The 121,896-nt window shown below is 40.4% G+C and overlaps 4 protein-coding genes across 7 annotated transcripts; 3 read left to right on the top strand and 1 right to left on the bottom strand.

Moving 5' to 3' along the window:
- Positions 1-1,841: 1,841 nt before the first annotated feature.
- On the bottom strand, positions 1,842-19,965 carry PDE6H (phosphodiesterase 6H). 3 transcript variants are annotated; one of them, XM_080811705.1, is made up of 5 exons: positions 19,683-19,965; positions 14,758-14,820; positions 7,260-7,433; positions 5,945-5,985; positions 1,842-3,345 (listed from the first exon to the last, which is right to left on the bottom strand). In XM_080811705.1, exons 3-5 carry the CDS (start codon positions 7,391-7,393, stop codon positions 3,269-3,271), a joined length of 252 nt encoding a protein of 83 aa, XP_080667831.1. In that variant the 5' UTR covers positions 7,394-7,433; positions 14,758-14,820; positions 19,683-19,965; the 3' UTR covers positions 1,842-3,268. The 3 variants fall into 3 exon arrangements, with proteins under 3 accessions (XP_080667831.1, XP_080667830.1, XP_080667832.1); XM_080811704.1 differs by lacking the exon at positions 14,758-14,820; XM_080811706.1 differs by lacking the exons at positions 14,758-14,820; positions 19,683-19,965 and adding an exon at positions 8,946-9,111 and having other exon boundaries at positions 2,859-3,345.
- Positions 19,966-24,493: 4,528 nt separating this feature from the next.
- On the top strand, positions 24,494-44,595 carry ARHGDIB (Rho GDP dissociation inhibitor beta). 2 transcript variants are annotated; one of them, XM_080811703.1, is made up of 7 exons: positions 24,602-24,653; positions 26,172-26,293; positions 33,807-33,990; positions 34,640-34,723; positions 37,420-37,496; positions 41,562-41,625; positions 43,892-44,595. In XM_080811703.1, the coding sequence occupies exons 3-7, from the start codon at positions 33,813-33,815 to the stop codon at positions 44,089-44,091; spliced, it is 603 nt and encodes a 200-aa protein (XP_080667829.1). In that variant the 5' UTR covers positions 24,602-24,653; positions 26,172-26,293; positions 33,807-33,812; the 3' UTR covers positions 44,092-44,595. The 2 variants fall into 2 exon arrangements, with proteins under 2 accessions (XP_080667828.1, XP_080667829.1); XM_080811702.1 differs by lacking the exon at positions 26,172-26,293 and having other exon boundaries at positions 24,494-24,653.
- A 940-nt stretch (positions 44,596-45,535) lies between these two features.
- On the top strand, positions 45,536-67,018 carry ERP27 (endoplasmic reticulum protein 27; the record flags this gene model as incomplete). The annotated part of the gene is made up of 7 exons (XM_080812466.1): positions 45,536-45,692; positions 46,058-46,158; positions 47,858-47,995; positions 60,972-61,088; positions 65,109-65,234; positions 66,359-66,556; positions 66,971-67,018. The coding sequence occupies exons 1-7, from the start codon at positions 45,599-45,601 to the stop codon at positions 67,016-67,018; spliced, it is 822 nt and encodes a 273-aa protein (XP_080668592.1). The 5' UTR covers positions 45,536-45,598.
- A 33,591-nt stretch (positions 67,019-100,609) lies between these two features.
- On the top strand, positions 100,610-104,283 carry MGP (matrix Gla protein). Its single transcript, XM_080811595.1, has 4 exons — positions 100,610-100,914; positions 102,288-102,320; positions 103,378-103,453; positions 103,905-104,283. Exons 1-4 carry the CDS (start codon positions 100,854-100,856, stop codon positions 104,044-104,046), a joined length of 312 nt encoding a protein of 103 aa, XP_080667721.1. The 5' UTR covers positions 100,610-100,853; the 3' UTR covers positions 104,047-104,283.
- Positions 104,284-121,896: the final 17,613 nt, after the last annotated feature.

Below are 121,896 nucleotides of genomic sequence, written 5' to 3'. Positions count from 1 at the left end.
AAACTCTCTGATATTCTGTGCAATTTGAGAAGCATTTAAACTGGGTTAGGTCTGAAGTCGTGAGGCACGTCTATTCTATCAATCCAAGAGTCAGGACACCCAAATGTTAGTTCCTGTTCTCACATCTATTACATACTTTATGAGGGGCACATGGACCCATCAGTCTGGGTGGCAATGGGAATTCTCTAATTCCTAATGTTCCCAAAGTAGCCTGGGACCACATCTGTGTTTTCAAACCGACACAACTTTAAAAGAATACCCTGGAGCCCCTCTTGAAAATAAAATATTTGAGATCTCACCCCTGCAGAACTTCATTCAGAAAATCTGGAATGGAAGCAAATTCTGTGTTTTTCCCAAGAAATCCTCAGTGGTTATTATCATCAAGAAAGTGTCAGAACATTTCCACAAATTCTCCAAACCCTTAAATACTATAACTTCCTCTTATGATTGTTCTCTTTTGTCTATTGTGTTCTCCTATCTGACATTGCCCTTCCTCTACCTTCGCAGGTTTCACACATACCCAGGCTTATTTCCCAACTCCAAATAACAATTGCCGGTAAACAAATGACATCTGCTCTTGCTTACTGTGCCCTGCTGGATAGTCCCCATTTGTCCCTTCGCATCCACTCTCCACCTTTCTCCACCTGATCCCTGCTGTTGGAAGTGAACTGTAGACCACATCAGTGGGCTCTATTGTCTTCTGACTTCCAACTGAGTTTGTCCAATGGGAGGCATCAACAGGAGAGTAGAGAATGGGAGAAGAATAACACTGAGTTGTTGATGAGCCTCTTCCCCACCCCCTCCTGATGACTGACAGGATCACTGTGAGTTGATCACTGTGATCACTGTGGCCCTTCTGGGGGCCTTTCTTATAGAGAAGACCTACTGGGATTCCAGTCAGATGTAAGGTTGGAAATGTTGTAGCCCCAACAGTGTGGCTTAGCCCCAAGTTACTGTCCTACCTTTTATAGATACACTTTAACCTTTCCCAAGATTTTTGTAGCTTATTCTTTTTTTTTTTTAATAAGCTCTGCACCCAATGTGGGGCTTGAACTTAAGACCCCAAAGTCAAGGGTCACATGTTCTACTGACTGAGCCAGCGAGGCACCCCTACCCCAAGCCTTTTTAAATAGTCCCTTTGTTTAAACTTCTTCAGTTACTCTGAGTGTGGCATCTCTGCTGCCAGGACTTTGATGGGGACCATGATTTACCTTTATCTCTTTCCTAGGTGCCATTTATATAAGAAGGGCTTTCTTGTTTCTTATTAGAAATAATAGAAATGGTAGATGTAGAATTAGAAGTGGAAAGAATAAGATTCTGGGATTTGAATGGCTTTCAATTTGTCTGTTCCAGTGTACCGCCAAATGCCAGAATACTTCATAAAATATATCTACTTCATCCTGATCATTACAACTTCTCAAATATTTGCTGGCAATGATCATTTTCCCCCTCTAGGCTAAATATTATCCATTCCTTCAACAGTTCTTCATGTAGCAGGGTTTCTAGATCTTTCACCAGCCTGGCCATTAAGTATGTTTCTCTGGGTACATCTTAAAATGTTTAGAGAAACATTTGCAATGTAAGCCAAATGTGGACCAGAGTCTCACCTAGCTGGACAAGAACCAGGACCTCCATCACCAAGAGGCATATGGGAATGAACGAGGGCAGCCCGGGGCCCTGGCTATCAAATGGAACCGCCGCGGGATAGAAAACAGGGACAATGGGCAGAGGCCGGAGTCCCTCCTGGAGGGGGAGGCACACATCCAGGCTACACTTCCTGTGTGTCACGGTTCTACTTTTGAATTTATACTTTATTTTTTCTTCTGTACTTTTTCTTTTCTACTAAGGGGTGGGGTGGGGGGACAGAAATGGAACTCCAGTCAGGCCAAGAATTTAAAAAAAAAAAAAAAAGGGGGGAGTGCTTTAAATTCCCATGGTCTGGAAGTCCACAGTCTCCTTTCCCCACACTAATCTAGATGCCTTCCTTGGGCTTCTAGTCTTCTGGCTAGAGGTCAGCAGGTCATTTGTGCAAAACGGTGTGGAGCCTGTAGCACAAGACATTTTCTTGAGTGTGAGTTCCTTGAATTCTCTTACTTAGACTCTGCAGGCCTCAATACCATGGAATTATCACCACCTCAAACCTTATATTATCTGATTCAGGCAACCTAGAGGATCCAAAGGGAGAAAACTTTGTCCCAAATTACAGAGTAACTTACTGGTCAAGTCAGGATTGGAACCCAGATCTCTTTCCTCTCTATAATCCCGCCTCTCCTTTCAGTTAATTTACTCCATTCTTTCACCACAGATTACAAAACTGAAATGAAGAAATTAATACAGCCAGTACCCAAAGCATCCAAGTCAGACAGAGGCAGGCTTCGAATTGCACAATTGCCTTGAAAGTATTGGGGAAAGATAGCTATGTGCACATTACATTTGACACAACCTCAACGGTGAAGCAACCCATCATTTTATCTAGAGGGTTCAACCACCTGTCCTTTGCATCTAAGTCTAAACTTTCTAGCATCTAAATCTTTTCAATCAGCTGAGCCAAGGCAGGGAGAGGAAGGCTCACATTATCAGATTCCTGAGTTTGAATCTCCAGTCTTCCATCAAACATAAGGCTGTCCAATTTGTACAAGCTGCTTAGGACCTCAGGGATGACCCAGTTCCATAAAATTAAGACCCAGAACGAGCACGATTTACAAAGTTACAAAGCAGAATCAGGGCTTGACTCTTTCTCCCACGCTCTTTCATATGCACTGTGCTTGCTTCCTGGAGGACCGCCCCTTCTTTGTTTAATTGGCTCTCAGAACAGGGGATCAGATATTTGCATATAGCATTTACTACAACTGCGTAATCAGATTCAAGGTCAGTATGTCCTTTATTAAATGAAAAGGGGAAGGGAGTGACATAAAAGTTATCTTTAAAAGCTGCTACTAACTACAGGGAATGCCTTCAAATAGGCTTGAAGGACTTCACAAATAAAATTTAGAGAACTATCAATGAATTCTAAACAGCTGATAAGAAAAGGTGGTCAAGTTTGAAATGACCGAACAAGTCAGTCTGCATCCACTATTCTGAGCTGAACTATATGGCAGGAGAGAGTCTGACGCTAAGAGAGCTCTTCACGGCAATTTAGGGGAAATGACTGTGTCAGCTGAAGAAACCACTTCCTAACAGCTGAATTTCAAGACTCTGGCAGATCAATAGGGCAAAAGGAATCAAAACTATAGCAGATGCTGTTGAGAATGGCAGAACCTCTGGTGCCTCAGATGATCCCAAACTGAGCAAGCTCATGCAGTTCCAAGTGGCTGAACGCCTCCCAGGGACAAATCACCGTGATGTCTGCAAGAGAGGGAAGAAGAGCTTGTAAGCCAACCTCACCGCCCCCCGCTCCCCAGAGCCTCAAGAAGCCTTCTTGTGCTCCAGAAGACATCCTTTGGCCAGAAACACCTCACTCCTCTCTCCCATTCTTTGTCTCGGTAACCAGGAAGTTACCTATAATGACCCTCAGCCCAGGAAGGATTAGACTGACTGCCTAGTTAATCACTTGCATGGTTCTGATGCCCCCAACCCCAGGTAGGTATCTCCATTGGTTTCATTCTGTAGCTCTTTGGAGAGGTGACCCAAGGCTTTTGACTGGAGCTAGCCTAAGGGGGTGCAGGTCACTGATCAAACAAGGTCTCCTCAAAGCACAACCACTATGGAAAGAACACAAGTGGAATTCTAGTCAGGCCAAGAGTTAAAATGAGAAATAGAAGCATTTTAAATTCCCATGATCTGGAAATCCACTGCCTTCTTACTCCCTGCCCATTCAGATGCATTCCTTGGGCTTCTCTGACTCACTCTTTAGTTCCTTTAGATTTTGAAATGCCTAATATAGCCAGTTGCATACTGAGAAGTAATCTCAAGGCATCTACTAATCCAATTTTTTGCTTCAGGCAATAAAATATTATTATCCCTGAATTACGGAGAAGCTGACTGGAACCCAAAGAGATTAAATACCTACAAAAAAAAAAAAAAATCAGAGTTATAGAGATGGGATTAAAACCAAGCCGAAGATCTCAGATCTCCCCTCAGTATAAAGCTCTTTCTAGTGTTCCAAATACGTTGGCAGAGTTAAGCATATCCTCCAGAGCCCAAAGGAAATCTGCTGGTCTTATATATATCTGGCCAAAATACAGAAGCAGTTGATTTAGGAGAATAGCAAATGAGCTTTAGAAAATAGCTGGAAAATGTATTTGAGCTCCCAGGAGTGACATTTGACTAAAAAGCAAATACACTGAGAATTGCCTGGTAAGGACACCATTTATCAAAAGTGTATTGGATGAATTGAAAATACATTCACTCAAAACCTGCACAATGGGGCAGGTGGCTCCATCAGTTAAGCATCTGCCTTCAGCTCAGGTCTTGGGATCGAGTCCCACATCGGGCTCTCTGCTCATTAGGAAGTCTACTTCTCCCTCTCCTCACCGCCCCCCCTCTCATGCTCTCTCACTTGCTATCTCTCTCAAAAAAATAAATAAAAATCTTTTTTAAAAAAACCCTCACAGTGGTGTTTATAGCAGAATTATTCATAATTGTGAAAATTTGGAAGCAACAAAATACCTATTTTTTCAAAGATTTTATTTATTTATTCTACAGACAGAGATCACAAGTAGGCAGAGAGGCAGGCAGAGAGATAGGGAGAAGCAGGCTCCCTGCTGAGCAGAGAGCCTGATGCGGGGCTCGATCCCAGGACCCTGAGATCACGACCTGGGCTAAAGGCAGAGGCTTTAACCCACTGAGCCACCCAGGTGCCCCAACAATATGTCTTTTAATAGGATAAGCAAATTGTGATACAGCCATAGAATGAAATATTATTCTGTGGTTAAAAAAAAAAAAGAATTATCCAGCCACATAGGACGTGGAGGAACCTTAAATGAATAAATATTGCTAAGTGAAAGAAGCCAGGCCACAGAATCTATATACTGTATACTTCTAACCATATGACAATCTGGAAAAGGCAAAACTTTTGAAAGTAAAATGATTTGTGGTTGTCAAGAGTTTGTGGAGGGTGGGAGAAGGGATGAGCAGGTAGAACATGGGGATTTTTAGGGCCTCTATTCTGTATGTACCTGTAGTTATGGATGCACAACACTGTGCATTTGTCAAAACTGGACAACACAAAGAATGGATCCTAATATAAGCTATGAATGCTCACTAATAATAATGTTCCCAACACCAGCTCATCATTTACAACAAATGTACCACACCAGTGCAAGACGCTGATAATAGGGGAAGCTACGTACAGGCGTATGCAGGAGCTCTACACTTCCTGCTTCTCTGCAAACTCAAAATGGCTCTAAAAAATAAAGTTTAGTATTTTTAAAGGGAAGATCCAGTCATTTTCATTCATTATCCAACAAATCCAATTATTGTAGCCAACTGAAAAATCTTGGATTGGGTACATTCAGTGTGTAGGCGGTTCTGGGTGCCAGAGCATGTGTAAAAAGAGGAAGGTGGTTAGGGAGTGCTTTGTCTGGGAGCGTGAAAAAGTTCTCCAGGCCCCTCCCTTGCTTCCAATACCACACTCTGTGGCCTCCAACTGTCACTTCATTCCTCTTTGTCTCAGATTTCTCTTCTGAAGAAATGATGAAGTTGGGATAGACAAACCCTGAGAATCTTTCTACCACGAAAGTCTACAACTTGATGTCCTTAAGCGTTGCTTAACAGAACAAGAGGATTTAGTATCTTTGGACCTTAGCTTGATTTCTATTAGAATTTTTGCCTCAGTACACATGTGTATTTACTGAGGAGATTAAACTAACCCCCACACTTCTATGTCTTCAAGGATCTGCTTGCAGCCTTAGCTATTTCTTGTAATTTTTCACTGCCCTTTGAGGCCTAAAGAATGGATAGTGGTGAAATTCCAAGTGAAAGTCCACAGTCTTGAGAGGCTCACCTGTTCCTAGCCCCTCCATGCCTGGAATGTCATCTCCAAACCTATGGAGAAAAAAAGAAAAATTAGCTGACATCAGAGTGAAAGGATTCTGAAATGTCTCCTACTGACAGCTTCCTGACTAAGGGGGCAGGAAGAGGTTAAGTTTTTGTCTTTGAGAAATATTTTATTTTCATTGACCTGGGGAAAAGACAAAGTGACTCAGGCTGGTTTCAGACAGTGTGTCTCTGTGGAGAGATTTGCCCCTCATAAAAATTTAGCCTAAGACAACTGGGAGCCAACTAGAACTATCCCTGGGGAAATTTAGTCAAGCTCCACTTTTAAAAATAGAATATAGAATGGGGGCTTCTGGGTGGCTCAGTAGGTTGGGTGTCTGCCTTCAGCTCAGGTCATGATCCCAAGGTTCTGGGACTGAGTCTCACATCAGGCTGCCTGCTCAGCGGGGAGCCTGCTTCTCCTTCTCCCTCTGCTGCTTTCCCTGCTTGTGCTCTCTTGAGCTCTCTGTCAAATAAATAAATAAATAAAATCTTAAAAAGAAGGAAGGAAGGAAGAAAGAAAGAAAGAAAGGAAGAGAGGAAGAAATTGGAATGAAAACACAGTATGAAAGACATTAAAATGATTAATTCATCTATTTGGTTAGCTATACAAAAGCATTTATCAAGCATTTACTATGTGCCAGACATTGTATTAAGCATAGAGAATTAAGAAAAAAATGAATTTTCTCTGAGGAACTTCAATCTCAGAGAACAGATGTAAATAAATAAATATAATGTAAAACAACACAGGTTATCACAGCTGAATGTATGAAATGCAAACATGGAAGTCATGATCACACTTGTCTAAGAGAGTCAGTAATGGCTTCAAAAGAGAAATTAATATATGAATATATGTTAAAGAATAAATTGGATTTTGCCAAGAAAAGAAAGAGAAAAATAAAGAATTGAAGACTTAACATTTGAAGCCATAAAAATTAACTTTGTGTTCTGGAAATGGCCTGTGTTTTAGTACTTCAAATTAAACCACAGGGTGTACTGGCGAAGAGGAGTGGTCAAGAAAAGTCTGGAAGATCAAGTCAAAGGTTGCTATGACCGGTTCCATTTGTCGTTTTAAATGTCACCACAGACCTGGTGGGTGAGAGAGAAAGCATTCCAGGGCTAAAAACTAACTGATTCAGTAAAGACTGTGGTAGAGAGGAAAACAGAGGATAGGGTAGAAGTCTTTCCAAGTCTATTTAATATTGGGAGCATTAATTTCTCAAAACCAAAGCAGGTTTGTGGGGGAAAAAAATAGAAAGTCTTCTTTTTCATTTTGGTCTTACCCTTTAACACCTTTCTTAGGAGGCTTGCTCTTGAATTGGCGAGTCTGTCTCTGCTTAAACTTGGGGGGCCCCTTGCGTGGGGTAGTGGGACCCTGGTTTGAAGCTGGAGGAGCCAAAGTAGTGTTGTCGCTCATACTGATGTCGTTGGGTGTCTGATGGTTCTCTTTCAGGTTCCTTAGATGGTGAGAGGGAAAAAAAAAAAAGAAAAAAAAAAGATTCTTCAGGGTACAGGGACCATTGCTTCTTAGACCCTCACTGGAAACATCAGAAAAACTCAGGACTTTGTCTTGACAGCAAAAGGGAAGAATCAACCATCTTTTAAAGAGATTTTCAAGAAAATATGGTATAAATCAATCACTCAATGTAGTGGAATGCAGACTGACAACAGATAGATTACAAATGAAAAACCTAGAGAGATGTGTTGTCTCAATAAATTATCACAAGCTTTCCATGTGAATCTATTATGATAAGTACTTCCCACTCTGTGATCATCATCTGCGAAGACAGGGAAATGGACTGAATGCTTATCTATAGTCTTTACAGCACTGATATGTTCTTTAAGTTTTATATATATTTCTACCCTACTACACAATAATCTGTCTCCTAATGTTTATGGCCTCACATTTTATGGGCTTTTTACTTTACAGTCCTTACTCTGTTTAAGCCTCATGTAATCAAGATACTTTTTTCCTAGTTCTGGGAGATAATAGGGAGAGCTCTGAACCAGGGATACTAACACCCATGTAGTATGAGATACATCCCAGTACACACACACACGAGAAAATCAATGGAGGATGATTCAGTAGTAGGTGTGTGCTTTAACTCCATATTCAGACATGAAGTTCTTTAATCACCCATTTCTCTGAAATATTCAACATTTTCTCCTATCCAAATCATGGACTTATCCAATATGATTTTCACAGACTTTGATTTTAGCTATAGAAACATACATTGTCATTCTTCAAGTACAAATAGGGATGTATTAACAAGATACATTTTTAAAGTAAATATGCTAAGCTAAAGGATGACTTTTCTTCTTTCTCCTTTCTATCACAAAGGTTGATAATACTTCTTCTGGGAAGGAAGAGTCTAAAAAACTCCAAAGAACTTCTAAGTACCCATAATCTCTTACCCTGAGCCAAACACTTCCATGCTCTGCTACCTGGAAGATTTATTTATTTATATAATCTATAAATTATAGGCTTATGCTAATATTCTTAGCTTCAACTCTCCCTGACCATCTTTGGTCCATGCTAATCATCTTCCTCTTTCTCCACCACACTGAACATGCCTCAAATTTTATATTGTATGACTTCAAGTTCATCAACTTTTTCTTATTACTTTCAAAATCAGTTTAAATTATTATCTTGGCCCAAGAGATATTTTTTTCCTTATCTTCTTTTCCCCAATTACTATTTTCATTTTCTCCTGCTAGTTCTCAACTTTTTCCATAGAAACACATTGACTAATCTGTGAGTGGGTACCAGGGATGGCGAACCTGGCCAGGTTTACTTGCTTATGCCATGGATCTTGTCTTATTTCCCCACTGGAATGTGCTCCAGTGGGCTTCTTTTTCCATTTTTGTTCATTTCTGTCAAAACCTAGAACAGTGCCTGGCACATAGCAGGTGTGCTGTATATATTTGTCTAATCATTGAACAAATAAATGGAAACGTTGAACTACTACCTTGAACTTTGGGCGATGAGAGCCTGACCCTGTGATTTCTCCACCAAACCATACAGAAGGCATCGGTTGGTCTTCACTTCACAAAGCTCTCAGTGGCTTTCGGAAATGGGCTGCCTGTTCATCTGTTGGCTGAATCCAGTTCTTGTGCTGTGAACCCTCTCTCGCCCTGGTAAACAGGCAAAGTTTGTGTCTCTTCCAAGTGTGGTTGGGACCATGGAAACTGCTACTGGGCAGCCAAGAGCAGCATTGTTCTCAGAGTTTACACCAGTAGCTGACACATCCTGGCTCTGACAAAGCCACAGAGGAAAACTAGAGAATTTCTCTCCAATCAAGATTTTTGGACTTCTCAATTCTTTCAAAATAGTAAGAAAGCCCAAATTTTCCTTCTCTCATCTGGGGAGTTTGCTAGGATTAGGATTACCATATTTAACAAATAAGAATGCAGGACACCCAGTTAAATTTGAACTTCAGATAAATAACAAATGGGGTTTTTATTATAAGTATATCCTAAATAGTTCGTGGTACATACTTATACAAGAAAAATTATTTGTTATTTATCTGAAATTCTAATTTTACTGAGTGTCTTCTACTTTGATCTAGCAGTTCTATCTAGCATTCCACTGTGTCAGATCCAGAGTCTGTAATATGAGGGTTTAGGGTAAACTAATCAGTCATATTACCCTTTGGGAGCAATGCAATGTAAAGACTGTTTGTTTTAGACTCAAATAGACATAGTTTCAAATCCCTGCTCCACAAAAACTGTCTATGTGACCTTGGATAAACTGCATAACTTGTCTGAACCTCATTCCATCTATAAAATTAATCAAATATACCTTCTTTTTAGAGCTATGGAGCAAAGTAAAAGACATAATGTAAATAAGTGTTTGGTGCAAAGTGCTCAAAAAAATAATAACTATGTAATAGACCTTTTAGGAAGCCAGGCAAACAAATCTGTGATTGGGACACAGGTTCACCTGTCCTCCCTATACACTTTCTCCTGGGCGAATGGTTGAAGAGCCCTTGTCACATACCAGAGAGATAACTGTCATTAGCACTTGCTGGGTCATCTTCTGTATCCCTCCAACACCCTATTAATTTATGACTGGTCTTGAAATTCTGCCGTAAGCTTGGATTCCCTTGACATCCCCAAAAGCAGCCCCAAAGAACTTAAAAATCACACTTGATTTCCATCTTTCCTTGATTATACTTCCCCTTTTCTCCTGAAAATCTCTTTTGCTTATTTATATATGTAATTTTGAAGTTGCAGGCTCAGATGGCGTTCCTGTTCCTCTCTAGGTATGATGCATTATATAAAGGTATTCTCTTCTGAAAGCGTTATAGAACAGTTGCCTCGTTCGTCCCTGGATCCTCCTGATCCTCAGGGTTTGCACCATGGGTAAAAATTTTGTATTTATTATGCATTTCATGTATAATATTTCATTTTTGAGTAGGTAGGACAATCAACTAACTCATAGAGTGTTTCTGTCATGGATGTGCCCTCCAGTTCTCCCTGTAAAACCATTTGGGAGGAACAGAGCAAATATGACCCTTCCCTGCCTTGGAAGTTAGTCTTGTCCATGCCGCTTATCACCAGAGGCTAAACTTACCCTGGCCATGCTTTCCTAGGAATTAAAAGGGTATCCCCAGGCTAAATAATCCTCCATCCAGTGTCAGACTCGCTTTTAGCTGGAGGAAGAAGATGTTTCACATTTTTGTTTTCCAAAAGTGTCAAGAAATACATCCATTCCTTTGTGAGATGGAATGGCTTTCTGTTTTTAAAGCAGTGAAAGTCCTTCCCCTTTTGAAGAGTATGAACTGTAGTTCTGCAGAAGGAAGTGGATTCAGCCAAACAGTACGTCAAAGCACAGTTTTGTAGGGAATCAGGATTAGTGTCACCTTGGATGCAAGGCGGCAGAGTTCGGCTGTAAGAAGCTATGGAGGATGATCATCCATAAGCCCCAGCTAAGGAAGAGCAGTATCAGAAGGTCCTGAGTCAGGATCTCTGATGCTGCTATCATCACCCCCAGACTTCCAGGTCTCCCCTTCTTGGCAAAGACATAGGCAAATAGACAATTCTATTGTTGGGGGGCTAGGAGAAGGGGTGAGGAGGAGAGAGGTGCAAGAGTGGTCTCCCTGCACTGATGGGGTTGGGCCAATAAATATCACCAGGGTCCTGCTGAGGCAGAGAGAATCAAATAATCTGGAGAGCCAAGGAAGACCCAAACCAAAACCATGAAAAGACAAAAAAAAAAAAAAAAAAAGTCCGCAAGTACCTTCATTCGGATCAGAACAAACACACACTTCGGCCTCAGAGGGAGAAGGCTGAGCCACCCACATAGCACTGGGGTCATTCTGGCTGCCTCTTGACTCTCTTTCTCCTTATCCTCACACTCTCATGTCCCCCCTCTTGTATTTTGGCCTCTTTCAAGGACACCCTGGGAGTAAAGAACTGTTTGCTCTGTGGTCACTTAGTGCCCCAGATCCCTCCTTTCCCAGAAAACTGGGAGCCACAAAAAAGAAGGAGTCATTTTGGGGTTCTTTCAAAATGAGTTGAGTAATCAAGTTTTGCAGCAACCTCTCAATAATCAAGTTTCATTTATTAGCTGGCTTCATGACATTATAAGGCAATTTGGATGTATTTCCTTCATGTTTTCTCCCAGTTTCATTCCCGGCCCCAGCCCAGGCCCACTGGTTCAGTGTGTTTTCTTCCATTTCTTTATTTTAGAGCCAGATCAACCCTCTACCACCCACAAAGCCTTTCAATTAAAACCTGCTTAAACACCAGAAGTTGAGAAATACTCACAGAGTTGAATGTTGCTCCCATAAACCGCCCAGTTGCCCTCTTCAAAGCAGATGAATAAAGGATCTGTGCCTCCTGATTTATCTCCCTGTAATACCCACATGCTTCGTAATCCCACTGTTAGGAGCTTAGAGCACCAACCCAGGTACAAAGAAGTTCGAAGAATAAAGGGTGAGATTGGGACAGGCTTAGGAGGTTTCTGACAAGTGAAATACTCTCACAAAACTGACGTGGGCGCCCTCCTGTCAATCAGTAGGTGTTGAAACTACAAATGCACACGATGTGCTGATATCCAGGGGTATATTCGTAGTTTGTGATTTGCTATCTCTTGTCTTCTCCATTCCCACCACTGTCCTTGTTGTCTCCCATTCCATCCCGTTCCCTGACACACACACTCCCAATCATAAGTCAATTCCCACCACACAAGTATCATGTCATAATTGTTATGGGACTCTAGATAACTGGAAAGAGGAAACAAAATCATAGTGTCCCATGCTGCAGTGGGGACACTGGGGTGCTGATTGTGTGAGCAATGATATTAAGAAGTATACGATATCTCTCCCTAATAAGTTCTGGATATATTTCCCCAGTAAGATAGAACCACAAATCGAAAATGACACAAAATTCAGTGGTATTTGACAGAGAAAGAGCCCAACTTATAGCTGATAACTATTAACTGATGGCATTTATTTGAAAATTGATTGCTGGATCTTCCATATCAAAGGCTTCAGAGTATAGGGCTCAGGCTACAATTCAATTCATTGGTACCCTTGGCTGCAGCCTTTCAATTACATTGAGCCACTAGTATTAATTTGTACATCACTTTATATAGACCTTAGTCCATAGGCTAGCATCATTAAGTTCTTTTGAGAAATTTTTCATAGAGAAATAAAGTGATTTATTCAAGACTGCGTATAAAGTTAGTAGTGGAGCCAGGATCAAGGTCTAAATCTGGAAATACCTTGCATATTCTGCTGTCTTCCTATTATATTACAGCAAAGCAGAATAGACCAAGATGCACGTGTTGCTGGTCTCTCTTGTGCCTTGCCAGTGAATTGTAATGTGCCCTCCCTAAATTGTTACTTGTTAGAGAATATAACTTGTTAGAGAATATAACCATAAGGTTATAGAGGAAGAAGGTCAATTTATCCTTCCCAGGCAGGGATAGATTCTTAAAAGCAGATTACGTGGGGAGCTAAAAGGCTTATGGGGATTTTTTTTTAATAAAAAAATAATAATAACCTTGGTCTTCACCAAAATTAGAGGAATTATGAAGCAGCAAATGCACTGCAGAGCCAGTAGAGTATTTAATATCTGGATGAGTCTTTAGTATCTGGATGAGTCTTTCCATCATCCCCACTTCTGGTCTCCATTACCATTCAGATCTCCTCTATTCTTAGAAGGCACATAGATATTGAGATTCTTGTCTGTGAAACCCTCACCCATTCTCTATTTCTTTGCCAAAGGACTATTATTCATGCGGGCAGTGAAAAGAGCAATAAGTCGAATGTTCTAGAGTGTTGCTACTCAAAGTGTACCAGCATCTGCACCACCCGAGTGTTTGTTAGAAATGTAGGACCTCAGGGCCTGCTCCAGACTTACTGAACGAGAAGCTGCATTTTAACAAGGTATCAAGGTGATTTGTTTGCATAGTACTGTTGTAGACCCATGTGCAGGCTTGATCTCACCACATCTCTGCTATGTGACAAGAGTGCCACCTCAAGTCTCAGTTTCTTCATGTCATATACCATAATGTGCCAAGGTTCTCCATTTTTTCCTTCCCAACACACTTGAGGAAGATAAACCACACTGATTAGTAACAGGATTTGTAACCAGTGATTCTCACTGTTCGAGGAAGGAGGAGGATGTTGTACCATGACACTTCTCTCTCCCAGGGAAAGCCAGAAGAATGGAATGTGAGGAATGAGAAGTACGACCAAGTATATAGTTGGAAAAACTCTTCTAAAGTGATTTTAGGGGCACCTGGGTGGCTCAGAGGGTTAAGCCTCTGCCTTTGGCTCAGGTCATGATCTAAGGGTCCTGGGATCAAGCCCTACATCAGGCTCTCCACTCAGCAGGGAGCCTGCTTCCCCCTCTCTCTGTGCCTGCCTCTCTGCATCTTGCAATCTCTTTCCATGTCAAATAAATAAATAAAATCTTAAAAAAATAATAAAGTGATTCTAATTTAGCTCTCAGGGATTTATGATTAGAAAATCCTTTAATTGCTTTAAAGACTTAAAATTGATATTCCATCCAGTTTTGGACCAAGATGGAGTAGATATGCTTCTCCCCATTCCTGTGGTAAGTACAGATAAAATTCCTAAATATTATATATAGAACAAACATAAGAGTATTTTAAAAGGTCAAAAGAAGAGGAGAGACCAAATAGAGAATTTAGTGCCCTAGTAACAATGTGGCAGTAAATTCCTTGAGCTGTCTTTTAGTTTTGTATATCCTGAACTAGAAGGAAGAGAGGCAGCAACCTAGAAACACAAACAGAAGCAGATTAAAAAAAAAAAAAATTCTCTCAGGCCCCTGGGTGCCTCAGTGGGTTAAGCCACTGCCTTCAGCTTGGTCATGATCTCAGGGTGCTGGGATCGAGTCCTACATCGGGCTCTCTGCTTGGCGGGGAGCCTACTTCCCTCTCTCTCTCTGCCTATTTGTGATCTCTGTCTGTCAAATAAATAAATATAATCTTAAAAAAGAAAAAAAAACTCTCAAAAAGCTTACTCTTTCTAGACAAATGACCAGAAAAGATGTAATCTAGTAAGACAGAAAAAAAAATTAGACAAAAGTCACCCTATGCCATGGGAAAAAATCCAACATTCTGTTGGGGTAAAAAAGGCCAATTTCAACCCCATCAGCACAGGTTGAGTATCAAGACTTCCATCCAGGCCCAGCTATAATTAGGTAACCCTACCCCACCCCACCAAGTAGTATCAGAGAAGGCCACATAGGGATCTTAGACTTCATTTCCAACCAGTGCTAATGAGGCACCCTCTTCCTTCTTACCAGAATGGTATCAGAGGAGGCCAAGTGGGGCATTTTCGCCACTATTCAGCAATAACAAGGTACCTAAGGAAGAACAAAATAAACATTTTAGACTGACTAATACAATAACGAACACAAAAAATCCAATGAATGGGTTTGACACCAGGAAGAAGATAAAAGAAAGAATCAGTGAACCTGAAACTAGAACGGTAGAAATTACCCCACCTGATCAGAAGAAAGAAAATAAATAGAAAAGAAGGAAGAGGAGGCAGAAAAGGAGAAGAAGGAGAAGACGACGACGATGACAATGACAACAGAACAACAACAGCCACCCGAGACCTTGAAAACTAAAAGATCTAACATTCATGTCATCAGAGTTCCAGGAGAGGAGAAAAGGATGAGGCTAGAAATGTACTTGAAAAAATAGACTGAAAATTGCCTAAATTTGATGAAAGACATAAGCCTATGGAATCAAGAAGCTATCAAACCCCAATGGGACAAACCCAAAGAAATCTATGCCAAAGCACATCATAATCAAGTGATGAAACTAAAGACAAAACAAATTTTAAAAGCAATTTAAAAATATATATATATACCACCTTACCTAGAGGTGAAAAAATGGAATGACGGAGGATTTTTCATCAGAAACCATGGGGCCAGAAGAAAGTAGCACAACATTTTTTAAGTCCTGATAGAAATAGAACTGTCACCTCTGTGAATTTATCCTTTAGGAGCAAAGGGAAATAAAGACATCCTAATAAAGAAAGACTAAGACAATCTATCACCAGAAAACCTACACTAAAAGAATGACAAAGGAAGTTCTTAAAACAGAAAGGAAATGATAATTTAAAAAAAAGAAATTTTTGAACATCTAGAAAGAAAAAAACAACGAAAAAAGAGGAAGTGTGGGATACAAGGGGATGTGTGGAAGACAGGAAACTCAACCACATTCAGCCGGGCTTGTGGAGACCTAAACATTGTTCAAGACACTGTGGAGTTCTAGAGATCTGGTCAGTTTGCATCTTCAGGGACTGTACCCATTGTTCTCTGTTCCAAGTGGTTGTTCTTTCTGTTTCTCTCCTACTCCTGCTGCCACTGAGTCTTAAGAGGATTTGAGTAGCCAGGCTAACCACCAGGAAGTACACACTGCCTCTGGGAGACAGAACAGTTCTACCAGGTTACTTAATTGGACACTGGCTAGCCTCATCAGGACTGACTTTTGATCCGTTATCTATCTCTGGTCATACAACCAGGTAGTGGAGTCACATGGCTCTGAGCAAGGTGATTGATGATCAAGAAATTCCTGTGGATGAACCTTGGTTGCCCTGGACACTCCAAGATTTCAGAGGCATAAGAAATAAAGCCAGCAGAAATATTGCTGGGAAAAGAAAAAGAATTATTGGTATATGTGATGACATCAATGAATATGAAGCACATTTTACTAAGTGAAACAATCCAGAGTTGAAAGGCTCTAATAGTATCTGATTTCATTAATGACATTCCAAAAAGGAAAAACTATGAGGTTGGAGAACTAATCGGTGGTGGCCAGGGATTGAGAGAAGTCGACTGCTTGTAAAGGGACAAGGCGAGGGATTTTAAAGGGTGGTGGAATTATTTGGTATCATGATTATAGTGTAACTCCAAGGATTTTTACTGTATGCAAATTTAAGAACGAAATATCATAAAAATGCTTCCAAAAATTATGTTTCATAGTTCTATAGTTCTATAATCCTTGGTTTACTGTATGCAAATTTAAGAACAAAATATCATAAAAATGCTTCTAAAAATTATGTTTCATAGTTCTATAATCCTTGGTTCTTGATACTTTCTGACAGATGGGAAAGTATTATTAATCACATACAGAGAGCTAAAGGGCAGGCACTAAGTAATTAGAAAGTAATCAAAATTTTAGCTGTCCTATAAGCTCCTTACACAAGCACTAATCTCTAATCCTTCTTTAGTGTTTCTTAAAATAGCTTTGAGTAGGAAGACACACATCAGAGACACATTTCCTCTACATTCAATTCTCCTAGACCGGGATTCCCACTCTGATGAATACACAGTAGACCCCAGAGAGGAACCCCCTAAATGTGAAGAAGGAAGGCACAAGGCTCTCCCCCATCTTCTCCTAATACCCAATAATATTTATGCCTTTTCCAGAACAACATTGTTAATCTTGAAAAAAAATAACTTATTAATTAAAAATACAATACTTCCTTTCAGAAAATAGGGAAGTGGGAACAGTACTAAACTCATTTCATTAGGCCAGTTTGACCCTCATAAAATTTTTTAACACTAAAACCAAAGACAATAAAAAGGAAAAATACTGACCAATCTTTCATAAATTTAGATGTAAAAATCCTTTTTTTTTTTTTAAAGATTTTCTTTATTTATTTGACAGAGAGAGACAGCAAGAGAGGGAACACAGGCAGGGGGAACGGGAGAGGGAGAAACAGGCTTCCCACTGAACAGGGAGCCTGATGCGTGGACCCTGAGATCATGACCTGAGCCAAAGGCAGAGGCTTAACAACTGAGCCACTCAGGTGTCCCTAGATGTAAAAATCCTTATCCTTAACGAAATAATAGCAAATCAAATACAGGAATGTACAAAAATAATAATACACCATGATCAAGTGAGATTAATTCCATGTATGCTAGACTATTTAAAGCCTAATCAACTAACATAATGCACTGTATCAATAGCCTAAAGAAGAAAAATCATATAATCATATCAATTGATATAGAAATGCACAGAAAATGCATTTGGCAAAACCCAGTGCCCATTTATGATAACTCTCAGCAAACTAGAAATAAAACTCAACTCAAGAAAAAAATCTTCAAAATAAACCAGCCAACCAAACAAATAAAAAAAAAAAAAAAAACCCTACAGTTTACTTCATACTTAATTGTAAAAGACTGAATGCTTTTTCTCTAAGGTCAGGGACAAGTCAAGGATGTGTGCTCTCATCACTCTTATTCAACATGGTACTGAAAGTTCTGGCCAATGCAATCAGGCATGAAGAAAATAGAAAGCATATAATTTGGAAATGAGAAATGAAACCACTTCTATTTACAGATGACATGATTATCTACATAGAAAAATCTTAAGGACTCTTCATTTTAAAACTATGCTGTAACTAATAAGTGAGTTCAGCAAGGTTGAAGTATACTAGACTAATACAGAAAAATCAATTGCATTTATACACAACAATGAATAAATGAAAACTAAAACTTAAAAAGTAACATCATTCACAATTGCTCTAAAGAAAATGAAATACTTAGGTGTAAATCTACCAAAGCATGCACAAGACTTGTATGATTAAAAACTACAAATTCTAATTTTCTAAAAACATTTTATGATTTTATTTATTTATTTGACAGAGAGAGAGACATCACAAGTAGACAGAGAGGCAGGCAGGGAAAGAGGGGGAAGCAGGCTCCCTGCTGAGCAGAGAGCCCAGATGCAGGCCTTGATCCCAGGACCCTGGGATCATGACCTGAGCTGAAGGCAGAGGCTTAACCCACTGAGCCACCCAGGTGCCCCTAAAAACATTTTAAAAGAGAGAGTGAGTAAGCATGAGCAGGGGGAGCAGCAGGCAAAGTAAGAAGCAGGCTCCCCATTGAGCAAGGAGTCTGATGCGGGACTCAATCCCAGAACCCTGGGATCATGACCTGAGCTGAAGGCAGACACTTAACTGACAGCCACCCAGGCGCCCTACAAAATCTAATTTAAAAGAAATCGAAGCAGACCTAAATAGTTGAAAAAACATACCATGCTTATGGATTAGAACACTCAACATAGTAAAGATATTAATTCTCACTAAATTGATCCATGTTTATTACAATTCCTATCAAAATTCCAGCAAGGTTTTCTGTAGACATAGAAAAGTTTAATCTAAATGCATGGGCAAAACAAATATTGAAAAAGAAAAAAGTAGGGTGGGAGGGAATCACTCTTCCTAATGTTAAAGCTTACTACATAGCTATGGTAGTCAAAACAGTGTGGTGTGGACTGAGTAATAGACACACAGATCAGTGAAACAAAGTAAAGAACCCAAGTGTAGATCCACAAAATATGCCCAATTAACTTGTGACAAAGGTGCAAAAGCAATTAACTGGAAGGGGGACAGCCTGTTTGACAAATGGTGCTGGAGAATGAACATCTAAATCCTGGACAAATGAGGCTGAGCATTGACATTTTGTCCATGGACATCAGAAATAAAACAAAACAAAACAAAACCAAAAAAGTGAATTTTACACCTCACACTTTATGTACGTAAATTCCACACCTAACTGCCACACAGTTTATGAAAACTAGCTTAATATGTATCACAGACTTAAAGGTGCAAAGTAAACCTATAAAGATTTAGGGGAAAAAACTAGGAGAAAATCTTCAGAGCCTAAATCCTTCAGGACTAAGCAAAGATGTCTTAGACTTGCCAGCAAAATTACTTAACAGGGAAATCTGATATATTTGACCTCATCAAAATTAAAACTTTCATTCTGAAAAACCCTGTTAAGAGAATAAAGAGAACAACAATATGCTGGGAGCAAATATTTGCAAATTACACACCCAACAAGGGATTTGCCTCTAGAATATACAAAGAACTCTCAAAGCTCAATATTCAAAAGGCAAACATGCTAGTTAGAAAATGGGCCAAAAATACAAATAAACATTTCACTGTAAGAGAATATACAGATGGCAATAAGGACATAAATAGATGTTTTCCATAATCCTCCATTTGGGAAACAACAATTAAAGCCACAATGAGGAAATGAATCAAGTATGGCTCTCTGGGAGGAGAGCATTCCTGTAGAGACAACACCTGCTGAAATGGGAACCTACTTCTCCTGTAAGGATTAGCAGGGGACAGAGAACAAAAGAGAAGGGAGAGGAGTCTGGAGTGGTGCAAGGGGCACCAGTTATCGAATAGCATAAAAGTTACCTCAAAATTTGGCAGCTCATAAAAGTAAACATCTGTTACATCCCACGGTTTCTGAGGGTCTGTTCAGGAGTAGTGAAGCTGGGTGGTTCCTGGTCTGTCTTTCATGAGGCGACAGTCAGGCTGCTGGGACTGGTGGGAGGATTCACTTCCTACATAGCTCACTCGCACAGCTGTTATCAGAAATCCTCATTTCTCACCATGTAGACCACTCTGCATTGTCGCTCATCTGTCACTTCGCTGTCCCTATGACATGACACCTAGCTTTCCTCAGAACCGCTGATCCAAGAGATCGAGTGAAGACACGGTGTCTTTTATAACAGAACCTCAGAACTGACAGAGCATCACTTCTGCCATGCTCTATTGGTCCCACAGACCAAGCCTGACACAATCTGATCAGGGTTGATAGCAGGATCATTGGGGCCATCTTGGAGGTTGATTACCACAATGAGCACACCTGCAGACCATGGCAAATGCTTCCATTTTATTGTAGATGGGGAAAAGGTCCCTAGAAGTTTCAGATGGAAGGAATGATCTGGTCACGAGTGTGCTTCTTACTCTGACTACTCTGAGGAGAATAAAGCGTGAAGCTATTACGAAAGTGGAAAACATTCAGAGACTGTTCCAAAAGTATCTGAAGGCATGGTGATGGTAGGGCTAGGCTGCTAGCAGAGGAGGAGATGAGAAGTAATCAGCAGGTTATATATTGAAAGTAGAGCTTGCATAAGATGGGATTTTCGTAGATGTCAGCAACTTCTCTTTTTATACTCTCTTGGGGTGGTCTCATCCATTTATGTGGTTTAAGACAGCGTTTCTCAAATGTCACAACTTACCTGCAGAGTGTTTTAAAGCAGATTCCTGACTCCAGCCCTAGAGATTCTGATAGCATGGGTCTGGAGCTGTCCTGGTAATTTGCATTTCTTTTTTTTTCTTTGTCCTTACTAACTTCTCTTGATACCTCCTGTACATTTCTTTTCCCAAGCACACACAAAAAAATTAATTTGTTTATTTCTGTCTTCCTCATTACATTGGTAGCAACATGAGGTCTCAGACTGTGCCTTACCAGTGGGTTTATCTCTGACCTTGTGCACAGGTCCTGGAATATAGCCGGGTGGGAATTCTTAAGGGCTTGTTGAATTTGTTGAATTTGGAAATGAACCTTTATGCCAAGGCCACAAACCCCTTCAGAATGTAGTTCAATATGTCATATATATATGTATATATGTAAATATATGACCTATTGAGCTACATATATCATATATATGATATAGATTCCTTTCTTATATATGACACAGAAAAATTGGTCTCAGTGACCTCTATGGATACATGACTATACTCACATTCCATTTGTTCTTCCCCAAGGCAACATACTAACCAGAGGAAAGAGATGGAACAGGGGTGCAGAATGTAGTCATTTCTATCTTATTTAGACAGATACATATCTACTTGAGAACTTTCCTCAATTTCTTGCATTATTCAGCCAAGTATCATGCCAGCTGCTCCAAGGAATACAAGACAAATAAGACACGGCCCTTTCCTCACACGTTTTATATTTGGATGGAGAAATAACTCTACTATTCAGAAAATAATCACATAACACAAAGCAGTGCCTACTAAAGTCCTAAATTATATTGTACAAATAGTACACGCTCTAGCTTAGAAAAAATACAACATGCTTGTCCTGGATCAATGCTGGAAAGAAAAAGGTCGGTGCCTGGTGGCTCATTTGGCTAAGCGTCTCTTTTTGGCTCAGGACATGATCCCTGCTCTGCAAGGAGCCTGCTTCTCCCTCTCACTCTGCCTGCCGCTCTCCCTGCCTGTGCTTGCTCTCTCCCTGTAAAATAAATAAAATCTTAAAAAAGAAGAAGAAGGTAATATATAAGGTATATATGTATTTGAGATGTGTGTAGGCTGATTGCGAGCACTTAGATGAAAATGACTCGCTCTTAGTCAATTTCATATGTGCTCTGCAGTAATAAGCATCAGAATGTCCTGTGGAATTGATGATGGTGGATTTTCTTAGCTTCGATCATTTATTGAGTATTGAGCACCCTGCTGGACGCTTTCTCATACATAATTTCCAACCCTTCCAGCGATGCTGAAGGTTGATGTGCCTCTTCTACAGACTGCCTCTTTTACAAACTGAGGCTCCAAGAAAAAAAACCATGGCCCAGGGATACACTAATGGGAAGACACAGAGCCAGGACATCTGTCTAACTGTAGCTCCCCCCTCCCCACCCCCAGCCTGCTTTTGGTGCCCAGTGGACACATTTCAGAACAGACAGCTTTCAGGGTGGAAAGTCTTCTCTGAGAGTTTGTTGTCTCAACTTGGAGCCTCAAAGAAATACGTCTGTGCAAAAAAGGGAAGTGTTAACAGTCTGCCTCAGTCTTTTGTCACTTTTTGAGGTTCACGGCAAAGGCACCGCCCCATGGAAGAGTTGTCCAGAATTTACCTTTCAGCCGTATGCTTGTAACAACAAAGAAAAACTGGAAAATATTTCAAAGGTTTGATGATTGTTCTGGAAACTCTCATGCAGTTTTCCAAGTTCTGTTGATTTCATTTGGCAGCACAGGACAAAGGTCCGTGGAGTAAGAGCTTCCTTGCGGCCGTGACGGCCATTGTCCTGCATCTGAAGAAGTTTAAATATGGGGAAGGGAGTCTGGGTGCATAACACATCTTTGTCAGCATGGGCTGGAAGCAGAGTGTCTCCCCTCATAGGTCTCTTCAAAGAGTCTCTTCGTCTGTTTCCCCAGCTGATAAATACAGGTGCACAGTGAATAGTGATGGAGGAAAAATGAGAAATGGGAATTTTGGGGCATCCCTGCCCTGACTGTGATGTCAGGAAGTACTTTAGGAAAACATGGTAGTTGTCCTCCAACTTATGGAAAGCCTATGGCTGTATCATCAAGAAGAAACTTTCAATGAGCAATTCTTAATCCTTTCGAGGTCATGGACTCCTTTGAGAATTTGCTGGAAGTTATGAATGCTCTCTCCTCCCCCAATAAATACACACATACTGTACACATACCTAGCGATGTTACAGACACTTTCCTTCCAATGTCCGTGCCCAATCCAGTGCATTGAGAAAAATTGTGGAGACACGTTGGGCTTGACAGGGGGAAAAAAAAAAAAAAAAGCCTTGTTTGACTAGTGACATCTTCCCTAATAGCATGGGAAATGGGGAGTGGAATGTGGACTATGAATCTACCATTCCCAATTTTTAAATCCTCTTTGTTCTAAATAATTTATTTTTACCTATGTTATTTTTTCATTGTCCCCCTAGAACATAACTGCCACAAGAGAGCAGAGAGTTTTGTAGTCTACTGTTGTTTCGCTGGTGCCTAGAACAGTAGCCGAAAAAATAAAGGTGCTCCGCGAATGTTATTGAGAGAAGAAATGCATCCCCTCTTGGGAGCACCAGGTTACAAAATTTACTCTCTCCCATGTGAATTCGTGTTTGCTTTGATTTAAAATACGGCCAGATATGTTCAAGGGCTATCTTCTATCTTAGCATTTTAGGAAATTTACAAACGAAGTCTGTATTGGGTTTTCAGGACTTCTGCTAAATTTAATTATATACTGTTTTCTTTTTTTTATTTGCCTAGATGCATCTCTTTTCTCCCACCAAATAACCATACTCTCAACTGTTTCAGTTCCCATGACTAAAGATGTATTTGGTGGCATCAATTTACAAAATAAAGGGAACAAGATGCAGCATGTTCAAATGACAGCAAAATAAATGTCAGTTTCTCCAACTATATTTGCTTCATTAGTCAGCTCTACACATACCGAAACAATGTAAATACGAAATATGGAAGTGTTCATATAAATAAGCTTTTTTTTTTTTTTATTGACAGCAGCTATGGAGTGTATGAAATCAATGTGGTTGGACTAGTTGAGAACTGCTTGTTCGGGGCACCTGGGTGGCTCAGTGGGTTAAGCCTCTGCCTTTGGCTCAGGTCATGACCTCGGGGTCCTAGGATTGAGCCCCACATCCGCTCTCTGCTCAGCAGGGAGCCTGCTTCCCCCTCTCATTCTGCCTGCCTGCTTGTGATCTCTCTCTCTCACTCTCTGTGAAATAAATAAATAAAATCTTAAAAAAAAAAAAAAAAAAGAACTGCTTGTTCCTTTAAAGGGTTTAAATATGGCCCCTGAAACTTGTTCCCATTTGAATGACTTCACAAACCATTTCTCTAAATAGGGTACGAAGTCAGTTTTCATACTTGTTAAATTACCACAAATTCTGTGTTACAAGACTGTGAATTAATGAAGTCTTAAGCTATTTTGTAATCCTCATTCCTAGGTTTAATCGAAAACAGTGCTTTACTTGTTTTTAATTAAAAAAGTAGTGAAAACTACAAGTAACATTTGATTGTGCTGCAGTGCAAAGCTACATTTTGAAATTATAACCAACAAAACTCCAAAAAACCTGTTTGAGGGCCAAGTATATGCAGTTAACATTTATAATTCCTTAGCGCTCTGCATTGGCTGCCAGCAAACTTTCAAGATATCTGGCCGATAAGAAAGCTGGCAGAGACCACATAGGAACAGAAGTCAGTGATACGAAGTAAAGCTCATGCGAATTTACTGCTGCTGGTTTTCGGCTACTTGCCTCAGTTAAGTTTATGCACTGCAACGACTTAATTTGTTTCAACATATCTGCACAATGATCCTCGGTGCTCAGAGGCTATGGCCTCGATGCCCTTGCACGAGCACTCACGCATATCCACGTTCACACTCACACGGGCGGTCATGCTCACACCTGTGCCATTACTTGACAAGAACACTGTTCAGTTGACTGATCAAGAGATACGCAGTGCAAAGGAACAGGATTTGAGACAGCCCAGGGTTTCCTCTTCTAGTAGGTTTAAAACATTTTTTTTCCTCACTAACTTCCTTCCTGTTCTAACTGCCAGAACTCAGAAGTCAGAGTGAGAGACAGAGGCACCCCAGAGAGCCGTGAGCCACTGAATGTAAGTTGAAATACCTCGGGGTGGGGGAGGCTATAGGTGGGCACAGGCAAATGCAGGCGATCTCTCAACCAGGCGACGACCCTCTCCAGTTTATTTTTCTTGATTATCTTTGAAACCGATAAGAAAGTACTAAGGAGGTGGTAAGAGCAGTTTGCAGAGAAGGGGAAGTCAGAGCAGGGAATCTTAGCAATGACTCAGGGGAGAGGAGAGCTCAGCGAAGGAGGGGAGGGCGCGCCCCGCAGCAGCCCGGGGGATGAGATCCTGAGTGTGTGGGAAAAGGGCCATGAGTGTAACTCCTGAGGAGTGCCCGGAGGGGTTTCCTACAAGGTAGGGGTGGGCATCCAGCCAAGTTCAGAAGTGAAAAGACTGTGGACCCAAACTGGTGTGGAACATGCTAGTAGATGAAAGGTTGCTGCTGGGGTGGAGATATGTGGTTTCCTGTTTTTAAGTAGACGTAAAGAGACTGATTGAAAGGAAAAAAGATAAAGACACAAAGCTGTCAAACATTAAACTGTTTTCCCCTAAAGAATTTTTCTGGTGATATAAGAGAAATGCATAATGAAAGCCTTCCTTTGAGTACTATGGAATTTAACAATCAAAGGGGAGGTAACGGTAGAACACGTTGTTATTTACTCATTTGTCACAGTGGAATTGATTTCTACCACTAACAAAAACCACTTATTAAATTCCTACTGTCAGGGGCACCTGAGTGGCTCAGTCGGTTAAGCATCTGCCTTTGGCTCAGGTCATGATCCCCGGGTCCTGGAATCAAGCCCCAGCCTGCTTCTCCCTCTGCCTGCTGCTGCCCCTGCTTCTGCTCTTTTCTCTCACTCTGTCTCTATGTCTCTCCCTTTCTGACAAATAAATAAATATCTTAAATATAAATATATTCTATATATATATAAAAATTCCTGCAGTCAGATGGGCAGAAAGTTCATTCCTGTTATTGCTAAAAAAAAAAAAAAAAAAATCTTTACATCCGAGAGGACTAAAAGCAGAGAAGGCACCAAATAATTTATTAAGAGACAGGTTCTACAAAAATCCAATTAGCCCCGCTAGAATATCTGAACTGCGAGCCTTCAAATTGTCAAGGACTGAATTTGGCGACCATTAGAAGTGCCTTAGGGATGATCTGAAATTCTTCCCTTTAGAGGCGGCCCCAGTCAGCATGTCTTATGAACCTAGTCTGTTATTACACTCTAGACTTAGGGTTACTTGTGGCCTGGGTCTGATCTTCCATGCACAGTCCAGGAAGGCGGACTGCTCTCCCAGAGAGATCTGCCCCACAGTCACTCTTTCACATGGAGACCGAGAGTCACCGAAATCAGCATTAGCATGTTGGAGCCTCCCTGCAGGAATGATCAAGCAAGGGAAATCCAGAGTTCGTTGCCCAGGCAGACATCGCGGATCTTTGCCATCGCTTTGTTTTGTTAAGTGTACAAGAAAACGTCCCTCCCAAATCCAAATGTGACACAAGCGTAGTAATAAGATCATCTTACTCTTTTGTGAGATGGGCAGAGAGTTCTGAGAGAAGAGTTCCTTCTCCATTCGGGATACTCAGACCCGGCACATGTGGAGTCACCGTGCTCCAGCTGAACCAAAGCTGATGGACACATTCGGGCACATTCCAGGGATGGGAGGTTAGTCCTTGCTTGTTTGGGAGAGCATGACTTTGTCCCTAGGGAAGTAGGCTGGGAGCAACATTGAGGTTCTGCTGTCAGTGGAAGGTCACCACAGCGAAGTCATTCTGACGGGAAGATCAGCCCGGGCCAATTTATGGGAGCACAATATAGTACAAATTTCAGCTAGCAGCCCCAGGGACTGGAAACAAAGCAGATAAAGAAAAAGAACCGACATCCGTTGAGTGCCTTCTCTATGTCAAGCCTAGTGGTAGAAACTTTCCAATTTGAATCCTGAGAGGACAGTAAGGCTCCGAAGTGTTCAATTATTTGACTAAAGTCACCAAAAAAAGAAAGAAAGAAAAAAAAAAGAACCAACAGCTACAATGCCTTAGAAGGACATTTTAAGAAATGTCCTGGGGGGGGGGGGCGGATTTTCTCTAATGCCACATTCTGGGCGTCCTTATTCATAGGCAGTGTTATGCTGTCCGGGGCCCTGGATGAGAGGCTATGTCCAGGGGTGGCTCTCATGTGGAGCCTGCGACTTCAACGTTTATCCCTTTAGTAAGCACTTCCCCAGTCGCTCTGGGCCATGTCACACTCTGGTGTCCGCAGCCAGAGCTGGTACAAATTCACCTGAGCTTTCTCCTCAGCACCCGTGGTTACAGATCGTGTCTTGACCCCTTTTCATGCTGAATTTAAAACTTCTGTGACTGTCTCAAGTTATGGCAGTCTAGTCTTTTGCTTAATAATGGCTTCCTTGCTGCAGCTTTTGTCAAGGATTATTTAAAATAAATATTTGTGAAAATACCCAGCGTGGTTAACTTCACAGGGCAGACACCCAGCAAGGTTGAGTGGGGCCCCCGAGTTCTCTCTCCTTTTGCATAGAAATCTGGGTTAGAAGAGTATACTGTGAGTGTGCTGGGAAGAACGTCTCGTTGCTCCCACCCAGGGAAATGTTAAAGAATTCTGCTTCTAGTCATGTGTATCATTCTCTGGATTGATTTTAATGTTTATTTTATCTAACAAGACACCATCCTCTCAGGCACCGAGTTGGTTCTCCTCATTCAGCTTTGCTCTTTCAGATGGTCTTCACAGAGCTAACAGGGTAGAGAGCAGCCCTGAGGAGCCCAGGAGGCACCAACCCTCCATGTTGCTAAGGAACACTGAGAAACCACAGAGGACTCCAGAACCAAGACAGCTTCTGGTGTCCCGAGGGATCAACTTGGAGTCCTCAAATAAGACCAGTCACCAGGCAGGCAGCAAAGCAGATCCAAATCCTTGACTGGCTCTGACATGTCGGCCATCCTTCAGGGATGGCCCAACTCTCCATGGCCCGCTCTAGAGCTGCAGCCCCAGGTTTAGTGAAAGTGGGACGTATCCTTGTCAGCAGGGAGAGGACATGACAGGGTGACAGAGAATACCAATGCTTGCATCAGCACTTCTCTGATGGAAATCCCCCTACTTCTGGTACTTCCATATTTTGCTGTCCCTTTGTTATCTCCACCTCTTCTCTCTCATATTCATGACCTGTGCATCTAGAAGCATCATCTAGCAACTTCGGAACACGAGATCTGTCTCCACATAATTTTGCTCCAGAGCCAAAGGATAGTCTCTCCATTGGCTGCGCCTGTTGTCTTTTGTCATTTCTCGTCATTCGCAGAGTCAACTCTGGCTTCAATTAGGAAAGGGAGCAATAAATAGAATCTAAAATTAAGTTGTTCATGGGGAAGCTTTTTAAAGAAACATAATAGTGATATTCCCATTTTAAGCTTGATTCAGTTAATAAACAGTTCTCGCAATTCCCAGAACTTCTTGTGTCTTCCGTACTCCTCAAAGAAACAAAATCTATTTTTAAGATGGAAGGAGTGGACATTGTCAACACCACAGTGCCAAGGGAAAGCATTCGGTGCCCAGGGAGCCAGTTACCTCACTTCACAGAAGCTGTGCGACAGGACAGACCATCCCATAGGGCAGGGAGCAGAGGAAGAGAACGGGTAGTTTAGTGAACATCTACTATTGGCCAGGATCATCTGAGAACTTTTCATGTGTTTCCTCCAACTCTTCAACCCCATGAAGAGAGATCATTATTTCCACACTACTGGTAGAAAATCTGGGGCTCGGTGAGGCCGATCATTTGCTTAGTTAGGTCCTGTAATAAGGCAACGCAGAACCACATTGTGAATCTCTGGCCCACGAGACTCCAAGTCCAGATCCTAGTAGGCCTTGAAAATCACCTTTCTTTGAAGTAGCCAGGTGATCTGTTTCATCTAAACTCAAGAGTTTCACCTTTTCTTGCCCTCCACTTCTTTGGAACTGCGTCACTGAATCAGACAAGGCTCTATCCTGAAACTGGTGCAAATTCTTGAGTGTATTTCACTTTCAGTATCTTGGACATTTCACTGGATTTGCAAGCAAAATCACCAATGTGTGCTATGGCATAGTCATGCCACGAGTAACTTGTTCTAATTTAATGTGGCACTTTAATTGAGCCTGAGAGGATTAAGTTCCTATCTCAGCACACCTTGTGCTTACACTGCCTGCCTGCCTAGCACACAGGAGGGTGTGAGGGGTTCACTGTGAAAATTCATCTGTGGAGGCATCTGTGAAGCAGGAGATAAAGATAATGAGTAGTAAGCACGCACACACACATACACAACCAATATGTAATTTGGGTCTTGATGGAGTGCACACTAACCTTGTTTAACACATAAATCTTCAGTCTCCATTTCACTTTTACTGTGTCAAAAAACCAATGTCAAAATGACCTCCAAGCAAAGAAAACACCTCTGCTCTTTGTGGAACAGTGGGTGAGCTGCAGAGGAAGGTGAGAAAAGGCCAGCCAGAATGTTCTACACAGATGAACTGGGTTCTCCCCAACCCACCTCCACTTCCTCTTTTCTTTTCTCATTTCAGAGGCTTCTTTAAATAAAGGAGCATTAGAGTCATTGAATTAGGAAGAGGCCTCAGAGGTCCTTCTAAGGCAATGATTTCATTTTGCAGAGGACAAAACTGGAGCACAGAGAGGTTCAGAGACTTGTGCAAGGGTACACGGGACAGAGTGGCCCTGAAACCCTCTCTATGTGATGCCTCCCTGCCTCGTTAAAGCCTGCAGAGGCTTGCAAAGAAGCACATTTCCTACTGCCTGTGTACCCTCAGGATAGATTCCCAAGGTGACTAATGGGTTCTACAATTTCATTTTTACTTCTTACTTAAGACAGCTGGAGCAACAGAGCATAGCACCTGCAAGCCAGACAAGATGGCGGAGATGGCAATTCTGCCCCTTACACAATAGGTCTTCTTCCGCAAGCTTCATATCTGAGCTTCAGTTTCCTAACCTATAGAAGAGCATGAAGACCATGCCCGCCCTCGAGGCTGTAGTGAGGACTGATGAGCTAGTCCTCAGGACAGCATTTAGCATTATGTATGATAACTATTATAATTATCATCATCAATAACAAAGCTGGTTGTTCTTTGGATGATACTTGAAGGTAGTTGTAGAATTTCCATAAAATGCCTATTCTCCCTTTCCTGGGCATATTCCACTGTAAAATGGGGGGATAAAGAGAGAAGACTGATATAAGTGGTCAATATATACATAGTTTACATGTATATTTATATGTTTACATGTATAGCACACACGTAGTTTGGGAAATCATTATCAAACTCTGGAAGCCATGATGGCTGAGGCTTTGGCAGAATCCAGGGTTCCTCAGAGATGAACTGTGAAATTAAAAATGCTGTTTCTTTTGGGACTTCAGACAAATGTGAGATAATGAAAGAGTGATTGGATAAGTCTCTTCTGTACACAAGTGAAATAAGGTAATTGAATGTGTGCAACTCAGCTGACGCATGTCCACAGGGCAGAACAAATCTACAGATGGAGAACTTAGAAAGGGAAAGCACCTAGAGGTGGTCTGCTCCAACCCCCAAACCTCAAGAGAAGGAGAATAAGCACCACAGTGGGTAAACCAGTTGCTCAGGGTGTGACAGCTGATTAGTAGCCAAGCCAGAAACACCACCTGTGCATGGTGAGAACTAGTTCAATGAAGAGATAATTACCCAAAATCAGGTAGAGTGATCTCAGAACCCTTCCCCTCAAGAGCTGTGCCCTACACACCTTTGCTCCTCTGCCAGGCTGGGTGTTCATATTCTCTCAGATACAGATGTTACCTGAAATCTCCTGCTTTTACATATCCAGCGTTTGGGGTTTGATAGACATGATCCTTGGCTGGAAGCTAGTTTGGGTCACTGATGCCTCCAGGCCTCCAAAAGAAGAAAGCTTCCACTGTAACACTCAACTCTCTGCTTCATGTTTCCAAGAAGTCACAGTTTCAAGGTCATGTTTCTAATCTTGGACTCTAGTAAAGTCTATGAGCCTCTGGATTGCATGTAGCATCTCATGGGCATATTCTTTTTTTTCCTTTTATGAGGATTGTGACTTTCACCAGATCTTTAAAAAGACCTGTAATTTCCAGAAAGATTAAGAAACATCAATCAAACCATGGTGGTTGTCTATCCCACAGCTCCTTCTCCACTTTGGAGAGTAACTTAAATACCAGTAAGTGGTAAAGCACTGAGCCTTATAAAGAGTAGGTTCTCAATATTATGCTTTAAAGAAGCTTTCCTTGAGAATTGCTTTTCTGGTTCTTTACTTGTTGTATTAGTATCTTTTCATCTTTTTCTAATCTGCTTTCCAGATTGAGCTGGTTTGGGGTCATTTGGCTTCATATCATTTTTTCATATGCTATATATTTAAATCAAATTATTTTAATGTGGTCCTGAATTTCCTCCTCTTTACTGCAACAATTTTATATAGAATCTCATATTATATTCTGCTCTTACCTGTCTTTTAAATAAATTTACATTTCATTTGTATGAACCAATTATTGAATATCTGTTTCCAATGAATCAAGGAAATTTAGAATTGACAGAAGTCTCAGATTTACTAAGAAGATCTAGATCTAGATGACTGAGAAATTGACTTGCCAATGATGCCACAAATGTTGTTGAATCCTGTCTTAGATCATGTCTTTGTCTTTTTCCTCTCCCTTTCTCCCCCTCTCTCTCTCTTTCTCTCTCATTCACCTTTCAAAATTGAGATTTCAGGGTGCAGAATAACAATTTCCTGCAGGTTATGGAAATCACCTGAACTAGGTAATGGGTGGGTATGATGTTATCTTCTGATGGTCAGACTTCAAGCAGATGACTTGTTAGAACCAAGCGATATATTCCAGAGAGTCCTAAGAGGGTCAAGACATCCTCATGTGTAGATAGGTTTCCTGATGATCTGTTCACACGTATTTTTTTTAAGATTTTATTTATTTATTTGAGAGAGAGAATGGAGGAGGAAGAGAGCAGGAGGGAGAGAGACAAGAAGATTCTGCATTGAGCGTGGAGCCAGACATAAGGCTCGACCCAGGATCCTGAGATCATAATCTGAGCCAAAACCAAGAGTCAGATACTTAACTGACTGAGTCACTCAGGCATCCCTGTCCACATGTATGTTGTGTGATGTCCACTCTGGGTATCTGGTCAGATTCCTGGGTGTCACCAAAGGAGAACCTCTCTCTTCTGACTAATCTCATCTGGGCTGCTCTTCATCTGCCCCTTAATGATTGTCCTCAAGCTACCCACAACCCACTGCATTCTTCATTATTTTTCCAACCAGTTCATTCACTTTCCCTGAGTGTTGTTTGGAATATGAGTTGAGCTGGTCATGATGTTTATTATGCTGTTCTTGAGAGGCTTAGTTATGAATGGTGCTGAGTTTTCCACTGAGACAAGAGTTGCCATAGGAACAAACCTGCATGCTTCCTTCCTGCACAGGAAGTGGGCCTGGGCATTGCAATGCTGTTTGCAGACTTGATCAAGCTCATGGTGTTTGGCTTGTTATTTTGTTAGAAGAGGATTGATGAGCCAAGAGATACCATTTCTTTTTATTCTCTGTTTTTTCCTTCTTTTTCTGTTAAAATTGTTTTTGTTTGACTTTGCTTCCAAATTATTTTCCTTTCTGATGCCAGTGATGGAGACTTTGAAACTCAAAACCACAGCTGATTTTGGCCGGAGATAGCTTCACCCCCTGGGGGACTTGACAGAGGTTTGCAGAGTCACTCAAGATGAGATGTGCTAGATACTGTCTAGAGTTGTGCCACTTAGGAACAATGTAGTCTTTAACCACAGGCAGGGAGGACACTCTTGAGGGAGGACTACAGGAAATCAGGAAATTATCTCCTTGCCCAAATACCTCCCATGTTTCCCCAAATAGCTCCATTGCTGCAAGCCACAGGCCTGAAATTCTTTCAGTAAAGACTTCTTCCTCTTTATTAAGACACTGCAATTCATCCAGCTATGAAAATTTGGGCATTTCTCTTAACCTCTGAGTTTCAGTTTTCTCAATGATTCCATAATGGGTTGGAATATCTCACCTCTATGGTTCCTTTCTGCTCTGAAAATCTCTGACTATACATGGCCTAAAATGAGTAATTTTTAAACCAATTATTCAGTCACTAACAATTAAGTGTGAATCATTTTATTAGAATCTCCCCTCAATATTTTAACACACAGCAAGTAAATGTAGATGATGAAAGAAGAAGACAGACTCCAGGGTATGCCCAGGTGAGAACTTAGAGCATAAAATCACCAGTTGTCTGGCAAGGAAAGGGAGATACCAAAAGGGAAGGGGACGAGAAAAGGGAGATCGGTGGAAAAGTAAAATAAAGACATGCTAACCCTTCCCATTTTGTCTGAAGGAATTTAAAGAGTCTTTTGTTATTTTTATGTCATTTCAAAGGAACAGAAGATCTTTAGATATAGAGACAAATAAGTCAAACCATGAGGGTTTATAAAATGCCTACACTATTCGGTTATGGGAGATTCAAGAGAAGCACAGAACCTAGTGCCTGCTGCCCTCAGGGAGTTATTAGCAGTGTTGGATGGGAACCATTCAGACACCTCAGGCAGGTATCACAGCAGTCTACAGCACTGCGTGACTTACCTTTGAAGTATCTCAGGAGTTCAGGGAAAGATTCAATTAATGGGAAGAAGCCAACCATTTCTTTGGTTCCATGTGTTTTGAAACCATCACAACAGGGATGGTACAATGCTAAGAACTTGGACACTAGAGGAGTGGCCGGGTTTAGAGGACTGTGGTTATTCCTATCATTGTTTGAACTGGGGCTATCTGTTCATTATTTGGGACTGTTTGTGTTGTGTTGTTTCATTTGTACATTATTCACAAATGAGCTATTTCTTTCTGGTCAGTTTATTCGGTAAATAAGAGATAATTGGCCACAGTACAGAGAAATTCAGGATGGTCAGAGAAAAGACTAATGGCATTATATGCTTATTGCATGAAAAATAAAGAGATTAAACTAGGAAAAAATATCCTGGAAAATCACTGACGATTACAGAAGCCCATTATGGTCAGGATGGTGCTACCAGCAGCCCCACAAACCTTTTTCATATCCACTGACTTTTGGCTAATGGACTATCATCCTCTCTCTCTCTCTCTCTCTCTCTCTCTCTGAAATAGATCAAAATGACTGAAAAGGATGCAGAAACACACCTGGAGGAGGATGTCGATGAGCTGGACAGCAAGCTCAATTACAAGCCTCCACCTCAGAAGTCTCTGAAAGAACTACAGGAGATGGACAAAGATGATGAAAGTCTAATCAAGTATAAGAAAACACTTCTGGGGGACGGCCCTGTGGTGGCAGGTGTGTGGAGGGGCTTGGGGGTGGGCAGGTGGAAGGCATATATTTCAGCAACTCAGGAGCAGGTGCGGAAGAAAGACTACCCAGTGGTTGCCAGGGCTAAGCGAGTGAGGCACAATCTCTATATGCTGCGTAAAGTTACAGACCATAGCATGAAGTCTTTTTTGGAGATACAGCACAAGTCAGCATGGAAATAGGCAAAAATTACATATGGGGATGATTTAGAAAGAACCCCAGACTTCCACTTAGAATTGTATTCATTCTCTCCATGCTCTCACATTTTCTCTCCTTCCTCTTTCTCTTCCTCACTCCTCCCTTGCCTACCCATTCATCTCTTCCACAGACACAACAACAGAATAAGATAGAGAGGGGCAGTGCTCATCGAGCAGAGGAACTTGACCATAGCCACCCAGGAAATGTTTGCTGTTGATAACAAGGTGGACCTCCGAGTTCCAGAAGCAGAACTAGCACCACTCTAATTTATAAGGCCGTCGAGACCAGCATGGGGAACCTGCCACTTCCCTTTCTATTTCCACTCCAGACAGAGATATCACTTTTCTTCTTATGTTCCCACTCTCCCACTTAAAATGTCCACATACACTGTACACACATGTCTCTTCCCTAGGCTTACATTCTTTTTTGAATCTTGCAGACCCAACAGCCCCCAATGTCACGGTCACCCGGCTTACCCTGGTTTGTGAGAGTGCCCCAGGACCCATCACCATGGACCTCACTGGTAAGTGGACACAACTGTTCTATTCTAAGGGGCCTAGTATATCACGGGGAAAACTTAGTGTCTGCCCCTCTCCTGGCAAAAGGAAGCACTAGTAAGGGGAATCCCAGATACAAAAATGCTGGGACCAGTTCCAAATCATTGCTCTCAGGGTACACAGTATTTACCACGCTTGATGAAAAGCCCACTCTCTGTCTTTATTTTACTGAAGACGGTGCAGTCGTAAGTAGTGGATCTATTTACTTGTATCATCATATTTACCTGTGATTTTTATCTCCATGCAGCAGCAGGGGAGTTATTCATGTAAAATGACTGTGATGGAAATATTATGAAGCAAGTTGTATACTTCTGAAATGTAATATTTATACATTTTAAACATCAGAGAATATAGATCTTATATCAACTAGAGAAATGCCATGAAGGCAAGAAGCCATCTAAAAATCTTTTAATTAGTGCTGGGAATTCCACTATTAAATACATACTAGTTTAGCTTAAAGCTCTGATTCTTGTACAAGGGACTTCCCCCACTAAAAATGTACAAATTAAGATGTTATTTCCTGGGGCGCCTGGGTGGCTTAGTCTGTTAAGCGTTTGCCTTTGGCTCAGGTCGTGATCCCGGAGTCCTGGGATTGAGCCCTGAGTGGGGCTCCCTGCTCACCAGGAGCCTGCTTCTCCCTCCCTTCCTCTCCCCCGTTTGTACTCTCTCTCTCTGCGCCGCCCCCCAAAAAATTTCCTTTCCCCTTATTGTGACAATGATCAAGATCTTTCCTGACACTTGAATCTTGAGGAGAGAGAGCTGAGAAGGTGGGTATTATAGGGGAAATCTGCATCTGAGAGGAATGAGGAAAAGGGCCGCAGAGTCAAGAGGTTGAAGGCATCCAAGGCAGCTCTTCAGGGAAAAAAAATGATTCCTGGGTTCAAAAGGTGGACTCATGAGACAGAGCAAATGTGACTCCAGAAGGGTAGGCTCAGCAGCGAGGTGATTCCCCTCTCACAGGGCACATCCACTCTTACCTTATATGGCTGTATTTGTCTGAAGGAGGAAATCAAATGCTGAGAAGACACACTTCCCCTTCAACTGAAATCATTACAGCAGACACAAATTCACCTACCCCCACATTCTAGCATCTCTCTAGGAGAATACCTCTCTCTCTCTTTCTCTCACCAGGACTCAGGCCTCTTCCTGTGTGAAATTGTGTGACGCTAGCAGGTACAACCGTTAATTTGTGAGATGAGGTCTGAATTAGCGCTCAGGAAATCTAAGGGTCTGACCACATTGCAGGGAAAATTCAGTCTCCTTCACTTTCCTACCATCAGGATGCCCAAATTTGGTTTTCTGTCACGAAGAAGTTCCTGAGGTGAATCCCAGCATACACACACACACACACACACACATAATACACATATAGTTTGTGTAGAAAATATATAGTATATATTATAAGTGTATAATATACATACATACCATATATATATAGTGTGTATATGTACATAAATATACATTATACATACATATAATAAACATATAATTATATACAAACTATATATTATATACATATAATATACATACATACTATATACATAGTGTGTGCGTGTATATATACATACACAGAATATATGTGTATATAACACACATAATATATAGTGTATATAAAAATATATAGTATATTATATACATACTATATACACATAGTGTATGTGTAGATATATAGATATAGATACACTTCACACACATACTATGGCATGAAGCACATGCACAGAACTATACAAAACACACACACATGCACAGACACACACACATATACATTCACCCCAGAATGTCAGATGATACAGGATCACACTGGGAGAAGAACAGAGAGTGATTACCTCTCTAACCAGAACACAAGAATTAGAGTCAGATCCTGGTGGATGGAGCTACCATTGGCAGAAAAGCCTAAAGCTTTTATCACTTAAGAGACTTTCTTTAAGAAAAATGATATGAGATTCCATCTGCAAATGTAAAGTACAAAAGTGAATATATATTTAGAATGATAAAAGGGAGCCAAAACAGGTAAATTTTTTAAAGCTAGGAAATGCCACAAACATCACCAAATCTACAAGAACAAATAGCTAGTGCTCTTACATAATATTTTTCTTATTTATTGAGGGGTAGGGACACATTCTTTAATCATCTTTTTGTTTAGCCATATATGTCATATCATTTTCAACAGAGAAAATAGAAAGGTAATTCAGATTTTCTTCTAGGATGGCTGATTAAAACTTGTTTTTATTATTGACAATTTGAAAAGACATTGTCAGGGCCGCTGGTTGAGCACGCACCCCTCACACATGATTTCAGTCATGATTTCAAGCCCATGCTGGGCATGGAAACTACTTTTTAAAAAAAAGATATTGTCATGCATAACCCGTTGCTGATAATACCTTCTATATTTTAAGGTTGTCATCAAATTTGGGGGAGAAAGTGCTACCCCAGTTTTTTTCACATATACCTGTAAGATTTCAGGCATTGCAAGTGCGTGTGTGTGTGAGTCTGTGTGTGTGTGTGTGTGTGTGTGTAAACTCTAATATTCTTTGAATTAAGGGCCATGTGGACCACGTTATTCTGACAGGCGCAGCCAACAGCTCTGGAGCTTAAACTCCCATCATCTCCTTGTGTTTCTCCTTCTGAGGAGAATAAACTCTTTCTAAATCTACTTCTACAGGGGATCTTGAAGCTCTCAAAAAAGAAACTTTTGTGCTAAAGGAGGGTGTTGAGTACAGAGTCAAAATTCACTTCAAAGTAAGTATCTTGCCACATATGTTTTTTAAAAGTCTACATTCTTCCTATAATCAGAGAAAGAAAAAGTCAAATGTCTTGCATTATCATGTTGTCATAGTTTTTGTTTCTTTTTTTCCCCCTGGATCTGGACTGTCCTCTCCCCAACTCTGAGCTCTATCTTTTGAGGCCCACCCCTGCTTCGTGCCTTTTCCCTACCAGGACCCTCTCCTGAACTCTCCGTTGATCACTTAGCCAACAGAACCCCTCTTTCTATGAACTCTGAAAGCTCCCAACGATAAGCACACCCTGCTTTATATTGTACCATTTTTGCCATTTCTTCCTTGTACCGCCCAAGTACCCTGAGAAAGGGGAAGATTATATATCTCTTCTTTCCAACATTTTACACAAAACTTTGTAAGTGATATTTTGTGAATATGTATTGAGAAATTGACACAGGAATGAATCGATTAATAGTAAGAAATAGAACAATTAGAGCCTCGGTTCTAACTGCTCAGTGAGTATATACATCCAGAGAATGTGGGCCGTGGTAAATAATGGGGAATTACAATTATAGTTGTGGAAAGAGCAAGACTAAGCAAGAGATAAATTGACATATAATGAATACACACATACCCCAGTGAACGGACAAAAGCAAAAAGAAAAATAATCTTGGCTAAAACCAAATAAGTCAGAAATGTACTGTTTGCTCTCAACTGCTTGTATTTGCCTTGGTTGCCCTTTTCGGCCATATCCTTCAGGGCCCTTCAGGGCCACCAAGGAAGACCCCATCTGCCCTCTGTGTGTGAACACTGGACTCTTCTTTGCCCCTGGTGCAGGGTTGATTCAGGATCTAGTAACAATCACTATATATCACACATAAATATGCCTCAAAATAATTTCATTCTGAAAATATTTATTAATGCCTACTCTGTCATGCGTACTGAGCTACGGTTCACTTGCTTGTTTTCTATATATTTATTATTGAAGCACCTGAGAGTTTGATATTGCATCCAAATATGCCTAGAATTATACCCAAGGCACTGTATCCAAATAAGCTTAGAAGGGGTTACGCATTAGCTGAATTTTTAATTATTAATGCTACTACCTTCATTTATCATTTTGGTAAGCCGGTTTGTACCAAATGAAACAGAAGAGGTAACTTTTGATGGGAATAAGATCAGAAGGAAAGGTCTAGGGCATGGGCTTCAGCTATGGGTGGGAAGGCCAAAGAGAATGTAGTGGTCGGTGTTACGTATCAGGGTGATGGAGGAGGGGCACAGAAAGGGGTTTTCAAGTCCCATCTGCTGCAGAGGCTTAGCATTTTCTCACACAAGAGAAAAACCACTCTCTCTGTGTAACCCACACAAAGTTTAACCAACCTGTCCCAGCATGGAGTTACCGTTAGCAGAAACGCCAGCCCAAAACTGGAAATAACTGAGAAGCAATTTAAATCTTTAGTGACATCTGTTGAAAAATATCCAAGAAGGTTTGTTTTTATAACCACAGCAACACATCCTAAAATCCTCTTGCATCATCTCTCTCTTAATTGTGCTCCGTGTTCTTCTCTTTCTACGTCCCCCCTCCTCCAAAAACTTCATGGCTCTCTCCAAAACCTGGCCTGGGATGGTTCTTCTGGTTTGTTCACCTTTTCCTTCTGCCTCCCAAGGAAATGTAGTATCTTTGACTTCCACAGGCTTTTTCCTCCTGGGATGAGGGGAAGCAATGGGGAGGGACTTGCAGATGGAGGAAGAGAATATTCATATTTTTCTCATACCCATCTCAAATACATTTATATTAAATGAACCCTCAGGGCACCTGGGTGGCTCAATAGGTTAAGCATCCAACTCCTGATTTCAGCTCAGATCAGGATCTCAGGGTCCTGAGATCAAGCCCCATGTCAGACCCCAGGCTGGGCATGGAGCCTGCTTAAGATTCTCTCCCTCTGATACCACCTTAAACCAGTTAGAATGGCAAAAATTGGCAAGGCAAGAAACAGCAAGTGTTGAAGAGGTGGAGAAAAGGGAAACCTCTTACACTGTTGATGGGAATGCAAGGCGGTACAGCCACTTTGGAAAACAGTGTGGCGGTTCCTCAAAAAGTTAAAAATAGAACTCCCCTATGACCCAATGATTGCCCTACTGGGTATTTACCCCAAAGATACAGATGTAGTGAAAAGAAGGGCCACATGGACCCCAATGTTCATAACAGCAATGTTCACAATAGCCAAACTGTGGAAAGAGACAAGATGACCTTCAACAGACGAATGGATAAAGATGTGGTCCATATATACAATGGAATATTACTCAGTCATCAGAAAAGATGAATATCCACCATTTCCATCAACATGGATGGGACTGGAGGAGATTATGCTGAGTGAAATAAGTCAAGCAGACAAAGTCAATTATCATATGGTTTCACTTATTTGTGGAACATAAGGAATAGCATAGAGGACATTAGGAGAAGGAAGGAAAAAATGAAGGGGAGGGGAATCAGAGGGGAGAGAAGAATCATGAGAGACTATATAGTCTGGGAAACAAACTGAGGGTTTTAGAGGGGAGGCAGGTGAGGGGATGGGTGAGCCTGGTGATGGGTATTAAGGAGGGCATGGATTGCATGGAGCACTGGGTGTTATACACAAACAATGAATCATAGAACACTACATCAAAAACTAATGATGGACTGTATGGTGACTAACATAACATAATTTAAAAAAAAAAAGATTCTGTCCTTCTCCCTCTGCCCCTCCCAATTCTATAAATAAATAAATAAATCCCTCTATGGAACAGCAGAAAAACAGCAGACTCCGATTTGAAGTCCTTATTGCTGAGTAGCAATCACCATTCCTGTTTTTCAGACTTTTTGCTACCAGACCACATCTCCCATGAGGACCAAAGGAAGAGCTTAGAGACTTCTACAAAAATGCATTCACTTTTTTCTATAGGCATGAGCCACATCTGGCAGAGGGGTCAGAAAGTTTGGGTGTCATTTTAACACAATTTCTTCAATGAAGCTATTTTCATTCTGCTTTTGACAGATTCAGACCATAGATTCTAAAGGAGTGACAGTCTCAAACCCAAGCTGGCCGTGCTCACTGCTGTGCCGCCTTATCGCCAACGCAACAAAATATAGCACTGATAAATCGGTTTAATTACTCTGTCCAAGACAAAAAGGCAGCTATAATTACTGTGGGGAGAAATTATTCAAAGATGCTTTCATTCTTCATCTTGGTGAACAATTCACCAGGCTCTCCACCTACTGACACAATGTCCACTTTGTTTGTATAAATGCGAGCACTGTATAAAATTAATGGACAAACAGTTCAGTCCTAGGTACAATGAATCATGGAAAAACAAAGTGCTTAGGTTGTGTATATTTTCATCGTGTTTTAGTGACATTTCTTTGAAAGGCTTAGGGAAGTGGTGACATCTCAGAAAACATCTGTAAAGAACAGCCATCCAAAATGCTTGCCAGACACAAATGGATTTTACCCATTATTTATTTGCAGGGAGGATGTTTCTGTGGGGCAGAAACTCCTCATCTTTAGACTCCAATCTCAGCAACATTAGGGGCACAACCCTCTTCTAGACATGATTTTCCATGACAGCTTTGCTCCTTGTTGTTTGTTTTTCATGCTAGGTGGATCATTTCTGAGGTTAGGGCTTTCGGGCACTCACAGAACATTTTCCATTGGTACCTTTGTAGCTTTTCCTAAGACAAGGAAGGTGTTCTGGCCAGTAGTATTGGGAAGGGGGGGCTCAAGATCATTCTTTGGACCTTTAGAGGAAGGAGAAATGTAATGAAGAATATCGAGACAGTGTTTTATTTAAGCACCTCCTTCCCCCCAACCAAACAGGGCAGTATTCGATGATTAAAACCAGGTTGGCAATGTTGACTCTTGGGACCTCCTCTCTCCAATCTCTGTTTTGCTGCCCACACTAAATGATAATAGTAACACTTACTCTGAACTAAATCTTAACCTTCTTTCATCCTCAAAGAAGACTCAGCTAGATAGGATAAGCATGAAAGGAAAGGGAGAAATGAGAGACCGTTTTTAATCTGAATTGCTTGGATCCTTCCCACCTACAGGTGAACAGGGATATTGTGTCGGGTCTGAAATACGTTCAGCATACCTACCGGACTGGGGTGAAAGGTAAGGGACCCAAGCTTCACACTGTCCCAAACTCTGTCCCCCACTGATACTTAAACTTCTTCTTTTTAACAATTTTAGTCACAGACTCATTTAAGAACCTGACAAAAAGCTTTGGATTCTCCCCCTAGGAAAGAGCACACATATACTTCTGTCTAGACACTAATGGCAAGCCCTACATTCAGAGATCTAGTTTAGACTGGGTCAACCACTAATCTTTAGCCTTAGGCTTCTGTGATTTATTATTCACAAAGGGGAAGAGTAACCAAGATAAATTTGAATAAAAATGGAGTCTATTAAAAAACTCTCAAAAGTTAAAAAAAAATAAAAAGGAAGTTCAGAGGTATAAACCTAAGGGTCAGCGAAATCCAAGACTGGAAGTTTCTATGGTTCTATCCAGCAGTGTGCGTGTTTTTTGGGAATAAGAGTTGGAAGTAGCATGTGGACAGGTGTGGAGTGAGGATGGGGGAGCACGGGGCAGCACTTAATTTTTAAAACAAAGAAAGAGAATTCTTTCTAGAATTAAGAAAAGCTATGACGGAGACATAACACAACATTATCTGGTCTTCAGTTGCCCTTGACAAGTTGTACCTAAACTGTACGTGCCTTGGGGAACTGCCTTCAGTTTCCTTCCGATGCTACGGACAGGGTGAAATGAAACTTGGAAAGGTGATAGAAGTACTGGGACAGTTCCCTTTGACCTTGGGGGCTCTCTTCTTCGAGGGGTGGGAAACAGTAAGGCATAGGTCAGTTCCCCCAAATTAATAATAAACAAAGGGTTTGAGGGGAAATTGTTGGACAAATGTGCATGACGTGGGCATTCAATTACTCAATTCAATTCAATTGCTCAAATCCCACAGAAGGCTGTTGACCTGTAAGATCTTAACTGGTCTTTCCAGGACCAAAGCAGTTCAGTTTCCTGTTTTCCTTTGGGTAAAGAGATTATGTTGCCTCACTTAGGCAAGAGGACGATGATATGTCTGTAGCTGTTCCTCCAAACTTATTCACAATATTTAACAGCCAACTACACATTGCCTGCCTGTCTCTCCTCCTGCCTACCTTTAGTTATACTTTCTAATGCCCTCTTTTTCTTAATATACGTCCCAGTTATTCACCTATTAATAACTTTGGTTGGCTATTTTCAACATTTGTCCCAGTTTTTCACTTTTTTTTTTAACCAAATTATTGATTTTCCCTTTCTATGCAATTCTTCCATCCATTATTTCTGTTCATTCTGATCACCGGCTGTTACCTCACCTCCCCAATGGATATGTTCATAGGATGATAGTTTGTAGGTAGAAAGTCCTTAACGTTCATTATGTAGAGAAAGAAACAGAGGCCCAGAAATGTCATATTGATGTAAGTGGTTGCAGAGATGAGATCAGAACTCAGGTCTCAATTAATGAGGGATTTTTTAACAAGATTTTAATTTATTTAACAGAGAGAGAGAAAAAGGAAACAAAAGCAGGGGGAATGGGAGAGAGAGAAGTAGGCTTCCTGCTGAGCTGGGAGCCCAACATGGACCTGGATTCCAGAACCCTGGGATCATGACCTGAGCGAAAGACAGAAGCCTAATGACTGAGCCACCCAGGTGCCCATAATGAGGAATTTTTTAATGGTATAACCTGCTATATCTCCATAAAAGAAGAGTCTTGAGCCCCATAGACTTAAGGTGCTAAGTTCCCAACTTTCCTGATAGCAACAGCTGTGAGGCTTCCTAAAAGCACTGATTCTTGGGGCACCTGGTGGCTCAATCGGTGAAGCTCCTGCTTTTAGCTCACGTCATGATCCCTGGGGTCCTGGGATGGAGCCCCTGTATTGGGCTCCCTGCTCATCGGGGAGTCTGCATCTCCCTCTCCCCATGACCCTCCCCTTGCTTGTGCTCTTTCTTGCTCACTCTTTCTCTCTCAAATAAATAAATAAAATCGTAAATGAATAAATAAAATAAAAACATTGATTCTTGACACTGCCCGTAGCAGATTACTAATCCATAGTTTCTGAGAGTGAAACTGTATTATTAAAAGGCACGCCAATAAAATACACACACACACACACACACATGTGTATATATATATATATATTATTTATTTAAAGGTAAAAAAAGAAAAAAAAAGAAAAGATGCCCCAGGTAAATCTGTTGTTTAGGGAGGTTTGGAAACTATGGCTTTTGGTTTTGGTCAGTGTAGGCTGTGCTCCAAATTTTCCGGTTTTCTGTGTTTGCTTTTCCTCTGTCAGACACTTACCCTAATGAACTTGTCTTTCTTCCTAGTGGACAAAGCAACATTTATGGTTGGCAGCTACGGGCCTCGGCCAGAGGAGTATGAGTTCCTGACTCCAACTGAGGAGGCTCCCAAGGGCATGCTGGCCCGAGGCACTTACCACAACAAGTCCTTCTTCACCGACGATGACAAGCACGACCACCTTACCTGGGAATGGAACCTGTCCATTAAGAAGGAGTGGACAGAATGAGCACATCCACCCATCCCTTTCCCTACATCGCCATCCAGAAGTACCCTCTCAGTCACGTTCACCACCCTGGCCCTCCTCCCTGTTCACAGCTGGATCCCTTCCCCAATGCGCCCCACATTCTATTACCAACACATCTTATCCTGCAGTGTCTCTCAAAGTGTTCTCTAGCACAAGAAGCTTAAAACCCAGGCTTTAATCCTGCCCATTCCTTCCACCCATTATGGCTGGTTCTTCAAAATTCTTCATTCCAATACCTAGTCATTTAATATTTCCTTCTACATTTCCCATTGGAGCAGCTAGAGGCCAGGAAATAGGCAAACCATCATTAACAGTCCTTTTGCCTTGGGTTACAGTAGCTCATTCCCACCCCCGGATTCTTCTGTGGTCGCTGCTGGCTCAGTGAAGGTCCCTAACCACGTTCCCCACCAGTGGAGGTTCTTCTTTTCTGGGAGACTGTAAACAGCACAAGAGAGTGAATAAAACAATTATATGATCTGACTGAGACCCTCATTTCCCTGCTTTCTTCCTTCAAACAAATATGATAACTAATTGTTTACCTTTGTGAGTTTCCTCAGAGGGCATGTGGGCTGGACACAGGAGAAAAGGTATTTACATCACTGGGAACAGTTTGGTCTCCCAGTTCCAGTGCGATGAGCAGCGGATACTCAGAATATGAGTAGTAGAAATCTTGAGTTACTTCACCTTGTAATAGTTCCACATGAAACTTTCTCCTGAGCTTGAGACCTCTGTAACCCAAGGCCTATGGAAATCCCATCTTGGATATCCAAGGGCACCTGTGCGCCAAATCAGACACTGCCTCTTACCTGCTTATGATTTTTCAGCATAATCCCATCATCTGGAGAATAAGACCCAACACTTATTCTATAATGCCCCTCACAATCTGGCCTAAATTCAAATACTAATAATTCTCTCACACATTACGTTTTCATCTCCGTGTTTGGCTCTTTACACAAAACTCTCGGTCCACCTTTGTTGCCTGACAACAGCCTATTTACAGAGGACTTGCTTACACATCCACTGCAGCAAGAAAACCTTCACTAAACCCCACCATTGTCCTAAATGTCCTTAAGTCTGTATTCTCATAGTATCCTATGGGTTTCTCAATTTTTTAGTCACGTCCTGTTTTATATTTAAATGATCCATTTGTCCATCTCTCACACTAACAGTCTAAGCTGGGAAAGGCTGGATTGGATCTTACTTACATTTGTATCCCTAGTGCTTAGATCAATACCTGCAAATATTTCCTTTTTTTTTTTTTTTTTTTTAATCCATATGAACAGACTCCACTTTCTTCTGGTTGGTTATGTTCTAAGATCCTGTCACAGAACTTGGTCTTTTATCTCAAAAGTTGAAGGTTCCCATAGAGCCAGCTGCACAGTTCCCAGAACACTAACAACACCACAGCCAATTACCAGGAGTGGGCTGCCCTGAGTTGGTCTCCCAAAAGACAAAGTCCAGGGCTTGGAGAAGGAGCAGGAAAAGAACAATGGAAGCTGACCAATCCAGACTCCTATTTCTATTATTTCTTTTCACATGGCGACTGTCCCCAGAAGTTACTGCAGAAGTTCAGGAATCATCAGGTAAAAGAAAAAGCACTTGGGTGACCATATGGTGAAAGTGTTGTTAGGGGAAGGGAAGGGAACATGGGAATGCCCTGGGTACTTTTGCTCCAAACAAAGAACATTTCTAGGAAATGGAAAATGGATAAAGACCTGTGTTGCCCAGTGGAGAAAAGAGAAATCTAGGGTTGTCCTTCAGAGAGAAACCATAAGGTGGGGTCACCCTCCAAATGTTAGTCAAACAATAAGGCTTTGGGATAATGACAGTGCCCCTAGAGACCGTCATCTCTTTGGCCTTGGTATAGAGAGAAAAAGTAGAGATGCCCTCAGCATTTAGAACTCCTCCTCTCCCACACCTTCTGCTTCTCCCTCTCTTCCCTCTCTAGATGGTTCTGCTGCTTCTCAGAAACCCGTGTCACTCACAGATGTCCCAGCAACCATGGAATTCATTGCTGCTGCTGAGGTGGCCATCATTGGTTTCTTCCAGGTTTGTCCAGATACCCCATTTCTGTTCCCATAAAGAACCAGGAACTTTCTGGCCCAGAGCAGCCACAACAGTCACCTGCCAGCCAGATGATCCTGCACTAGAAGTCAAGGGGTCCAGAGTCTGTAGCCCTCAATCGAGACCTCTCAATTTCAAGACATTCCCCGCCTCTGAATTATGTCTTTCTCACACTTGCTTCAGGAGTTCTGAGGCTCCTTATAGGAGTGCTCTGAATCTGAAATCTGTATCGGGACTGCTGAGGCAGGAATCAGGGTAAATCCAGCTTCTATCATCAGGCAACACAGTAGCCAATGGTTAATCTCTGTCTAAAGCCTCACCAAATAGGGAGTCCCTCATCCTCCTATCTCTTCATTTGTTCTGAAATGTTGAGGAAGGATGACCTTTTGAATATTGAAGTCGTTAGCCGCCATCTTCCAGATTGGCTGGGCTAAGGAAGGCAGCCATCCATGAAAGGGCACCACTGCGGCATTTTTATCTTTCTTTGAAGGTAACATCTGGTTGTTCTCACAGATCAAGCCCCTGCTCTTATTGCAGACCTTCTTATCCATTTCCATTAATTAGTTACAACGCGCCATCACCCTGGCGATTCTGGGTACATGGCTGGAAATGGCTGCGATGAGATGCAAGTGGGGAGGAAGGCGGGGGAGCCCATTGCTCAGCAATGAGAAATCAGAGCTGGAGATCCCAACAGCCACCCTCGGGAAGGCAAAGAAAGTGGGAATGGAGGAATTTGCAATAACTTAAGCAGCCACCAGATGCCGTTGGTCATTTGATCCATGAGTAATTCCACACTAAGGAGAATTAAAAGGGGGAGAAGCCTAGATTAGCAATTGTTCATAGCCTCGAATGAACTCCATACACCATCTCCAAGGAGCAAGATACCAACTCCCTCTGCTTGACCCCAGAGGCAAGGTTAGTCAGTTTCTTTTCTTTTTTGCATTTCCCCTCCTTGAGGCCAGAAAGATGTCAGAAAAGGATATGCTCCCTCCTGTTCATTGCCTGTAGCTGCTCTGGCCAAAGTCCTGTGACAGCAGGGAAAATGATGCCAGCTTGTCATGGAAGGGCTGGAATCCTTACTCAGATGTGGCTTCCCTGCTCCCTCCTGCAGGCCTTTCTAGAGTTGGAACAACACAGGAACAGTATCTTCATGGGCACTATCTCAGGCTTAATGCAGGGAAAGAAAACCATCCTTCCACATCCTGCACAAACCTTTGTTAATAAAACTTCTAGGCTTCCATTTTCATTTCCTTTATGCTTTTTTTTTTTTTTTCCTTTTTGGCCCTTTGACAGCACCTATTTCTTATTTTTGCATTTCTTCTTCCCTCCACAAATTGTTCCCAAACTTTTGCCTCCTCGGGTGGTCAATGACAATGTAGGCAAACTCTGCAGGCGTGTATGATTTGTGGGCCCCTCTCTGCTAATAAACTACAAGCTTGATGATAAGGCCAGACAGGAGTTTCAGGCTGAGCTACAATTTTGTAGCTACCTCTTAGCCCAGTCAGCTTGGGAAATTCAACAATCCCACTGTGAATTGAACCTGCAGTCTTGGAGGTAAGTGCTGTTTCACCTGATACGAAATCAAGTCTATGATTTTTTTTTTATATGAGTGAGCACATTTATTCTCTATTTCTCTCCTCTCCAACATAATCCCTGTGGGGTTTTTTTTTCTTCTTGTTCTTAGGATTTAGAAATACCAGCAGTGTCCCTATTCCATAGTATGGTGCAAAACTTCCAAGACGTGTCCTTTGGAATCAGCACCGATTCTGAAGTTCTGGCCCACTACAACATCACTGGGAACACCATTTCCCTCTTTCGCCTGGTAAGTTGGGCGGGCTGCTGGAGCCTTCTTCCTGTTTTTCCTTAGGTTATGGATTCATGAATTTGTGAGCCTAGAAAGGGCTCTTTGCCTTTAACACTAATGAGGGTGCCAGGGACCAAGAAGTCAGGGACAATGATGACAAAGATGGCGGCGCCACTGAAGTTTCCCAAACAGGTGCTGTCATGAGATGGAAGGAGGACTGGACTGATTGTCAAGAGGTAGGATTGCAACATGGTTTTGTCACTGACCAGCCATGTGACTTGCACAAGTCACTTGACATTTTTTAGCTTCAATTCCTTCATCTGTAAAATAAAAGAGTTTGACCGTGTCATCTCTAAGGTCATCTTGAGCTCCAAAACTTTATATTTTTATATCCTTGGGAGTTCACTTACATTTACCAAACATGTATTAAACAACCACTGTGCCCTCTGCAAGATACTGAAAATAAAACATGTTAAATATGTTCTCTGCTCTCATGGGTCTTAAAATACAGTCGAGAATGTAAACATAGTTTACAAGTATCTACAATGCAAAGTTGTTAAAAGGATAAATGCAATGTAGGGATTCTGGCCAAAAAAAAAAAAAAAAAAAAATGATGAAGGAGACAACTGAACTGGGATTTAAAGGAAAGATAAAATCTGGACAAAGTAGAGGAGAATTCGTGTCCAAGGTGGGAATAACATCAAACTTAGGAAACAGTGATCAAGCCAGTTTCACTGGATCTTAGGGTAAGTGTTTAGAGAAAATAAATATAAGAAGTTTGATTGAAACCATATTATGGAGAAATTTGAATACCAGGTTAGTGGGTTTACATTTAACTTGGTTGGCACTGCAAAGCCCTTAAAGCCTTCAGATCTGGGAGTAACATGAACAGGAATGTGTTTCAGAAGATGATTTTGGCAGTGATGGCTAGGATGGATTGTTAAGAAAAACACAGGAGTAGAGAGGACTTTTGTTAGGCTGACAAAATCAACCATGTACTAAAGGTCTGGAGCAGAGAGGGGTCTGCAGTAGAGTGGGGACAAAAGAAAGTGAAGAAAAGGGGGAACTGGGTGGCTTAGTTGGTGAAGCACCTGCCTTAGGCTCAGGTCATGATCTCGGGTTCCTGGGATCAAGTCCCACATCAGGCTTCCTGCTCAGTGGGAAGTCAGCTTCTCCCTCCCCCTCTGTCCCTACTCCCTCCCCTCCTCCTGCCCCCTCTTCCTCCTCCTCCCTCCTTTTCCTCCCTTTACTCCCTCCTCCTTCCTCTTCTTACTCCTCCCTCCTGCTCATTAATGCACAAGCATGCGCGCATACTCTCTCTCTCTCAAATAAATAAATAAAATCATTTTTAAAAATTAAAAAAAAAAGAAGGCAGGTCCTGCTAATGGTTAAACATGAAATTTCTGGACAGGAGGCAAAGTTTAAAGCCAGGGCATGTAGGAATAGTGAGGGCATATACAAAATAAGGATTTCTGATGCTTTAGTTAGTTGTAAAATGTGTATTGTTGGTGGAATATTAAGATAAAGGTGTATAGAATCTACTGGAAATGCAAAATCGGGACAAAAGATAAAGTTATCAAGATTTCTGTGCAGTTCTTCCCCTTCTAGCTTCCATCCTATATATTTCAATTCTCATCCAAATCTCTTCTAAATGTATTTTATATTCAGTGCCTCCAATTTTCTTCAAGCTCTTAAATGCCCTGCTATCTGATCTATGCCCCACACTCCATTAAAACTGCTTTGTTCCAGGTGAGCATGGCTTCTTTATTTCCAAACCCAATGAACGCGCTTTAGGTCTTACTTATCTAAGTAAACATCTCTGCCATATTTGACATTGTTGACTATCTCTTTAACATTCTTTCTTTCCTTAACTCCCAGGAGCCTACTTCTGGTCTCTTCTTTTCTTAGTCTCCTTGAGACCTCTGCCTCAATGTACACTGCTTCCTGACCCCAGTGCTCTCCCCAGTCTGGATTATAGAATTCGTGTTCCATAGAAGCCCGAACTATTTTGTTTACTACTTCAATGACAGAACCTTAAAAAGGTGTCAGTCATGCAGCAGGTGACTATTGTTTGTTGAGTGAATCAATGAATGAATAAATGTGTTTTTCTTAGGGAATACAGTTCTTTTTGTTTGACTATTATGTGTCTGCTGAGGATCTGAAATGTTTTATCTCTAGCCTGGGACCTCTCTCATGATTCAAATGCTTGCTGTGTATAACTATTTGGGATATTTTCTTTCAGCGTTACAGCCCTAACATGGTCAAAACTGAATTTATCACCTGCACCTGCTGAGTTATGCTCTTTCCTTTAAAATACTTTTATGAATGGCTATGTTCATTTGGTCTAATTTTTGCCAGTTGTACCTCAAATCTAATTGAATCTATATTCCCCTTCACTCTTTCTACTTCATTCCTCATTTAGGCTCCTAGCATCTTTGACATAAACCATTTCAATAGCTTCTTAATTATCTCCCTTTGCTACTTCGTATCCAATTTCTAGATTGGTATCACAATGATGTATTTAAAATGCAAAGTGGACCACAACACTCCCTTCTTAAAAACTCTTCAATATTCTCCATTTCTTACAAGATAAAGCCAAGATATTTAATGGCATATATAGTCTTTTATGACCTGGCCTTTACCTGGTTCTAGTCCCTTTTCTAGCACATTCCCGTGGTAGGTTTTACCCTACCAGAGTGTGGTGATACAATTCCATGACTTCACACAGACTCCTGCGTAGAATGCCACCACCCTGAGTGCCACCACCCCAGTCACTTAGCTTCCAGCGGCGAACTCCTCAGATCCCGGTGAGTCAGTTGAGGCATTGCATCCTTCACGAAGCCTCCACGAATCTTCAAATCAGCCTACCTGTGCCTCTATACTTCCGTATCTCTATTTACATTTACCACTTTATAGCGCATGTTAGGTTTCTCCATGTCTGTCTCACCTAACAGTGACATTAGACCATGAGCTATCCAAGGGCAGGGACCACGACTTACTCACATTCGTACTCCAAAGCTCCACAATACGCCTCTGGTCATGAAGACACGCAGAAGGCTTGAGAAACTGACTCACCTCCCAAAGTCCATCTGAGTCCCTAATCCTTTGCCCACCTGGACGGTAGCTGCAGGTTGTTCTTTCCACCACTGTGAAATAGGATTAAACCAAGCTCTTTGGTGAAAAGCTTCAGTAAGGCAGGTATGGAAGGTTAGACTAATGCCTTTCATGTGACCGCTGAACCCCTGGGAGTAACCCTTCCATTGGAAAATGCTAATCAGCTGCACGTCTACAAGTTCTTCTTTTCCCAGTTTGTTGTTTATAAATCTCACAAAGGCCTGATTTAAAAGTCTTAGTACTAAAAATTTTTTTTAAATTAAAAAATTTAAATGAATAAATAAAGAAGTCTTCATGCTACCAAGATACACAAGTGGGGAAGAGAAACCAGTGCGGTTGCTTCCAATGTTTCTACCGGCTTTTCGATCTCTAATGGGTGCATTAGCCTGGCTTTCAGTGTATTCTTTATAAAGGCCTGTTGATGACTTCCCAGAGCTGTTACAGGTCTTTAGCAACAGTTTTTTGTTTCCCACTAGTGTCGGACCTACTCTGAATGAACTCCCGGGAACCCCGTGGATGAGATCATTGATGTACCATACCAAAACCAAACACACCGGCTCCTGCCCTACCCCACTGGCTTGTCTGGGAGAGGTTCAACCTATGCCATGCCAGCTTTCAGATAAACGTATCTTTCTCAGTTTACACTTTCAAAACTTTAGTCCGTATTCTAACAGAATTATTACTTAGGAGTTTCAGATGGCTTTTTCTTTTTCTTTTGTTTTTTTCAAGGAACATCAACCAAAACTATTTTTTAAATTGGGAAATGTGAGCCTGTTGCAAGTATCTTCATCTTAAATGTACAGTCCCTTCTGTATGTTTTGTTTCTTTGTTTTTAAAATTTTTTTTAAAGATTTTATTTATTTATTTGACAGACAGAGATCACAAGTAGGCAGAGAGGCAGGCAGAGTGAGAGGGGGAAGCAGGCTCCCTGCTGAGCAGAGAGCCAGATGCAGGGCTCAATTCCAGGACCCTGAGATCATGACCTGAGCCGAAGGCAGAGGCTTAACCCACTGAGCCACCCAGGCTTCCTGTTTCTTTGTTTTTAGTGCCTAACTTATGATAGCACTGTGCTAGGTGTTTTTCAGTGTTCTACCATTTAATTCTCAGAAGAATCCGATGAAATATTTATTATTATTCCTGCATTATCAGTAAGGACACTAAAGCTCCATATTCCGTATTCTTACAACTATGGAATAAACTGACGTCTGATTCATACCCAGCTTTGCTGTCTCCAAAACACGCCATTTCTCTGATACTGTAGTGACTTTCTGAAGTACTTAAGCCTGACAAAAACCTTTCTTTTTACTCCTAGATTCTATCAGCCTTGTTCTCCAGCCTATTTATTTAAACCTTCTCCTAAACCATTTCTCTATCCCCCCTGGAACTACTTAAACCCTAGGATTATTTCTCAGGATTTAATCTAGGCATTACATATTTTGGCAAAGAAATCTCAGGATGTAGACAGAGAATTTTCAATTGTAAGAACATATTTAGAGATAAACTGGAATCACAATAAGTGGAAAAACAGTAAGACTGTAATGAGTTGACATGACTAGATGCTTTGAACTGTTAGAGCAGGGGCACCTGGGTGGCTCAGTGGATTGAGCCTCTGCCTTCGGCTCAGGTCGTGATCTGAGAGTCCTGGGATCGAGACCCACATCGGGCTCTCTTCTTTGGTGGGGATCCTGCTTCCCCCGCCCCCTCTCTCTCTCTGCCTGCCTCTCTGCCTACTTGTGATCACTCTCTGTCAAATAAATAAATAAAATCTTCAAAAAAAAAAAAAGAAAGAAAGAAATGTCAGAGCAATACGAAGCCAGCAAATGCTATATTCATGGAACACATCACCCTCCAGAAATAGTGCGGGCCAACTGTATAAATGGGATCAGAAAGAATTTAAGTCAGTGAAACAATAATAAGTTGTGTATGACAACCTGTTTGGTGTGTATGACAGCTTGTCTTTTGTGAGTGTAACTGCAGGCAGACCCTCTACCCTGACAGCACGCTCATTGTTGCCTTAATGGAGATGTAATCCTGGGTTGAATAAACCATGAGCGTGTTCTAAAATGGAATCTCAGATATTATTTGAATGTTTATCCTGCTTTGGGTTTCCTCAATCACCTCTATTTTAAGAAATATAATTAGCCTAACTCTGACCCAGTGGGATAGTAATGGAAACACAGTGAAGGCATTCTTTCATTCCTTGGACAGTTATGTGCTGGGTTCCTATTATAAGAAATGCACCTTGCCAAACAAAGAGAATCAAAAGGAACTAGTGCATAAAAATAAGCTAATAAATGTAAGAAGTGAGATCTCTCAAATTATTAAGTATTTTTTCTCAAGTATACTTATTACCAAATATATGGTGAGCTAAGCAGTTTGTAAAAACAAACCCAGGAACATGAGGGTATTTGTTTCACAAATGATTTCTCAGTGCTATTCAAGACATTTAATACTATAACTATGGTGTAAACTAAGATGACTTTAATACATTTTATGAAAAACTGGGTTCTTAATTAGAGAAATACATAGGAATTCAGAGGAATATTGCTGAAGTACCAATGAACAGGAAAAACTAATCTGTTGTAATGATACGGTGTCTAAAACATAAAATAGCCCACTTCAAATACTCTTGGGAAAATTCAAAATTATATTTTAAGGTGGCAACCCCTCTGGTTTACTTTTTCTGTTTTTCCTCTGGTGCCTCTTTTCTTGGGGAGAGAAAGAATATGATATCTCAAGTAAAATTCTTTCCAAAAACTGGAAAAATATGTAAAAAAAAAAAATTTCCCCAGCCCTTGGTTTCAGGGTCGGATTTTCTGTCCAGTGCATTATGCAAATAATTCCCTTTACAGGAGGGAGATTTCCTGTTCAAATGTTGTTTCCAGGAACCCTACACACGAATGTTCCAGAGTTTATTAGTTTAAGACATGGTGAACTAATCCGCCATGTTTCGTTAAAAGAAGCGCTACAAACTGGAGAGACTTCAGAGGAGTGGTTTTTATTAAAACTCTTTGCTACTTAGAGAATGTTATCACCCCTTACCATCCTTGGCCTCCAATATACTGCATTCCTGAAGTCCAGAAACACCTGGAGTAGCGGGCACTTCCTGTTCTCCCTGTTCTGGGAAATGGTGAGGGACTGCCTGGAAAAGAGCAGAGAGGGAGGGGCTCCTGGCCACAGCACAGCTCGGTTAGCTGAGACGAGGCCACTAGGCCTGCAAGTTCTTAGACAAATAATCAGGAAGTATTTAGACACATGAAATATTAAAAAGGTCCCGGTTGGGATTATAATAATGATGATTTTGATGTTTGCAATTAGCAAAGCCTTAAGTGTGAAGGAGACATGCCAGCTGGCAAAGCAGCAGCAGAGAGACTGCTCATTCTCTTTCTCTCCTGACTCTTACTGACTTGAAGAGGAGGATGGGAGGGGAGGAGCTGGGCAAAGACTCCACTAGGAAGACTTTTCTCTTGTTTTGCTACTTCTGCCCCAAGCCTTCTGCTCAGAACTTTGTGAATATTAAAACAATTAAATATACGAAGGGGGTTCACATTTTTTTTAAAGATTTTATTTATTTATTTGACAGAGAGAGAGAGAGAGAGATCACAAGTAGGCAGGCAGAGTGAGAGGGGGAAGCAGGCTCCCTGCTGAGCAGAGAGCCCAGTGCGGGGCTTGATCCCAGGACCCTGAGATCATGACCTGAGCCGAAGGCAGAGGCTTAACCCACTGAGCCACCCAAGTGCCCTAGGAGTTCACATTTTAAAATATCCTATGGTTTTGACGATTTTTTCAAAATTTTTATTTTGAAATACATTTTTTTGCACCTCAACATTTATTTGTTTTATAACTTTGAGTTGAGAAGAACAGTCATAAAGTAATTACTCTTTTTTTAAGATTTTATTTATTTATTTGAGAGAGAGAGAGAGAGAGTACGAGCAGGGAGAAGGGCAGAGGAAGAGGGAGAAGCAGACTCCCTGATGAGCAGGGAGCCCGATGGCGGACTCCATCTCCGAACTCTGGGACAATGACCCATGCCAAAGGCAGAGGCTTAACTGACAAGTGCCCCAAAATAAAGTGATTAAATTGCTATTTGAGTGAGGGTGCCCGGGTGGCTCAGTTGGTTAAATGACTACCTTTGGCTCCAGTCATGATCCCAGAGTCCCGGGATCAAGTCCTGCACAGGACTCCCAGCTACTTGGGGAGACTTGGGGAGTCTGCTTCTCCCTTTGACCTTCTCCTCTCTCAAATAATTAATTCACAAATGTATTTTAAGAGAATGACTGGGTATATCAAGAATTAATATTGTTAACCACAGAGTGCATTGGGTTTCTTAAAGGTGCATATTGCTTTTAACTAACCTGGTGGGAGATCACCTTGAACAAAAGAAGAGAAAAACAGGCAATGGGAATAATCTTGGGAATGACAATAATGAACAATATCAGATTCCTACAGTTTAGTGACTTCAATTTATCTATGCCTGAATTCCCTCCTGCATAAACTATAATGAGACTTCCTCTGACTTTGCTGGGTAGACTGGGAGAAAAGTATCTTGGGGCCAAAAGGATGGTTCTAAGGGAAGATCAGATTGGGTAGGACCTATACTAGATAGCAGATGTAAGGGAAAGGGGTTGAGATGTCCAAGTGTTGGTGGCCCAATGATCTCAAACTATTTTAGGCAACAGAACCATTCAGGAACTAACATTTGTAGGCGTAATTGCTATGGGTGATAGAAGCATTATCTTGTGCCTTTATGCGCCTGAGTAGATTGGGGGAGGGGAATGGAAAACTCTGGAACAATGATGGACAATATGAAGTCTCATGTTTTAATATATCTGAATATGGTGGAAAGGTAGCTGTAAAATGCAAATATGGGATAATGGACTAGGTAACTAGGTAACCCTTCCACCAAAAACAATTTATCTTAAAAGCCAGGCAAGCGGAAAAGGGGGAAGTGGTTTTGGAGAACTAGCAAAAGAGAGAGAAATGTCTAGAGTAAGATCTAGAAAAGATGAAAACCCAAAAAGAAAGTCCTGCATTGGGACTGTTTTTTGTCTGGGGGGCTTTTCCTACCAATTCTTGAAGCAATCAAGAGGCTAAGAAGTTTATTAGTTTTTTGAGACCTTCAAGGAGCCAGAAAAGTAAATAGTGAAATCCAGAGCCCAGAAATGGAAGTAGGAGGTGGATTTAGTAAAACACCCTTTGCCTCACTTTGGACCCTAGAGAGCAGTACCCTAAAAACAAGGATGTACCATAAGTAGATCAGCACTCACAAGGTCTGCAATGGATTTAAATCATCTCAGTCCCTGAAATTGGATTAAGATAACCATATATTAATATATAAATTATAAATACCCATGCATACATGCGTGTATGCAGGCACACATATACCTCTACACATACATAATTATACATGTATCATATATACAATCTACCCTTAGCCATGCCATAGTATAATAGCTGAAAGTCAAAGAAAAAGAAAAAAATTTGAAATCAGAGAAGAAATTGCCCTCAGAGTAATCTCAAAGGGTAATACTATACTAAGTTTCACAGATAACTTCTTGGTAAAAAGAAAGGAATGCTACATATAAAGGATTATATGTAGCATTATATATTGCAAAAACTGAAAGAAAGTAACTGTCAACTTAGAATTCTACCTCCAGCAAAAATAGTCTTCAGAATTAAAGCTGGAATGATGATATTTTAAGCAACCAAACTGAAAGACTGTGCTACCCAAAAGATCTTACTCATACTAAAAGGCAAAACATCCCTGATGGAAGCTCAAAAGTGCAGAACGAAGTGAAGAGAAACTGAAATATAAGAATGTGCATGAATGCAAATGGTATACTGACTATATAACAATAATAATAACATCTTGTGAGATTTAGAATTAAAATGTGCAATAATAATCACCAGTAAGTCTTCAGTGTGGAGTCAGGGAATGGAGTTGGAAGGAGGAAACCTATATTAAAATGTTCTAATGTCTGCATTGTCCAAAAGGAGACAAAATTACCAGTTAAAGTTAGATTCAGATACCTAAAGAATGCATGTTGTATACTGTATGCTGGTGAAACTCAAGAGTGACTCTGGCATGTGTAACTTCTAAGCCAATCGAGGAAAAGAGGGAAAAATATAAAGTGCTCAATCAATTCCAAGTAGTCCAGAAATGAAAGGAAGTAGGATTTGGAACAGGCAGAACCAATAGGAAATGCTGATGGAATTAAATGTATGAGTGATTATATAAAAATAATGCAATCAAAAGGCAAAGCAGACTGGATTAAAAAATATAACTCTGTGCTTTTTACAAAGGACAGATCACTTTTAAACACAGGGACACATTTAAAATATATAGGTTAGCTTAAAAATAAAGGGATAAACCCTATGATCCAGCAATTGCACTACTAGGTATTTACACAAAAGATGCAAAAGTACAGACTCCAAGGGGTACGTGCACCTTAGTGTCTGTAGCAACATTATCAACAATAGCCAAACTATGGAGTGAGCCCAAGTGTCCAGGGCTGATAAATGGATAAAGAAGAGGTGGTATATATATATATATATATATATATATATATATCACAATGTGCTATTACTCAGTCATCAAAAAGACTGAAATCTTGTCATTTGCAATGATGTGGTTGGAGCCAAAGTGTATTATACTAAGTGAAATAAGTCGGTCAGAGAAAGACAATACCATATAATTTCACTCATATGTGGAATGTAAGAAACAAGACAGATGAACAGATGGGAAGGGGGGAAGAGAGAGAGAAAGAGAGAGAGGGAGAGAGAGAAACAAACCATATGAGACTTTTAAGGATAGAGAACAAACTGAGGGTTGATGGAGGGACCGTAGGTGGGAGGTGGGCTAAATGGATGATAGTGATTAAGAAGGTCACTTGTGATGAGCCCTGGGTATTAAATGTAAGTGATGAATCACTAAATTCTACTTCTGATATCCAATATTACACTGTATATTAACTAACAAGAATTTAAATAAAAATTAAAAAAAAATTCCTACCTAAATAAAAAAAAAGTGAAAGAATAGAGCTATACCATGCAAATACTTCCAAAAGAAAGCTGATTTAACATATTAATGTCAAACAAAGTAGTCTTTTAGGCAACAAGAGATAAAGAACGATGTTTTATAATGAAACATATTTCAGTTTGGCCAGAAGATGTAACAATTCTAAATTTGCATTCACCTAATACATGGCCTGAGAATATGTAAGCAGAAACTGACAGAATTATTTTTTTTTAATGGTTAAATTCACAATCAAAGTGGGAGATTTTAATACTACTCTCTTGATAGAATAAACTAGTTAAACATCTCAGTAAGAATATAGAAAATTTGAACTACAAAATTAACCAAGTGAGCTGCTAGTGTATACAGAATAGTATATTTGAAAGCTGCAGAATATACATAATTTTAAGGACACATATGACATATATAGAAGTTGACAAATGATAGAAATAAAATGTAGAAATTAAGCTAGAAATTAGTAACAAGATTAAATTAAGAAACATACTTCTAAATAGTCAGTAGTTTAGAGAAGTAAGAACAGGAATCGAAAAACATTTTGGACTGAACGATAAGAAATCTACACATAAAATTTATGGATGCATTTATAGCCCTGTAAGGGAGAAATGTGTAGATTTTAATGTATAGTTTAGAAAAGGAAGATGATAAAAATCAAGGCTCTAAGCATCTATTTTAAAGTGAGAAAAATGAGTTCCAGGTGGATTTCCTATCCATTGTGAAAGATAAAATAGTAATGTTTCTAGGAGATGATATTAGAGAATGTATTCATGACTCTGGTGTAGTCAAAGATTTTTAAATAAAACAAAACAAAAACACACACCAGCTATAAGGGAAGTGATTGATAGCTTCAACTACATTGAAACCACCTTCTGTTTATGAGCAATAACATAAATTCCCAGTGAGGGAAGATAATGCAATGTAGAAGCAACAAAGGGCCCATATATAAAATATGTTTTTAAAAAATCTTCAAACCAGCAAGAAAAAGAGAGACACTCAATAGAAAAACAGGCAAGTGATTTGTATAGACACTTCATAAAAGAGAATATACAAGTGGTTATCCAGGGAAATACAATTAAAACCACAATAAGAGACACCTGGGTGGTTCAGTCAGTTAAGTGTCTGCCTTTGGCTCAGGTCATGATCCCAAGGGTCCTGGGATCGAGCCCCAAATTGGGCTGCGTGCTCAGCCAGGAGTCTGCTTCTCCCTCTGTTTCTGCCCCTTCTCCCCACTCATGCTCTCTCTCTTGCTTGTTCTCACTCTCTCAAATAAATAAATAAAATCTTTAAAAAACACACACACAATAAGACACCACCCCATATTGACCAAAATGAATGCAATTAGAAAAGCTGATTATAGCAAATGTTGGCAAGGTTGTGGAGGAATGGGAGCTTTCAAGCAATATAGGTGCAAGCATAAATTATTATCTACTTGAGAAAACAGTTTGGCATTTTTGGTTAGTTGAAAATACAAATGCCCTCTAATCAAAAATCCCAGTCCAAGGTGTAGGGTCAACAGATATTTACCATGAACAAGAGTGTTCACTGAAGTATTATTTCAATAATCAGAAACTGGAAACAGCCTAAATATCCATCAGTAGTAAATGAATAAATAAATATTGCATATTTATACAATGGGACGTTATATAGTAAGGAAAATGAACGAACTTCAGATGCATGCAGGCACACGGATGACTCCTAAACAAAATGTTAAACAAAGAAATGAGGTACACATACCAAAAACACACTGTTTGTTTCCACTTACATAAACTTTAATAAAGAAAACTGAACCATAGGATCAAAAGATGCATCTTGGGACGCCTGGGTGGCTCAGTTGGTTAAGCCGCTGCCTTCGGCTCAGGTCGTGATCCCAGGGTCCTGGGATCGAGTCCCGAGTCGGGCTCCTTGTTCAGCAGGGAGCCTGCTTCTCTCGCTGCCTCTGCCTGCCTCTCTGCCTGCTTGTGTGTACTCTCTCTCTGACAAATAAATAAATAAAATCTTTAAAAAAAAAAAAAAGATGCATCTTTAAGTGGCAAAGCTATGAAGGGAGGATTGAAAATGGTCCCCATAAAAGTCAAGAAATGGTCATTTTGGCAAAAAAAAGAGAGAGAGAGAACGCAAGCGAGAGATTATGGTTTAGAAGGGAAGACAGAGGCATCAGGGATTCTGGCAATATTCTATCTCTTTACCCAAGTGGTGGTCCCACATTGTTTGCCCTATAATGATTTTTACAACCTGATTTTTTTATATTTTCCATTTTGTGTTTTTTTCTTTATGTGTGTATTATTTCACATTAAAAGGATATATGCATACATACCTCTATGCATGCATACATAAAATCTGATTATACAAGCGGATTCCTCTTGCCTTCCGGTTAGACTTTAATCTATTTACTTCAGCTTCAAGGCCGGAAGTTTGCCCCAGCTACCCCACTAACCTTGTCTCTCTCCTACTCACACTTAACATCTACTGTTACAGTCACAGCAAACTAACTGCAGCTTCCAGAACATGGCAGCTCGCATCTTTCTGCCTTTTGCAAATAGTGTTTTTTAATTTACAATTCCCTCCCCATCCTCACTCACCTGACTTTTCAAGAGTTGCTTCTTCCTGGAAGTTTTCTTCTCTTCCTGTAGGTGACATATGGGCCTGCAATTCCCTTGTGATGATACTTCTGTTCACTTCTTTGATTCCCACAGGACAGTGTTCTTTGAAAGCAGAGAATATTTCGAATGTACCTTTATGTCTTTTGAGCCTTAGTCAGTGCCTGACATGTGATAGATGGTCCAGAAATATTTACCAACGAATGAATAAAAACAGCAGTGACAATTTTATCCTTTCTGTGTTACCCAGGTGGATAACAAAAAACTGGATTTAGAGAGCAAAGACATTGAAAGCATTGATGCCACCAAATTAAGCCGTTTCATTGAGATCAACAGCCTCCACTTGGTGACAGAGTACAACCCTGTGGTAAGCAATAGCACTTGTCTCCAGACCCTTAAGTTCCTGTGTCAGAGAGGGTACTTGTCTCCATAGTAGAGATCCCTTCCTCCAGGAGTTCTAATCCTTTGACCAGTAGCTGCCATTATTGTCATTTATGTTGCTATCCTTACTACTACCCTTTATGCTTGACAGAGTTGTCCCTATTCAAAAAAGAAAAAAACGGGGTTAAAAAACTTTAATACCCATCAGGGGGTGCCTGGATGTCTCACTTGGTTGGATATCCAGGTCTTGGTTTCCGCTGAGATTGTGATCTCATGGGTTATGGGATTGAGCCCCCACATCTGGCTCTGAGCTCAGCATGGAGTCTGCTTGGGATTCTCTCTCCCTCCCACATATGCTCGCTCTCTCTCACTGTCTCTCTCTCTCTGAAATAAGCAAATAAGTCTTTTGGAAGGAAGGAAGGAAGGAAGGAAGGAAGGAAGGAAAGAAGGAAGGAAGGACGGACAGACCCTTAAATACCCATCAGACGGCTAGTAAGAAAGAGAGCCAGAATGCAAAGTCAAGATGACCGATTCAAAAACTTCTGAGTTTTGCTGCCTGAGAGGGCTCACTAAAGGCAACTCATCCAAGCAATCCTCTAGACCACACTTTTCAACAAAAATCGCAATCTCTGAAGGTCCACGTTTTTCCAAAAGCATTCAAGACCAATGCTTTGGCAAAATACAATGAAAGTAAATTAATAGGCAAAATATTAAAAAATAAGGCCCACTGATCACATATTTGGATGCCACAGCAATGTAACATTCTATAAAAACTTTTACAACCTTCCCCTACCTGCTAGTGGGCCAGTAACTAACAGCTCCCGGTCTGGTACCTCCTGCGCATGCCTAGACCCTCCCCGCGGTTGGCTTTCTCTCTAGGTTTGTCTTCTTCCGGTGTTGCACGCTGCATGCAAACCGGGCGAAGGTGAGGATCCACCTGTTCTGATCATCTTCTGCTCTTCTAACGCTCTACAGCCTCTACAGGTACCTTCTATGCCCGGTCTTTTACATTCCCTGAGGCAGATCGTAAAGTGATAGAATATTAATTTCCACTGACTTCCTCAGTTCAGAAAGGCTGTGCCTTCTCTACCAACACGACTTGAGAATGCACGTCTTGAGGTTTAGAACTCCCAAAGCCATTTCACACCCATTTTCTCGTTTAATCTTCACGTTGCCATTTTGAGGTGGGAGAGAGAAAACGATTATGCCCGTTTTATAGAGGAGCACATTTAAGATCCAAGTGACGTGTCTGGGATCCTATAGTAAGCAGGAAAGGCACCGTGGAAGGCAGGAGGTTTACCTGATGCATTAGTTCCTATTGTCTATTTCCATTTTCCAGGAGAACAAAACAGGGTTCAGAAAAGTGGCCTAACTTCCTCAGGGCCATATGACTAGCTGTTCAACTTCAGACACAGCCCTTTGCACTTGTCCCTGCTTTTTTTAATGACTCGTCTGTCTGGCTGAATCCTGTGGTTTTTCCTTTGCCCCACACAGCCTTCAATAGGAAACACCCCTTTTCCTGTTGACTAAATTCCTGTCCACCTCTCACACCACATTTGTCTTCATGGAGTGGTGACTCCATTTCCACTTTTGCTAAGATTCCAAACACATGCACCCCAGGAGTGTTGGCAGCAACAATCAAACAGTCATTTTTCTCCTAGACTGTCATCATTCTCAAGATTGTGTCTGTAGAGGTCAGAGTCCCTGGGTTTATGGCCCCAGGGTCCTGAAATTCTGCACACGAATAAAGATAGGGGCGAGGATTGACCTTCCTGAGTTCTTAGGACTGGGCTGTCTCGTCTCCTACAAAATACTGACACTGTTTTTAAAATCCACATTAGTAGTGAAGGCAAATCACATCAAGAAGAAATTAGGTAAGAATTTCTTTAGAGAAGCAAGTCCAACTTTTACTGTGACATTTTCATTTCCCAAAAATGATATTTTTCTCATTAGGAGACCTGCCCCCACTACTACAGCTATTTCTTACCTGCTGCTGATGCAGAGGTTTGCACAGTGACAATGAGAAGGCAGAATTCATGACCGTGTATTAGGCTGGCTCTATGCTATTTTTTTAAATTTAGTTGAAGGGGGCAGGAGCAGAGAGAGAGAGACTTAAGCAGACACTGCACTGAGCATGGAGCCCAATGCAGGGCTTGATCTCACAATCCTGAGATCACAATGTGAGTTAAAACAAAGAGTCAAAAACTCAACTGACTGTGTCCCCCAGGCACCCCCACCCCCAGCTGTATACTTTGAATGCACACACTCAATACTTGGTTTCAGGGTGAAAAATTAGACTGTGTCTATTAAGATTAAATTACTCACTTCTGATTAAAAATTTAATTTAATTTAATTTAAAATTTAAAATTTTAAAAAAATTTTAAAAATTAAATTAAAATTAAATACCTTCTGCTAAGACAGCTGTACCTTTTGACTCCTTAGCTTTGATTTCTTGAATCCCCAAAAATATCCTCCGTCTCTGCCATGGGAGGACAGATGCATACCTTACATTTTAGTAGCAGGACTTAGTAAAACAAGAGATGGCTGTTTAACATCCAGTCTCCCAAATTTAAAATCTAAGAACTGGCTTTGAACTCCAGGAGAAACTTTTGGGAAAGAACTCATTGAACCCTCCTTGCCTACAGGTTGGCCAGTAGAGCTGGATCACTACAGAGCAGGGTGCAGCTTCCAGAAGTCTACCTAGCTGCGGCCCTTCCCATCATCCTGGAACTCTGCTTTGATGGTTCATTAATCTTCTGCACTCTCCCTCTTCCCGTACACATGCTAGTTTTACAGCAGCACTTTCTGCATTTAGGAGGGAGAAGTGGGGAGGGATGGGATTTGTTTAAAACAGAGACACAAGGAACAAGCCAGTGCCATTGTTTCACACTCTCTGCTCTCCTCATCCTGGCTCACAGCTGTCCTGCTCCCTTTCATCACCAACATCTTCAGAGGAAATCACCCTCTCTCATCAGCAAATAAAGGGCCAATGCTTCTGGTCTTCTGAAGGGCTTATCTTATTGCCAAGGTTTGAGGTAGATGGCTTCCGGTGGAGTCGGTTTAGATGGAGTGTTGCAATGAGCTATGCATAAGGCATATCCTGATGGTCAAGAGCCTGGACTCTGGAGCCAGACTGCCTGGTGTGACTCCCAGGCTGCCACTTACGTGACTTTGGGAGAGTTTGTGCCTCAGTTTCCTCTTTGATAAACCTGAAACTTTGAGGATTCCATTAGTTACATATAAAGACCCAGAAACAGTGCCCAGCACTTGATAAGCATTCAAAGGTGTATGTGACTGCTCTTGGAAGAGGAAGAGGGACTGATAAAAGTAACCGAAGTGTGACATGGTATGTTCATTGCCAATTGACATATAACAGATTGCCTCCAAATGTATCAGTTTAGAACAGTAAAAATTGATACTCTCCCACAGTTTCCGTGGGTTAGCAATTTGGGAGTGGCTAGGTTAGGGGCTTCTGATATTGAGTTTCCTGCCATCCTGGGTCAGAGAGGCAGTTATCTGCAGGTTTGACGGGAGCCAGGCAATCCGCTTCCAGAGGCTGGTAAGTTAGAGCTGGCTGTCAGTGGGAGGTCTTAGCATTGTGCTGTCTGAGTCTCTTTGCAAAACTGCTTGATGTCTCATACTGGGACTGGCTTTCCCCAGAGTGAGTTACAGAAGAGAGAATAAGCAGAATAAGGCGGAAGCCCCTACGTCTCGTATGACTTAACCTTGGAAGTCACACTCCATCATTTCTGCAATATCCCAGTGGTTACTCCGCTCAACCTTACCAGCGTGAGCAGTAGGGAGCTACACAGTGGCATGAGAGCCAGAGGCTGAGACCTTCTGATGGCCAAGTTGGAGGCCAGTTACCATTTGTGTTATGGGTGGACAGCTCTCATTCATATTTCTGCCTACTAATGTTTTAGTATGGGTTTAGTCATGGGTTGCTACTAATGATTTTTTTCCCTTTGTCTCTTTCATTCTACTATAATACACTTCAATTTTCCAGACAGCAATTGGTCTATTTAATAGCATGATCCAGATTCATCTTCTACTGTTGATGAACAAGGCCTCCCCAGAGTATGAAGAAACCCTGCACAGATACCAGAAGGCCGCCAAGCTCTTCCAGGGAAAGGTAAGTCTGAGATGGGAGATACCCTTCTAAGTACCAGGACAGAGGACGCTGAAAAAGGGGAGAAGGGTCCAGGGAGATTAGGTAAATAAGGAAAGTGAGTATGGTTAAGAGATAACAAAGTAAGTATGGGGACATAATGAATCACACTACTCTGACTTAAAATTAAGGGTCTATTTTACACTGTTAAAGACCTATATAACCATATTTTCCCTTGGTGGGTAGTCTACTTTTTTTCCTGCATTGAGAAGTGAAGAGAAAAATAGAGATCCATAGAGGCTGAAAATAAAAATCCCCTATTGGTCACAATGTATTTATTCTTTGCCATAACCTCTTAAAGTTTCAGACTCAGGACTTATTTCTCAGGTAAAGCACCTATCACGTACCTGGTGTCTACTAGATATCCAATAAATATTTAGTTCTGTTCCTTCTCTACCTTGTGCAGCTCTATTTGGTATCACTGAAATAATAAATCTTCAACCACCTCAAAGCTACTTCATTAAACTGGAACTTTTCAATGTTGATAAGTGTCTGGTAGTAACATAAGCTGGCTTTCAGGTGACTGTTTCTCTAACACTGGAAGTTTTCAGTGTTTCTGAATGTAAATGATCCTCTAACAACATTCTAAAGGTTTCTATTTTGGGTAGAAGGTTTGATTTAATTATGTCAAATAGTTGACATTTATCAGGCATTTACCAAATGCTGAAAACCGTGCTGGACATATTAAATGGATCCTCTCATTTAATCTCCCCTAACAAAAGCCTGTTTTGCCAGTGAGAATACTGAGTCTCAGAGAGGCTGAGTAACATGCCAAAGTCACACAGCTAGAGAGTATCAGAAGTGAAATTTAAAATGTATTATCTGCTTCTAACCATTAGACTATACTTGCATATTTAGCTAATCACTAAAGCTGTTTCCAATTCTGTGTTCTTAAAATTAAATAAACCTGATCTAAGGGATAAACCACCAAAGCAGAGAAACTCATTAAAGAAGAAGAAACTCATTAAATTATAGGGCACAGACTACAAGTTCAATCAGTGTAAACAGCAACAATTATGAGGTGTCTCTTTCTCCTCTGGACCTCAGATAGATTTTGTTTTCCCCCTTTCAAACCTCTCCAACTGCAGATTCTTTTTATTCTGGTGGACAGTGGTGTGAAGGCCAATGGGAAGGTGATCTCATTTTTCAAACTAAATGAGTCTCAACTGCCCGCTTTGGCAATTTACCGGACTCTGGATGAGGCATGGGATACACTGGCCATTACAGAACTTTCTGTGGAGCATGTGCAAAACTTTTGTGATGGATTCCTCAAAGGGAAACAGCTGGTAAGTGGAGACTTCAGGTACAGCAAGCTGAGTTTTCCTCTCTGTGTCCTCTTATTTCCGGTTAAGTAAAAAGTCTTTGAGCTTTACTGGTTTTGATTAAGAGCAACAGTACATGGGGATATACGGCGGAGAGGATCGGGATGCTTGCCAGGGTAGAGTCATGAGAACAGAACTACACATGCATCTTTGAAAACATCTCGCATATTCAAAGGAGCTAAATTTGGGATTTTACCATTCTGTTGACATTATTAATGGGAAACAACCCAAATTCCTATATACTAGAGTTCATGAGATAAAAATTAAGGATGGATTTAGGACTTCCAGGAGTCATTAAATAGCTCAGTTTGCTAATCTCGGAGCTCAAAACCAAGCGTGGGTTCCAAATCTAAGTAACAGTGTCATGATGTTTTTCAGAGAGAAAATCATTCATCAGAAGAAAAGACTCCAAAGGTGGAACTCTGATCTCTCCCTGATACTTCCGCATACTACCAAGTATTTACATGAAATTAAAAAAAGGCAACTCGAACCTCAGAGACACGAAACAACAGGATCGCCAAGCCTTATACACACACATATGCACAAACACACAGCTCTCTGTTTTTTTTCCTTAAAAATCTCATTTACTCTCCTTATCCTTTCTTTTAAATTGTCTACACTCTCTCACTACCCATCCAGTCTTCTTCTACGCATTCACACTGTGTAGTCCCATATGCCGCGGCACACACACCACTGAATGGCACCTTTTACAGAACTCCTGTGATACCTCTTTGAAGGGGAGACATTTCTGGAGAAGGTTTTTCTGATTTGTCATTTCCTATTGAATCTGCACACTGCACAGGTCTTATATGCACCATAGATTCTGTCCTTTTATGGTTAGTAACTGGTAGAAAACTCTCTTCCTAAGCACATGTCCCTTTTTAACTCAGGGCCAGGAACAAAAGGACGGTTTTAAACACCTTTCTGGAATTGTCTTTTTGCCAGAGTCAAATGATGTTTCCAAGTCTCCAAACTCAGCAGAAACAGGCTATGTAAAAAAATCCTATGCTTGTTTAGCGTTCCTAACTCCCATGTAAATCAACAATCGCCCAGTAAATAAAAAGCAATAATGTTATAGGAAAAGACTGGCATCTCTTTGCAGGCTGAACCTTTGGTAAATACCCAGCTGCCCAATTAAGCAGAAGGTACCTCCCCCTTTGGTGCCCACTGTTTAGTGTCCGGCCACGAGCCACTAATGTGTTATTGTTAACTCCGTGGGTGGGATGGGATGTGGGTAGAGACCATCCTGCGTGAGGATTGGTATAAATGTGGCAAAGAGCTGGGTATCAACTTAGGTCAAAGGTTGGGGGACTAGGTAAGGAGGGGGCCACTTGGTGCTGGGGCCGGATGGGGCTAAGGGTGGATTATTGCAGGTGGGGAGTGCAGGGCAGCCTATGTGAAGGACAGGGAGAGTCTGGCCAGCGTCTCTGGCCCCCAGGCTGTTACTGTCAACACACAGACACTACATTGTTGCCAGGAGGGCCTTGGCTCTGAAGGAAAGAGCCTAAGTGCTGAAGAGCTGAAAAAAACAGTGTATACCTAAGGACTGGTCCAAGGGACGAACAGGGAGTGAAAGACTTAGTTGTTTCTTTCTGCGGGGAAAACTCCACAGCCTCTGAGCTGGGAGTGGGCAGCTGGCAGAGGCTGTAAAGCAGGAGTGCATGACACACCTCTCAGCAACATGAGACTGGTGCACTGTGGGGAGGCCATCCAGCCCATCTTCGGGGCTGCAGGAAACCACCCAGTCTCTCGCTGGAGGCTACAAAGTAGTCCTAGGGTGGGCACATCCCAGAAGCCTCCCTTTGATCCTGTGAACCAGTACTCTTGACATTTACAGTCAGGAAATTCTTCCTGATACCCAGCGGAGGTCCTCTGGCCACACAGACTCGTTTCTTCTTACCTGTTGCCTTTGGAAATTCGTAACAGCGGCCAATCACCGCCCTCTCCAAGCAACACCTCCAATGCTTGCTGCTTGCTCTTGACCTCCTGATCCCGTCTTCTTTTCTCCACACTGCCAGCCCAGCTCGGCAGCCAGCTTATTTCCAAGTCACTTGACTAGCTTTCTTATTTTTCTTTCTTCCCTCTTTCTCAACTTTCCTTCTTCCTTCTTATTTTTTTGTTTAAAATGGAGGATTCTAAACCACTGTAGGAATTTGGTAAATGTTAAAAGACAAATTCCCAGGAGCTATATTTTGTTCCACATTGGGTTAATTTGTCAAATATTTTCCTTAAAGTATTTCCCCCAATAACTACAGTCAACACTGACCACATCTTTATGGGGCATTTTGCTGCTTGATGACATTTGATAGCAATTTTATTACACACTGTCTTTTTTTGGCTTATTTTTATCTTTATTGTATTGAATTGAATTGTTCCTTCAGTCTGTGGGTCCCCAAAACTACAAAATAGTTTTGCCTGTCTTCTTCACAGCCAATCTGTTCTTTGTAGCTCTGATGACTCATGACCAAAGAATGGAACTCCTACAGAAAGAAGAGATTTCGAAAGTTTCTAATTCATTCACTAAATATCAGATTTAGGATTGTAAAGTGCTTCAATTTCTAGATCTTCTCTATCTTCAAGAAATATCTTCCTAAGATTGTACCTTCTTTTCCCCAAGGCCATGTTATTGTTGAAATACCTAGGTATATCTTAACTACTTTTCACTATGGGCTCATTTTTTTAAAAGATTTTATTTATTTATTTGATAGAGATCACAAGTAGGCAGAGTGGCAGGCACAGAGAGAGAGGAAAGGAAGCAGGCTCCCTGCTGAGCAGAGAGACCGATGTGGGGCTCGATCTCAGGACCCTGGGACCATGACCTGAGCTGAAGGCAGAGGCTTTAACCCACTGAGCCACCCAGGTGCCCCTGGACTCATTTTTTAAAGTATAAAGAAATTACCATACTTTTCTTTAAAGTGTGAAGGAAGCCGTGATGTTCTACAACAGAACTTTGTAAAAGATACTGGAGGATTTGGAAGACTTTGATAGAAGGCATAGAAACAGGGCACGATTCAGAGGAATGCCAGGAAAATTGATGTTTGAGTCTCATCTCTTCTGTGTATGTGGTTTTGTGACCTTGGAAAACACTACCTTCAAATTTCAGTTCATTGAGGATAATAAAATAATTGATAGGATTTTTTTAAAACGATTTTTTATTTATTTGAGAGAGAGAGAGAGAGATTACAAGTAGGCAGAGAGGCAGGCGGGGGGGGGGGGAACAGGCTCCCCACTGAGCAGAGAGCCCCATGTGGGGCTTGATCCCAGGACCCTGAGATCATGACCTGAGCTGAAGGCAGAGGCTTAACCCACTGAGCCACCCAGGCACCCCTGACAGGATTTTTTTAAGATCCGAAGTTGATAATATATATGAAATAAAGTCTGTCATTACCTTTATTTTTTTTTTAACTTAATACTACACTGCCTTCTCTGGGTAGTAGCTATTTCTATAGAATGTCAGAACTTCTAGAAAAAGAGAGGCTTCCCTCAGTAGAGGCCTCACACTTGGGGTTAGAGAAGTATTTGATACAACTATTTTAATGTTTAATTAATTCATTTAAATTTAACTAATATTTATTTAATAAATAAGTTTACTTATTTAGTAATGATATAACTAATTTAATTTAATTAGGTTTTATTATTACTCAGACATAGTGAGGCCAACAGATCAGGAGGCAATTGACATTGAAAAGATAGTTTGTTACAGTTTCCAAGAGGAAAGAACGTGTCATACTTTGGGGAACCACCAGGATTTGTCAGGAGGCAGAAGGAGCAAAGGGAAAATATAAAAGAGAGCCTTTATTGTGATTTCTGTGGGAAGGAACAGGCAAGACCAGGTAAGCAGGCTTAAGATTGGCGGCTTTGAATAATATCAGCAGGCTCTGGGGCAGAGGAGCTGTCCTTAGTTGCCTGGACCCTGGCCCTGGGGTGTTTAGAGCAGGTGCATAGTGGCTCAGAATGTGAAAGCCCAGTGAGAACTTAGTTAAAGAAGGTTTTGGGGATATGAGCTCTGGCTTGGTTGGAATTGGCCAGCCTCAGGAAGAGCAATCTCTCCAGGGTCTACAAGGCCCCAGATGTCAAGGCATCAGAAACACATGGTTAACACAATACTCTAACACCCATCTGTCATGGGACTCCTCTCCCGACTCACCTAGTTTGGTGCTGCTACAAAGGAAGGCATGCTATTTTCTTCAGGCCCCTGTTAATACATGTTTTCCTTGGGTGGGTGGGGGCTAGGTGGGTACTAAGTGGTGTATTATGAGGGAACAGTTTATTGATTTGTATTCTCATCCATTTATTTAAATACTTACTAATCAATTATAAGTGTGCCAAACAAAATTGCCTCCTAAAGGAGCAAAGTTAGCCTTGGGTGAAGATGCTGTAGAAGGCGGCATTTCAGTTATAGTGACAACAAGAGGCAGCCGGAGGCCATCAGACTGACCGTGGGTCACGGTCAGGGAACAACAGAACAGGGAAAGCTGGATGAAGAAGAGAGTCACTGTGGAGAGGGATGGACGGGAGACTGGAAACAAACCACAGAAGTCTCAAAGTTAGGGGAAGAGTAGCCACAAGGGAAATAGTTGACTGCAAAGGGAAAGAGGCTCATCATGGACAAACTATTTCACAATGACTTTGGAACCAGCCCTATTTATTTTACCTTTCTGAAAATATCTGGTTTTCTAAGCAAAGAAAAATAAAACAGGGAGTGGGATGTATCAGACCCATGCCCCTAATTATAGCACTTTTACATTTCGAGAGAAGAGAAAAAAGTGGAAGTAAAAACCTCTTTTTAGTTTGAACCTTTGGAGAACAGGTATTCTAGAAATCAAACAAACAAATGAATTTTAAAGTCCTACTCATGTAAGTTTGAAGGAGAGTGCCCCTCTTTCACATTATTTCCACAAGAGGCCAGTGTGTCCTTCTTTTCTTTCCATTCTGTCATTGCCCCCATGGGTTTGACAATGAAATGTCTGAGTTACATCGGGAATAAAGGTAAGGAGGGGAGAGTGAGGACAAGGGGTTAGGTTACTTCTACAGGTTATGAAAAGTATAAAATCCAGACATTAATGTTTCATTGTCCAGATAGTTTCACTAGTCTTTTTTTTTAAGTGAAGAATAATTGACATACAATATTGTTTCAGTCTCAGGCATACAACATCATGATTTGGTATTTATATACATTATAAAATGGTCACCACGATAATTCTACTTATCATCTGTCACCATACAGAGTTATTACAATATTATTAATTATATTCCCTATGTTGTACCTTACATCCCATGTCTTATTCATTTTCTAACTGGAAGATTATGCCTCATAATCCCCTTCACCTATCTTGTCTGTCCTTCCAATCTACTCCATCCTTCAGATTTAGAGAAATGAAATTGAATGGTATTTGTTTCTCTCTGCCTGACTTATTTCACTTACCCAATACCCATCAAGTCTACCCATGCTATTGTAAATTGCAATATTTCATTCTTTTTTAATGTCTGAGTAATATTCCATTATATATACCACATTTTCTTTACCCATTCATCTATCCATGAACAATTGAGCTGCTTCCATATCTTGGCTTCTGCAAATAACATTGCAGTGAATATAGGAGTGCATATGTCTTTTCAAATTAGTGCTCTTATTTTCTTCATATTAATACCTAGAAGTAGAATTGCTAGATTGTAGGGTCGCTCTATTTTTAATTTTCTGAGGAACCGCCATTCTGTTTTCCATAGTGGCTACACCAACTTACATTCCCACCAACAATGCATGAAGGTTTCCTTTTCTCCACATCCTCCCCAACACTTGTTATTTTGTTTGCACTCAGTCTTAATAGCAGGGTTCAATTTCTACATTAGGCCCACTGGTCTTAATATGGGAACATGGTGTTAGCCTAGGCTTGAGGAAGAAAAAATAGACAAGATATGACATAATTCTAAACGTGGTGAAGTAAGAATTCTAAAATTCACAAACATGTTGTGTCAGAGGTTATGTTTCCCAGGAAGAAGACTCTGAGACTAAATTTCCTTGTGGGAAGTTTATTGGAGAGTACTCTTGGGACCTGTGGGGAAATGAAGAAAGTAGGATTGGGAGGAAAAGTTGGGCTATGACATAATCACAATGAAGGTTCAGATTACCCCATAGGGATATTTAGTGTTGAGGTGTCCTTGCTTGGAGTTGTCTCAGACTGGAGAATGGGGGCCAGGCTTTTTTACCCTTATCCTGTTATCTCTCCTTCCTGCTCCTTCCTCCCTCTGGCATATGAACCCTCTTGCTAATAATTACTACCCTGTGGTCCATCCTTTATAACGTTCCTTCCAATTCACGGCCTCTGTCTCTACTTCTTCCTCCATCTTCACCTCATCCAAGAAAGTTGCTCCAGGTCACCACATGGGGCAGAAGTTGAAGCAGGTTGAGTTATGCATCAGGGCTGAGCACAAAGGAGTATGATCAGGGAAGGAAGTATCTGGAAGGAAGTGGTATCCATCGAACAGTATATTGAACGTCGTGGCCCTGTCCTGAAGTCTCTACACTACATCAGGATCAGGAGAATCTCACTGGTCCCAAAGGGCACTCAACCACACTTGGGCAAACATGCCACAGAATGAGTAACTCTCACTCCACCACACTTGGGCAAACATGCCACAGAATGAAGATAGGAAATAATTACTCGTGCTCTAACTCCTTAGACCTGCAGCCTGTCTTGGATTGACTCATTCTGGTCACTCCACATGCTCTTTTCCTTCGACGCCACAAATGATATGCCAGGGCTGGAGAAGGGAAGAGAGGGGAGGACTTCCAGGGTCAACAAGTGGAAATATTGGGCGTTCGCAGCAGGCCGGTAGTTTGTGGGAAGGTATTTACATGATTGTGAAACTATGGCAAACACAAGAATGGTAATGGCCAATAATGTGATGTTGATTTGTAGGATGCGGGCGAAGGGTCAAAGAGCCACTGCTTTCTTGGGGCCAGTTGGTGTTTAGGAAAGACTGGTAGCCAGTGAGGTTAAGGGTGGATATAATTATGGAAGCCAGACCAAGTGTTAAAATGGCAATTTACTAAGGGCTACAGTTTTAGAACTGTCATCAGCTTATGACCTTCTAGTTCTCCTTCCACCTTCTCATTTTCCAATTTGCTAAATTATAGAATATTCAAGTCCACCAGGGTTTCCTGAAGGAGAAATTCACCATTTTCCAATCTGTATGAGTTTAATTATATCTTCATGTCTTAGCATAATGATTTCTGGAAAGCTCAAGTCACAAAACACAATTTCCACATAGTTCTCAAATGTATGGTTTTAAGCACAGTGTTTTCAAGTTCCAAGAAGAGATAGAAATTTCAAGAATAAACTTGAAAGGACTTTGTCGTGAGATAACTAATGAATGAAGGGGGAAAGGTGTGATAACCATCAAGCAGGATCTTAAAAGAGAAGCATTGGGAAGAGGCCATATATTAGTTACAGTTCTTAGTCACCAAACAGAATAGAACACAAACCAGAGCAAAGGCTGTTTTGTTTGCAGAGCTAATATTAATTTCTCATGCACCTCTATGAATTCTTGGCCATGTTTCTGTAAAGGACACATCCCTTAAATAAACAGATTCCAAAAAGTCCATCAAGATTAAAGCCTTCATTTTTTTCCCCTTAAGAGAGGGCAAGCATCTGAGATTGGAGCAAAGTGGCCATCATTGTAGGAAAGGGAAGAAATGTCAAGGGAATGCGAAATCTAAGGAAAAAGCCATTTCTCCAAGCAACTGTCTCCTCCATCATTTCTCTGCTCTGCACTTCAGAGACTGTTACAAGGTTTCATTTATTTAAGACATCTAGTCTTTTAGATTGTGTCATAGGAAACTGTCCATGAGAGGAGTCCAGCATGGTATATAGTTCATCCCAAAAAGCCAGATGAAAGGATCTGCCTCTTTAGACAGGGAGAGTTAAATTTTAAAGTAATGGGATCGAAAAAAAAATTTTTTTAAAAAGCGGCATATGGGTTCCAAATGGATCACATCTCTTCAAAATTAACCCAATGTGTTGAAGCAGATTAACTAGAAGCATCTTCTGTAAAAATGAACGTAGGAGAACAGGTACCTCCCAGTGTTTATATATCGTACAACTTCTCTAAATCAAACTAATGGAGGAATGGGGGGAGAGTGTGGCCCTACTCTTAGGAAAACTGAAACAGTTCCGACTTCTCCATTATATTTAGCATGTCCCCTTGGGAACGTCCCTGTGTCTCATTTTTCCCTTTCCCATCATTTTACCTCACTTTCCCATCCCATTAACATGTGAAGTGGAGTTAATTTTAACTTTCTGTCTCCTTGCAAATAGAGAGCAAAGATAACATGAAGTGAGGAATGGGGAAGCGTTCTGATTCGTAAAAATACACACTGACTCTGGCCTGGACCCAGAAACTCTTCTGAGCAAGCGCGCTACAACCCCTCCATGCACACCTGTGTGGGACGCTGAAGCACCACTAAGGACAGCCCCACAGGGCTGAGGAGAGGGGAGGAAGCTGGACAACCGCCCACACAGTCTATCCGTTAATACAGTCAACTCCGGATTTCTGCTCACACGTGTGCCAGCTGAACTGTCTCCACATTCATCTTCCCAACACAGAAGAGCCAAAATGGAATCTCCTCGTTTGCAGGAACCATCCAAGAATGTAGCGACGCACTGTTCCAATCTAATGCTATTGGGGGGTGGGAGGCCATCTGACGCCTCAGAGTTTCCGTGTCCTCCATCACAAAAAAACGTGATAAAGAAAATGGCCGTAAAGTTTCTTTTCAACTCCAGTACTTAGGGTTTTGAAAATTGGAGGAAAAGAAGGGCAGAACTGACCAGTTCATGTCCTGGGCACCAGGCCAGACATTCTACCTCGCCATTGTCTCCTCATAATGAAAATAACTTTGGTTCAGTTAAGGCCAATGCAGCCTCAATCTCCCACTGGTTTGAAAATCAGTCACTCCACTCAACTCAAAAGCAGCTGATTCTATTTCTGTCTAACTTTCGGTGCCAAAGCTCAACCCCCAGTTTGTTTGGTTTTAATAAATTTATTCTGTTGTTGCGGACATTGTGTAAAATGGAAAAAAACAAGTCTAGACTGGTTTGAGTTCAGGAAGTTAGGGGAGGGTCTCTTTATTAAAAATAAACATCCTCTTTCTTGTTTCTTTTTCACTCTTTTCTCACAAATCTGCTCCCAGAGCTTTTGGAATCCGGGCTCCACTGCGTGATTATTGCCCCAGATCCCTGAAGAACCCCTGACCGCTTCATGAATAAGAGCTCCAAGAATACAAGAAGGTCTTAAGGGAAGTTAACAGTAATAAAATTTGGACAGGACAAAAAATTAATTAACTGAATGCTGGTAGGATCTTTTATCCTCCTTTTATAAAAGTTGGCACATTAATCCCAGTGAGTGAGACCCATTTTTATCTTCATCTCCCACTCTATGTTTTTGGCACTTACTAGCCTTCTAGCTTTAACTAAGGATGCTGGTCTTTATCATTTCCTGTCCCAGGTTCTATCGTGAGATCCAGGATTGGGTTCAGTCCCTTCTTTTCCACCTTTTAGGGATTTTCCTTTCCTTGTGAGTCTGTCTCCTCCTTTTCTCCCCATGAATTTTGTGAAGTGTTATTAAAATATAGGGGTTCATGATTAGTGAGTTTCACAAGTGACCTGCAAAAGACATCATACTAATAATTATTTCTTTAAAAGACAAACAAACAAAGATTTTGTTTATTTGTCAGAGAGAGAGAAAGAGAGGGTGGCGGGCAGAGGGAGAAGCAGGCTCCCCAGTGAGCAAGGAGCCCAATGTGGGACTCGACCCCAGGACCCTGGGATCATGACCTGAGCCGAAGGCAGACATCTAACTGACTGAGCCACCCAGGAGTCCCACTAATAATTATTTCTAGTTCTTCAACAAACATTTGGAAGGGCCTGGTAGAAGGCAATATATCCTGGTAGTTAACCACACAGGCTCTGGGGCCAGACAGTGTGATTCTACCATGTATTAACTGTGTGTGTGTTTACGAGGTTCCTAATTCCTCTGTGTCTCAGTTCCTACAGTTCAAAATGGGAATGATAACAGACTAACGTCGTAGGTTTATCGTGAAGGGCAAACAAAATAGCACAGGTTGAGGACTTGGAAACCACTTGGCACAGAGCAAGCATCATCTCTGATCCCTGAGGAATACCCCAAGTGGGCAGACACACACTTCACAAGCTTTCTTTGCTTTTCCTTCCCCCACTTCTAGTTTGTACTAAGGTACTAGGTATTCATTCTACATAGAATATCCACTGTACCTTCCCTGGTTGGCAGCCCCTCGTTAGCCACCTAGGACCACACTCAGATAGGTCTCTCTGGAGGTTCCCTTGGGCCTAAGAGTTCCCTGAGTACATGATACAGGGGTGTACCAACTAATACAGCAGTGGTCATATCTTATTGCCACTATTATTGACATACATGTCTAATTTTCTTTTAAAAACATATAGCAAAAGTACACCTGGGTGGCACAAGTCCGTTAAGGGCCAGACTCTTGGTTTCAGCTGAGCTCATGGTCTCAGGTTGTGGGATGGAGCCCTGAGTCAGTCTCCACATCCAGCATGGAGTCTGCTTGAGATTCTTTCTCCTTCTCCCTCTACCCCTCCTGCTTGTGCTCTCTCTCTCAAATAAATAAAAAAATAAATAAGCATATAGCACACACGGAGAAGTCATTACAAAGTTTAGCTATCTCTTGGATTCATCCAAAAACCTGTTGTCAATCATTTCTTTCCACCACATCTATGCTAATCTGAAAATACATGAGCATGTGACAGTGACCAGTCAGAAAGAGACTGCAGAGAGTTTGTCTTTTTAGTGTAGAAAACTAAATTGCCTCCAAGAATAAATTTGCTGGAACCTACTGATTTTCTTCTCGTAGAAAATCTCTCAAAAAAAAAAAAAAAAACCTCTCTTTCTCTACCTATATATATGTATATATATATTTCCTCCAGCCCCTATCCTCCTGAGGAAGACCATACAAATTAGCCCCTGCTGGACAAGTCAACTTTTTGGAATTTAGCTATTTACCTAAGAGCTTTTGTAAAATTATACATATAAATTAGACATTTTACTGATGGAAAATTAAATCAGGGAGGTGGGAGGAAGTGTTGAAGTATGATATAAGAAAACTTTTTTTTTTGAAGTAAATGTTTGTGGACAAGAAAAAAGAAAAAGAACAAGCAAAGGCAAAAAAAAAAAAAAAAAGAAAGAAAGAAAGGAAGAAAGAAAAATGAAAACCAAAAAAGAAAAATGACATTGGAGGTTTTCCCATGCGAAATGAGGAGGCACAAAATGTGGTCCTCTTCTGCTTCTTTCTATCTATCTATCTAGCTATCTATCATTTCTTTCTCTCTCTCTGGTTCCTGTGTCTACTGGCTTGATAGATGGCCACAGAAGCCCTAGGAGATGGGTGACATAAACTCTGTAACCAACAATTCAGGTTAACCAATTCAACAGATATTCAAAGGCAGTCTAGAATAATGGAAAACTCAAATCTGAATTTTGGTCTCAGCTCCAGCGTTTACTCGTTCTTTGAGGAGGTTAGCCTTTCCAAACCCAGAATGGGGATAACATGCATACCTGGGAGGGTTTTTATGAAAATTAGAAATAATGTAGGTGAAGTATCTCAAACATACTAAATAACAAGTATTACTGTTATTATTATTATTATTATTACTATTATTACTAAGTAATCTCTACACCCAATGTAGGACTCAAACCCACGACTGCAAGATCAAGAGTCTCACACTCAAAAAAAAAAAAAAAAGAAAGAAAGTGTCACATGTTGTACGAACTGAGCCAGTCACACATCCCTATTATCATTATTATTACAAAGTATATAAAGCAATATAAGTAAAACATGATTCTTACTCTCAGAAAGGTTTATAAGCAATAAAACCAGAAAAAAATTTCAGAAAAACTTTCTGAAAATTTGGAGGAAATGAGAGCAAAATGCTTAAAGACACATAAAAGGTTGCAAAATTCACCCCCCAAAACAAACATATTGCAATGACTTGGCATTTTTATTGGGAAATAGATTTTTGCCTGGTTATTCTCAGGCTAATTAAATACTGTATCAGTGATCACACGCCACATAGGACTTGGCCTGGTCCAAAGGAAACAGACAAGATTTAGATAGAGAGAGGGAGAAGAAAGCATTCTAAAAGACAGGAGTGGTGTGCAGCAAAGGGACACAGGTGTCTGAGATGATCCTGAGCCTTCAAACACAGCCCAGCCGCCATGAAAGAAAATTTGCCACCATTGCTTTATTCAGAGTTCCATTCTGGAACTTTTTTTTTACTCTCATATCCTTGCCCAAGGCTCAGAGACCTACAGCTGGTCTCTTGACTGGTTGCTACATTTTCCGTGTACAGCCCGGAACTCTACCCTGGGACACATTTAACATTGTTCCTCGGGTTCTATCCCATGCCTTCCCTTTCCTTGATAGTAACTTGAACTTGACCAATAAATGACATCTTTTTCTGGTCTATCCAGATGATTACTCAGCCTGATCCCATGAGGCTATTACAGCCAGGATTCATGCCGACTATTTGGTCCCCAGAGAGGGAATGGAAAAAGACATGGAAAATACAAGATATTTGCAAATTAATTTGACTGAGGCAGAGCATTTAGGAAGAAGAGTGGGTAAAAACGTTGGCAAAATCTTTTACAGAATTATAGAGTTCTTTCCACACTGCCTCTGTCATAAAACACTTCTTGTTTGCCAGATTATATTAGCTGAGAAGGCCCATGGCCCACCAAAGGCTAAGTGACAGACTGAAACTTTGGGTCTTAGGTTATGCCAGGTCACTTGAACTATGTAGCCAAAGTCAGCATCTCCAGAGAGGGAAGGGCTTTCTCTTGTCTTCTTACAGAGGAGTATTTATGGTCACAGTCGTGTTTTTTTTTTTTTTACAACAAACCCAATAATAAGCCATCATTTAAAAAAATGATTTAGCAATATTTTAGTGTGACTTGGTCAAACAACAAATATGTATCGAACGCTTACTCTGAGCAAATCATCCCAATGAACTTGTGTGTTTAAACCCTCTCTGTGTAACTCTATTTGTTGATATTGTACAATATATTTATTGTTTGGTTTTATTACTATAACCCGTGAAGGAGATAGGAAATAGTAAGCAAAAGGATTTGACAGGATTTATCTCCTTCATTCATTCCTGGGTAACAAGCACCTTGTTCTGTGGAGGAGAGCAGCTGGGAACACATTTAGGGAAAGAGATATTTTTCACTTATTTTGAAAAATAAATGCGTTTCATTTATATGGGCTAATGACTCCCAAATTTGCATTTCCTGTTCAGATCAGATACTGAACACCAACTACATGCTCTACATTTCTATCTAGAGATCACAAAAACATCTCAACTCATTTTCATTTCACTTTAAGACTGTGAACTGTTTTAGATCAGCAACGCTGTATAATCCAGAAACAAAGGACTCAGTGCTTTTGTGCCACACTTTACCTCTACATTTACTGGCTCAACATTACCTTCTAAGCAACTTTATATCCCTCCTCCTTTCCTTCTTTTCAATATCATCTTAGATTAAGCTACCATCACCCAGCACTGGGCTACGACAATGGCCGCCCAAACTGTTCTTCCTACATTACCTCTTGTCCCTTTTCAATCTATTCCCTATACGGCAGCCAGACTCATGTTTTTGAAACAATATTTTATTATGTCTCCCTCCTCCTTCTTAAAGTTCTTCAGTGGTTTTCAATTAGCTTTAAAACTTAAAAATGTTAGGGGGCCCCTGGATGGCACAGTGGGTTAAATGTCCAACTCTTGGTTTTGCCTCAGGTTGTGATCTCAGGGTCGTGGAATCGAGCCCCACATCAGGCTCTGTTTTCAGCAAGGTTCCTGCTTGAGATTCTCTCTCCCTCTCTTTCTTTCTCTCCCCATCATGTGCTCTCTCTCAAATAAATAAATAAATCTTTAAAAAAAATTTTTAAACGTTAGATCTTTGGTATTTTCACATAGTCCTGCCTAATTCCCAAGTCTTGTGGGTTGGTTTTTTTTTTTTTTTTCAGTTTTATTGAGGTATGATTGACAAATAAAAATTGTATATATTTGGGTTGTACAATGTGTTTTTAACTTGTCCAAGATGATGACTTAAATGTACCTTGTAAAATGATTATCATAGTCAATTAACATATCTATAACCTCACATAGCTACCTTTGTGTGTGTGCGTGTGTGTGTGCAGTGAGAACACTTGAGATCTTGTGTCTTTGAACACACAAAGCCTCATTCTACCTTACAATGTATACAGTGACTGTACCTCAGTTTTTCTCCTCCTGTTTTTACTACCCCCTTTATAAATTTAACTCTTATTTATACCTCAAATTGCAGACCAAACATTCTCCTTCAAGCAATTTTTTCCTAACCTCCTAAATCAAGTCTGGATCCATTGTCACATACTTTCCTAATTGAAGTATTTTTTCCTTCATAATATTTATTAACATTTATAATTATGCATTTCCTAATTATCTGGTTCAACAGGACTACATGTCCCACAGGGTAGGGACATTAGCATAGCCCCACAGTGCGATAAGCATTTGTTAGGAGTTTCTCATTAGCATAGCCCCACACTGCAATAAGCATGTGTTAGGGGTAGATGGGGTGAGCTAACCCAAAGGAACATTCAAATATAAAGAAGTGAGCTGCAGATCATGCTGTAAATAGGTGTAGACCCTCAAAGTAATCCTATAATCTTTCCATTTCTTCTTAGCACTTACCACTAGCTCCTATGAAATTATTTGCTTACTTTTTATTGGTTCACTGTTTGTTCCCTCTGCTACCGGGACCTACACATAGTATCAGCTTGATGAATACATGGTTTGAAAAATGAATGAAAGTGAATGTCACATTAAAATGAAAAAAAAATGCATGAATCAATTCAAAAGAAATAACTCATGCCGTAAAAATGAGTTTGTGCCCCAGGGAAGAAGGAAATTATGTCTATAATTAGAAGTCAATATAAATGTGTGAGGGTGGTCAGTGTCTAAGAGTAATATGTATGACTGAGAGTGGGAACGAACACCGAGAGAGGTAGCTATGGAGAGAGCAGCAGGCGTGGTCACATGATTACAGTCGTCAAATGCATCTCTGTGAAACCTCTGTTTATGTTTTTGTTGTTGTTGTTTATGTATGTATTTATTTATTTATTTAAGAGAGAAAGGGAGAGAATGAGTGGGGGGCAAGGGGAGGGGCAGAGGGAGAAGAAGTCTTCCTGAAGCAGACTCCTCGCTGAGCCGGGAACCCCTTGCAGGGCTCACCTCCAGGTTCAGTCCCAGGACCTTGAGACCATGACCTGAGCTAAAATCTAGAGTCAGCCGCTCAGCCCCTTGAACCACCCAGGTGCCCCTGTCATTGCTATTTTAATAAGGGGTAAAACTAACAATGAACAGACAGAAGAAGAAGCTGATGAATCTTGTATTCACCCCATGTAACCTCTTCTGTGAAGAATGAGCCTTAATATTGGTTCTACCCTCTTTATATATTCTAAGCAGCTGAAATCGTGAAACCCCACTATGACAGACCTATGAACTAGGAGAAAGTGTTGAGGCCATTATTCTAGGCTTGGTTGAGTTTTGGGGTTTTTCAGAGGCTAGAAAAATGAGCAGTACAGACTGACCAAGGTGACTCATGCCAATGAGTCATTCATTCTTTCCATTGAGAAGTGTTCAAAACAAAGCAAAACACCTTCCTAGTTCTGGAATCCAAAGTAGGAAGTGTAGTGTCTGTGCCCTGGCACAGGCTGAACCTGGCTAACTCCTGAGGAGGTTCTACTGTCTCAAAATGCAGGAATGCTTACATTTTTGCTACTGCTACATTTGAGTGACTAACTGAGCCATTTTACATTCTGGGTTGTTTTGAGAACTGTAGCAGGTAGGTACATCTTTGTATCAAAAGGAGCCAGCATCTAGCACTGTGTATAGCACACAGTTAATATGCAATAAATGCTGTTGGATAAATGAGTCAATAAAGGGTCAGAAAGAAATTCATCCAGCAGCACAGAGAGATTACATGAGTGGTTGTTGGTGTCTGTGTATTAAAAAAAAAAAAAAAAAGTCTCCCATGAGAAATTAAAAAGTTAAGCTTACTCTGAAGATGGGTTTGAATTCTAAGTACATACGAACTTTGTATTCAAGAACTCTCAAGTTGATAAATTAGCACAAAATTCTGTCCCCTTGAGCACTTGCATAAAAAGAACAATTCTGGACAATCTAATGACTTGCTTCTTTAGGATTCCCACAAATAGCAGCCTAACTAAGATAAACTCATTATCCAGACACACAAAATATGTGAGGGAACTCATCAACATAAAAATCAAGAAGAGAAAATTAGTGAATAGGAGAAAATATTTTAGCAAACTACTCAGAATTCAGTATGAAAGAGTATTAAGACACATAGAGGATAAAATGAGAAGGTCCAACACAAATTAGTAAAAGCTAAAGAAAGAGGTGTTAAAGAAAGTGTGGAAGAGGCAATATTTGAAGAAATACTGTCTTTGAAAATGTATGAATGGAAGAAAGACATGAATTCATCACATTACAGAAGCACAGTCCTGAGCCATGTAAATAGAAACCTAGCCACAGCTACCCATATCCTAGCAAAACATGGAACACCAAAGAATTACGAGAAAAATCTTAAAATCACTAAAGAGAGAAGGCAACTGTTAGACTGACTTCAGATTTTACAACAATGTCAGAAGAAGCCAGAATATAATGGGAAAACATTTTGAAAGTATTAGAGAAAGCAAATTTCAAACTAAAATTTTTATTTCTAAGTAAACTATCACTTCAGAGGAAGGACAAAATAAATATATTTTTAGATTTATTTATTTATTTATTTGCAAATGGGGCAGGGTTGGGAGGAGCAGAGAGAGAGGAACAAGCAGGCTCCACACGGGGCTCCAACTTATGACCCCAAGATCATGACCTGAGTTGAAATCAAGAGTCCATCAGTTAAGCAACTGAGACATCCAGGTGCCCCAAAATAAACATATTTTTAGACAAACACTGTAACTTGTTAGTAATGGATTTACTTCAGAAAACTGTACAAAGAGAAGAAACTAAATGCAGGGAGTTTTGTAAACAAATGTGTGAGTCAAAACAAACAATAGCTGTATAACACTTTAATGGTAACAGTGACTAATAGTGGGATAACTTAATAATCAAGGAAAGTAAAATAATTTAATAAGGCCAACATTAGAAAATCTATTATTGTAACTCACCATCCTGAGAGATTAATGGGGAGAAAAACAGTGATATTACAACAGATGAAAAAACATTAGATATAATTTAACACTCCCTTGGTTTTAAAAATAATAACTCTTAGAAGATTAAGATTAAAAGAATATTTTTCTCCTGATAAAAGTTACTCATTAAAATATCGATAAATATATCACATTATAATCAAGGGCAACACAAGAATCATCTCCTTTCAAGTTAAAAACAAGGTAAGGATACCTGCTGTCTACCTTATTCCTACCAATGCAATAAAACAAACAAAAAAATCTAAAATATATTTTTGAAAAGAATACACAAAAACAGCATTATCGATATTTACTATTTATATATTTTCCTACACAGAAAATTAAAGGAATCTATAGAAAAAAATTTTCAATTAATATGGGAGTTCTATACGATTACCATGTTATAAACTACAGGTTTTAAAAAATCCTCAGTGTTCCTAAATACACCAGTAGAGATTATATATAAGTGTAATTTTTAAAATGCCACCCACAAAAACACTGAAAGTCATAATAAATCAAAAGATGTGCAAGATCTTTGCATAAAAAATGTAAAATTTTGATGACAAATATAAAACAACTAAAGAAATTTTAAAACATGTCATGGTCATGGGTGGAGAGATTCAACTTTCTAAAGATGTCATTTCTTCCCAAATTCCTCCATGAATATAAATGTAATTCCAAGAAAAAACCCAAGAAGATTTTAAATAAAACTTGGCAAGCTAATCAAAAAAACACTGAAGCCAAAAGCCAGGCATAGCCAAAATAATTTTAAGGAAAGGGGAAAACTTAGTCTTCCAGATAGCAAAATACTAGGTGTCTTAGGAAATTAGATTTGCTAATGACACAGGGAAAACAACTATCGAACAGAATACAGAAACTAGAAATAGTTCCTCTTTAATGGGAGCTTAAGAACATTGCAAATCAAGGATGACCTATTACATAAAAGGAACCTGAACAAAAATATTTCTGATGGATTAAAGATCTACATATGCCTCCATCAGAAAGGATGAATACTCAATTTTTGTATCAACATGGATGGGACTGGAGGAGATTATGCTGAGTGAAATAAGTCAAGCAGAGAGAGTCAATTATCATATGGTTTCACTTATTTGTGGAACATAAGGAATAACACAGAGGACATTGGGAGTTGGAGGGGAGAAGTGAGTTGGGGGAAATTGAAGGGGGAGACAACCCATGAGGGACTGTGGACTCTGAGAAACAAACTGAGGGTTTTGAAGGGGAGAGGGGTGGTGGTTTGGGTGAGCCTGGTGGTTGGTGGGTATTAAGGAGTGCACTTATTGCATGGAGCACTGGGTGTGGTGCATAAACAATGAATTATGAATCACTAAAAAAAATTAATTTAATTTAAATAAAGATCTAAAAGTGAAAAATAAAAAGTAAAATTTTTAAGAGATTATCTTTATGACATCTCAAAATTTACAACTGGAATTTGTGTTGGGATTGCATTGCATTTATAGGTTAAGTTCAGGAAAATTGATATGTTTATGGTGGGAAATCCTCCTATCCACGGGTGTGGAAGTTACGTCTATCTATTTAGATTATCTTCCAATCACTCTTGCTGGAGTCTCAGAGTTTTCTTCACAGAGAGTCTATGTGTTCTTAGTTAACTCAAAGATATGCAACAGTTCTTGTTGGTATTGTGAAATGCATTCTCTTTTCATTATTTTTTTCAGTTATTGCTGATGTAAAGAAATGGTACTTTCTCAATTGATCTTTTACAGGCAAGTTTGCTAAACTCTCACTGATTCTAATAGTTTGTTGGATGGATGATTATTTTTGTGTTTTTTAGATAATATTGTCTCAAAACAAGGTTATTTATCTTTCTCTTCCCTTTCAGTCCTTGTTTTACTTCTTTTCTCTCTGTATAACCCTGGTCAGGCCTTCCAGTCCTATGATAAATAATAGTGATAACAGTAAACGTGTCTTTCTTATCCTTAGTTTTAAAGGAAATGCATTTTATTTTTTTTTTTTAAGATTTTATTCATTTATTTGACAGAGATCACAAGTAGGCAGAGAGGCAGGCAGAGAGAGAGGAAGAAGCAGCCTCCCCGCTGAGCAGAGAGCCTGATGCAGGGCTCAATCCCAGGATCCTGGGATCATGACCTGAGCTAAAGGCAGAGGCCCTAACCCAGTGAGCCACCCAGGCGCCCCAAGGAAATGCATTTTAACTTTCTCCATTAAGAAGAAAGTTTCCTGTGAGTTTTTGGCACAGGAGTTTTACCAATTTAAGGAATTTCCTATCTATCTCTAATTTGGAGATATATATATATTTAGATGTAAAATTTATATTATATTTGTATTTCTAAATATATAAATACAAAACTAATGCATAAAATACATATAAAATTAAAAGATATACATCACCAGCTGCTTTTTCTCCATCTATTGAGACAATGACACAGTTTTTGTCTTTTGATCTATTATTATGATGAATAACACTGATATATTTTCTAATGTTAAAAATGCTTGCTTGTACTTGTATTTGTAAGTACAAACCTACTTGATCAGTATGTAGACTTTGTAATATTTTTCAGACTATGTTAACTACTATTTTATTTAGGATTCTAGTATCCACATTCATAAAGATAGGCCTGATAATGTTTTCTTCAGTAGGTTTTATCCAGTTTTACAACAAAGAGTTCACTCGTCTCATAAAATGAGCTACATATCTTTAACATTTTTAACAACTTATACTTTGCAAAGGATTTGTGTGTCTGAACTAGAAAGCCATCTGCACAGGGGGTATTTTGGAGGAGAGGTATTTTGTTGCCATTTTTATTTCTTTGACGTTTAATGATCTGTTCAAATTTTCTATTTCTTCTTCTGCCAGTTTTGGGTTTACTACTTTTTTTAAAAAGATTATTTATTTATTTATTTGACAGAGAGAATAAGCAGGGGGAGCAGGAGAGGGAGAAGTAGGCTCCCCGCTGAGCAGGGAGCCCCATGTGAGTTTGGATCCCAGGACGCTGAGATCATGACCTGAGCTGAAGGCAGACACTTAACGGACTAAGCCATCCAGGTGCCCCTGGGTTTACTACTTTTGCTTTTGCAGAGATATTTCTCTTATTTATTTATTTTTTGAACAGTAAGTTTGTATACATATCTACTACATTACATTTTGTTGTGTGTTTCACCAATTTTTTATTGTATCGTTATTACTTTGTTCCTTCTTTTTTTGGTTGTTTCTCTTGTTCTTTTTCCAGCTTTGGTTGCATGCTTAGCTCACTTGTTTTCAACTTTCCTTTTTTTCTGATTAATGCATAAATAATGTGTTAATTATTAATTATTTTCCTCTCAGTACTACTTTGATCAGCTCTCACAAATTTTGATATGTAGTGCTCTCCTTATTATTCAGATCTAAGCATTGCTTTGTGTCCTTTAATCCTTTATTTCATTTTTCCCACTAAGGATTATTTGATAACGTATTTTTGATTTCTAAATATTTTGCTTTTTTTTTAGCTAACACTTTGACCTTAAATTCTAATTTTATTGGATCATAATCAGAAAATGCAGCCCATCTATAATATCAGTACTTTGACTAAAGCTTCCTTTGTGTCATGAGATATAATATTGAAATGAAATATAACATGATAAGGAAAAAAAATTTCGACAGAACATAATTTAAGGGATGCCTGGGTGCCTCATTTGGTTAAGTGTCTGCCTTTGGCTCAGGTCAAGATCCCAGGGGCCTGGGATGGAGTCCCACACGAGGCTCCTTGCTCAGCAGGAAGCCTGCTTCTCCCTCCTCCTGCTTGTGCCTCTCCTCCCTCCCCCCCTCTCTCTCTCAGACAAATAAATTAATAAAATCTTTTTTTAGAAGAAACATGATTTAAAGCTTAGTCTAAATAATAGACTACATGTTGTGACCTACATACATTTATTTAGAGAATCACTGCAATGTCTCCATATCTTTCCCTTGCTTGATCTTTTCTTTCAGGATACTTAAAATGCCTTAGGTCCTACAACTGTCCTGTGTTTGGGTAATTAATCTTAACGCCATATGGAAATCATTCCTACAAGTAAGCCTTGCGAAATCTACTCATGGCAGCCTATGTTGTTGCTTTGTTTGAGGCAACAGAGAAACATGCTGGCAAGAACGAGTCCGCTTTTTTACTTAATCTTTGAGCCTTCGCAGAAAAAAATGCAGCCAGATGAACTCTGCCCAGCCTTGGAAGCAGTCAGTCCAGGTATAGAGCACAATATGAAGACCAAATGTGGGGCCTGAGAAATCCAAGTTAAAGTTGCCAGACTGGCTAGAATCGAAAGCCTTCAGTTATTCCAGGAACATTTTTACTTTTGCACCACTGTCCATTTTTTTCTGGCACAAAATATTAAATATTTTAAAAACTGCTTTTCTGGAAAGTCAACAGCCTAGAGAACAGCCAATATCTGTATCTCAGTTTCTTCTTGTCCCCAAGAATATTTGGCCTCAAAACACAAATCCCCACAAATCCTCCAGCCCTGGCTTGTTGACCTTGTGAGAAAGTTCATATGTCATAGTCATCTGAAAATGGGAAGAAAGTGCTGAAATTCATTCCAATAAATACAGCACAGCTTCTGGGAAAAGGGAAAATGATACAAAAGTTCCTTCCTTTCAGCTCTTCAGTACAATGATCAGTGAATACAAAACATTTGCATTATTGAGGTAGAGGAGAAGATTTTGGATAGCCTAACTCTCCCTCTTTTCCAAATTAACTTTCTGTATATTAACTATAGATAGGTCAGTTATCTTTTTCTTTTTCAAGCTAAAAATTGTACTTTGTTTTAAGGTATTTGGCATAGATGAGAGACTTGTTTTGGTGAACCAGGAAAAAGGAAAATGGAGAAAGGAAAGAAATGACATACTATTCAATAAATGTTATCCACTTCTAATTTAGGGAAAAGGGTATGTAATTGATTAACTAATCAATTCTGCCCTTTGGCAATCTTTCACATATTCTTGATTTCCTTCCATCGAACTTCTTATACCCACAATTGGCAAGATTCTGGTGCTGTAACATGGAGTCAAGTTTCTTTTTCTGATTTCATGTTGCAAGTACAGGTCCGCTCCAACAGATCAATGTGTAAAAATTTCAAAGGAAAAGCACATAAGGGCAGAGCTTACATTTCACACACAACAAGGGTACATTGTTTATTTTATTCTTCCAGAGGAACTCTTGCTTTCCAAGGGACTCTCTTGAAGAAAGAATGTACTTTTTCATGTATTTATGATGAATTTAATTTTACAATGTTATTATCTGGAAACCCTTCAAGAATACTGCTATTTCATAAAGATGATAATCAGCTAATTGAATTGTTGTATTGTTATATAACACAAAGGTAGAAAAAACAGGAGTGAAATCACATTTGCCCTTTTTTTAGCATATTGTGTAATTATTTAATGTTTCAAATTATATTGATTTCTTGTCTTCATGAGAATTAAATTTATATTTTGAAGGGCAAGGATATTCCAAGTATGTGTTATGAGACTGTTAGAGTGGATTGTTAAGGGTAACTTGTTTGAGCTCTTGTGGTTTTCAAGCACTGTACTAGGTTTGCAAATAAGATGACAAGTACAGGACTAACATTACAAAGATGAACAAGACACAAACCCTGACTTCCCTTGAGAAGCTTAAAATTCAGTGTAGAACACAATCATGTAAATAGACAATTTCAGTATTCTGTAATCAAATCAGATAAGATTTATGAAAGGATGTCATAAGGTTACTGTGAGAACATACAAGAGATATTCAACTCAATGCATGAATTCAGCAAAAGAATTCTTTCTTTTTTTGGAAAGATTTCAGTCTTCTAGAAATGATAGTTTCCTAGATAATGAGGTATAGTCTGGTAGATGAATGGGTCTGGAGACCAGTGATTGTACCCTCAACAGCTGGGGAGAGGGTAAGTAGCAAGATGGAGAACAGGAATGCCTTTAACTCAAAAAGGAAGATACGTAGGGCACCTGGGTGGCTCAGTAGGTTAAGCCTCTGCCTTCGGCTCAGGTCATGATCTTGGGGTCCTGGGATCAAGCCCCTCATCAGGCTCTCTGCTCAGCGGGGAGCCTGCTTCCCCTCTCTCTCTGCCTGCCTCTCTGCCTTGTGATCTCTCTGTCAAATAAATAAAAATAAAATCTTTTAAAAAAAAGGAAGATATGTAGTAATAAAGAAATAAAAGTTGCCCATAGTAATAAAGAAATAAAGAAGATACATAGTAATAAAGAAATAAGGGAGTGTTTGAGGAAAGAAAAAGAGCCCAGGTGGAATCTAACTTAAGTAATACATCTCCTCAAGTCAGTGGTTTTTAAGATTAGCTTCAAAAGATGCCCAATTTTGTTAGAGACAGAAACAGGAAAGTAAAAAAAAAAAAAAAAAAAAAAAAGAGAGAGAAAACAATAAAATGAGCAAAGGTATGATAGCAAACATTGAGGGACATCTCAGGAACAAGTTGCTTCATTTGTCTAGAGTGTTGGTTACATGCAGGGAAATAGTGAAGGAAAAGAATGGAAAAGACAACCAGGAGGAGAGGAAAGAGAACAAACATTTAATGACCAACTACTATATCACAGACACTGAGTATTTTACAAGCATTATCTCATTAAATCTTCACGACAGTTTATGAAACAACTGTCATCCCTCACATGCTACAGCAAGGAAATGACTTACTCAGAGTCACATAGCTAGTTTGAAATAATAATAATAATAGTTACTCTCATGGTATATTTACTATATGCCAGCACTACACCAGCTAGATGTTCACACGCATTATTTCATTTAATCCCCATTACAGCTGTAAAAGCTACTTTCCATGATCACCATTTTTTTTTAAGATAAAGAAAATGAGAATTAGGGAAATGGCAGAGATCCCTAAGTGATGGAACAGAATTCACATTCTGCCCCATCAACTCCAAAGCCCATACTCTTGTCCACTGTTTTATGTCACCAGACAGAACTGGGGACTCATGGGATAGGAGTATTGGCTTCCTTTGAGCAGTGGGCAGCCACTGTTGTATGTTTTAAGATGACTAAGGTCCAGAGGCCAACCTCAAACACCTCGAAATCTGGAGGAAGCTCAAGCCACGTAAGTGTTCGCGCTGAACTCTCATCACTGCTAAGCCCCCACCCCAGCTCCTACCCATTTCACCTGCCTTTCGACTGCTCTCCCAAAACAGAACAAAAAACTTCATTCCATCTTGTTGTTTTGTTTTGTTTTGTTTTCAGTTAATCTCCTTTTCCTTGGGCTCCCATTCTTAACACCCGCTTATTTTCTCTTACCCGAAGCCAGAGGAAGAACCCCGGTGAAAAGTCCTTTCGTTCCCTCGACAAAATAAAAGTCTCTTTCCAAATTCCCTAGGGACAGGAAATAAATAATCTAGGCTTATCAGAAAGACAGGAAACACGGAGAATGATAAATTGGAAGAAACAGAGTAGGGGTGAGGCCACCAAGATTCAGATAAGCGCTGGTTATAGGACTGCTTAGGTGAACGCCCCTGGCAGGCAGGGCTGAATTGGATTTCCGCCGGTCGTCCCAACCCACATTTCACGCACTGTTTTCCATAACGGTGCTATCAGGGAGAAATCGTATGTGGAAACAATCTCTCATTTCGCAGCCAGTTCACTTTGTAGCTTGATCAACAAGGGCATGTTCTGCACTGTACTCTCCCTCACATTAACCTCGACGTTTTCCCTTTGTGTCCTCTCTAAATATCCTTCTTCTGAATCTCATCCTATTTCCAGGGTTGGCAAGGACTAGGTGATGAAACAAAGGAGAGAATTGCAGAATTACACATCTTTTCCATGAGATTTTTCTCTCACTGACCAACCCCGGGCTGGAGGGAAAAAAAAAAAATCTGCTTTTTTGTCCCAAAGATTTCAAAGCATATCCACATCTAATGCAAAGGTAGGAAGATATTGGACTACACTGGGAAACAGCTGACAGGGCCTCTGGCAGGCAGTGATTTATGTGAATGGAACTTCTGTTAAGACATCTAGCTAGCGGTTTTCAGACCAAGGGGTGGACATCCGAACACAAGTCAGCCTGGGAAGCATCACCAGCGAAGTAGCATGAAGAACAGAGTGTTCTGTTCAAACACCGAAATACAGAATCATTTCTATCTTGTTTATTTACTTCAAGGATGAAATAAACTGGAAGCACAAAATTACATCAGTCTATTCCAACTCATGCTGGAAAAGAGATTTAAAGTATCCATTCAAAAATCGCATAGGCAGGGGCACCTGGGTGGCTCAGTGGGTTAAGCCTCTGCCTTCGACCCGGGTCGTGATCTCAGGGTCCTGGGATCGAGCCCCGCATCGGGCTCTCTGCTCGGCAGGGAGCCTGCTTCCCCCTCTCTCTCTGCCTGCCTCTCTGCCTACTTGTCATCTCTCTCTCTCAAATAAATAAATAAAATTTTTAAAAAAAAATCGCATAGGCATTACGTGGCTGTGTCAGGATTAAAATGCTCCGCTGTCTCCCAATTCCGTTCCCATCAGCGCCCTTGCTGATTCAGCCGCGCTCGCTTTTGCATTCACTCCTTTGCTTTGACCGTGCTTAGGGATCTATTCCTCGGCCGCTGGGGAAGATCATAACACTAAAGCAATGGTGTTAAACCAACTTTTTTGCAATCACATTTATTAAATGCATGTACACCATGGCATTGCGCTCCAGCCATTACTCAAGGAGCTCTACATTTATTGTCTTCTTTTCTTTTTTTGTTTTTTTCACTTACTGTCTTATTTAATTCATCCAACAGTCCTGTGAGTCAGGTTTTATAAACCTTCATTGTGTCGCTGAGAAATGTGAGGCTCAGGAATGTTAACTTGTCCAATGTCACACAAGGAGGTAAGAGGTAGAGCCAGAATTCAAATCCAGGCCTTTTTTTTTTTTTTTCTTTTTAGTTTTACTGAGGTATAATTGACAAATAAAAATTAATTGACAAATAAAAAATAAAAATTGTATCTATTTGAGATGTGATGACTTGATATGCAAACACATTGTGAAATGATTACCATGCATGATCAAGTTAACATATCCATCACCTCCTGTAGTTATCTTTTTTTAGCATAATAAGAACATTAAAGCTGATTAGCAACTTGAACTTGAATTAGTTCAAGTATACAATACAGTATTGTTAACAATACTTACCATGTTACACAATAAGTAATCCTCGAAACTTATTTATCTCATAACTAAAGTTTGTACCCTTTGACCAACATCTCCCCATTTCCTACCCCTGGCCCTTGGCAATTACCATTCCATTTTCCTGTGAGTTCAACTTTTTTAGGTTCCACATATAAGTGAGATCATACAGTGTATGTCTTTCCTGCTTCTGGCCTATTTCATTTATTATAATGTCCTCCAGCTTCATTCACATTGTCACAAATGGTTGTTATGGCTGAATAATGTTCCATTATGTATATACCATATCGTCTTTATCCGTTTAACTGTCAACAGACACTTAGACTGTTTCCATAGGCTTCCTTATTCCAAAAAGCATATCCCGCAGCCAGAAGAGCTATTCACTTCCTACAGAGCCTTTTTATTTTATTTTTTCAGTGTTCCAAGATTCATTATTTATGCACCACACCCAGCGCTCCATGCAATACATGCCCTCCTTAGTACCCATCACCAGGCTCACCTAACCTCCTGCCCCCCTCCCTTCCAAACCCTCAGTTTGTTTCTCAGAGTCCATAGTCTCTCATGGTTCATCTCCCCCTCCGATTTCCTCCAATTCACTTTCCTTTCCTTTTCCTAATGTCCCCTGTGTTATTCCTTATGCTCCACAAGTAAGTGAAACCATATGATAATTGACGCTCTTTCTGTAGAGTCCTTTCTAGTTTATGTGATTGGTTTTTTTGTCTGAGAGGGGTACCAAAAGTATGGAAGAAGTAAGAAAATGGAATAAGGGTGGGAAATGCTCACACACACCCAATCTGTCGTTTGTTTTGTTTGACAGACCAACAGAGGAGCAGGTGAAATGTGCTAAAATACAAAGGAATTTGGCGGGTTTGATTCATGCAGCTCGCCACTAGATTCTCTTCCAGTCAATATGTTACTTAAAGTTAAAATCACTTTTAAAATGGTTTAAGTCCTCATTTAAATGAAGTACCTTCAGATTATACAAGACTCATCCAGATATCTATCTGTAACTGAAGGATGTCAAAGAGCCTATTTCATTTCTCATGTCAAATTTAAAAGTTGTCAACTATTTTTTAGTTTCTCTTAATAACTAATGTCATTGTTGTTATGCTTACTAATTTCTATTACATCATTTGCTGTCCTTTACAGCTCTTGTCCTATCTTCCTCCAAAATAACTTCTTACAACTTCCAACTGTGTTCCCAAGTTCCTGTATACCATGATGGATGAGCAAAGCTGTCATCCTCTCCCTTCCCTTCATGTCTTGACAAATGTTAACTATACTCCTCTTCTTCCACCTCACTCATTTAGACATCAGCTCGTTCCTTCTACCTTTGAGTCTCCTGTTCTATGAGTCACCAATATCTTCTTCAACTGTTATGAATGATTCAAGTCCCTTGCTTGCTGTTATACACTTCCTGAACATAGGAAGGGATATTTTCTGTTGGTAAGTTGGAATAATGAGAGGCAAATACAAGGACGTGGCGAGTGTGGGATGACAGCAGAAGAGATCTGAAAGGGCTCCTCCCCCTCCTCAGAAAGGACACCTGTCATGGTGCTGTGAGAGAAACTCCCCAGACTTTAACTTCACACCTCACTCAGAAGCAGCAGTGAGAGTCTAATGAGTAAATGGCCAACCTTTCCTAACTTCATGCCCAGCCAAGGCAGGAGACACAGAACCTGTTCTCTGTTTTGTTTTGAGTTGAAGGAGCAGGCTGAACATTGAGTCTAGATTCCAGTTTTGCTTGCGGTCTAACTAACTGTAGAAATGGACTTTTAGACACTAAAGAGACAGTATTCCTATACCAGACTAGAGTTGATGTCAGCTGACAGCACACATGGTGATTTCTAAAGTAAGCTGAAAGGCTTTAGAAAGCAACATATTTGAACGGGAGCTTCTTTGGACAGGTGATTTAGTGTGCAGAGTACCGGATAAACAAACAAGTTGGGGGACTTGTGTTCGGATACCAAATTCATCCCTTTCTCTGATTTTATAAGTCATTTAACTCTCCGGGTGTAAGTGACAAAAGGAAAATCTTTAATTTCCATTCTCCTATTTTAACATTAAAGAAATTGGCATTTAAAATATGTGTATCTTTTTATAATTTTATCTTTATCTCTGAAATTTTAGATTCAGCAATCCCTGATGACACAATCACAGAATTCTTTAAGCAGGTGTCAGAACCTTGGGGACTAGTGCATGGTTGTATCAAGTGATTCAAGTTGTATAGCCCAGTGTTTCTGTGAAATCAAACAGCCTTTAGCCATTTGTTACCATGTGAACTTGGAAAAAATACATAACCTCTTTGAGCTCTAATTTTCTCATATATACCATGTGCGTAATTATACTCAGTTTGTAGGATTATTATGAGAAGTAAATAACATAATGAATAAGAAGTGTTTATCATAGTACCTATATGATACATGCTAATATTACTTGGATCGTTGTATAATTATTATTTCACATCCACTATGTTATTTAAAACTTGAAGCTTTTACTGGAAAGGAAGGAGGTAGAGGAGATGATCTATATGAGAAGGGGGAAAAAATGAGGCAGCTATTCCCATCCAGAAGACCACTTTATTTACTCTCCAGGCTCTTTGCCTTTCCCCAGACATTTCTGCCCAGGATTTCCTAGATATCCCTCCCATACCTGAGTTTGACAAGCATTTATTTTCACTTAGTTCATTTGAGACAAATTAAGAAATATCTCAGGGATTCAGTACTTGGGAAGCTATGTCAGTTAAGGAATCTGAGATGTAGGGGCATCTGGGTGGCTCAGTTGGCTAAGCATCTGCCTTTAGCTCAGGTCATGATCCAGGGGTCCTGGAATTGAATCCCACCCACATCAGTCTCCCTGCTCAGCAGGGAGACTGCTGCTCCCCCTGCTTGTGCTCTTTCCATCAAATAAATAAATAAAATTTTAAAAAGAAAGGAATCTGAGATGTAAAACCCACTCAAGGGGCTTCCCTTAAAAAAACAGAACTAAGAGGTCAGCACTGTCCTAGGAAGCTGGCTAAGTTTCTGCCTCTCGTTTCGTTGCCCTTTATTGTCCTAGAAAGAGATTTTTGTTTTTATTTTCTGGGCTGTTACTTCCTAATTCTTCTCCCCTTTGCCTTTTTCTTTAATGGCAAGACTGAGGGTTTTACTGCTGCCAGGAAAATAATACTGTGAACTCATAAAACCAACATTCTGTAAATAAAGCAGAATCTCATGGAACAGGAAAAAAAAAAAAAAGTCTGACTGGAGCCAGGAAAATTCCTCAAGGAGACAAAATACCTAGTAGTCTGAGAAAGAAAGAACGGATAAGCAAGGACAGACAGAGGAAGTAGAATTGTGGGAAATACGTTACTATGCCAAGGTCTGCCAACCTTCCTTCTCCTCCCTTCTTTCCTGGAACTGAGAATTTATCTGACCTTGTCATCAGTGTTTTCTGCAATGTTTTGCAAATAAAGATGCTCCTGAGTATCTATAAAAAGTCAGTCCAATGAGAAAGCATATCATGTAGACCTCTCTAGGGCCAGATGGCTACCTAAAAAACACTTGTAAAGAAGAGGAACCACTAATTAAATCTGTGATCTAAGATCACACTTGATCCATGAGAGTAGGGTCCCTATCTGTGGTTTTCTCCATTCTGTTTCCAGTTTAGAGTCGGCACATAGAAGATGCTCGATACATTTGTAAAATGGATTGATGGTTGGATGGATGAAAGAATGACTAAAGCATGAAGCTACTTCTGGCCCTGGAGGGCATGCTCATGTTTCTCTTTCCTCCTTAGGGCAGACGGAAAAGGAGATCCTGTGTGGCTCTGTGGCTTCTGTTGCCTGGGTTATAGCATCTCCTATGGGAGATCCCTGTACAGTCTGAAAACACTGCCAGTCATGTCACTCTCTCTTCAGTCCCTTTGTTGTCACTCCTAGGAGTATCTGTAAGTAGTCTCTCCACTAAAGAACACTCCTCTTTAGTTAGGGGAAAATACATACATATGTCTTTTTCAAAATTATCTAGAATCCAAATTTAAGTTGGAGCTTCATGTGGTCTAATCTTTATAAGATATTTCAATTAAGAAAATACAAATTAGGGGTACCTGGGTGGCTTCATTCATTGTTAAGCATCCACTTTTTTTTTTAATTTTTTATTTATTTTCAGCATAACAGTATTCATTGTTTTTTCACCACACCCAGTGCTCCATGCAATCTGTGCCCTCCCTAATACCCATCACCTGGTTCCCCCACCCTCCCACCCCATGCCCCTTCAAAACCCTCAGGTTGTTTTTCAGAGTCCATAGTCTCTCATGGTTCACCTCCCCTTCCAATTTCCCTCAACTCCCTTCTCCTCTCCATTTACCCTTGTCCTCTATATTATTTGTTATGCTCCACCAATAAGTGAAACCATATGATACTTGACTCTCTCTGCTTGACTTATTTCACTCAGCATAATCTCTTCCAGTCCTGTCCATCTTGCTACAAAAGTTGGGTATTTGTCCTTTCTGATGGTGGTATAATACTCCATAGTGTATATGGACCACATCTTCCTTATCCATTCATCCATTGAAGGGCATCTTGGTTCTTTCCACAGTTTGGCGACCGTGGCCATTGCAAGCATCCACTTCTTGATTTCTGCTCAGGTCATGATCTCAGGGTCGTGACATCAAGCCTGGCCTCAAGCTCTGTGCTGGGTGCGGAGCCTGTTTGAGATGCTCTCTCCCTCTTCCTTTGTCCCTCCCCCTCCCCCATTCATGCATGCTCTCACACAAGTGCATGCAAGCTCTCTCTCAAAAAAAAAAAAAAAAAATAGCAGCCAGCATTAATTAAAAACAATTTTAATATTTCCTGGCACTTCTCAATCTTTTACAATCTCAAACAAGCATATTCATAACCAAAGCATCTTATTTGTCTTTTCCCATGTCTCACTTTCGACGTCTCACATCTTACAGCAGCCTCAAAGCTTTTCTCTCTACAACTTCATCTCTACCCAAAACCTTCCCCATCCAGCAAACCAAATCTATAAGGCTTTTCTCATTTCTCTCCTTCCACTTTTTCTACCTCCATTTTTTTCTCTCTCTCTCTTTTTTCCAAGGAGCCAATCTCAACTCTTTCTTATTAATACAAAGCCCCCATCGAGTTAGTCTGATCCTCTTCATAAACACCCATGACAGGAGTTGCCACAAAAATATCTTTGAGACAGGGAGTGGTATGGGAAAAAAGAAAAAGAAGGCCTTGGAGTTTTCACACACACATTATTCATTTTTATAAAGTATATAAAAATGGTATTTATCATAGGAGAACCCATAAATAAATGGAAAATAGTGGAAGGGGAAGATGAGTGGTGAAAGAGAGGCAGTTTCCAACAGAAAGTGTTAGCCTTGCAAAAGGCAAGATGATAAGGAAACATGCTTAGGAGTTTAGGAAAGGGGCACCTGGGTGGCTCAGTCATTTAAGCGTCTGCCTTCAGCTCAGGTCATGATCCCCGTGTCATCTGACTTCCTGCTCAGCAGGGAGTCTGCTTCTCCCTCTGCCTCTGCCTGCCGCTCCCCTCCCCTGCTCCTGCTGTCTCTGCCTCTCTCTATATATATCTCAAATAAATAAAGAAAATATTTTTAAATAAACAAATAAAACTTTAGGAAACCCAGTGGAAGCAGTGATGAAAACAAATTGTGAAGAAAGGTGGAGTTTACGTTGGAAAGAGAAGTGTAAGATTTTCATGCTTGGATTCAGAGAGTGTAAGAATAAACAACGATAATGTCAGAAGGCATACACAGCATAGCTGCCATTTGAACTTGGGAGTGGAGGAGGCATGCAGAATCTGGCCAGAAAAGACCAAGTTAACGTACATCTCAAAGCGCATATTTGTAGCTGGAAAAGACAGACTTCTCTAATTCCGGAGATGGGCGGGGCGGGGAGGTGGGTGGAGTATCCTACTCATTTTAGGGATGAGACACTGAAACCAAACTTGCTTCATCTCATATAAATTGGGGGTTAGTAACTGAGTTGAGTGCATACAAAATGCTACATGAACAAGCCACAGCTAGCCTTTTTTCCCAAAACAAGCGATGTAGTAAATGTTGTAAAGGCAGTGTAGTAAACTGTCTTTTGCAAATATAATGATTTGGATGATTTATCTTGGAAAAAGGGCACTGAAGCCAATCCCGAGACCAAGTCTGTGATTTAAAGAGGGAGACAACCACCAATCTTGTGACTAGAAATCACAATGGATGAATTTATCAGGGATGAACATATGTTGTCTTCTCTTTGAGGTCCTCTTCAAGGTTTTATCACAAAGAATCTACCTCTTAATATGAAAAAATCTGGGGGGAAACCCTGAATTTTATTGGTCCTTCACAACTCATGATTCCTTCAGAGTACAAGGATTCCAACCTATTTCCTTTAACAGGGAATCCTTTAGTATTTATAAAAGCTCTTCAGAAGATGGAGGCTGGGAGGGAAAGTGCATCCACAAAAAACAAAAAAGAATGAGGCATGTAGCTTCACCTGATTGTCCAGTACTGCTCTTTGAAATAAATTATTGAAAACTATACCGACCACTCCCATGCCAACCCTTTTGCTGTTCCAGCCAAGCGACAGGTCCTGTAGCTTCAGCTCACCTACAATCTGCATCTCTGTGACTCAAATCTCTCTGTCTGCCAACAGGACTCTTGAGTAACAGATAGCCGAGACACATCTTAATAGAAAGGGTTTTCTGATTGTCCAAGAAGAAAAAAAAAAAAAAAAAAACTCTGTCTACAATATAACCAGAGGCACCAAATTATAATCCTCCTCCTGCAAGAAGGGACATAGCACTTCTGCCACTGAAGGTATAATGGCATAATGGAAGCATATGCTTGTGAAAATCTATGTTGGAGGACACATGACAGCTAAAGTACAAAATGAATATAGTAAGTAGCTATTACTTACCTCCTTAGGGACGTGTCTTGTTTGTCTCTAGATCTCCCACAGCACCTAGCACAGTTCCTTGCCTCTCATGTGTCACTTGCTAGGAGCATATTGGATTACATCATTATCAGGAAAATGTCTTCAGAAAATGAGAGGTGGGCACCCTCTTGTCTTTGCTGCCCTTTAGATGAGTGGTATCCAGCCTAAGAGGGCCGTGAGGCACAGGATTGTACTCAAGACACAAAACTTGGTGGACAAGTTACGATGGAGCCAGTTGAGGAAACACAACTCATGGCATCCCTGGGCATCTCTGCCCTGCTGAGCACTAGAAAAAATGCAAAAGTTGTCTATCACCAGGCACATGTGCGATTGGTCTAGGATTGATAGTTCAACCCTACTGGGAAAATAAGTTTACATTAGAACCAGTTTATGAAGGGAAGTCCTTTGCCTTCAGAACCTTTCATCCATCCATCAGGGGAGCCAGCAGAACACTACACCTCTGTCTGCACCCCAGACCTGCAGTCAGGGCCAGGAGAGTGGATCGGAGAAGGAATTAGAAAGGCAAACACGTGTTTGTGGCAACTCCCTTCTCCATGGACCTTTGCCCAGGTCTGGCCCCAAAATCAGGGCGGCCACAACGTCCGTAGCAGGGCAGCGTCCTGCTGTAGCACAGTCTGGCCAAGGACTCAGGGAAAACTGCCCACCCAGAGCAGATAATATCTGGAAGGAATGAGGATTTGGGAAAAGTCCCAGTGCTAGTTTAGGGCCAACCAGTCTCCACCTTCTCTGGCCCCCTCCCACTGGTTCCTCCCCTTTCAGCTGCTCTAATTCTTATAAAAACTCCACAGCCTTTCACGAACAGCCCACAGAAGCTCTCTTCTGTCTACTGCTGCACAAGCCAGTGAGACCAACCCACAGGACACGGAGAGACCATGAAGAGCCTGCTCCTTCTCTCCATCCTGGCTGCCTTGGCCGTGGCAGCTCTGTGCTATGGTGAGAAAACTTTCTCCTGCTGCTTTTCTGGTTTTTCTTTTCTGCCTCTGATTTCAATTTATTTTTCTTTTTCCCCATCCCTGCTCCTCTTCTTCCCCCTTTCTCTAATAGAATCTTAAAGTACCATCAATCTAACATTTCCTAAGCCCTATGGACACTGATTTGTCCCATCAAATATTCTTTACATCTGAAATATCCAGACTTAACAAGCATGTCCTGTCTATGGTAAGTCACTATATACCTAGAAATTTTGCTGTTTCAGAAAGATATCAAATTCCCAGCCCCCAGGCTCTCATTTTTAAGGATGTTTATTTATACTTTGATAACAGTTAGTTAAAGGTATTAGTTAAATCACTCACCTTTAAGAAAACCAGTTATCACATGAAATGTTAAGTTTAGCCTTATGCAGGGACAGAACAATCTCATGAACTTCCTACATTTGTTCAGTGAATTAATTTAAAAATGGAGTTCTACATTTAAAGAATCTCAGAGAAAAATGGGTGTATAATTCCAATTGTCAAAAGATAAATTCCACCTGGTTTCTCTATGCCGCTAACTATACCTGTGTCTGTTCAAAACTTATGAAAGAGAATCTGAAGTAAGATAATTTTCAATCCATCTTATGCTTCAATTATCTGGATATTTAGATGTCCTTGAACCTCAATTATATTAACAACCACTTGTACTTTTCTTCTGACTCTTGAAATTATTCACATGGTTTCTGTAACAGAGGATTTGATCTCTTCATCTCCTCTTTGGTTTTTCAAATAAAATCACTTGCTTACAAATATAAACCCCTTATTGCCAAATTTACCTACTGTGCACAGAAAAGTGGTAGAAAGAAGAAAACTTTTGCTTTGGCATCAGCTCAGCTTTTCCTCTGAACTGGCTTCAGCCCAGTGGGAGTTGTCACCTGGAACCAGTGGTTTCTGTGACTGCCAAGTTCACACAGGTTCTTAAGAGGCTTTCAGAACCTCTTAGAAACCTGTCTTGGTAGATCCTGGTTGACCATCTCCTCACACTGCCTAGAGGACCTGGGCTATTTTCTGGACCCCTTTGTCCTTCTCAACCCTGCTCTTGGACAGGTCCCAAATGATTCAGAGAAGAAGCCTCTCTGGAAATCTGTGTAGCACTTAAATCAGCTTATTTCACTAGCCTGAAGACCTCACAGCCCTTGGGAACTTATAGCCAAGACTGTAACCACTGGCTCCTTCCTCATCAGAAAAAAATGAAGTGTAGAAATTTGTAATAATCACAGTGCTCACTATATTCTCCACACCTTTCTGACTCTTTTCACTCCTTCCATCCTTCAATTTAGACCATTGTCATGTGTGATAAATAATAATCAAAGGAAACTTTCTTTTAAATTCCAGAATCTCATGAAAGCATGGAATCCTATGAAATTAGTAAGTGAACATTTTACTTCCTTATTTATTTTTTTAAAGTATTTTATTTATTTATTTGACACAGAGAGAGAGATCACAAGTAGGCAGAGAGGCAGGCAGAGAGAGAGAGAGAGAGGGAAGCAGGCTCCCTGCTGAGCAGAGAGCCTGATGCGGGGCTCGATCCCAGGACCCTGAGACAATGACCTGAGCCAAAGGCAGAGAGGTTCAACCAACTGAGCCACCCAGGCGCCCCTGACTTCCTTATTTAAATCTCATGTTTTAAAGAATCTCTCTTCCTATTCTTAAGTAGACAAAATGATAATATATGGAGGTCATATAGGGAAGGGAAATAAGGCCTCTTTTGGAAAACTAAATTTAAGAATCTAGCAACTATAAAAATCACCAGATGCACAATGGTTTAGGCTTGAAATAGTGTGATATGGCCTTGAAACTGCATTCAGCAGAGTTGGAGGCATTTGGAAATTTTAAGTTGTCACCACATCAGCCACACAGATGGAAAACAAGGAGTAATGACAAATGGTGAAGTATGGCGAAGTATGGAATTAGAGGCCTAGTCAGCTGGGAAACCACAGTCGTCAGCATTATGTTGAATGCCATTGAGTATCTAGACTTAATAAAGACTGAGTACAGGAAGAAGGAATATATCACCCTCATTTCCAATTTGTTCATTATTTTCATAATATTTACACTGTCCATTTTTGGTGATCTAAAATTATGCTTCACAAGTCCTCAGGACAGAGAGAATTCCTCCTCACAGGAATTAAAAACACACTGACTAGGAATACCAAATTGAGAAAGGCAAAGCAATTGCCCAAAGGTGAAATAAACAAAAATAACTGTGGCCTATGTAACAAACCTCTAAAAAAACATATACTGATTTCTTTTGATTAGGCAGTTTATAAAATCTGCTTTACCTTTCCAAGTTTCATAAGATAGCTAGTTACATGAAATGTATGAGTTAATGAGTTTTCAAATGTATTTATGTCAGGGAATATTCATGGGAATATCTCCAACTACTGCTTCTCTGAAACTGCAATTATTTCTTTTTTCTTTGAAGATCCCTTCATAAACAGGAGAAATGCTAATACTTTTATGTCCCAGCAACAGAGATGGAGAGCTAAAGCCCAAGAGAGGTGAGTAACAAAACCTGATGAGGGGAGGTAATTTTACCCAGTGTAGCATCCCTGATGTGAATGGAATGAGAAACATTCCATTTTTTTAATCATGTGTATCATTTCTAATTGTATCCCCAAATCAAAGAATTAAAAACAGTGTATAGAAAACAACTGAATTTCAAGAAGACTAGTTTGTGAAAGACACAGAAAGCTGAGAGAGGGAGAAGGGAAAAGGAGGACAGAAAGAAAATTTCTGTTTTCACTTAAAAATGAAAGAAAAGGAAAGGAAAAAAAAATCCCCCTGTTCCACCTTTCACCCTATTAAGTATCTCTAATATTGGGGGATGAATGCGATCTCTCTCCTATATTTTCTTATTCTTTCTCCGCCCTGCCTTTTCTCTTTCTTCCCCCCCCGCCCACTCTATGCTTCTCATTTTGGGCCTCTTTCCCCCCAACACCAACATTCTAGGATCAGAGAACGCACCAAGCCTGCCTATGAGATCAATCGGGAAGCCTGTGATGACTTCAAGCTTTGCGAACGCTTTGCCCTGGTTTATGGATACGACGCTGCCTACAATCACTATTTCCGGCGGCGCCGAGGAAGCAAATGAGATTAGAAAAAGTCTCTTTCTTTCCAGAGCCTGGTGTCTGGTTTTGTATTCCTTTGCAGTAGCATCATCGAACTACATAAACACATAAGAATTGCTTACTTCTTAAATGTTCTTGTCTGGCTGCTGCTCTCCTTCCTGATCCCAGGCTGATACGCAGTGTAAGTGCAATGTTGTGAAAGGTCAAGAGGGAGTTAAGATGTGTGATTATTATGTAATAAACTGTTGGTTGGATACTTTCATTTTGTGAGTCTGATTTCTTCTGTAAAAAAAGTGGTAAGATATTTAAACCATGACCCATCTAACCCAGAATAGGATATTCTATTAATCATATTCTAGTGCTCATTAGAAACATATCTACATAGCAAGAATGAAACTAAGAAGACATTCAGCCATAATTTGTCTAGACTCTACCTTGGGATCGGTGAATGCCTCCTGTTATATGTTTTCTAGGGTTTTCAAACCTCATAGGTGATTAATCATGTGATTTTCCTGCTCCCAAAATTTAAATGGCCCTAATTCCCTCATGTGGATTCCAAGCTTTATCCTGGCTCATCACTCTCATCGTAGTGTCTTGAGAGTTATCATTTCCTAAGATGTCACAGTTTTAACTCACTTGGGCCAAGAAAATGTCACTTTCACAATCACCAGAGATTTCTTAAACAATTCAATCCTGGAATTTGGGAACCAAACAAAATGCTATCATTGCCTCAAGCTTGGTTTACCAATGAAGAAATGAGGCTCCAGAGTCTCCGGCTTGGGAGTTCAAGACAGGGCCCAGGACTTCTCAATCCCACTTTAAACTTGCTCTTCCTGCCATGAGAAACCATCCATGTCCAACTTTTACATCCATTCCTTTTGGTAGGCCCACTGCCTCCATCTCCTTAGTGGATAATCTTTCTAATCCTTCAAAATTCAGCTCAAAACCCAAGTACTTTATGAAATCAGTAATGATTAAATCCACCCACCTCCTATCACACTACTCAAACCAGTGTCTAACCCTTCAACAATATATGTAGAGTCAAGTACAATAATATTATTCAATTCATATATTGATTAAAGTTTCTTTTTATGCATATTTCCTTGGCTAACATTAAGGGAAGAAAATGCAATTTCTTTTCTTCCCTACAGGCTTGGTAATACGTTCTGTTCACAAAGGGTTTTCAGTGAAAGATGAATAAAAACAGATTGACTAGTCATGCAAGGGAGTGATCACCCAATTTTGAAACTGTTACATTCATACAATAACGTGTGTTATATAATTTAAACCATCATCATAGTAATATGATGATGAGCATTTTATCATTTTCTAAGCTATTTTGCATGTGATAATTCATTGGGTCTTACAACAACCTAGAAGACGGTAATATTTATTAGATGGTAAACTGAGATTCAGAGAAGTAACTTCCTAAAGACATTGTAGTAAATGCAGTGGTGTGTTACTCAGTCTGAGATATTATTCCCCTGACCACCAGATACATTGGCAGCTGATGGTTGCCAGCTAAGGACTTGAGTGCAATTCTCTACAGATCTCTAGAGTTCTCCCTTGTGTGCATCTCTCTCCTCTCTGGTACTCTTCTTTGTGATCACCAGCCACCTCTCTGGACTCCCAGCTCTGTCTTCTCAGTTTAGGAAAGCCAAGAGGCTCTGCTGAGTTCTACTGTCTGTCCTATGGCTGAAAACTTTCCAAGAAGTTGGGGCAATTATCAAACTCATCCTCATTTACATCAGTGTTGAGAATTCAGGAAGAAGGCAAAAATAGAGGGTAAGGGGAACAAAAATTGAAAACAAATGGCAAGATGATAGACTTAAACCTATCACAGAAATCTCATTATATGTAAATGGCTTAAATAGCCCAGTTATTTTCTTGCTTTTACATATGTTAAGATCTTATTGAATATTTTTGCTTTTGCTTTAAACAGTCAATTATTTTTTAAAATGTTTAGATAATACAAAAAAAGAAATCTCATGTATTTACTCATGTAGTTTCCATTTTCACAGCTCCTCCTTCTTCTGTATGCATCCAGATTTCCATCTGGTCTCATTTTCCTTCTGCCCGAAGGACTTCCTTTAACATTACTTGTAATTCTGGTCTGCTGGATTCTTTCAATTTTGAAATTTTGCCTTCATATTTGAAATATGTCTTCACTCAATAGCAAATCCTATGTTGCCAGTTTTTTTTTAATTCTTTTAAGATATTCCACTGTCCTATGGTTCTCATTGTTCCTGCTATAAATCTGTTGTCATTCTTACCTTTATTCTTCTGTATCTTCTACTGTGTCTTCTATGTCTTGCAGCTTCTGAGGTTTTTCTCTTTACCATTGGTTTTAGCCAGTGATTATGATGTACCTTTGTGTGGTTTTCCTCATTTTTCTTGTCCATGAGGTTTATAGAGCTTCTTGGATTGCATTAAATTTAGAAATTATCATTATTTCTTATCATTATTCATTATATCTTATTCATTATCATTATTTCTTCAAATATTTTCTTTCCTTCACTCCTCTCCTCCTTTGGAGACTGCACCTACGTGCGCTTGAAGTTGTTCCACAAAAGAAAACAGTTTATTTTAATGTGTCTACAAGTTTGTTAACTGATCTTCAATAACATCTAATTTACTGTTAATCCTGTCCAGTCCATTTTTCATTTCAGACATTACAGTTTTCACCTATAGAAGTTTGGTTTGGGTGTTTTTATATTTTCTATGTCTCAACTTTTTTAACATCTTTGATACAGTCAGGATAACTTTTTTAATGTCATTGTTCGCTAATTCCAATATCTGTCTCACTTTCACATTGGTTTTGATTGGTTGATTATTCTACTTATTATGGATCTTAGTTTCCTAGTTCTTTGAATTCCTGATAATCTTTTATTTGTCACCAGATATTGTGAATTTTACTGTTTTTGTATGTGCTGGATATTCTTGTATTTCTATAAGTATTCTTGAGCTTTGTTCTGGGACAGTTAAATCACCTGGGAAAAGTTTCATTGTTTTACATCTTGCTTTTAAAATGAAACCAACTCAGTAGTTAGTCTAGGACAAGTTGCTTCCCCTGCACTGAAGAAAGACCCTCTGAGTACTGCACCCAATGTCCCATGAATAGGTGGTAGGAAGAGACAATAATCCCAGCCCTGAGTTAGTGCCAGCCACTGTTCCCTTTATTCCTCTTGGATGATTTTTTATATTTAATAAATATATTTTCTTATATTTATGTGCCAATTAATCCTCTGCTACATATCCAGATATCCAGAGATCCCTCTCTCAGTAACTCTCTCCTCTCCAGTATTTTGCCGTGTAAATTATAACCACCATATTCTCCTAGGACTTTCAACTCATCTGAACACAAAATGTCTACCATATTTCACTTTGGTTCCCTCCTCCCTGAGCCATGGCCTGGAAACTCTCTTAAGGCAATAAACTGAGGCAATCACAGGACTCACTTTGTTTGTTTCTAATCTCTTAGGGAACACCATCATCTTTCATTGATTGATGTCCAGTGTCTTGAAAATCATTGTTTCATCTGTATTGTCATCTGTTTTCTTTAGTTATTTCTAAAGAAAGGGTAAATCCCATTTGAGACTCCATATTGCCCAAAAGCTCACTATCAGATGGGACTATTCTGAATGGCCATCTTAGCCTCAGAGTTTCCTCCTAGAATTGGCTAAGGCATTTTTTGGAATTGTATGACATTTCAACTGTTCACTCTGCCTAGGCCTTTATTCCTCACCCCCTCCCATGTTGTACTCAAGAGCACTTCCCTATAAACCATCTGTACACAAATATCCAACTCTTAGAGTCTGTTTCCCAGGAACCAGATCTGTGACCATCATTCAGTTGGTAAGTAGGGGGACAGGGGTCTTCTTGCTCCAAAACTCTTGTTTTATCATTTGCACAGCACTGGAGTTATCACTTTTGACCTGACAAGGAGTTCAGCAAAAACCTCATTCAATCCCCTCATTTCATGTTGAGTAGCTTAGACTAAATGTTCCAAGGACAGGTGATTTTATTCTCCTGAGAAATTCACTTGTACTGACTTCATAAAATCTAATTCCTTGGAGGGAGACAAGATGGCGGGGAAGTAGGAGGAGGCGCCTTTTCAACCTGTACCCTAAAGTGAGCTGATTACCTACCAAAGAACTCCGATCACCCATGAAATCAGCCTGAGATCAGAACTATACACGTCTGGATCTCTACGGGGGCCAGAAGACCCCAGTGGGCAGGTAAAGTGGAGTGGGAACGTCGGACTGATATCGGAAGATAAACAAAAGGGGGAGGGAGCCACCAGAGGTGACCGATTGGAAAAAAATACCCCAATACGAGAGTGCCCTGCATCTGGAGACCAGCATTAACTTGGAGTCTTGTTGAAAGCACTCAAAAGAACAAAGGATCGCGCGGGGAAATTGTGGGAATCGGGGCGGCTAGGGACAGGGGCTTAAGTCCCCAGACCCAGGACAGCCTCCCCTAGCGCTGAGCCAGAGAGAGTGCGGCGGAGAAAACGGGTCTTTGTCCCTGAGCCGCCAGTGCGCCCAAGAACGGGTGGAGTCCGGCTCCCGTGAGGGGCTGGGAGCCACACCAGACGGCAGAACTCGCACCTTACTGGAGATCCGCGCGTGCCTCACCCTCCCCTGAGAGAGGTGCATGAATGCCCAGCCTGGTGTTCTCGGACCCTCGCGGCGATAGAGCCGATAGAGCTGGAGGCGCCGCGCCCCAAACCCTCCCCTGGGAGAGGTGCGCGCAAGCCCGGTGCTCTTAGCCCCGGCCAGCGGGAAAATCTCAGTGTGCGATCACTGCTTGGAACCTCTCTGGCGGTCTGGAGCTGCCCAGAGAGCCGCCGCTGCCTTGGTTTTGCGTACAAGCAGGAGATCCTGCGTCCCCAGGGACCGCGACTCAGAACCTGCTCTGCCAGCGGCCCACTGGCTGCAGCACCTGCAGGGGAGCAGACTGAGGCTTCTCTCTGAGAGGGAGGTCGGGGTGCAGTTTTCTTTCCTCTAAACCTCCAAAAACCATCAAAAGCTGTCAAGGCGAGAGAAAAGAAGTGAACAAACATAAAAACCTCCAGAGAACAAAAACCTGAAAAAACTGTTTTTCTCAGAGCCCACCCCCTTGAGGGGGTCGGGAGGACTTAACTCAGGGAACATCATTGACTGAAAACCCACGTGGCAGCCCCCTCCCCCAGAAAACAAATCAGGAAAGAAAAAAAAAAAAAGACTACAAGAGAACAACCACCACTACTTCATAGATACGACTTTTATTTTTAATTCTTTCCCACTATTCTGGTTCATTTTTTTTTCTTTTTTTATATAGATAATTTTTTAACCTATTTACCATCACAGTGAGATGTCCAGTACATCAAATTCCATGATAAACTTCTAACCTGAATTTTTTGATACATACACATGTGTTTTTCTTTTGATTTTCTATTTTCTTAATTTTTAAAAAAATTTTTAATTTAGTTTAGTCCAGTTTATTCCTTTTTTATTTTTATTTTCTAATATTCATATAGAGTTAAACTTCAAGGTAACTCCCTTTCTCCAAGCAATGCTACCCCTATAGGTGAACCAATTTTTAATCCCCCTTTTTCTTAGGAAAGTTGAGTCCTTTAACAAAGATATCAAGATACATCCAGGAAGAATCAAAATAACCTTCCTCGCCCACACCAAGAATCTATAACCATGCTCCCATCTTTTTCTTCTGCCAGTGTCTCTGTGTATTTATGTTTGTCCTGATAGTATATAAATCTTATACTTGGGGTTCTTCTTGACAAGGCTCCTCCTTTTTTTGCTTATATATATATATTTTTTTTCTCTCGTCATATACTTTTATCAGTCTTTTTGTTTGTCTCTTTTTGTTTGTATACGTCATAAATCTTACCCTGGGGCCCATTTGGGCTGAACCTTCTCTTTTATCTTCCCTTTTTTTCCTGTCTCTCTCTCTCCCTCTTTTTTCTTTTTCTTTTCTTTTTTCTCTCGTTTCGGTGGGGAATCCTGAGTGCTCAGAAGCGTTCCAGGGTGCACCTTGACTGCACCACGGTCGATACATCCAGCTACATCTGTCCAGTCATCTCTCACCAAAATGACTAGGAGGAGGAATCCCCAACAGAAGAAAAATACAGAGGATGGGCCTTCTGCAACAGAGCTAACGGCTATCAACATAGACAATATGTCAGAAAGAGAATTCAGGCTAACAATTATCCAGGCAATAGCTAGGTTGGAGAAAGCCATGGATGACCAAATGGAATTGATTAGGGCAGAATTGAAAGCGACCAGGGAGGATGTTCATAATGTTAGGGCAGAGCTGAAGGCCATCAGGGATGAGGTTCACAACGCTCTCAATGAGTTCCAATCTAATCTAAATTCTCTAAAAGCTAGGGTAACTGAGACAGAAGATAGAATTAGTGATCTGGAGGACAAACAAATAGAGAGAAAGGATCAGGAGGAAGCCTGGAACAAACAGCTTAGAAGCCATGAAAACAGAATCAGGGAAATAAATGATGCCATGAAACGTTCCAACGTCAGAATTATTGGAATCCCTGAAGGGGAGGAGAAAGAAAGAAGTCTAGAAGATATAGTGGAACAAGTTTTTCATGAAAATTTTCCCAATCTTGCGAATGGAACAAGTGTTCATGTACTAGAAGTAGAAAAGTCCCCCCCCAAGATTATAAATTCAAAAAAAACATCCAGGCACCTCATAGTAAAATTGAGGAATCATAATTGTAGATACAATCTCTTGAAAGCCGCTAGGACAAAGAACCTCCTTACATACAGAGGAAAGCCCATCAGAATAACGTCAGACCTGTCCAAAGAGACCTGGCAAGCCAGAAAGGGCTGGCAAGATATATTCAGGGCACTAAATGAGAAGAACATGCAGCCAAGAATACTTTATCCAGCAAGACTGACATTCAAAATGGATGGAGAGATAAAGAGTTTCCAAGAACGGCAAGGCTTAAAAGACTATGCAACCACCAAGCCGACACTACAGGAAATATTAAGGGGGGCTCTATAAAAGAGGAAAAATCCTAAGAATAGCATTGAACAGAAATATAGAGACAATTGACAGAAAGAAAGACTTCAAAGATAACACAATGTCAATAAAAACGTATCTCTCAATAATCACTCTCAATGTGAATGGCCTAAATGCACCCATAAAATGACACAGGGTTGCAGATTGGATAAAACGACAGGACCCATCCATATATTGTCTACAAGAGACCCATTTTGAACCTAAAGATACACCCAGACTGAAAGTGAAGGGACGGAGAAGCATCTTTCACGCCAATGGGCCTCAAAAGAAGGCCGGGGTAGCGATTCTCGTATCAGATAAATTAGATTTTAAACTAAAGACAGTAGTCAGAGATACAGAAGGACACTACATCATTCTTAAAGGGACTATCCACCAAGATGATCTAACAATTGTAAATATCTATGCCCCCAATATGGGAGCAGCCAATTACATAAGAAAACTATTAATCAAGATAAAGAGTCATATTGATATGAATACATTAATAGTAGGAGATCTTAACATGCCTCTCTCAGAAATAGACAGATCATCGAAGCAGAAAATCAATAAAGAAATAAGAGCATTGAATGACACATTGCACCAGATGGACCTCATAGATATATACAGAACATTTCACCCTAAAACAACAGAATACTCATTCTTCTCAAGTGCACATGGAACCTTCTCCAGAATAGACCACATACTGGGTCACAAATCAGGGCTCAACCGATACCAAAAGACTGAGATTATTCCCTGCATATTCTCAGATCACAATGCTTTGAAACTGGAGCTCAATCACAAGGAAAAGTTCAGAAGGAACTCAAATACCTGGAAGCTAAAGACCACCTTGCTTAAGAATGCTTGGATCAACCAGGAGATCAAAGAAGAACTTAAACAATTTATGGAAACCAATGAGAATGAAGACACTTCACTCCAAAACCTATGGGATACAGCAAAGGCGGTCCTAAGGGGGAAATTCATAGCCATCCAAGCCTCCCTCAAAAAAATTGAAAAATCCAGAATACACCAGCTGTCTCTACACCTTAAAGAACTAGAGAATCAACAACAAATCAAACCAACTCCACACGTAAGAAGGGAAATAATCAAGATTAGAGCAGAGATCAACGAGGTAGAAACCAGAGATACAGTAGAACGTATCAATGAAACTAGAAGCTGGTTTTTTGAAAGAATCAATAAGATCAATAAACCATTGGCCACACTAATCCAAAAGAAAAGAGAGAAAGCCCAAATTAATAAAATTATGAATGAAAAGGGAGAGATCACAACTAACACCACGGAAGTAGAAACAATCATCAGAAGCTATTATCAACAGTTATATGCCAATAAGCTAAGCAACCTAGATGAAATGGATGCATTCCTGGAAAACTATAAACTCCCAAAATTGAACCAGGAAGAAATCGACAACCTGAATAGACCGATATCTAGTAACGAGATTGAAGCAGTGATCAAAAACCTCCCAAAAAACAAGAGCCCAGGACCTGAGGGATTCCCTGGGGAATTCTATCAAACTTTCAAAGAAGAAATAATACCTATTCTCCTGAAGCTGTTTCAAAAAATTGAAGCAGAAGGAAAACTTCCAGACTCTTTTTATGAAGCCAACATTACCCTGATCCCCAAACCAGACAAAGACCCTACCAAAAAGGAGAATTTCAGACCGATATCACTGATGAATATGGATGCTAAGATTCTCAACAAGATCCTAGCAAACAGGATCCAACAGCACATTAAAAAGATTATCCACCATGACCAGGTGGGATTCATCCCTGGGTTACAAGGATGGTTCAACATTCGCAAATCAATCAATGTGATAGAACAAATCAATAAGAGAAGAGAGAAGAACCACATGATCCTCTCAATTGATGCAGAAAAAGCTTTTGACAAAATCCAGCATCCATTCCTGATTAAAATGCTTCAAAGTATAGGGATAGAGGGGACATTCCTGAACTTCATCAAATCTATCTATGAAAAACCCACAGCAAATATCATCCTCAATGGGAAAAAGCTTGCAGCCTTCCCATTGAGATCAGGAACACGACAAGGATGCCCACTCTCACCACTCTTGTTCAACATAGTATTAGAAGTCCTAGCAACAGCAATCAGACAACAAAGAGAAATAAAAGGTATCCAAATTGGCAAGGAAGAAGTCAAACTCTCTCTCTTCGCAGATGACATGATTCTTTATATGGAAAACCCGAAAGACTCCACCCCCAAACTACTAGAACTCATACAGCAATTCAGTAATGTAGCAGGATACAAAGTCAATGTCCAGAAATCAGTGGCTTTCTTATACACTAACAATGAAAATACAGAAAGGCAAATTAGAGAATCGATTCCATTTACTATAGCACCAAAAACCATAAGATACCTCGGAATAAACCTAACCAAAGAGGTTAAAGATCTGTACTCTAGGAACTACAGAACACTCCTAAAAGAAATTGAAGAAGACACAAAAAGATGGAAGACCATTCCATGCTCTTGGATCGGAAGAATAAACATCCTTAAAATGTCTATACTGCCCAGAGCAATCTATACTTTTAATGCCATTCCGATCAAAATTCCACCAGTATTTTTCAAAGAGCTGGAGCAAATAATACTAAAATTTGTATGGAATCAGAAGAGACCCCGAATTGCTAAGGAAATGTTGAAAAACAAAAATAAAACTGGTGGCATCACGTTACCTGATTTCAAGCTTTACTACAAAGCTGTGATCACCAAGACAGCAAGGTACTGGCATAAAAACAGACACATGGACCAGTGGAACAGAGTAGAGAGCCCAGATATGGACCCTCAACTCTATGGTCAAATCATCTTTGACAAAACAGGAAAAAATATCCAGTGGAAAAAAGACAGTCTCTTCAATAAATGGTGCTGGGAAAACTGGACAGCTATATGTAGAAGAATGAAACTTGACCATTCTCTTACACCGTACACAAAGATAAACTCGAAATGGATAAAAGACCTCAACGTGAGACAGGAATCCATCAGAATCCTCGAGGAGAACATAGGGAGTAACCTTTTTGATATCAGCCACAGCAACTTCTTTCAAGATATGTCTCCAAAGGCAAAGAAAACAAAGGCAAAGATGAACTTTTGGGACTTCATCAAGATCAAAAGCTTCTGCATAGCAAAAGAAACAGTCATCAAAACAAAGAGGCAACCCACGGAATGGGAGAAGATATTTGCAAATGACAGTACAGATAAAAGGTTGATATCCAAGATCTATAACGAACTCCTCATACTCAACACACACAAAACAGATAATCATATTAAAAAATGGGCAGAAGATATGAACAGACACTTCTCCAATGAAGACATACAAATGGCTACCAGACACATGAAAAAATGTTCATCATCACTAGCCATCAGGGAGATTCAAATCAAAACCACATTGAGATACCACCTTACACCAGTTAGAATGGCCAAAATTAGCAAGACAGGAAACAACGTGTGTTGGAGAGGATGTGGAGAATGGGGAACCCTCTTACACTGTTGGTGGGAATGCAAACTGGTGCAGCCACTTTGGAGAACAGTGTGGAGATTCCTCAGGAAATTAAAAATAGATCTTCCCTATGACCCTGCAATTGCACTGCTGGGTATTTACCCCAAAGATACAGATGTAGTGAAAAGAAGGGCCATCGGTACCCCAATGTTTATAGCAGCAATGGCCACGGTCGCCAAACTGTGGAAAGAACCAAGATGCCCTTCAACAGATGAATGGATAAGGAAGATGTGGTCCATATACACTATGGAGTATTATGCCTCCATCAGAAAGGACGAATACCCAACTTTTGTAGCAACATGGACAGGACTGGAAGAGATTATGCTGAGTGAAATAAGTCAAACAGAGAGAGTCAAGTATCATATGGTTTCACTTATTGGTGGAGCATAACAAATAATATAGAGGACAAGGGTAGATGGAGAGGAGAAGGGAGTTGAGGGAAATTGGAAGGGGAGGTGAACCATGAGAGACTATGGACTCTGAAAAACAACCTGAGGGTTTTGAAGGGGCGGGGTGGGAGGGTGGGGGAACCAGGTGGTGGGTATTAGGGAGGGCACAGATTGCATGGAGCACTGGGTGTGGTGAAAAAACAATGAATACTGTTACGCTGAAAATAAATAAAAAATTTAATTAAAAAAAATCTAATTCCTTAAGCCAGTTTTTAGAAAGTATTATGTACAAAAGGTCCATATATTGGTACCAACCTTTACTGTATGCAGTCACACTTTCCAATCTGATGAGGCTAGTTTTCATGTAGTTTCAGGTCAGTCAAAATTTTATCTATCCACCTTCTCTGTTCTGTTTCTTTCTTTGATATACTTTGGTGTTTCAGAGCTAAGACGCATGAAGTGTTGGGTCACAGGCCTTATTTTCTTCCCTTTTCATGATCTTGGTAAGGCCTTTCATGAAATAGTACATCCTGGGAACCAAAGAGTGCTTAAACACAGTCAGAATGCTCTTCTCCCACCCCATAAAATCCATCTTCTGTTTTAGTAAATGTTTAAGAATAAGGACTTTGGAACTCCTAGCTTCACCACTTAGAACTGTGAAATTCTAAGTTAATCTCAGTTTCCCTATTTGTAAAATAAGCTTATTCTAGTACCCACCTTAACCTTGTTGTAAGTGTTAAATAAATGAAATATAGGTGATGTACACAAAACACTGGCATAACATAAGTGCTTAATAAATGTTAGCTATTTCTACTGTTGATTTCTATTGTATTATTACTATTACTGTAATGTACTCACTCTGGATATTAAGAAATGGCAGGATGATTTTTCTTTGGGGATACTTTGAAAGCAGCCAGCAGAACTTACAGCCAAAAACTGTTGATAGCACAGGCCCTATTCCATAGTACCTATTCCATTCCTCCTCAGTTCTCCCCCATGCCATATCTACCTGTGCTGATGAAACATGTAGTTTCAGGATCCTAGGCCAGGGAAGTTCATTTTCATTTAAGGAAAATTCATTATCTTAGCTTTTGTGTCCACCTGGGTTTAGAATTCATGCAACTGTATTTTTATGCAGTCATAAAAGTATCCATATTAGAATGGAGTTAAAGTTATATACTTAAATACTAGTGCTAGTAGTATATTTAAGCACTATTTAAATCCCTACACTTACCTTTTCAATAAAGATAATCTGCAAGTAATCTGTTGTTCTATCTCTGAGTTCTTGAGTACCTTGATTAACCATCATTTGTAGCCTTTCCTTCACTTCCTCAATTCTAACACTCCAGCCCAGTTCCTTGCCATAATACAGAATTCTAATGAGAGAAATTTCTATACTGAACTTATTTAGATTTGGAACACTGAAACTGTGCCTAGATTGCCTCTGTTTTTTTAATTCATTTCTATTTCATCCTAGATGGCCCTTCTCTGGAGCCCAGACATTACTACCTCTCTGACTATTGCTAGGTATATCTTCTGCCATGCCTCCTCCTTCAGTAAGAATCCCTAGCAACTGATGTTAATTCAGAACAGAATATATTAATTCACTCAATTTTCTTTGCAAGAATGGGGCAGCTTTATCCATGAGGTGTTATCCACCCTAAACTACCAAGCATCATACAGTGGCATGTCCCCAGGAGGAAGACTTCATGGGTCTGAGAACTAAGATAAAGAAGCAGGAGTGGCTCTATTTATCATACTGTGTAACCCACAAGAAAGGTTTATACTTTCCCTCCTTACAATTCTAGTATCTGTGGGTTGGAAATTCTGATTCATATAGAGAGAACAATTTTACCACAGTACATTTTAAAAGTCCCATTTAAGCTCTAGATGCTATCACATCAGTCTCTTCATGCTAAGAGAACAATTAGCAAGTAAGAGAGTAATCTTTTCTAAAGGGGGTAATTGAACATGTTTATCTGGAGAAGGTAGGGTTTCTGAATCTAAGAAGAAAAATATATGCGATATCTAGGTAATCCATTAGAATAACTCCTGACATTTCTCTGCCCAATTGTGACAGTAAGTGGGCAAATAATATGTCAGCCATGGTCTGAGAAGGGCATGGTGACCACCTCACAACTCTCAGGAATGGGAATATCTATTGCACTTAGTAAATTACACATCTAGACCACCTGATGTGTTAACTAAGACTAAGGTAATCAGCAATGGGTAGTTGAAGAGGGAAATAGTGTTAGTTGTGACTTTACTACCAGCTGCAGCAGCACAGGCTACAGTTTGTCTGGTTAACCTTTGTAAGATTCTAACTTGCTCCAGGGGTGAATTAGATTTCAAACACGAGACTACACCAAAGGAGAAACGATAGAACTGAGAAAGAGGAGATCACTGTCACACTAAAACTGGGAAACACAGTTCTATAAAATAGCCACAGCATCCGGGAAAAGGTAACTAGATTGTAATTTTTTTTCCTGGAAAAGAGTCCGACCAGAATCCTGGAGAAGCTATTTCTGGACCATATTGTATGAAACAAGTGGAAGGAACAGTACAAGTGGGAACTGTAATTGATTTTATGGTGTTTTGTTCAGTTCCCTTCAGGACTGAGGCACTCATTCCCTAACATGCCAGCAATTGATGGCTTTGAGTGAGCTGAGTCCGTCTCCCAAAACTGCCCTTAGATGAAGAGAGCAGCTTGCTCCAATTCATAAAAGAGCCCCCAACTCAAAACTTGTCAATGCTAGGCCCTTTTCCCTGACACTGGCATCTTTCAACCTTGTGATTCCTTCTTTCTTATCTTTCCTTCACCTTACAAGCTCAAAGCCAGAATGTATTTGGCTTAACTGCTCAGTTTATGACATATGTATACACACACAAATACAGCAGAGATAGGATATGGAAATCTCTTGGTGAACTCTAAATTCATCCTGAGATGGAAATTGGCCCCAGGTTTTTTTGGATTTAAAAATGTAAACCCCCAGAGAGGAGTCAAGATGGCGGAGACGTAGCAGGCTGAGATGACATCGGGTAGCAGGAGATCAGCTAGATAGCTTATCTAACCATTGTGAACACCTACAAATCCAACGGGAAATCGAAGAGAAGAAGAGCAACAATTCCAGAAACAGAAAATTGATCACTTTCTGAAAGGTAGGACCTGCGGAGAAGTGAATCCAAATCGACGGGAAGATAGACCCTGGGGGGAGGGGCCAGCTCCCGGCAAGCGGCAGAGCGACGGAGCACAAAATCGGGACTTTTAAAAGTCGGCTCCACTGGGAGACATCGCTTCAGAGTCTAAACTGGGGGGAAACCCAGGCGGGGTCAGCATAACCCCAGGTCCCGCGGGGTCACAGAAGGACTGGGGGTGTCTGAGTGCCACAGAGCTCGCAGGTATTAGAGCGGGGATGCCGGCTACAGCGACAAAGCCGAGGAGTGAGCTCTAAGCCCGGGGTTACCTTGTGCCGGTAGCAGGCTGGGTGGGCTCGGAGCGCGGCCGGAGGCCACGGAGACAAAAGCGACCCGGCGCTTTTCTCCAGCTCCAGCAATTGACTGCTTTCCTTGAGGCGTGACTGCAAGCCAGGGAGGCGGGGCCGTTGGGCGCTTTGCTCTGAGAGCGCACTGAGGAGCGGAACCCCAAGCTCTCAGCTCCTCTGGGCCGAGAGATTGGGAGGCCGCCATCTTCATTCCCGTCCTCCGGAACTCTACGGAAAGCGCTCAGGGAACAATAGCTCCCGAAAGCAAACCCGAGCGGATTACTTAGCCCGGGCCCGGGCAAGGGCGGTGCAATTCCGCCTGTGGCAAAGACACTTGAGAATCACTACAACAGGCCCCTCACCCAGAAGATCAACAAGAAACCCATCCAAAACCAACTTCAGTCACCAAGAACAACAGAATTCCACAGCAGGGGAAAGCAAATCTTATCTGGACAAAATGACAAGGCGGAAAAACTCACCTCAAAAAAAAGAACAAGACGCCATACCGAAGGCTGGAGACCTAATCAATACGGACATAGGTAACATGACAGATCTAGAGTTCAGAATGACAATTCTCAAGGTTCTAGCTGGGCTCGAAAAAGGCATAGAAGATATTAGAGAAACCCTCTCCAGAGAGATAAAAGCCCTTTCTGGAGAAATAAAAGAACTAAAATCTAACCAAGTTGAAATCAAAAAAGCTATTAATGAGGTGCAATCAAAAATGGAAGCTCTCACTGCCAGGATAAATGAGGCAGAAGAAAGAATTAGTGATATAGAAGACCAAATGACAGAGAATAAAGAAGCTGAGCAAAAGAGAGACAAACAAATACTGGACCACGAGGAGAGAATTCGAGAGATAAGCAACACCATAAGATGACACAACATTAGAATAATTGGGATTCCAGAAGAAGAAGAAAGAGAGAGGGGAGCAGAAGGTATATTGGAGACAATTATTGGAGAGAATTTCCCTAATATGGCAAAGGGAACAAACATCAAAATCCAGGAGATGCTAAGAACGCCCCTCAAAATCAATAAAAATAGGTCCACACCTCGTCACCTGATAGTAAAATTAACAAGTCTTAGCGACAAAGAGAAAATCCTGAAAGCAGCCCGGGAAAAGAAGTCTGTAACATACAAGGGTAAAAACATTAGATTGGCAGCGGACCTATCCACAGAGACCTGGCAGGCCAGAAAGAACTGGCATGATATATTCAGAGCACTAAATGAGAAAAACATGCAGCCAAGAATACTATATCCGGCAAGGCTATCATTGAAAATAGAAGGAGAGATAAAGAGCTTCCAGGACAAACAAAAGCTGAAAGAATTTGCAAACACCAAACCAGCTCTACAGGAAATATTGAAAGGGGTCCTCTAAGCAAAGAGAGACCCTAAAAGTAGTAGATCAGAAAGAAACAGAGACAATATACAGTAACAGTCACCTTACAGGCAATACAATGGCACTAAATTCATATCTCTCAATAGTTACCCTGAATGTTAATGGGCTAAATGCCCCAATCAAAAGACACAGGGTATCAGAATGGATAAAAAAACAAAACCCATCAATATGTTGCCTACAAGAAACTCATTTTAGACCCGAAGACACCTCCAGATTTAAAGTGAGGGGGGTGGAAAACAATGTACCAGGCTAATGGACAACAGAAGAAAGCTGGGGTGGCAATCCTTATATGAGATCAATTAGATTTTAAGCCAAAGACTATAATAAGAGATGACGAAGGACACTATCTCATACTCAAAGGGTCTGTCCAACAAGAAGACCTAACAATCTTAAATATCTATGCCCCTAACATGGGAGCAGCCACCTATATAAACCAATTAATAACAAAATCAAAGAAATACATCGACAGTAATACAATAATAGCAGGGGACTTTAACACTCCCCTCACTGAAATGGACAGATCATCTAAGCAAAAGATCAACAAGGAAATAAAGGCCTTAAATGACACACTGGACCAGATGGACATCACAGATATATTCAGAACATTCCATCCCAAAGCAACAGAATATACATTCTTCTCTAGTGCACATGGAACATTCTCCAGAATAGACCACATCCTGGGTCATAAATCAGGTCTCAATCAGTACCAAAAGATTGAGATCATTCCCTGCATATTTTCAGACCACAATGCTCTGAAGCTAGAACTCAATCACAAGAGGAAATTGGGAAAGAACGCAAATACATGGAGACTAAACAGCATCCTTCTAAAAAATGAATGGGTCAACCAGGAAATTAAAGAAGAATTGAAAAAATTCATGGAAACAAATGATAATGAAAACACAACAGTTCAAAATCTGTGGGACACAACAAAGGCAGTCCCGAGAGGAAAATATATAGCAGTGCAAGCCTTTCTCAAGAAACAAGAAAGGTCTCAAATACACAACCTAACCCTACACCTAAAGGAGCTGGAGAGAGAACAACAAAGAAAGCCTAAACCCAGCAGGAGAAGAGAAATCATAAAGATCAGAGCAGAAATCAATGAAATAGAAACTAAAAAAATAATAGAACAAATCAACAAAACTAGGAGCTGGTTCTTTGAAAGAATTAATAAGATTGATAAGCCCCTGGCAATACTTATCAAAAAGAAAAGAGAAAGGATGCAAATAAATAAAATCATGAATGAAAGAGGAGAGATCACAACCAACACCAAAGAAATACAAACAATTATAAGAACATACTACGAGCAACTCTACGGCAACAAATTTGACAATCTGGAAGAAATGGATACATTTCTAGAGATGTATAAACTACCACAACTGAACCAGGAAGAAATAGAAAACCTGAACAGACCCATAACCAGTAAGGAGATTGAAACAGTCATCAAAAATCTCCAAACAAAACTCCAGGACCAGACGGCTTCCCAGGGGAATTCTACCAAACATTTACAGAAGAATTAATTCCTATTCTCCTGAAACTGTTCCAAAAAACAGAAATGGAAGGAAAACTTCCAAACTCATTCTATGAGGCCAGCATCACCTTGATCCCAAAACCAGACAAGGATCCCACCAAAAAAGAGAATTACAGACCAATATCCCTGATGAACACAGATGCGAAAATTCTCACCAAAATACTGGCCAATAGGATCCAACAGTACATTAAAAGGATTATTCACCACGACCAAGTGGGATTTATTCCAGGGCTGCAAGGTTGGTTCAACATCCACAAATCCATCAATGTGATACAATACATTAATAAAAGAAAGAGTAAGAACCATATGATACTCTCAATAGATGCTGAAAAAGCGTTTGACAAAGTGCAGCATCCCTTCCTGATTAAAACTCTTCAAAGTGTAGGGATAGAAGGCACATACCTCAATATTATCAAAGCCATCTATGAAAAACCCACCGCAAATATCATTCTCAATGGAGAAAAACTGAAAGCTTTTCCGCTAAGGTCAGGAACACGGCAGGGATGTCCATTATCACCACTGCTGTTCAACATAGTACTAGAAG

The sequence above is a fragment of the Martes martes genome, assembly GCF_963455335.1.
Source record: "Martes martes genome assembly, chromosome: 8".
NCBI classification, from domain to species: Eukaryota; Metazoa; Chordata; class Mammalia; order Carnivora; family Mustelidae; genus Martes; species Martes martes.
Note: the sequence above shows the minus strand (reverse complement) of the source record. Positions and strands in the feature narration are given on the sequence as shown.

Coding starts and splice junctions, on each gene's coding strand:
- PDE6H (XM_080811704.1), bottom strand. CDS start 19,714: ATGTTTACTTTTATGAGCTGCCAAATTTTGAG. Junction 7,434..19,682: donor ATGAGCTGCCAAATTTTGAG/GTAACTTTTATG, acceptor TCACCATCTAAG/GAACCTGAAAGAGAACCATC. Junction 5,986..7,259: donor CCTAAGAAAGGTGTTAAAGG/GTAAGACCAAAA, acceptor TTTTCTCCATAG/GTTTGGAGATGACATTCCAG.
- MGP (XM_080811595.1), top strand. CDS start 100,854: ATGAAGAGCCTGCTCCTTCTCTCCATCCTGGCTGCCTTGGCCGTGGCA. Junction 102,321..103,377: donor CATGGAATCCTATGAAATTA/GTAAGTGAACAT, acceptor TTTTCTTTGAAG/ATCCCTTCATAAACAGGAGA. Junction 103,454..103,904: donor AGAGCTAAAGCCCAAGAGAG/GTGAGTAACAAA, acceptor CCAACATTCTAG/GATCAGAGAACGCACCAAGC.
- ARHGDIB (XM_080811702.1), top strand. CDS start 33,813: ATGACTGAAAAGGATGCAGAAACACACCTGGAGGAGGATGTCGATGAG. Junction 37,497..41,561: donor GAGTCAAAATTCACTTCAAA/GTAAGTATCTTG, acceptor TCCCACCTACAG/GTGAACAGGGATATTGTGTC. Junction 41,626..43,891: donor CTACCGGACTGGGGTGAAAG/GTAAGGGACCCA, acceptor CTTTCTTCCTAG/TGGACAAAGCAACATTTATG.